Consider the following 144,179-nt stretch of genomic DNA (forward strand, 5'->3'; position numbering starts at 1 on the left):
GTCCTGCCCCATATGTGGCCAGTATGCAACCTCTCTTAAGATTTCCAGTGTTTTGTGAAACCGCCTATGACCGGCGGTGGCCGCATCATGGGCGTGACTTAACATCAGGCTTCGGAATGAGGTAGGAACTACCCACTGATCATGGCCAGCTTGGAATTTCCTTACCAACAAACCGTCTTGGATTCAGAACATTTTTGGACATTTCATCAACACTCTTAGGTCCTCTTTCCCAATGTAATTGGTATCCGTCAGGGGAAAGTTCTCAGGGTCCTCAAGGTGTTGGTAAAATTTACCAATTATTGGATCCCCCTTCTGAGCTGTAATCAGATCAGCATCAGGGGTCTCCTTACTCCATTGTGCAGTTGAAAGATCATTGTGAGCATTTGTCTGGGACCTAGTGATAGCAGTGACCTGGATTTCCCCCAACAGGGACTCTATTTCTATTAGATCCCCTTGGATGGCCCCGGTTTTGGCCAGCTGATCAACTAAGTCATTTCCAGTTTTGTCTGGTCCCTCTACTTTGGAATGACCCTTGATCTTTTTCCAATAGATGGTCATCCCATTCGAGGTGACCAGATCATCAATGTTTTGAATTAACTTCCCATGTTTCAAGGGTTTGTTATTAGCACATAACATGCCTCTGGTTTTCCAATTAACCAGGTGCTCCACGAACCCGTTCCGTACATAATCCGAATCTGTGATTATGACCAGTTCGTGGAGTTGATGTTGGACACCAGTGAGGATGGCTTGATGCACAGCCATCAATTCTGCCACCTGACTACTTTGTGGACCAATTTTGTATCCAGCGGAGGGTTCTGGGGACTCATTCACCCATGCATTCCCTACGCCGGCCACCAGTTCTTTTTCTCCGTTGTTGTCAACATGGTAAGAGCATCCATCCACATAGACAGTGGGCATTCCTCACACTTGTCTTCTTCAAAGACTTTGTGTGGGGAATTAAGGTATGCCTCCATGTTGTCCTTGATTTTTAGACTTTAGTCCTCGAGACAGTTTTCTCTGGCACAATCATGCAAGTCAGCCAGACCTTGCGCGAGGGGACTCTTCTTGTTTTGGCCATATCTGATCTCCACAGGAAAGCCTTGCATTGACAGAATCCAGGAAGTAATTCGGGAATTACTCACATTTCTGGTCCGGATTCTGTCACTTTGGAGATATTGCAGAGGCTGGTGTGGAGTCTCCACTATGATGTGTTCCCCCTGGATAAACAGGCGGTAATTCTTCAATGCTCACACCGTTGCCAGGAGTGCCTTCTCACAATTGTTGAATTTTTCCTCCACAGAGGATAAAGTTTTGCTCGCATAGGAGATTACTTCATTGACCTTGTCATGCTTTTGGTATAATACTGCCGTCAAGCACGTATTAGAGAACACTGTCTCCAGGAAGAACTCCTTGTTTCTGACAGGGTAAGCTAGGCAAGGTGCTTGTGAGAGGCTTCTCTTGAGTTGTCTTACTGCCACAGATTGTTATGGACCCCATTTCCACTTGACCCCCCCCTTCAGGAGATGAATCAGGGGTCTGGTGATCTCTGCGTAGCCCTCAATGAAATTTCTGCTGTAATTAGTCAGTGCAAGGAGGCTCCTTAGTTCCCGCAGAGTTGTGGGATCCTTCAGTTTCTGAAGTGCTTCCACTTTCTTTTCTTGGGGAAAGAGACCCTGAGGAGTAATCTTATGCCCCAAGAAATTAACACAGGTTCTACACCACTGTGCTTTCTGAAAGGAAAGTTTTGCTCCGGCGGCCCTCAACTGTGTCAGAACATAACGGATCTCTGCTATGTGTTCCTCCTCAGATGAACTTTTGATGAGGACATCATCGACATAAGCCAGGTTACCCCTCGCACCCAGGTCGGGCATGGCCTTATGTAGGAAAATGTTGAATTCATTGCCGGAGTTGAGGTATCCGAAGGGAGTCTGGGTCCATGTGTACTGCTTGCCCCCAAAGGTAAAAGCCAGTTTGTATTGGTCCTCCCTACTGACAGGAATGGTCCAGTATCCATTGGTCAGGTCTATTGCTGTGAATACCTGTGATCCTTGAATCTGGGCCAGCCCTTGGTCAATGTAGGGCAGAGGCCATCGGGAAGTATGGACCCGTTTGTTGAGCTCCCTAAGGTCGGCGCAGAGTCTCCACTGGCTGTTTGGCTTCAATATTCCCAGCACTGGATTATTGAAGGTGCTGTGTACTGGACGGATTATTCCCCGGGACTCAAGGTTCTTAATTATTTCAGGAAGGGACTCCATGGATGCGAGAGGCAAACGATATTGCTTCACAAACACTGGAGTCATTCCAGGATCCGTGGGAATTGTTTTGGTGTGGATGTCGGTGCGACCACAATCATATGAGTCTACCACAAAGAGATCTTGGAAATCCAAGAAAACTTGTTTCAACTTTTGCTTCTGTTCCAGAGTCACGCAAGCATCAGCTAGGTTGACCCTCTCTTCCACGATCTGCCTGAAGCCTGGAAAGACTTCTGGTTTTGCTATCTCTGCGGCCTCCTCCAGCTGGGTGGAGAAGTCCCTGGTCAGAGTGCTGATTTGGACCGGAGGCTTCAGTTGGGAAAGGCAGCCCTAATGGACCTGGAAAATCACCTCATCCCCTCTGAAGTCACAAGTCACATCTTCCTTAGCATAAGGGCAAGAAGTGTACACCAGGAGGTTCCCCCCATGCCGGGTGAAAATCCTGTCTGGTGTTGTATTGTCATCACTGTCACTGTCAAAACAGTCCTTGAGGATTGGTCCTAACAGTTCATTCCCTAAATCAATGGAAAAATGTCGGTCATCAACCGCCATTCCGATAATGGTGCCTGCGGCTAGAGTAATACTTTTTAAGTCGCTGTTATCCACCTCTATTGGAATGGTGTCATGTTCTATGTTGACTAATGGTGTTGCGTTTACCCCTAACCCTTGCTGTTGGAGAGAAGCATTTAGATGAATATAAGATCAGGGTTTTTCAATTTTTGTCCTCTTTTAACTTTCACTTCCAGGGAGAATTGTCGGGTCCTTTCTGGGATGGTGACTTCCTCTTTGATCTGAATTTCAACTGCATAAGGTAGCAATTGAGCTGACCTAAATGCTTTTTCTGGATCATCAAAGCCCATGGGATTATCCGCTAATTGGGACCAAGCTTTGAAGTTTATTAGGTCCAAACTAATGGCAAAGCGATTGAGAATGTCACTGCTTAAGTAAAAGGCGGCAGTGACGTCTCGCACGACCCAACAATTATGGACTATGCTGTTGTTGCCAATGGAGATTTTGAGCATACACCTGCTTGGTAGGAGATGTTTGGAATTAGGTGCTTCCAGGTCCATTTCCCATTTGTCTATCAGTTTGAATGTGGGAATGGCTGGATCTTTTGGGAGTTGGCGGAACATGGCTTCGATCATGAAGCTCTTACCGTTGTTCACACACACTCGGGTGAGAACAGAGTCCTTCCCATCATTTAACTGAACAGGGATGAACAACTGCTCTCCAATTTGCTGAATGTCAGCCAGGCTCTGAGCTGATTTCACCTCTTTCTGGACTATAGGAGTGGGAGTGTCTGATTGTGGATTGGTAAAGAATTTCAGAGTGTTTCCTTCCAGTGTGGAATACCACCTTAAACTGGAAGTAAGGTTGATTTTCAGAAATAGAGAGGACCCCACACCACCAGTCTGTTGTCCTACTGCTATTACTGTCACGTCTGGAATTTGGTTGTTCTGGAAGTGAAATTCTACTTGGTCAGATTTTTGTTCAACCATGTGGCAGGTGCCATTTAAACTAACAAGGTTGACACTCTGTTTTAATTTTATTGGTCGGCTAGTCTGGGTCCAGAGGACCTTGTTTACGCAATCTATTAGGGGTGACAACCTTCTCAGGAGGTCATTCCCTAGTAAACAAGGGGTGCCCTCTGGAGTCACTACTATGACCGGGTGTTTCACCTTGTTTAGCCCAATTTTAATGTCCAAATCTGCAGTCCCCTCGACAGGAATTTCCTTCCTGTCAAAGTTCTGTAGTTGTCCAGGAAGAGAAATGAGAGGAATACGGTAATTCTCCCCCCTTCCTGCATTTAGTTCATCAAAGGCCCTTTTGGACAGAAGGGTAGCTTGGGATCCAGTGTCCACCAGTGCCAAAATTGTACCCTGCCCCTGTATTTGTACCGGGGCATAATATCTTCCCTCCTTCTCCATAACGGGGCACAGATAATGCACACTTTTGGACAACTGGTGGGCCAATTTTCTGGTTTTGGACATTGCAAGAGAAGAGATTTGGGCAGAATTCTGTGGAGAGCCTGGGGAATCTGAAAGAAAAAGTTGGCAACTGGAAATGGTTTCGGGTTCTGGGCCGCCCCCCCCTTTTTGGAGGCAGTCATCGGGATGGGTTTGACCCATGGGATTTTGGTATTGTCGGTTCTGGGATGAGATGATGGGCGGCGGTAGCTCAGTCTCCACATCTCCCCAGTCTGAATTGGCATCCCTTGGGACCCATTTTTCCTTGGGAGGAGTTCCCCATCTCTGAAGGAGAAGATCCTTTTCCCAGGATCTTCTGAGGATCCCTCTCCCTCAAATTGGAAGACCTGTACCTCCTCCACAAAGTGGGTCTGTTTGGGTCCTTTGTTTCTCCTACCCCCCCTCTGCTCCTTGGGAGGCAGCCCTTCAGGGGCAGGAGATTTTGTTTCTGGTTCCTGGTTTTCCAGGGGCTGTTTACAAGTTGGGAAGGAAGCTTCCTCCAAGGCTCTACACACCCCTTCCCCTTTTGCCTCCTCCCTGGGAACCGGGGGGTTATCGGGGTGCTGCCCCCGTCATTGTTCTGGAGCACCAGGTCCAGAGTTTGGGGCATTCTGTGGTGGCATGCTCATCTGAGGGTTCTGTTGAGCCCTCAGTATGTGACCCAGATCTCGTGCCATATTTTGGACCTGGCGCTCAAGTTGTGAAACCCGCTCAGGCTGATACAGGGCTCTATTTTCTCCCCTGGGCTGATCCCGGGAAGGGTAGCTATCCCTTATCTGGTAATACCCCGGATTGGGAAGATTTGGGTACCCCACCACCCTTGGCCTCCCCTCTACCGGATTAGGTTGTCTGGGCACAGGGAATTGGGGAAAGAAGGATGAATGATTTTGGGGCTGGAAATTGGGTGGATAACTGGGGAAAAAGTTCTGCCCAGGATTTGGTGAATTTCTGCCCTCCTGGGGGACGTTAGGAGGGAAGTTCCCTGGGTCAGGTGCTTGGCTGGATCCCCCCCCTTGGGCTGCAGGAGTCCACACATAACCCAGGATGGGTCGGTTTCCCTTGTAGCGGGGATTTCCATGATCAGGGGAGCGAGGGACCCCATTTGTGGGACTACCTCCTCGACTGCCTGTCTGTGACTGGCCCGAGGGCCTTCTGGGCTTGGCATTATTAGGTGCAGGTAGGTTTTTAGGCCCCCCCATCTCCAAATCCAAAACGGGGGTCACCTTTACCTCTGCCACCTTGGCAGCAGCAGGGGTGCTGTTGGTTTTGGGGTTTTTCTGCGCATTATTTTTATTTTCGATGGGATTCTGCACCTCATAGATCTGGGTAGCCTGTTCAATGACCCAGTCTAAAGATCTTTTCTCATGAAAATCTCTCACGACCTGGGTCATTATGTATTTGGGTAAGGCATGGAAAAACGTATTGATAAATTCTCTGCTATCCGTGCGCACCCTTCTGGTGGTCTGCGCAAAAGCACGCTTTAATTCTTGCACAAACTCTTGTGGGGTCTGATCCCCCCCACAATGCAAATTGTAGGCTGCCTTGCGAGCCTCTTCAGGATTTCTGTGCACAGAAAAATGTTTCAAGGTGGCCGCCCTATATGCAGACCATCTTCAATGGTTTTGGTCCTCCAGCCCTGCAATGAAACTGGAGTATTCTGGTGAGAAGGTCCATTTGACGTACTGGATGCAGCTACTGCTGTCCTTCAAATGAAAAGTCTCCATCATTTGTTCATAGAGCTCCAAGTGTTCCCAAACAGAATACTTGGCGTTCTTATGATAAGGCGTGATGACACTCCTTATTGCCTTTATTTGTTTCTTAAGCAAGGCCCTTTTTTGCCTTATTGGCCTTTTTGGTTCAGGTAACCCTGGTCCATTCATCCTCTGACTCAGAAGCACTGCTACCAGAGTTGCCCGTCTGATCTTCCAGGTTTTCCCGGATTCTGCGAGCCTGGGAATGGCTGGCAGAATGTGGGGACCTGGTCTCCTGTGTCCTGTAATGCTCAGAGGAGTCTTCAGATCCCTCCTTGCTGCCAGGATTTGATGGGTACCCCCCCCACTGACCTAACTGGGCAGAGGTTTTCAGGATGCCCTTAATGTGCCTACTCTCCTGGGGTTCCCCATTAAATTGCACTGTGCTTGGGTGCCCATACCCGGATTCCCGCCCATCCATTCCTGGGAGATACTGGCCTATGAGCCCCATACTTCTAGCTGGATTGTAATCTGCCATCCCCGTGGCCCTGGGCTCATATGCACGAGGGGACATGGGGGTGGGAGAGTGCAGGGACTGGGAGAGATGAAGGCCTCTGGTACTAGGGATCCTGAGGTTATGCTCAGGAGTTTCATTTTCCCAGCGAACCTCATCTCTATCCGCCCCTGTTTCCTGTTGCAATGCAAGAGCCTGCACTTTCAGTTCCTCAGTTAAGGCCTTACTAGACTCTTTCAGTCTCTCCTGCATCGCTACCTGTTGCTGGAGCCTATCAATTAGCTGGCAGAGAGCCTCATTCTCTCTCTGTGCCTCCTGATTGGTCCTGGAGTACTGGGCCAGTCTTTGCTGCAGGAGGGTTACCTCCTGAGCTGTGTCCCTATTGGCCTGCTCCTTTCTTGCCAGAGCATCCTCCACCCTCCTGGTGTGCTCTAACAAGTTCTGGTGTTCTTTTTGGAGGTCACCCAGTCCCTGGAGGGCCAGGTGATTTTCTTCCATTTTCCTTTTTAAGTGGCAGACTTCCTGGCCTAAGGTATCCTTTTCCTGACTAAGAGCCTGCATTTGTGCCGCCAGGTCGTCCCTTTGCCTTTGGAAGGCACCAGCTTTCTGGCACTCCTGGTCAAACTCTGCCTGGGTATCCAGGTCTTTCAAAATCAGTTTATTGCTCTCTGCCTTCTCCCTATCTAGGTGGCTTTGCAGGGTGACTACCTGCTCAGCACATGCCCTATTGAAATCTAATTGTTGCTCCAGCTTTTTCTTGATCTGCAGTATGGAGTCCAAACCTTCTTGGTACTCCTTCTGCAAGGCCAGAAATCTGGGATCCTGGTCCGCCTTTTCCTGTTGCAGCACATCCATATCCTCCTTTATTTTAGTGATGTACTGTCTGCTGTCCTTTTCTGACTCCTGGCTCCTGAGCAGCCTCTGCTCAGAAGAGTCCAGATCAGATTGGGCCTTCTCTAACGCCATCTGTTGACTATTTGCCAGATCTTGGCCTTCAGCACATTTGTCCTGCATGGCTCCCATATATAGGTACAAAAATGCCTCTATCCTGGCAATCTTATTATGTTCATCTTTGGCTTTAGGGGCCATATATAGTTTACTCAGGGCTACATGTAGGGGACCCTGATCTCTCCATGTATCTGACCCTGTTTCAGTGACCTGTTGCGCGATTGCCTGCAACCAGACCGTTTGGTCCTGATGAGTCCACTCACCTCTCACAAATAGCTCATGTAAGAAGTGCTCACTGGCTATTTTGATGTCTACCAGTGTCGTCATTCTGGAATTTGAGTTCCTTCCTGACTTACATAAGTTTGTATTTTATTTTTGCAAAACAGACCGTTTCCTTAGAGCGTTCCTTTGAGGAGTGCTTTACAGCCTAACACAGCGTGGTGATCCGACCGGATGTATGTCTCCTGTCAGTTAGCCCACTGTATTAATCTGCACAAGTGATATATCTAACCCAGAATCTCCGGCTACGAGCCCCCACTTTGTTAAGCGGCTTCACTTCAACACTACAGCTAAGTCAATGCCTAGTCTGGGATGCTGAGGGAAACCCTTATTGATATATTTTTAGGTCCAGTTCATGTACTCTGGATGACAACCCTTATATAACACCCCTCTCTTAGAATCCCCCGACCCCACTGAGCCAAGAAGTAGGTCTGTTTTGCAAATTAAAAAGGTTTATTTGAGAAATATAACAATATCTATCTATCACACTTTTATAATAAATTAATATTGGATATCACACTTAAAATATGACAGTGATCAACAATGGATAATGTTCTACTGGTAAACTGATTTGGTTACTTAGAAGTAGTATAGAGGATGAGGTAGCTGAAATGCTTTATGGTTTCAAGGAAATGCAAGGTGGAATAAATGCAGTACAGAAAATAAACTGATATGGCTTCACAAGAGATATATGTTCACTTTTTCTCTGGCAATTCACCCCCCCCTATGCAATGTAAGAAATGGACGGAGATGGAAAGAGGAGCACACAGTCCTCAGGAATGCAATCAAATACAATACGAAATTCAGTTCCCCCCCAGCAAGCTTAGAGGAAACAGGTAGAAGTTTGAAACACAGGCCCAAAATGCTTTTAAATGAGATGGCAATGGATGGGAAAAATGCTAAAATTGCTTTTAATTCCCTATAGGAGGTTCAGGGTGAGTGGTAGACACTTTAAATCAGTTCATCCCTAACAATGGTTCAGGGATGGTTATTAGGTTGCAAACGAATTTTAGCAGTTCAGGCAAAAGCTGCTATCTTTTTACAGATGACGAAATCAGGCCAAATCGCAAATCGCTGTAAATTTTTCGAGTGCGTAAATCGCGATTGCGGTAAAAGTATAAGGTCGGTATAAGGTCTGTTCTAGGCTTGTTGGAAAGCTTAGATTCTAAGCTTTCAGAGGAAAGTTAAATCTCGTTCCTAGGACAAACGGTTCCAGAGATGCAGACGATTTTGTGAAGGTAGTTTTTTCGGATTTAAAGTAAACTCAAAATGACAGGTGACAGCTTGCAGCTGCAGAATCGACAGGTGACAATTGTGCAGCTTTAAAATGACAGATGACACGATTTCTAGGAGGCTGTTCTAATTAGGTTAAAATAGTTTGGATTAGATTATTTTAACTAAGAGATTGGGTTCTGCACAGTTCTGGCGGATACTCACTCCTAATTTTGAAATGAATGGGCCTCGTCACGGATCTGGTTAACTGGGCTGGACTTCGGGCGGTTCTGCTCACAGCATCTGGGTCAGCTCTTCTCTGCTGGTCTAGCCTCTCTGGATACAGCGGCCTCTGGTTCTGGATACTGCTCTGCTTTCCGGTCCGGATCAAGTGGATTCTGGATGTAACACTGCTTTCTGGGTACTGGCAAAAGTTCTTGGCAAAGGATTCAGACAGCTCGCCCGGCTGTGGAATAGTTTGCAAAAGATTTTGAGGCATGCTGACAAATACTTTTGCTTGCAGTGGGCCTTCTTGGTTCAAAGTTCTGTAGTCTCTGGATGTGAAGTTGTCGGTCAGCACGCTCTGCAGCAAATGGAATTGAATCTCTCTACCTGTCCCAGCAGTCTCTTTTTATGTGTTTTGGAAGTGGGTGTGTGCATGGCATAACTGAGCATGCCCCTCTCTACTTGTCATTGGCCCAATTATCCCCTCTCCCATGATTGGGGGAAGGAAATGGATTGTCATCATGATGAGGTCTGTTTATGGGTCAGAGGATCCTCCCCTGGTCAATTTGCCCACAAATCTATATTTGATTCAAATACATATTTTCCAGATACACAATTTGTTAAAATTGCATGTACACATTATATATTCCTTATGGTCCATGCTTGTCCGCCTCTGATCTTCCTGGGGGCTTGCATTCAAAAATGACAACATTTTGCGCTTTTTGACTGGTTTACCAATATCGGACATTTACCAAAAATTACACACATGTGCGCAAGGAGTATGGACATTAATTGATGAAGTGTCCGATTTTTAACATGCAGACATTTGGAGTAAGACCCTATTTTCCGCTAGCAACCCCCCAGCATACACCAAAGAGTCCTAACACCTCTTAAAACGTGCACAGAAAAATCACAAGAATAATGATATTACTTATATGATTCTGACAAGTCCGTACTATGAATTATCTATCTTTTTTAAAATTATGCTCTGTCCCAGATGGGTGTGGTTTAGGTTCCAAAGAACATGGGGGAAGCTTCTGTCTACCCCCGCCTCCAGCTAGGGTGTCTCCCAGAGGCACTTCTCCTCCCACTTCTCCCAAGAGGAAGCCACTTTACGGCCCCCCGAATATAACATTTTCCTGAGTCCAGGACAAGGCTTTGTTCAACCTCCTGCAGGTGCCCCTCCCCTAATCTAATCAGAGAGGTGTCGACTCCTTTTGGTGGGGAAGCAGGATGCAGCTAGGCCTGGAAAGAGTGGCTGAGCAGGTTTCTCCTGTCAGGGGTAGTTGTCAGGCAGAATTCAGCTAAATGTCACTTTAGTTCCCAGTTTAAATCAAGTTGTCAGGCAGAATTCAGCTAAATGTGACTTTAGTTCCCAGTTTAAATCAAACTTACACTTTTTACATATACATTAAATAATTACTTCCTTCAAGTAATTTCAGAATCTAGTTTTACATTGTATCCACCTCTTAGCAAGTCTTTCCTTGGCCTGGTTTGGGTTCCTCTGTTCAGTTTTACACAAAAGTCTGGTGGTTTTAAAACGCCGGCTTTCTGATAGTGGTGAGTACCGGTATTGCATCCATTGTTGAGTTGTCTTGAATTACTGCATTTCAATAGAGTGGTCTTTTGCTTAGTATAGGACCCTTGCTTAACATTGTTTTGATGGCATCCTTACAGTAGAGTGGTGATGTGGAACCCCCCACAAGAAGGTTGTATCTTTAGAGTGGTCTTGTGCCAACTGCGCAGTTCTCCTGGATTCTGGCGTGAATGTGGGTGGCGACAGCTCATCCCCACATCCACCCAGTCTATTGATTTAGTTTGTTCTGGGATAGAATAATGGGCGGCGACAGCTCATCCCCACATCTACCCAGTCTAAGGATTCAACATGGGTCAAAACCCTTGACAGCTTAGTGGTGTCACTGATGTACCCCAGGGGTGCAATATGTACAGGTAAGTAAGTTCAAATTAAAAATTAGAACTTGGGTGTGTCTCTACAGGGACATTAATGCCTGAGTGGTGTGTTACAACATATCCTACATGGGCCATTGCTTTCGAGTGTGGCAGGTATGGAGAAGATATTCAATTCTTCAGTGAAAGAGCCTTCTGTGTGCTTTGGATGGTAGGATCCTGAATATCTAGGGTCTGGTCTCCAGCTGTATAGCTGTAAGGGGAGTATAAATCTCTGTTTGTAAAACTATCATAATTTTTTCGTAAAAAAGCATGTCCAGTGGTGGCAACGCAATAGTTATCATTGTGATGTTCATAAACCTAATTAGCTATCAGCCGCTCTTTTGTGAATACGCCATTGGTGGTGGTGAGCGGGTTGCCTCGAGCCTAAAGTGCCCGTCTATCGACAGCAATGAGTATGCTCGTGAAATTCGAGATTAGCAAAAAACCAAACCTGCGCACTGTGTGCCTCGGGGATGCCTCGAGTCCCAAGTGCCCATCTATTTAGAGCAATGTGTTTGCTTGTGAAATTTGAGCTTAGCAAAAAACTGAACCTACGCACCGTGTGCGGCTGCTATGGTGATGGAACAGGCTATATAGGACTCTAGTGCAATCTTGTGCTCCCCTGGCATTTCTAAATAGCACCCTGGGCTCGGCTCGAGCGCGGAGCTAGGGCTTACCTGCTACCGTTCACTCCTGCTGCTGGCTGTGTCCGTGCGGTGGCTGAGGCTTCGCGCATGCGTGGAGACCGTGTATGGAAGCGTAGGTCGTATCTATGCGACCGTAGGTAGTGTGCGCCTGCGTGCACGATTAGTGTTGTTAGTTTGTGAGGACTATGTGATCCTGATGTGGTGGAATGCGTCATGAGTCTCTCTTTCTCGAGAGGAGGGGCCTGGATGTGTTGACACTTGCTGGCTAATCTCTGCTTACTGCATGTGGGGCCTGTGGTGGACCCTGGTGTGTAGATGGGGTGAGAAGTACTAAAAATGTTTATATTGGTAGCGACTCTCAATGATTGAAAGTGCATGCGGCTGGACTTTGACATATTTATAGTCGTCAGGTTTGTAGTTATACTTTAGGAATAGACATTCATTAGTGTGTAATGCACTACATCCTTGTGTACTATTTAACACATCTCAATATTTGGTATCCTCTCAGGCTAAATACACTTCTTCATAGCTCCTTCTGTGTCACATTGGGGACCTTGATGCTGAGCCACTTAACACAATTTTGTAACAAGATTTTTGGACACAATTCAGAATCAATTCAGTGCAAAAACAAAGAACATTACTTTTGTAGGAAATACGATTTTACACAAAATGTATTTCTGCTAGAAGTATGAAACTTTATACACGTATGCCCATGTTAAACATGCACACTTGTAGAAATTTGCTTAAGATTTGGACATTGTGTTCCTGATTAAAAGGGAAAATTCTGTGAAAAGCCGAGACAAGATCCCACAGCTACGGGGTTTTGAGGGATAGCTGCTATATAAAATATGCAATCTGTATATGTGATTGTTATAGAGGTTGCACATGTGTAAATATGTATGGTGCAAAAGTAGATTTTGTGTTCAAGGGGCTAGGGGTGGATTTTCTGCCTCATAAAATCACACCATAAAGGTGACAACTGTTTCTCTCCTCCTATCAAGGCAGAGAGGAGACTCTGTCCCAATCACCTGTCAAAGGGGCCAGCTTAGGATAAACCGGCCCACACACCGCCTTTATCATAGCATAAATAGAGACAGCTCACCACAAAAAAAGACAAACCGATTCACTCACTATCCTGATACTGGTGGAGCACCCAGCTGCTGAACTCTACATCTTCCTTGCTCTAGACTCCAGAAACTTGGCAAAGCAGAAACCCATTGCATAGCTGAACATTTTCAGCTAGGCCAACAATTCCAGAACCAGAACCCCATAAACCTAAGGGGAAGCATCATACTACAGTCGGGCTGTGCTGTACTGCTTGCCTGCTAAAAGAATTATAATGAGAACCAAGAAGGGTAGATCCAATCCAGTCCTGTGCCGTGCTGTGACCAGAGTGCATTGCAGATCCAGTCCAGTCCTGTGCCGTGCTGTGACCAGAGCGCCTTGCTGATTGCAGATCCAATCCGATGTGCCCAGCCATCTGTCCTAAAACCGGATCCAATTCCCTGACCAGAATCTAGACGGACCAGAATCCTGACGGTTCCATTTAAAAACATATCTAGTGAGTATCTATAGATAGAACTTTGTCAATAGCATATGCACCTTGCTTAGTTAATCCCTATCTTAAACCCATCCTATCTCCAATTCAGAACCTGTATTGTTAGGAGTATTTTTGAATTGTCTGAACTCTCTATCCAATCCCTCCTATCTTCCTCCTGTACTAGTATTGCTAAACCTATCTTTGTGCTGATCTTTTCTAATCTGAAGAAGGCGAGTCCTTAGCAGGCAGTCATTCTGATCAAGTGGTTGTGTTCCTGTGGGGTATTCATTTTGTTCATAGTCATCCTCTAGTGTAAGAAATCCATTTGTCATTTTAAAAGTGCATTCCTGTTTCCCATCTTTCCGCCTATCTCAAAAAAACGACCTCCACTAAAACGTCCATAACTTCCTCGTTTTTTGTGCTAGAAACACAATTTCAACTTCTGCTGTATCTAACATCCACAGCTTTAAATCACATTCATTCCAAATCCATACGGTTATTCAGTTATTGCGATTATCGCGCAGTGAACAGTTTGCCACACATTTTTGTTTTTGCTAAATTCTTACACGTGTAAAACAGCTTTTGATTGCTTCTGACTTGAATTTTAAGATTTTAAATTGTTTCTTGGTATTAAATCATTGTTTGTGTTTGTGTGCAACTATCCAAAGCGGCTCCCATAAGAATTTATAGTAATTTCAGCAATTTTTACCATATTTGGTGTTTTTGCCCAGTCCATTCTAAGATAATTTTAAAAACCATTCTGACAGCTTGACAGTCAATTCTGTTTTTCTCTTGTGCTTGCTCGGAGAAAGTGGGATTGATATTCTGTTTGATTATGCCATTCCTGAAAATCTGTTCTCTCCTCCTTTCTCTTTACATTGCCTATTTGAGGTTGAGGTGTGTGCAGGGTGAATCTTTAACCACAGTGCTATCTGATCTGAACACACACACAAAAGTATTATTTCTGTGCTGAATTGTTTTGCTCACGATTACTCCTTGTGTATTAAAGAGCTTATTCAGTGTTACATCACCTCATTGGTGATTATTGTGTACACATTAAAACATACAGGGTAATTCATAGAATTTCGCAGAAAAGTGTCGCAAGCGGCTGGCGCAGAGTGTCCGCATGCGATTGACTGCGCCAGGCACGTGCGCTAAAACCGATTTCCGCGCATAGCGTATTCATGGATTTCAGGCTCCCAAACCAGCCGTGGCGCAGAGAATCGCAGCGACCCTGCAGCAGCGCCAGTAACGCCCCCAAGAACGCCCTCGCGCAAGGAAAAGCCATCAAAATTGCTAAATCATCGCAAAGGGCTGCGCTAACCCTGGACCAGCTCAGCAGGCTGGCAAACAGCAAACGCCAAGCGTGGAACGTGTATTGCAGGGGTGCGCGGGAAGTTCCACACGCGACTGGCCCCGTGCAAGAAGGGTACGTGTATTTCAGGGGTGCGCGGGAAGTTCCACACGCGATTTCAGCAGGGTACGTGCATTTCAGGGGTGCGCGGGAAGTTCCACACGCGAATGGGCCAGTGCGAGCAGGGTACGTGTATACCATGGGTGCGTGGGAAGTTCCACACGCGATTCCATCAGGGTACGTGTATTTCAGGGGTGCGCGGGAAGTTCCACACGCGATTGTCCTAGTGCGAGCAGGGTACGTGTATTTCAGGGGTGCGCGGGAAGTTCCACACGCGATTTCAGCAGGGTACGTGTATATCAGGGGTGCGCGGGAAGTTCCACACGCGATTTCAGCAGGGTACGTGTATTTCAGGGGTGCGCGGGAAGTTCCACACGCGATTTCAGCAGGGTACGTGCATTTCAGGGGTGCGCGGGAAGTTCCACACGCGAATGGGCCAGTGCGAGCAGGGTACGTGTATACCATGGGTGCGTGGGAAGTTCCACACACGATTCCATCAGGGTACGTGTATTTCAGGGGTGCTCGGGAAGTTCCACACGCGATTGTCCCAGTGCGAGCAGGGTACGTGTATTTCAGGGGTGCGCGGGAAGTTCCACACGCGATTTCAGCAGGGTACGTGTATTTCAGGGGTGCGCGGGAAGTTCCACTCGCGATTTCAGCAGGGTACGTGTATTTCACGGGTGCGCGGGAAGTTCCACACGCGATTTCAGCAGGGTACGTGTATTTCAGGGGTGCGCGGGAAGTTCCACACGCGATTTCAGCAGGGTACGTGTATTTCAGGGGTGCGCGGGAAGTTCCACACGCGATTTCAGCAGGGTACGTGTATTTCAGGGGTGCGCGGGAAGTTCCACACGCGATTTCAGCAGGGTACGTGCATTTCAGGGGTGCGCGGGAAGTTCCACACGCGAATGAGCCAGTGCGAGCAGGGTACGTGTATACCATGGGTGCGTGGGAAGTTCCACACGCGATTCCATCAGGGTACGTGTATTTCAGGGGTGCGCGGGAAGTTCCACACGCGATTGTCCCAGTGCGAGCAGGGTACGTGTATTTCAGGGGTGCGCGGGAAGTTCCACACGCGATTTCAGCAGGGTAGGTGTATTTCAGGGGTGCGCGGGAAGTTCCACACGCGATTTCAGCAGGGTACGTGTATTTCAGGGGTGCGTGGGAAGTTCCACACGCGATTTCAGCAGGGTACGTGTATTTCAGGGGTGCGCGGGAAGTTCCACACGCGATTTCAGCAGGGTACGTGTATTTCAGGGGTGCGCGGGAAGTTCCACACGCGATTTCAGCAGGGTACGTGTATTTCAGGGGTGAGCGGGAAGTTCCACACGCGATTTCAGCAGGGTACGTGCATTTCAGGGGTGCGCGGGAAGTACCACACGCGAATGGGCCAGTGCGAGCAGGGTACGTGTATACCATGGGTGCGTGGGAAGTTCCACACGCGATTCCATCAGGGTACGTGTATTTTAGGGGTGCGCGGGAAGTTCCACACGCGATTGTCCCAGTGCGAGCAGGGTACGTGTATTTCAGGGGTGCGCGGGAAGTTCCACACGCAATTTCAGCAGGGTACGTGTATTTCAGGGGTGCGCGGGAAGTTCCACACGCGATTTCAGCAGGGTACGTGTATTTCAGGGATGCGCGGGAAGTTCCACACGCGATTTCAGCAGGGTACGTGCATTTCAGGGGTGCGCGGGAAGTTCCACACGCGAATGGGCCAGTGCGAGCAGGGTACGTGTATACCATGGGTGCGTGGGAAGTTCCACACGCGATTCCATCAGGGTACGTGTATTTCAGGGGTGCGCGGGAAGTTCCACACGCGATTGTCCCAGTGCGAGCAGGGTACGTGTATTACAGGGGTGCGCGGGAAGTTCTACACGCGATTGTCCCAGTGCGAGCAGGGTACGTGTATTTCAGGAGTGCGCGGGAAGTTGCACACGCGATTTCAGCAGGGAATGTGTATTTCAGGGGTTCTGGGGAGTACTACACGTGAATTGGTCGTGTGGGTCCTCCTAGGTGTACGCTCCACAACCTCCACGGCCCCTGCAGGCAGCCCACACCACGGGGGACTACCCTGCACCCCTGCTCATGTCCCGCAGGCAGCCCATCCACCATGGGCATGCCCCCCAGCCAACCCACATGTCACCTTGCACTACTGATCAACAATGCATGTCTCCCACCACCCCCACCCCCAGCACTGTGGGGCACCTGCCAGCAGGCCCCCACTCATGTCCAACTCATGTTTCCCACCACCCCCACCCCCCTGCACCGTGGGGCACCTGCCAGCAGGCCCCCACCCATGTCCAACTCATGTACCCCTGCACCCCCACCCCCCAGCATTGTGGGGCACCCTCCACCAGGCCCCCACTCACATCTCCCACACCCCCACCCCCCAGCCACCAGGGGCACCCTCCACCAGGCCCCCACTCATGTCTACCACCACCCCCACCCCCCAGCAGTGCAGGGGCAGCCTCCACCAGGCCCCCACTCACGTCTCCCACCCCCCCACCCCCCAGCCACCAGGGGCACCCTCCACCAGGCCCCCACTCATGTCTCCCACCACCCCCACCCCCCAGCAGTGCAGGGGCACCCTCCACCAGGCCCCCACTCATGTCTCCCAACACCCCCACCCCCCAGCCACCAGGGGCACCCTCCACCAGGCCCCCACTCATGTCTACCACCACCCCCACCCCCCAGCAGTGCAGGGGCAGCCTCCACCAGGCCCCCACTCAAGTCTCCCACCCCCCCACCCCCCAGCCACCAGGGGCACCCTCCACCAGGCCCCCACTCATGTCTCCCACCAACCCCACCCCCCAGCAGTGCAGGGGCAGCCTCCACCAGGCCCCCACTCATGTCTCCCACCACCCCCACCCCCCAGCCACCAGGGGCACCCTCCACCAGGCCCCCACTCATGTCTCCCACCACCCCCACCCCCCAGCAGTGCAGGGGCAGCCTCCACCAGGCCCCCACTCATGACTACCACCACCCCCACCCCCCAGCCACCAGGGGCAGCCTCCACCAGGCCCCCACTCATGTCTCCCACCACCCCCACCCCCCAGCAGTGCAGGGGCAGCCTCCACCAGGCCCCCACTCATGTCTCCCACCCCCCCACCCCCCAGCAGTGCAGGGGCAGCCTCCACCAGGCCCCCACTCATGTCTCCCACCACCCCCACCCCCCAGCAGTGCAGGGGCAGCCTCCACCAGGCCCCCACTCATGTCTCCCACCACCCCCACCCCCCAGCAGTGCAGGGGCAGCCTCCACCAGGCCCCCACTCATGTCTCCCACCACCCCCACCCCCAGCAGTGCAGGGGCAGCCTCCACCAGGCCCCCACTCATGTCTCCCACCACCCCCACCCCCCAGCAGTGCAGGGGCAGCCTCCACCAGGCCCCCACTCATGTCTCCCACCACCCCCACCCCCCTGCCACCATGGGCACCCTCCACCAGGTCCTCACAATCCCCAATCATGTGCGTAATGGTCAGCCTCCACAGCCAAAAAGCCCTACCAAGTAACCCATTCACCCACATGGAAATGGAAATCACATGTTACACCCCCAATGTTCATGAAGCTAATGAACCCATGTCCGTCACACACAATGGTTGCAATTGAATGGGAAAACACCCAAAATGACATGCATGAAACCAATGAGATGATACCACACAGTGAAGTATGAAAACAAAATTGTATTGAAAAAAATAAAGAATGCTAAAGAAAGGAAACAAACTACAATGGGAATGAGAAAAAATAAGCGGCATGTCCGTATTAAAAAAAAAAACTGCAAATCAGAATCCAAAAAAATGTTGTCCAAAGTCAAATGTAAAAAAATCTCTATGCAATAAAGAACTATGTAAAAAACTAACAAGGGTCCATGAGCCCAACTGAACAAAGGAAACCTACTAAAAAACCTAACTAAAAATCAACTATATACAAAAAGTGGAGCAGTGTCCGTCGACTCCAAATCATAATAAGAAACAAAGGAAACCTAAAACTAAAGAACTATATACAAAGGCGGCGGGCAAGTCCAGCGGCTCACTCCGTGGTGTCCCGGGCCAGGGCATCATCGAACTCCTGTTCGATGTCCCGGAGGCGGTCCAGTTCCATGGCCCCAAGGGTCCGCAGGGACGACGCCGTGTCCTCCTCCAACCCCCTGCGGATTGCCTCGAGGCACTCGGCCCGCCTCAGGGCCCTCCGCATGGAGTTCTCCGCCCTGACCATTGTGAGCCGCGCCTCTTCCGCCCGCCGCCGCTCCGCACCTATGGCGTGGCCCAACCGCTGCCACACAGAAGACACTCTCTGTCCTGGGTCCCCCTGCCCTCTGGCCGATGCCTGCCCCTCCGATGTGGAAAGCCCAGAGCATTCATGTCTCCCACCATGTTGCTGCTGCTGCACTGCCTCTGCCCGTGCACTGCCTCCTGCTGCCTGCACATCCTCCGCCGGCTGGGGTGCAGTTGTTGATGTGGCCACCCCTGCTGGACCTCCGACTCCCGACTGTGGCAGGGATGCCTCCTCCACCAGCCTGGCCGCACCGTCAGAGGCAGCTCCACAGGGTGCCCAGGTGACTGATGGGTCGGAAGATGGCACAGAGGACGATTGGCGCGTAGGGGGTCCAGTTGAGGAGGGGGTTGGAACAAGCCCCATCAGACAGAGGAATCCGGCCTGGGTGACCTGTCCCAGCAGGCTGACGTGGTCAACGAGCCATTCGAGATGACGTGCAGTCTCTCCATGAAAAGACTGCAGGTCACCTCACATGGCCCGTTGACGCAACGCCACACCAGCCAGGACAGGCTCAACCCGGACCTGGATGGCCACGTACGCAGGCAGAGGAAGGCCAGTTGACGTCAGCTCATCCCCTGCCTGAAAACGGGTCTGGACGTAGGCATCCCTGCTGGTGCAAGATGATGCAGGGACAGGATCGGGGACAGGATTGCACACAGGCACCTCCGCGGCGGCCTGTGCTGCCTCCTGTCCCTGGTCCTGCACTGCACCACTAGCACCAGTGGGATCCCCACCTCCAGACCCCGTCTCTGGTGCTTGCACGGCCTCCTCCTCCACCAAACCCCCCACCAACCTGGATGACTCCGTGCCATCTTCCCCTGTTGGGCCCTGTGGGGTCCCAGCTGCCCCTTCTGCTGCCGAGGAGTCCAACTGCAACCTCCGCCTCTTGGACCTCCCCCCGGCAGCTGCGGCCTGGGACGCGGCACTGGACTCCTCACTCCCCGACGAGATGACAACACGGGAGGGGAGCCGGGCCTTGCGTTTCCGGCTGGCAGTGGGATCCCCGCCGCTGTGCTCCACAGCACCTCCTCCGCCCTCTTCATCAGTTGACGCTGCAGACAGGGAGAAACAAAACACAAGCATCAGGGCACTGTACAATGGACACATACACACATGACAGTTGCACATGAGTGGCATTGGCAAACCTCAGACATGTCATCACAATCCCCAACACACATGTCATTGCAACTCGCACACATGAGCCATACCACAGCCATATCGCAACTGCCAGCACCATCCATACACATACAACAGCATCAGCAGCCAAAGGGGAGCCAGACATCACATGCAACACAGGAAGTGCACCACACATGTACACACACCACCACACTTGCATGCATGTGTACACCTCTGCCAAGTGTTGCACTGTTCAGACGGCCATCCATGTCACATCTGCCAATCAGGCTTCCACATACCGCTGTCACATGCATCCATGTTGCTTCACTGTTGCACCCTTGTCAAATACACACACATGCACATGTACATAGTGCTGATGCATGCAGCCGAAAACAACATACATGCGTGACATCACGGACATGTCTACTTACATACACATTCATACAAACATGTGTGCCCGCACAACTGCATTTGCCATGCAAGCCTACACACACAAGCACCATCCATGTCTCAAACATTACAGCCCTCGCATGTGTCAGCCCCACGGCCCTGTACACCCCCACCCATACTCGACCCCATACAAACAGATGTGCAACCTGCACACTACCGAATAATCACCACACGCACTGCTCACAATCAGGATGCATGTACACTCACCGCTCGACTCCAGACGGGTCTGCTTCTCTAGGACCTGGACGTGGAGCGCTGGGGATATGCGTTCCAGGACCCCCATCTGTTCTTCCGACAAGTGGCCCCGGCGCCCCTTGGCATCCGCTGCCTTCAAGAGGCTCCGGGCCTTGTTCAGGGTCCTGGACCTGTAGTCCTCCCAGCGCTTCCTGACATGTTGTAAGTCCCGGACTGCCACCCCCTCCGCGTTGATGGCAGTCACAACGTCAGTCCAGATCCGAGTCCGTCCTTCCTTGTCGGCGCGGGAACTTCCGAAGAGGGCATCATACTGTCCCAGGACTTGCTCCACCAGGACACCAACTTCGGTGGCACTGAAGCTGGTTCCCCTCTGCCTCTCTGGCCGGGGGTTGTCAGTGGTCACAGATGGTGTTTGCCCCGACATGACAACCCCAGAGGCAGGAGTGGGTGGGCAACTGGGTCCTGGGGCTGGGCTGTGGAGTGATGGAATTCCAGTCGGGAGTCTTCGGTTCCAGCAGGGGTGGTCACAGCAACAGCACCCCTGGCTGATGTGCAGGCAGCAAATGGCAGTGCACGTGGGCAGCAGGCAGTCAGGCAGCAGCAGATGGCAGGTGGGAGCGTGCTCGGGGCTCTGGGGGGCAGTAGTTCGGCCTTCTGGGCAGGAGCGTGGTCTTCCGTGTGCTTACGCGTGGCCAGCTTGGTACGGAGTGATTTGGCACGTGAAAATCCTGCACGTCAGCGTGAAAATCGAGGAAAGGCCCTTAGCGCGTAAGCGCGTCAGCACGCATACGCGATTCTATTGGACCAAAGGCCCTCAGCGCGTAAGCGCATCTGTGACGTGACCCGCACGGGTGTTTCCCACACAGCACGTGATGACAGAGCACACGTGGAAAGACTGCACGTCAGAGTGTCATCGCGTGTAATTGGACAGCACGTCAGAGTCTCATTGCGTGTAATTAGACAGCACGTCAGAGTCTCATCGCGTGTAATTGGTGGAAATGGCCCTACACGCAGAAGTGACAAAGCGTGTAATTGGTGGAAATGGCCCTAGCGCGTACATGCCGCGTAAGTGACGCTGGACGTGTGGGCCTGTATAAAAGGTACGTGTAGAACGCCATTTCCTTGTACGTGCTTTTCGTGGAGAGCGAGTGGGTGAATTCTGTACTTCTTGTCGTTTCACACGCGATTTACTTCACGGCGTTTCAAGTTCGTATTCCCTGTTACCTCTGACAGCTTTTTCTCTTTTTACTCTTTTACTGGTTTACCTGGGCCTGTTCCCTCAAACAGTGTTCCCTTCTACTGTTGTCCTGTCTCCTCGGACAGCGTACAAATCTTCTTTTGGCGGGGGTGTTGCCAACCAAACGCGCTCCTTTTTCACGCTCTTTTACCTGGCAGACGGTGAGTCACGCACGTATCTAACATCTGTGCTTTCCCCGTGTGTAGCCTACCCCTTCAGAGGTCATTCTAGGCTGCGTGTGACACGCATACGTTCATTCTTGTGTTACTGGGTGCCACAGCGTAGTGAAGGTTTTTCTTTCTGCACACGTGGTCTAGGAGGGGTTGCGTGCACGTCATCTCCCTTTTTTGGGGCTCCTGTGCGTAGCGTGACCCGTCATCTTTCCCCAGGGGTTACAATCAGCCTTGCAAGAGCACTAGGGTACAATTACCATCTGGTACCTAACCCCTTTGACCCCCAATTGCCCAGGACAATAGTTTACAGCCACTCCCATACGCACATCTACATCAGTGCCATGGCTGGGAGGCGAGGATTCCGTAAGGGTGGCAAAGGTGGAAGAGCCACAAGTGGTGGCCGTGGTGGATCCGGTAGGGGACGTGGTCGTTACTTGCAGGGTGAGCATGTCCCCCCATGTGTGGAGGACCAGTCAAGGGCACCCATAATCCCCCCCCTCCCGTTGAGGCTGATGTGGCTGACACCATCCATGCTCAGCCCTTGTTGGACCAGCCCATTGTGGCACCAGACCTGGCTGACTCCATGGCTGACTTCCAGGTCAGCAGGCCTATGACACGTGCGCTGGTGCACGTTGATGTCACCATGCCACGTGCATCTGGGGCAGCAAGGTCATCTGCTGCACCAAGTAGGCAGGGCGGAGAGGCTGCAGGGGCAGCTGCGGCTCCATCCACCCCAGCCCTCACACACCCAGCCAGGACAGTGTCGGTCCTAGTCCATGCTGCTGACATTCCCCCTGACACCATCACACTAGAGCCAATGCCTGCACCAACTCCCATGCTGAGTGTGCAATCCCACACTCCTGATACAGAGTCCACCAGGGCTCCTGCCCCTAGATTCCAGAGCGGCGCAGGACACTCAGGATCACCACCACCTTCCAAGCGGAAGAGGAAGAGTGCTCGTCCGGCACAGGCTGATGCCCCAGACACGGCTACACAGTCCGGCCCGTCCAGGAAGCCCAGCTTCACGGATGACGAACTGAATGCACTTGTCGAGTATGTGTCCGCACATGACAACGAGATGGTCATTGTTGCAGGATCCAAGACCACACCTGCACAACGCCAGGCACACTGGCAGACCGTTGCGAACATCGTAAGTGCCCTTGGAATCGTGAGGCGCACAGCCAATGATTGCTATAAGCGCTGGAATGACCTAAAGCGCAGGGCAAAGAGTAAGCTGGCCTCAAGTCATGCCGCAACTCTAGTGACTGGAGGTGGGTCTCCAGTAGTAGACATGGAACTCACTCCACATGAGTCAGTCGCTGGGACCTACGTCACGGAGGAACAGATCCAAGGCGTGGGAGATCTGGCTGATTACGAGGCATTGTCCGGTGAGTGCACATGCATGTGTGTGTCATCCATGTGCATGGTGTGTGTGTGAGGGCTTCTGTTTGTGTGCCAGGTGAGAGTGTGTGCGCCTGAGTCGTATGGGTCAGCCATGTGCTTCATGCAATACATCCTGCGCAGCTGCATTTGGCCATAGCAGTATCCCTTCTGCCAACAGTAGACATCTAGCCCAACTGCACGCCAGTTGCCCTTGAAGTGTCACCTTGCCACAACATTGTTGCTTATTTTTCACTGTTCATTCAGTCAGATTGTTTGCATTCCACCACCTTTACTATGCATGTCGCAGTCCACTAGTCACATGTCTGACATGGCTATGGTAAAGTGGAGTGACTTTGTTACCTGGATACCATTTGTTCACACATGTCCCTGTGCAATTGGACCATTTCAGACTGGCAGCTCCAGGTGAAAAATCTGACCTGTTAGAATTAGAAAAGCTATTACATGCGGGAACTGGACGGAATGAATAGGTGCTGCCCTCCTCTCCATCTTCACTCAATAGCAATGGTACATGCCATCTGTGTGATGGCATGTGTGTTTCACCTGGCAATCACAGGCCAATGTGTGATGCCACTGCCAGGCAGCATGCAGTAAATGTGTTCATCTTCCATCTTGGTGTCATCAGTGTGTGCCATTTGCCTGCCCTTCATATGCAGTGAGGGTGCATGCATGGGAGGGTTTTAGTCATGTGGGACATGTGTCAATCAAGTACTGGTTCTCTTGCTTCTCAGTCCTCATTGTGTGCCATGGTGCTAATGCCTGTTTCCATTTCTTTGTTTTTATGTCTTTGCAGGGGAAGACGCACCTGATACTGCTGGGGTTGTGGAGATGGTGCAGACCCAGGAGGGGTCCGAGGGCCGACCAACCACCAGTGAGGGACGTGGTGTGGTGGTGGGTGAGAACCCACAAGTGCTGCAGGTCGTGCTCTCAAGGGGTGTCTCTGGCTGCACCTCCCCCGAGCTGTACTCAGGTGTTGATTCGGATGAGACCTACGTGCCGTCGCAGGTGAGTGTTCCAGGGAGGGATTCTGTTCTGTCCCACCCACCTGCACCAGGGTCAGAACCCTCAATGGGGATGTCAGTGTTGGCAGCTACGCCTTTGGTGGTTACGGATGCAGGGTCACACTCCGCGACATCTGATCCTGTTCCTGGGCCAGCAGATCAGAGGGGGAATGCAGTCCTGCAGCCTCAGGCAGTGCCGGCACAGCAAGGCGCAGTTCGCCTTGCACCAGACAGGTGTGGTGCCCGCCGACGTGGTGGCCGTACGCCACCTGGCAATACCGCATGGGAGCAATCCATTTACGGTATGGCAACACAACAGGCAGCATCATCCGAGATGATGGCTCAGACCATGGATAGGGTGGCCACTTCCATTGTCCCCCCTGAAAGGCTGATGGAGCGACTAGAGCAGGCAACCGACTCCATCTGCCAGTCACACAGGGAGGACATGTTGGGGTCCAACAGGGACAGGCGGGCGGCACTGGCGACTCTGCAGGAGGCCATCTCCATTGAGTCCCAGGCCCACAGGGAAGCCCTGAGGCAGGAGCTCCTTCACCTCAGGACGACTCTTGTTGAGCTTGAGGCTTCAACACACCAAAGGACAGAACAGCAGCTGGAGCGTCTCACCCGTACGCTCTCAGCTGAGATGCAGGCAACGAGGGCGGAGGTCCGGGCATCCCGTGAGTTGTTGCATGGGGACCTCCGCACACTCATCCTCCAGAACCAGACCTACCACACCCGCATGCTTGCAGCCATGGAGGAGCAGACTAGGGCCTTGCGTGGGCTGCCTCCCATAGTGCAACCACCTCCGGATGCAGCTGCACAGGGTGATAATAGCGACAGCAGTGATACTCCCACAATAGGGTAGCCGTGTGGGCCATGAGCCCATGGAGGTGTTTTTTTTTCCCAGGACCCACACAGGTGGGTTCTGGTGTGCATCCTGTCCTCGGACCTCCTGGGTGGCCTCCCCAACCCCCCCGGCCCATCAATGGCCATTTTTGATTTTTTTTTATTTTTATTTTTATTTTTATTTTTATTCTTATTTTTATTTTTATATAATTTTTTCCCAATTTTTTTGGGACAATTTGTTGGCTTCCGCGGTTCCTGTGGGCATACGCAGCATTGTGGCTGGGCACATGCAGGCTTGTCATGTATTTGGTTCAGATGCTTGGGTTTGAGTCACACACACCCCTCCTGCTTCCCGTTTCCATGGGCTTGCAAAGGGTGTGCCCAAGTGACAGTGAATTACACAGTGACGTTGGACTCCCATGAGCTGTGTGGGCAGTCTTTAGTCAATACTGTGTATACATTCCTAGTGCATATTGCTGTTGTGTTGTACACTGCATGTTGCATTGATGTGTAACTCATCATCTGTGTCTACCTCCCAATTTGCAGGTCCCTTCCTCATGTCTACACAAGGCCCTCTAGTCTGGAGATGGGGTCCATGTTGGCAGCAGTGCACCTACAACTCTACATGGCGCCAACACTGCACAGTTGGTAGTGGTGGGAGTGCAGGCATTTCCAGGTGGTGAGACTACTAAAATATAACATTTGTGATGTCATGTTAATGGTAGTACCTGCTCAAGTTTGTTGTTGGTCCTGCATTACTGTGAGCATTTCAGGTGTTGCAAGTTTCAATTAGGGACACTCTACATTGTGACACTAGTGTCATGTTGTGGGGATTACTTTGTTTACCTGCAACTAGCATGACATGGCACGGTGTGTGGTGTGGCGGTGCTGGGGATGGGTTGGCTGACATGGCACTGTCCTCTTGTTGCATTTTGCAAGTGGGTATTCATTTTAGCTGCTTGAATGTGTTACTTCACAAAACTGCATTGGTGGTGTCTGTGTGGGTAGGGATGCACACATTGTGACACTTCCAGGTGAACAATCTCAGGCTGATATGGTTTTCACGGTTCATTCTCCAGACATTCAGGATCAGTGTCAGGTTGAGTCATCATTGATTGTCAGATGGAATGTGCCAGGGCAGTGTGCACGCCACAGGGGTGTGATTTCTATGTGAAGTAATTAGCCACTAGCTGTGTACGGGCTGCCTCCCCCCGTGCCCTTTCCCCTCCCATGCGCAGCGGCTGTGCATGTGGTTGGGGATGTGGGGCCACCACCATGTCCACGGCCAGGCCCCGGCGTGTTGCAACGTTGTGCAGGACACATGCTGCCACTATGATCCTGCACACTACTGGGGGAGCGTACAACAGCTGCCCGCCAGAACGGTCAAGGGAGCGAAAGCGTGACTTTAGCACTCCGAATGTGCGCTCCACTATGCCCCGGGTTGTAATGTGGGCTGTGTTATATCTTACCTGGGGTGGCGTGGTGGGGTTCCGAATTGGCGTCATCATGTGGGGGCTGAGAGGGTAGGCACTGTCCCCTGTGGAGGTGGTGATTGGTATCATTGGTGGGGTTGTGACCTTGCTCAGTATCTGACATGCATGCATGTGCAGTGGCATTCATACTCACCAAGCAGCCATGTATCGCCATGCCGCCCAGCTTCTAGGTCCCGGCTTAGGGTGGACATTCGGTAAATGAAGCTGTCGTGGGTTGACCCGGGATAGTTTGCATATACTGAGGTGATGATTCCCTTGGCATTACATACTACCTGCACGTTGATGGAATGCCAGTGCTTGCGGTTCCTATAGATGTGCTCAGATGCCCTGGGGGGACGTAGAGCCACATGGGTGCAGTCGATGGCACCTAGCACTTTGGGGAATCGTGCCACAGCGTAAAAATCCAGGGCGGAAGCATGCCTTTCTGCAGGTGTTCTGGGCAGGTATATGTGCCTGCGGACTGATGGGCGTGCAGTGATGATGTTCAAGACCTGGTGTAGGCAGCGTGACTGGGTGGCCTGTGATACACCACCCACAATGGCACTTGTCCGCTGAAATGATCCAGTGGCTAAGAAGTGCAGTACATTGAGGACCTTCTCCAGGGGGCTGAGTGCTTGGGAGCACAGGGTGGGTGATGTGAGGTCATCCTCCCACTCACTCACCAGGTCCAGTATGATGTGTGGTGGAAACCTGTACCTCCCATGCACCTGGTCATCAGGCATCCCGAAAAGGCTGGTTCTGGGTGTGAATATTCTGGCCCTGACTATCCTCCTCCTCCTCCTTTGGTAGGCCACGCCCACTGCGGCTAGGAACGGTATGTTCATCCTGGGTCTGAGCTTGTTATTTTGTTAGCGCACAAATTAATGCGTTGCGCGTGTTGTAGGCGAGAGTGTGACCCGCGTACCCCTGTAATCCAGTACCCAGTCCAATAGCGTGTGGAAATTCCCGCGCACCCCGGGATACAGGTGCGCTGGCGTACTTGCGTGTGTAAGTGTCCGCGCACCCCTGATATACAGGTACATAGGCCAATCGCGTGTACGCGCACTTGTGTCCAATTACACGCGATGAGACTCTGACGTGCTGTCCAATTACACGCGATGACACTCTGACGTGCAGTCTTTCCACGTGTGCTCTGTCATCGCGTGCTGTGTGGGAAACACCCGTGCGGGTCACGTCACAGACGCTTTTACGCGCTGAGGGCCTTTGGTCCAATAGAATCGCGTATGCGTGCTGACGCGTTTACGCGCTGAGGGCCTTTGGTCCAATAGAATCGCGTATGAGTGCTGACGCGCTTACGCGCTAAGGGCCTTTCCTCGATTTTCACGCTGACGTGCAGGATTTTCACGTGCCAAATCACTCCGTACCAAGCTGGCCACGCGTAAGCACACGGAAGACCACGCTCCTGCCCAGAAGGCCGAACTACTGCCCCCCAGAACCCCGAGCAGGCTCCCACCTGCCATCTGCTGCTGCCTGACTGCCTGCTGCCCACGTGCACTGCCATTTGCTGCCTGCACATCAGCCAGGGGTGCTGTTGCTGTGACCACCCCTGCTGGAACCGAAGACTCCCGACTGGAATTCCATCGCTCCACAGCCCAGCCCCAGGACCCAGTTGCCCACCCACTCCTGCCTCTGGGGTTGTCATGTCGGGGCAAACAACATCTGTGACCACTGACAACCCCCGGCCAGAGAGGCAGAGGGGCACCAGCTTCAGTGCCACCGAAGTTGGTGTCCTGGTGGAGCAAGTCCTGGGGCAGTATGATGCCCTCTTCGGAAGTTCCCGCGCCGACAAGGAAGGACGGACTCGGATCTGGACTGACGTCGTGACTGCCATCAACGCGGAGGGGGTGGCAGTCCGGGACTTACAACATGTCAGGAAGCGCTGGGAGGACTACAGGTCCAGGACCCTGAACAAGGCCCGGCGCCTCTTGAAGGCAGCAGATGCCAAGGGGCGCCGGGGCCATTTGTCTGAAGAACAGATGGGGGTCCTGGAACGCATATCCCCAGCGCTCCACGTCCAGGTCCTAGAGAAGCAGACCCGTCTGGAGTCGATCGGTGAGTGTACATGCATCCTGATTGTGAGCAGTGCGTGTGGTGATTATTCGGTAGTGTGCAGGTTGCACATCTGTTTGTATGGGGTCGAGTATGGGTGGGGGTGTACAGGGCCGTGGGGCTGACACATGCAAGGGCTGTAATGTGTGAGACATGGATGGTGCTTGTGTGTGTAGGCTTGCATGGCAAATACAGTTGTGCGGGCACACATGTTTGTATGAATGTGTATGTAAGTAGACATGTCCGTGATGTCACGCATGTATGTTGATTTCGGCTGCATGCATCAGCACTGTGTACATGTGCATGTGTGTGTATTTGACAAGGGTGCAACAGTGATGCAACATGGATGCATGTGACAGCGGTATGTGGAAACCTTATTGGCAGATGTGACATGGATGGCCGTCTGAACAGTGCGACACTTGGCAGAGGTGTACACATGCATGCAAGTGTGGTGGTGTGTGTACATGTGTGGTGCACTTCCTGTGTTGCATGTGATGTCTGGCTCCCCTTTGGCTGCTGATGCTGTTGTATGTGTATGGATGGTGCTGGCAGTTGCGATATGGCTGTGGTATGGCTCATGTGTGCGAGTTGCAATGACATGTGTGTTGGGGATTGTGATGACATGTCTGAGGTTTGCCAATGCCACTCATGTGCAACTGTCATGTGTGTATGTGTCCATTGTACAGTGCCCTGATGCCTGTGTTTTGTTTCTCCCTGTCTGCAGTGTCAACTGATGAAGAGGGCGGAGAAGGTGCTGTGGAGCACAGCGGCGGGGATCCCACCGCCAGCCGGAGACGCAAGGCCCGGCTCCCCTCCCGTGTTGTCATCTCGTCGGGGAGTGAGGAGTCCGGTGCCGCGTCCCAGGCCGCAGCTGCCGGGGGGAGGTCCAGGAGGCGGGGGTTGCAGTTGGACTCCTCGGCAGCAGAAGGGGCAGCTGGGACCCCACAGGGCCCAACAGGGGAAGATGGCACGGAGTCATCCAGGTTGGTGGGGGGTTTGGTGGAGGAGGAGACCGTGCAAGCACCAGAGACGGGGTCTGGAGGTGGGGATCCCACTGGTGCTAGTGGTGCAGTGCAGGACCAGGGACAGGAGGCAGCACAGGCCGCCGCGGAGGTGCCTGTGTGCAATCCTGTCCCCGATCCTGTCCTTGCATCATCTTGCACCAGCAGGGATGCCTACGTCCAGACCCGTTTTCAGGCAGGGGATGAGCTGACGTCAACTGGCCTTCCTCTGCCTGCGGACGTGGCCATCCAGGTCCGGGTTGACCCTGTCCTGGCTGGTGTGGCGTTGCGTCAACGGGCCATGCGAGGTGACCTGCAGTCTTTTCATGGAGAGACTGCACGTCATCTCGAATGGCTCGTTGACCACGTCAGCCTGCTGGGACAGGTCACCCAGGACGGATTCCTCCGTCTGATGGGGCTTGCTCCGACCCCCTCCTCAACTGGACCCCCTACGCGCCAGTCGTCCTCTGTGCCATCTTCCCACCCATCAGTCACCTGGGTGCCCTGTGGAGCTGCCTCTGACGGTGCGGCCAGGCTGGTGGAGGAGGCATCCCTGCCACAGTCGGGAGTCGGAGGTCCAGCAGGGGTGGCCACATCAACAACTGCACCCCAGCCGGCGGAGGATGTGCAGGCAGCAGGAGGCAGTGCACGGGCAGAGGCAGAGCAGCAGCAGCAACATGGTGGGAGACATGAAGGCTCGGGGCTTTCCACATCGGAGGGGCAGGCATCGGCCGGAGGGCAGGGGGACCCAGGACAGAGAGTGTCTTCCGTGTGGCAGCGGTTGGGCCACGCCATAGGTGTGGAGCGGCGGCGGGTGGAAGAGGCGCGGCTCACAATGGTCAGGGCGGAGAACTCCATGCGGAGGGCCCTGAGGCGGGCCGAGTGCCTCGAGGCAATCCGCAGGGGGTTGGAGGAGGACACGGCGTCGTCCCTGCGGACCCTCGGGGCCATGGAACAGGACCGCCTCCGGGACATCGAACAGGAGTTCGATGATGCCCTGGCCCGGGACACCACGGAGTGAGCCGCTGGACTTGCCCGCCGCCTTTGTATATAGTTCTTTAGTTTTAGGTTTCCTTTGTTTCTTATTATGATTTGGAGTCAACGGACACTGCTCCACTTTTTGTATATAGTTGATTTTTAGTTAGGTTTTTTAGTAGGTTTCCTTTGTTCAGTTGGGCTCATGGACCCTTGTTAGTTTTTTACATCGTTCTTTATTGCATAGAGATTTTTTTACATTTCACTTTGGACGACATTTTTTGGGATTCTGATTTACAGTTTTTTTTTTTAATACGGACATGCAGCTTATTTTTTCTCATTCCCATTGTAGTTTGTTTCCTTTCTTTAGCATTCTTTATTTTTTTCAATACAATTTTGTTTTCATACTTCACTGTGTGGTATCATCTCATTGGTTTCATGCATGTCATGTTGGGTGTTTTCCCATTCAATTGCAACCATTGTGTGTGACGGACATGGGTTCATTAGCTTCATGAACATTGGGGGTGTAACATGTAATTTCCATTTACATGTGGGTGAATGGGTTACTTGGTAGGGCTTTTTGGCTGTGGAGGCTGACCATTACGCACATGATTGGGGATAGTGAGGACCTGGTGGAAGGTGCCCCTGGTGGCTGGGGGGTGGGGGTAGTGGGAGACATGTGGGGCCTGGTGGGGGCTGCCCATGGTGGCAGGGGGGTGGGGGTGGTGGGAGACATGAGTGGGGGCCTGGTGGAGGGTGCCCCTGGTGGCTGGGGGGTGGGGGGGTGGGAGACGTGAGTGGGGGCCTGGTGGAGGCTGCCCCTGCACTGCTGGGGGGTGGGGGTGGTGGGAGACATGAGTGGGGGCCTGGTGGAGGGTGCCCCTGGTGGCTGGGGGGTGGGGGTGGTGGTAGACATGAGTGGGAGCCTGGTGGGTGCTGCCCATGGTGGCTGGGGGGTGGGGGTGGTGGGAGACATGAGTGGGGGCCTGGTGGAGGGTGCCCCTGGTGGCTGGGGGGTGGGGGTGGTGGGAGACATGAGTGGGGGCCTGGTGGGGGCTGCCCATGGTGGCTGGGGGGTGGGGGTGGTGGGAGACATGAGTGGGGGCCTGGTGGAGGGTGCCCCTGGTGGCTGGGGGGTGGGGGTGGTGGGAGACATGAGTGGGGGCCTGGTGGAGGCTGCCCCTGCACTGCTGGGGGGTGGGGGTGGTGGGAGACATGAGTGGGGCCTGGTGGAGGCTGCCCCTGCACTGCTGGGGGTGGGGGGGTGGGAGACATGAGTGGGGGCCTGGTGGAGGCTGCCCCTGCACTGCTGGGGGGTGGGGGTGGTGGGAGACATGAGTGGGGGCGTGGTGGAGGGTGCCCCTGGTGGCTGGGGGGTGGGGGGGTGGGAGACGTGAGTGGGGGCCTGGTGGAGGCTGCCCCTGCACTGCTGAGGGGTGGGGGTGGTGGTAGACATGAGTGGGGGCCTGGTGGAGGCTGCCCCTGCACTGCTGGGGGGTGGGGGTGGTGGGAGACATGAGTGGGGGCCTGGTGGAGGCTGCCCCTGCACTGCTGGGGGGTGAGGGTGGTGGGAGACATGAGTGGGGGCCTGGTGGAGGCTGCCCATGGTGGCAGAGGGGTAGGGGTGGTGGGAGACATGAGTGGGGGCCTGGTGGAGGCTGCCCCTGCACTGCTGGGGGGTGGGGGGGTGGTCGACATGAGTGGGGGCCTGGTGGAGGCTGCCCCTGCACTGCTGGGGGGTGGGGGTGGTGGGAGACATGAGTGGGGGCCTGGTGGAGGGTGCCCCTGCACTGCTGGGGGGTGGGGGTGGTGGGAGACATGAGTGGGGGCCTGGTGGAGGCTGCCCCTGCACTGCTGGGGGGTGGGGGTGGTGGGAGACATGAGTGGGGGCCTGGTGGAGGGTGCCCCTGGTGGCTGGGGGGTGGGGGTGGTGGGAGACATGAGTGGGGGCCTGGTGGAGGCTGCCCCTGCACTGCTGGGGGGTGGGGGTGGTGGGAGACATGAGTGGGGGCCTGGTGGAGGGTGCCCCTGGCGGCTGGGGGGTGGGGGTGGTGGGAGACATGAGTGGGGGCCTGGTGGGGGCTGCCCATGGTGGCTGGGGGGTGGGGGGGTGGGAGACATGAGTGGGGGCCTGGTGGAGGCTGCTCCTGCACTGCTGGGGGGTGGGGGTGGTGGGAGACATGAGTGGGGGCCTGGTGGAGGGTGCCCCTGCACTGCTGGGGGGTGGGGGTGGTGGGAGACATGAGTGGGGGCCTGGTGGGGGCTGCCCATGGTGGCAGGGGGGTGGGGGTGGTGGGAGACATGAGTGGGGGCCTGGTGGATGGTGCACCTGGTGGCTGGGGGGTGGGGGGGGTGGGAGACGTGAGTGGGGGCCTGGTGGAGGCTGCCCCTGCACTGCTGGGGGGTGGGGGTGGTGGTAGACATGAGTGGGGGCCTGGTGGAGGGTGCCCCTGGTGGCTGGGGGGTGGGGGTGGTGGGAGACATGATTGGGGGCCTGGTGGAGGGTGCCCCTGGTGGCTGGGGGATGGGGGTGGTGGGAGACATGAGTGGGGGCCTGGTGGAGGGTGCCCCTGGTGGCTGGGGGGTGGGGGTGGTGGGAGACATGAGTGGGGGTCTGGTGGGGGCTGCCCATGGTGGCTGGGGGGTGGGGGTGGAGGGAGACATGAGTGGGGGCCTGGTGGAGGCTGCCCCTGCACTGCTGGGGGGTGGGGGTGGTGGGAGACATGAGTGGGGGCCTGGTGGGGGCTGCCCATGGTGGCAGGGGGGTGGGGGTGGTGGGAGACATGAGTGGGGGCCTGGTGGAGGCTGCCCCTGCACTGCTGGGGGGTGGGGGGGTGGGAGACATGAGTGGGGGCCTGGTGGAGGCTGCCCCTGCACTGCTGGGGGGTGGGGGTGGTGGGAGACATGAGTGGGGGCCTGGTGGAGGCTGCCCCTGCACTGCTGGGGGGTGGGGGTGGTGGGAGACATGAGTGGGGGCCTGGTGGAGGCTGCCCCTGCACTGCTGGGGTGTGGGGGTGGTGGGAGACATGAGTGGGGGCCTGGTGGAGGCTGCCCCTGCACTGCTGGGGGGTGGGGGTGGTGTGAGACATGAGTGGGGGCCTGGTGGAGGCTGCCCCTGCACTGCTGGGGGGTGGGGGTGGTGGGAGACATGAGTGGGGGCCTGGTGGAGGGTGCCCCTGGTGGCTGGGGGGTGGGGGTGGTGGGAGACATGAGTGGGGGCCTGGTGGAGGCTGCCCCTGCACTGCTGGGGGGTGGGGGTGGTGGGAGACATGAGTGGGGGCCCGGTGGGGGCTGCCCCTGCACTGCTGGGGGGTGGGGGTGGTGGGAGACATGAGTGGGGGCCTGGTGGAGGCTGCCCCTGCACTGCTGGGGGGTGGGGGTGGTGGGAGACATGAGTGGGGGCCTGGTGGAGGCTGCCCCTGCACTGCTGGGGGGTGGGGGTGGTGTGAGACATGAGTGGGGGCCTGGTGGAGGGTGCCCCTGGTGGCTGGGGGGTGGGGGTGGTGGGAGACATGAGTGGGGGCCTGGTGGGGGCTGCCCATGGTGGCTGGGGGGTGGGGGGTGGGAGACATGAGTGGGGGCCTGGTGGAGGCTGCCCCTGCACTGCTGGGGGGTGGGGGTGTTGGGAGACATGAGTGGGGGCCTGGTGGAGGGTGCCCCTGCACTGCTGGGGGGTGGGGGTGGTGGGAGACATGAGTGGGGGCCTGGTGGAGGCTGCCCCTGCACTGCTGGGGGGTGGGGGTGGTGGGAGACATGAGTGGGGGCCTGGTGGAGGGTGCCCCTGGTGGCTGGGGGGTAGGGGTGGTGGGAGACATGAGTGGGGGCCTGGTGGAGGCTGCCCCTGCACTGCTGGGGGGTGGGGGTGGTGGGAGACATGAGTGGGGGCCTGGTGGAGGGTGCCCCTGCACTGCTGGGGGGTGGGGGTGGTGGGAGACATGAGTGGGGGCCTGGTGGGGGCTGCCCATGGTGGCAGGGGGGTGGGGTGGTGGGAGACATGAGTGGGGGCCTGGTGGAGGCTGCCCCTGCACTGCTGGGGGTGGGGGTGGTGGGAGACATGAGTGGGGGCCTGGTGGGGGCTGCCCATGGTGGCTGGGGGGTGGGGGGGTGGGAGACATGAGTGGGGGCCTGGTGGAGGCTGCCCCTGCACTGCTGGGGGGTGGGGGTGTTGGGAGACATGAGTGGGGGCCTGGTGGAGGGTGCCCCTGCACTGCTGGGGGGTGGGGGTGGTGGGAGACATGAGTGGGGGCCTGGTGGAGGCTGCCCCTGCACTGCTGGGGGGTGGGGGTGGTGGGAGACATGAGTGGGGGCCTGGTGGAGGGTGCCCCTGGTGGCTGGGGGGTGGGGGTGGTGGGAGACATGAGTGGGGGCCTGGTGGAGGCTGCCCCTGCACTGCTGGGGGGTGGGGGTGGTGGGAGACATGAGTGGGGGCCCGGTGGGGGCTGCCCCTGCACTGCTGGGGGGTGGTGGTGGTGGGAGACATGAGTGGGGGCCTGGTGGGGGCTGCCCATGGTGGCAGGGGGGTGGGGTGGTGGGAGACATGAGTGGGGGCCTGGTGGAGGCTGCCCCTGCACTGCTGGGGGTGGGGGTGGTGGGAGACATGAGTGGGGGCCTGGTGGGGGCTGCCCATGGTGGCTGGGGGGTGGGGGGGTGGGAGACATGAGTGGGAGCCTGGTGGAGGCTGCCCCTGCACTGCTGGGGGGTGGGGGTGTTGGGAGACATGAGTGGGGGCCTGGTGGAGGGTGCCCCTGCACTGCTGGGGGGTGGGGGTGGTGGGAGACATGAGTGGGGGCCTGGTGGAGGCTGCCCCTGCACTGCTGGGGGGTGGGGGTGGTGGGAGACATGAGTGGGGGCCTGGTGGAGGGTGCCCCTGGTGGCTGGGGGGTGGGGGTGGTGGGAGACATGAGTGGGGGCCTGGTGGAGGCTGCCCCTGCACTGCTGGGGGGTGGGGGTGGTGGGAGACATGAGTGGGGGCCCGGTGGGGGCTGCCCCTGCACTGCTGGGGGGTGGGGGTGGTGGGAGACATGAGTGGGGGCCTGGTGGAGGCTGCCCCTGCACTGCTGGGGGGTGGGGGTGGTGGGAGACATGAGTGGGGGCCTGGTGGAGGCTGCCCCTGCACTGCTGGGGGGTGGGGGTGGTGTGAGACATGAGTGGGGGCCTGGTGGAGGGTGCCCCTGGTGGCTGGGGGGTGGGGGTGGTGGGAGACATGAGTGGGGGCCTGGTGGGGGCTGCCCATGGTGGCTGGGGGGTGGGGGGGTGGGAGACATGAGTGGGGGCCTGGTGGAGGCTGCCCCTGCACTGCTGGGGGGTGGGGGTGTTGGGAGACATGAGTGGGGGCCTGGTGGAGGGTGCCCCTGCACTGCTGGGGGGTGGGGGTGGTGGGAGACATGAGTGGGGGTCTGGTGGGGGCTGCCCATGGTGGCTGGGGGGTGGGGGTGGTGGGAGACATGAGTGGGGGCCTGGTGGAGGCTGCCCCTGCACTGCTGGGGGGTGGGGGTGGTGGGAGACATGAGTGGGGGCCTGGTGGGGGCTGCCCATGGTGGCAGGGGGGTGGGGGTGGTGGGAGACATGAGTGGGGGCCTGGTGGAGGCTGCCCCTGCACTGCTGGGGGGTGGGGGTGGTGGTAGACATGAGTGGGGGCCTGGTGGAGGCTGCCCCTGCACTGCTGGGGGGTGGGGGTGGTGGGAGACATGAGTGGGGGCCTGGTGGAGGGTGCCCCTGGTGGCTGGGGGGTGGGGGTGGTGGGAGACATGAGTGGGGGCCTGGTGGAGGCTGCCCCTGCACTGCTGGGGGGTGGGGGTGGTGGGAGACATGAGTGGGGGCCTGGTGGAGGGTGCCCCTGCACTGCTGGGGGGTGGGGGTGGTGGGAGACATGAGTGGGGGCCTGGTGGGGGCTGCCCATGGTGGCAGGGGGGTGGGGTGGTGGGAGACATGAGTGGGGGCCTGGTGGAGGCTGCCCCTGCACTGCTGGGGGTGGGGGTGGTGGGAGACATGAGTCGGGGCCTGGTGGAGGGTGCCCCTGGTGGCTGGGGGGTGGGGGTGGTGGGAGACATGAGTGGGGGTCTGGTGGGGGCTGCCCATGGTGGATGGGGGGTGGGGGTGGTGGGAGACATGAGTGGGGGCCTGGTGGAGGCTGCCCCTGCACTGCTGTGGGGTGGGGTTTGTGGGAGACATGAGTGGGGGCCTGGTGGGGGCTGCCCATGGTGGCAGGGGGGTGGGGGTGGTGGGAGACATGAGTGGGGGCCTGGTGGAGGCTGCCCCTGCACTGCTGGGGGGTGGGGGTGGTGGGAGACATGAGTGGGGGCCTGGTGGAGGGTGCCCCTGGTGGCTGGGGGGTGGGGGTGGTGGGAGACATGAGTGGGGGTCTGGTGGGGGCTGCCCATGGCGGCTGGGGGGTGGGGGTGGTGGGAGACATGAGTGGGGGCCTGGTGGAGGCTGCCCCTGCACTGCTGGGGGGTGGGGGTGGTGGGAGACATGAGTGGGGGCCTGGTGGGGGCTGCCCATGGTGGCAGGGGGCTGGGGGTGGTGGGAGACATGAGTGGGGGCCTGGTGGAGGCTGCCCCTGCACTGCTGGGGGGTGGGGGTGGTGGTAGACATGAGTGGGGGCCTGGTGGAGGCTGCCCCTGCACTGCTGGGGGGTGGGGGTGGTGGGAGACATGAGTGGGGGCCTGGTGGAGGGTGCCCCTGCACTGCTGGGGGTGGGGGTGGTGGTAGACATGAGTGGGGGCCTGGTGGGTGCTGCCCATGGTGGCAGGGGGGTGGGGGTGGTGGGAGACATGAGTGGGGGCCTGGTGTTGGGTGCCCCTGGTGTCTGGGGGGTGGGGGTGGTGGGAGACATGCATTGTTGATCAGTAGTGCAAGGTGACATGTGAGTTGGCTGGGGGGCATGCCCATGGTGGATGGGCTGCCTGCGGGACATGAGCAGGGGTGCAGGGTAGTCCCCCGTGGTGTGGGCTGCCTGCAGGGGCCGTGGAGGTTGTGGTGCGTACACCTGGGAGGACACACACGGCCAATTCACGTGTGGTACTCCCCAGAACCCCTGAAATACACATAACCTGCTGAAATCGCGTGTGGAACTTCCCGCGCACCCCTGAAATACACGTACCCTGCTCGCACTGGGCCAATCGCGTGTGGAACTTCCCGCGCACCCCTGCAATCCACGTACCCTGATGAAATCGCGTGTGGAAATTCCCGCGCACCCCTGAAATACACATACCCTGCTGAAATTGCGTGTGGAAATTCCCGCGCACCCCCGAAATACACGTACCCTGCTCGCACTGGGCCAATCGCGTGTGGAACTTCCCGCGCACCCCTGAAATACACGTACCCTGATGAAATTGCGTGTGGAACTTCCCACGCACCCCTGAAATACACATACCCTGCTGAAATCGCGTGTGGTAATTCCCGCGCACCCCTGAAATACACGTACCCTGCTCGCACTGGGCCAATCGCGTGTGGAACTTCCCGCGCACCCCTGCAATACACGTACCCTGATGAAATCGCGTGTGGTACTTCCCGCGCACCCCTGAAATACACGTACCCTGCTTGCACGGGGCCAATCGCGTGTGGAACTTCCCGCGCACCCCTGAAATACACGTACCCTGCTTGCACGGGGCCATTCGCGTGTGGAACTTCCCGCGCACCCCTGAAATACACGTACCCTGCTTGCACGGGGCCATTCGCGTGTGGAACTTCCCGCGCACCCCTGAAATACACGTACCCTGCTTGCACGGGGCCATTCGCGTGTGGAACTTCCCGCGCACCCTGAAATCCACGTACCCGGCCAAATCGCGTGTGAGACTTCCCGCGCACCCCGGTATACACGCACACGTATTTTTTGTCAGCGGGTGTCCGTGTTTGTGGGTACCCCTTTGCACGTCATTTGTCCTGGAGGGCCACAGTATAGGACATTCATCATGGCAGTATATAGGTGCTATTTGTTGGCGCACCTTTTGGCGCACATTTCTTACAGCCGCAGAGACGCTACCGCCTGCTTTCTTGTGGCGGTCGTGTTTGTGCCTGTGCGCTGGTTTGAGCGTGCGCTTTTTTGTCCTATTCTATTCCATGAATACGTGTTGTAGGCGAGCGTGTGGGCGTTCCGCGCACTTGTGCCCTGTACTTCCCCCGTGACGCCCACGTTTTGGCAAGTTGTTCCCCATTCCGAGTGTTCCGCCCGTGTTCCGCCTACTTTTGTTGCATGCGCCGCGCTATGTGCGATTTTCGCTGTGGCCTGTGCGATTTTCGCTGTGACCTGGCGCACGCAGTTAGATGGCCTGTGCGCCAACGTGCGCCGCCCACTTTTTTATCGCACATCCGCTGGTTTTCTCGCGCACGGCCTTCCATGAATCGATGTGCGCTGCTTTTCGTGCGATTTTCGCACTTGCACTGCGATTTTCGCTATTCCACTGCGATTCGCACGTTTTTGGCCACTTGCGCCGCGCTAATTATTCCATGAATCGGCCTGATAGTGTGATTAAATTGTAAATACCCAAATAAATATTTTAACTTTGCAAACCAGCCTGATTCCTGGTTCAGAGTGTGACCGGGAGGGTTCCAGGAGAGGGGCATGATATGAGTGGTACATCGTTCAGAATAAAGAACCTTTAGACAAATATAAAGGAGGATTTCAGTTGTGCATTACATGCCAGGCATTGACTTGGGTGTGTGACGGATTGAAATCACTTAAAGGACCCCCCATCCCCCATCACCGTGATCACACCCTGCAGGCAGCCCACACCACATGGGTCCACCTCCATCACCTGTGATCACACCCCACAGGCAGCCCACACCACATGGGACTCCCCATCGCCCGTGACCACACCCTGCAGGCATCCCACACCACATGGGCACCCCCATTACTGAGGATCACACCTTGCAGGCAGTCCACACCACATGGGACCCCCCATTACCTGTGACCACACCTTGCAGGCATCCCACACCACATGGGGCCCCCCATCACCCATGTCCACACCCTGCAGGCAGCCCATATGACAATGGACCTCCCATCACCTGTGACCACACCCCACAGGCAGCCCACACCACATGGGATTCCCATCACCCACGGTCACACCCCGCAGGCTGCCCACACCACAAGGGACCCCCCAACCCTCATCACTCATAACCACACCCTGCAGGCAGCCCACACCATATGGGACCCCCATTATCCGTGACCACACCTCACAGGCATCCCACACCACATGGAACCCCCATCACCCATGACCACACCACACAGGCAGCCCACATCACAAGGGATCCCCCAGCCCCCATCACCCATGACCACACCCTGCAGGTAGGCCACAACACAAGGCATGCCCCCATCACCGGTGATGCCACCCACCTGTAGCACCCTCCTGACTGGACATCACCTGCATGCTGGATGTTGAAAGTGCAACACATGTTCACTCCAATGATGGCGTGTTAAGCACCTTGACTGCTGTGTAGTGAAACCACCCAGAACCTCCTGTGAAAAAAATACTCTGTAAACAGAAACAAATGCATACACCTGTGTCACATCCTTTAGTGCGGCAGCTGGACAAACACAATTCCTGCCTGCAACCATCTCCCAACATACACATCACACAGGTGAATGGTAAAGTGAGGCCCTGCAGTCCATGTGACAAACTAATGAAAAGAATCCCCATGTTCAAATAGTCACACAGTGACAGAATCCTAAGCACCCTCAAAGTGTGTCACATGAACAGACACTGCCCAGGAGTGTCATGGCCAGAGCCACAATGAGCTGACATTACCAGAACAGATAACCTAATAAACACATGACTGTTCCTTCCATTTGTGAAGGCCATGACATCTCTTCAAATGACATGTCAATCATAAAGCACAATTACCCAAGTGTAAGAAGCTGAAAAGAGCCTGGGGTTGTGGAACACAGTGACGACAGAGAAAACAAATGTGGTAGGGCAGGTGACATTCAGATAGCGGCAGTGCATGGGAAGTGGGGAAGGAGATAAGGGGCCTGGGTGAGGGGGCATTGCAGTACATGTGAAGTACACCATAAAAAATAGAACAATGTTCAAAATCAAGAAATAGCGGCCAGCATGTGTCAAGTCTAAGCCTGAGTACAGACAGCAGGTGTGAATTGCAGGTAGGTGGCTGTTGCCATGCATAAAACCAGTCCAAGTGTGGTGGATGCCAGGGAGGCAGTGCATGTGTGCAAGTGGTGTGCAAGGGGACCTTTGCCCAACTTCAGAGAACAGCCACATGACCTTTGCAGATTATGACATGAGTTCAGCAGGTCAAAGGAGTACCAAAAGCACACGCAAAGGGGAGTGACCCAAGTACTGAATGACTACATGGCAATCAGAAAGTGTGTTACCCACTGAGACTGCTGCATATGTGTGGAAAAATGCAAAAATAGAGAAATGCCAAAAGTGACTGCCAGTGCAAGATGCCCAACCACAGCACAGACAATGAAAACAGCACAAACACATGCATTTGAAAGTCAAAGCACACCATTTGCATCACACTGCATCAAGTAATTCCTGGCCAAATATCGTGAACATTTCACACTCCAATCATTAACCCAATCCCAACACCCCCGTCCCCCCAACACAGTGAGGATCAATACACAGTGATGGTGCACATGTGATAACAAATGAAACTTCCCTGTGCATTCCGAAACTCACCCTTCACACACATCTAGTGATCATGCACATGTATAACTGTAACACGCAAATGGATAGCAATTATGACACATGCATGCAAGTAAGCACACACATGACCAACAGTGGTCCTTACCTGCAACACAGAGTCAGAGAAGCCATTACTGTGAGTAATGAAATCAAAATATATCATCCAGTTGTATTAATTTCATACAAACTGCAAAACATAAATAAAAATATGTCCATTTTGAAATATAGAAAATGTTCAAATGTCCAAACTAAAATTCCAAATATGTACATAAAACAATTTCACAACAGGTCCATATCCATAAAAGTCACATAAAAAATCATCCAAATGTAATAAAAAAAAAAGAAAAAAAGTAAAAAAGAAAACACCACTAAACCATGTACAAAGAAACATGGAGCAAAGTCCAATTAGCCCTCCAAATCATAAAGAAAACAAAAGGTAAATCACACACAAACTATGTACAAAAAGTGGAGTGTAGTCCAAAAACTCCAAATCATCAAAAAAAATCAAATGAAACTTGTCCCTAAATAACTATTTACAAGGGCAGCGGGCTAGTCCTCCTCCTCACCATGCTCCCTCAATGACTCTTCCAGGGCATCATCGAACATTGCGTCCAATTCCCCTAGATGGGCCTCTGCTCTCACCTCGAGGGCTTACAGGGACTCCAACATGCTGCTCTCCCACTCCCTGCAAGTATCCTCGAGGACCTCAGCCCACCTCTCTGCCCGACACAGTGAATTCTCCACCCTGACCATGGTGGGTCATGCCTCCTGTGCCCGCTGTCACTCTGCCCCGATCTGCTGCCCGAAATGCTCCAACACAGAAGACATCCTTTGTGTAAGGTCGAAGTTTGCCTCCTGCCTGATGTCCGATACCTGCCTCTTTGAGATGGTATGCCACGAGTAATGTAGCCTCCTGATGTCAAATATCCCAGTGCCTGCTCCTTAAGGATAGCCTTCGGGATGATGACGGCCCCCGGGGCTGTTGTGCACATTCCCTGCTCCTTTGTGTCTGCTCTCCCTCCATTGCCACAGATCCTGTCACCGGCTGGATCTATGTGGTGACCATCTCAGCTGATCCAACTTTGGCTTCTGACTCTGGCAGCGATGTGGACTCCACCAGCCCGGTCTCTGGGGTTGGGATAGGTTCACAGGGGGCCCTGTGTTATCTGGGCTGGAAGGCGGCAGGGAGGATGACTGGTGCACATAGGAGGAAGACGAGGAGGGGGTCGCAGAAGAGGCCAGCCCACGCACCCAATTCGAGACCAGCAAATGGTGACATCCACAGGTATTGGTGTTTCCATTTTGCGTGGAAACATCCACCACCTGCGGATGGGTCCAGCCTGGGGTCCAGCAGGTGCATACTGGTGCAGTCACAGTCCCAGGGGCAGGAATAGGCACATGCACCTCCATGGAGACCTGCACTCCCTCCTGCCCCGGAGTGTGGACTGCACCAGTCACACCCACCTCATCACCCCTGCCCGGCCCCATGGACTGGGCTGATATGGCCTCCTCCTCCTCCCTGCCAACCTGGATGCCTCCCCACCGTCTTCCACAGTTTATTCCCCCTGTGCAACCTCACCTGTCCCTCCCACTGCAGAGGAGTCCGCGACCACCTTCGCCCTCTTGGACCACCCCTCAGCAGCTGCAGCAGTTGTCTCTAACGCGGCACCAGTCTCCTTGCTCCCCGAATATGATTTTTGCTGGGAGTGCAACTGGGCCTTGCGTCTGTGCCTGGTGAAGGCATCCCCGTTGCATTGCTCCACAGCACCTTCTCCGCCCTCTTCTTCCAACATCGCTGTGGATAGGGAGACATAGAAAAAATACATAAGGGTACTGTACATGTGTGTGTATGGCACAAAACATATGCACATGAATGGACTGGCAAGGGCCACAAACATCATCACCCTCCACAACACACTGATACGTGCAATGAACACACAAGCACGTACATGACCATCCTTCACATCAGTCAATCACATCCATGGAAAAGGGACTGTCAGCACCTACACAATGGTAAATACACATATCATTCACACACATCACCTGACAGTCCTGAGGCAGGGCATGGAGCCATCACATCAGAGTCCACTCAATGTCAATTTGGCAGCAAGAGTCAAGCACACATTCAAATGCCCCAGTAATATACATCCAGGAGTGTTGGCCAGTCACACACTCTCTGCTCAGACACATGCACATGTACACCATGCATTTCCGTTATTTTGCCAACAACACCCATACCTCTCACAAGGCCAGGTCCATACACATGTATGCAACCATATGCACATTGTTAAATGCTGCAGTGCATCACACATTGCAATAGGAACACCGTTGATGTCATACATGCTTGAATGGATACAGATGCAGCACTGTATGGGACATGCACACAGACATACGTACAAGAGGCATGCCTGACATAAGGTCAAGGTGCACACTCCAACCACACATCAACATGCACATGCATTGTGGAGACAACAACACATGGACACTTACCAGTCGACTCCAGGCGGAGCTGCAATACCACAACCTGGGCATTCAGCACTGGGTAGAACTGCTCCAGGACCCGCAAGTTGTCAATGGTCAAACGACCAAGGCGCCCCTCTTGGTTCTCACTAGCCTGGAGGAACCACGGGCCTTGTTGTGGGTCCTAGCTTTGTAGATCTCCCAGCGCTTGTGGACATGGCGGAAGTCCCAGGTGCCAACCCCTCTGCATTCTTCCTCCATCCTTCCTTTCCGACTTGCGTTGGTCCTTGGAAGAGGGCATCACAATGCTGCAGGACTTGCTCCACCAGGATGTCAACTTCCCTGGCTGAGAAGCTGACAGCCCTCTGCCTCGCTGCCTCTTGCCTCCGATTATTTTGGGTCAGACATGGCAACCCCTAGGCAGGTGTGGGTGGGAAAGGTGGTCCTGCGGCTGGGCTGTAGAGCAGTGGTCTGGCATGTTGGGAGTCTTCTGGATCAGCAGAGGTGGTCACAGGTCTGACGACAGGGGCACTGGCAAAGGCTGCACAGCAGGCACCAACATTTCAGGACACGTCGGCAGCAGGCACACACAGTGGCTAGGCAGCAGCAGATGGCTCATAGGAAGCAGCTTGGGGCACTTGGAGGCAGGTAAATTGGCTTGTAGGCAGGAGCGTGGGTCTTCTGTGTTACTTGCGTGGACAGCCGGAAACAGAGTGACTCTGCACATGTGGAAAGCGCGCGTCAGCGTGAAATCAGAGGAAATGGCCTAAGCACGTAAGTTACGTGACACGCGCTGAACTTTGAGCGTGGCATTCAGGATCAGGATAAAGTAGTGTGTATGAGAGCATCACATGCTTGCGCGAGTTATAGCAGACAGACTTGTGGACTTTGTTTCCACGCGATCTCTTCACTGCATGCGAGCCTCTTGTTTTGGTGGGGGATTATATCCACGCATACACGCGCGTGTACGTTTGAGGATGATGGTGAGTTGCGTATGCATTTTGCATTCTATGGGTGCCCCTGTGTGTCACGTAATTCCTTATTTAACATCACTGTAACTTACTTGTCCTTCGCGTACTTATTTTTTGTGTTGCTGGGTGCCACAGCATACTGCGTTAGGTTTTTCCTTTGCACGTGGCCTACTGAGTGGGCACAAACACATATTTTTCATATTTGGGGTGCCTCTGCGTTATGTGGGCTGTTCACTTTTTTCCAGGGGTTACATTGAGCCTTGCTGGGGCACACGGGTATGTTTAACATCACGTACACTGCCCCTAACTCAAATTGCCCAGGGCAATCGATAGCTGCACCTCCCATTGCATTAATCCATCAGTGCCATGACTGGGAGGGTGTGATGCTGGAAATGCATCGGAGGGACAGGGCCTCCGTATCCTTATCCTTTAATGCTTTTCATCGTGTGTTCTGTCGTGTTTTCCGCGCAGGAGTTCATGTGGGACTCCTGGCGGTGCAGCTCTCTTTCTTTTGGTTTGGTGAACGGACATGTGGGATACCCTTATGGCACCCATGGGTGGGGGTACAGCCCTGTGCCCCTAGTGTATGTTTTTAGGCACCGGTGGGTGGCCCACAGAGCAGGGTATGGGCTGGTGGCAGCTCCAGGCTGAATTTGACAGGTGCGCAGATTATCCTACATTTTGGGATACCCCGGCCCTGCCATTGGGATCAGTTAATTCCTGATGGAAAACAAGATGGACCTGGTGGCCTCTTGCTTTCTATTACACATTACCTTGTTTTCCCAAAGTCCTGGGAAGCCCTGACTCTGTCCCTTCCCCCTGACTGGCTGTTGGGTGGAAGTGCCACATATGGTGTTGTTGTGAAGGCCCGGTCAGACTAGCTGGAGCCTTCCCGGGGATGTATGTTGTGGGTACCTCCTGTGGGTGGGACCTGGGTGAATAGAGTGTGTGACGAATATGCATTCTGTGTTGTGGGTGTCTAGTATCTGGTGGTTGACACAATGACTGAGACAACCCTGCCCGAAACCGGTATGAATGCAGTTTGGAGTGTTGAATGGCTCGATACTTGTCCCAATACACATAACTTGTTGTGAGTGTCTGGAGAGAAGTGAATGGCCTGAATACCTCGTGTGCCTGATTGGCCGCCTGCCTGCATGAATGCCCGTAGTCATGATTGGATGCTTGAGTGTGACCCAGCGGAATGAATGGGAGATCAACAGTATATCTGGGGACCTCTCACTGCTAGGAATCGTGTTCAGAAGCTGAAGTCCACTACGACGAGTAACTGGATTAACTGACGCTTGACCTTGAAGCCCTGCTGGACGAGAAGAATTGCTGTTGCTCTCCTTCACAATCTGAAAGCTGCTGTGCCTCCAAGGACTGACCCAGAGAGGACCTGGTAAGGCACCCTCTTCCCAAGCTACGAGGGACCATCGTGCACAGCTGATCTTTGCCAACGCTCCCTGGTAGACAGACCTTCTACAGGCTGCCGACCCGATACGGGGACTGCTGCGGAACTCCAAGGAGAAGCACCCGGACTGTTGTCCGCCACTGTCAACGACCGCCATCGCCGACCGGAGCCGCCGTGCTCCTGTTTGCTTAAGAACTTCAATTGATCATCGGACGCTCTTGTCTGCATCGGCATCTGCTTGTCTCCCGCTGGAGAAGGCCCGACCGTTGACGCGTCGAGGAGCATCCACCGGTGGGTTTCCCGCCACCTACAGACCACAGAGACGCCGACGACTCGCCGCCCTTGCTGGGCCACAGTTCTTCCTCATCTCTTTGCGGTCCAGAACTATCGTCATCGAGGTGCCCCGCACGCCTCTTCCTTGCAGGACGCCAACGCTCCATCGTCGATGAGCACCGCTAGGAACGAAGCGGCCACTTCCCTGCCGTAGTTCACCCTGTTCACCGTCGGACATTCGACGACCCGTGACTCCCGCCTTAAAGGGAGGGCACTCGAGAAGGGCCGTAGATTCCCCGACACCGAACGCCAAGTTCCCCGACAACTTTCGACGATCCGTGGCTCCCACCTGAAAGGGAGGCACTCAAGAAGGATCGGTCGGCGCATCGTCAGAGAACTCTACTCCACCAGGTACATTGGGGGGGTAAAACCTTAATAGGAAGAAGTAAGACTATCGAACATTATTTGGACTGGGCTTGTGCTATATATCTTTATTTACAGGTTGCCCAGGTGGGGGGATCTCCACTCAGAACTGCACCTAGCGGTAGGGGTCAGTGTTCTGCCTATTGTTCCAACCATCTTACGTTCCTGCCTATCTCTATTGCTGGTTTCCTCATTATTAATCTGTGTGACATTTAACCGTACAGTTGATGCACTTTAATGAGATTCGATAACACTAGTGGTACCACTTTAGAATTGTATATATTTATCATTATTGACTTCCAAGTACAAAGTGCGTTATTGTCATCGTGTACATACCTTTGAATATTAATTATATAAAGACTGTGTTTTCAGTAATACAGTGTGTGGACATTCCTTTGTTGGGGTTCGGGGACTACAATGTACTTAAGAACCAGCCTGCATCACCTCCTGAGAAGATAGGCCTTGATTGCTCGACCACGTACCAATAATAGAGAATCTTGGCTGGGGTCCTCTGTGCCTCTCCTCTACCATATAGAGAGCGGAAGTACAGACACCCCCTACCAGTCTTTACAGAGGGCAACTAGTGGGAAGGGAGGCAAAGGTGGCAGAGGTGGCGGAGGTGGCATCAGTGGAAGAGGTGGCAGAGGTAGGCAAGGTGTCTGAGGTGTCCAGGCATGTGCAGCGAGAGCTATGCCCTCTACCCAACATGGTCCGGGATCTGAAGTGTCAGTTGCAGCAACCACCACCCAGCCTCCCGGTCACCCAGCCAGGCCTGTAGTGCTCACCATCCCGGTCCACGGAGACACAGGGGCAGATGGTATCTGTGCATCAAAGGGGAAAGGACATGCTGTACAGTGTACTGGCATCGGCACCCAGGGTCCAGATGTAGCAGTGTCAACTACTGTACACACCCGCCAGGGTCAGGTAGCTGCAAGGGCAGCTGCAACAACCACCACACAGCCTCTGGGTCACCCAGCCAGGCTTGGAGTGCCCCCCACCCTTATTTCACAGAGATGCAGGGGAATATGCTATCCATACATCAAAGGGAAAGGGACATGCTGTGAAACGTCCTGGTACCAGCACCCAGGTACTGCCACCTGTAAAGGCACCTACTGTCACACCATCGGTGTAATGCCACAGCACAGGCCACCAGTGCTCCAGCCCCTACTGAACCAAGTGGTCCCAGCCACTCAGGGTCTGAACTACCTTGCATGAAGGCAACGCGTGCAGTAGGAAAACAGGCTCAGTCCCAATGCATGGCACAGGAGACCCACACATTGAGGAAGAGAAGCTTTAGTGATGTGGAACTCCAGATCCTCGTGGACTACATGCAGGAACACGAACACAACACACTTGTGCGGGCAGGGAGCACACATACGCCTGCCCAGCATATGGCCCACTGGCAGTGTGTCGCTGATCAGATGAAGGCCTTGGGCTATGAGAGGCGCACAGCTTCTGAGGCAGTGAAGCGTTGGAGTGACTGGAGGTGGGTCATCACGAGAGATCAAAGAACTTACTCCACTTGAGGGGATCATAAGTGCTATGATTGATATGTACCAGATCCAAGGCATGGGAGACCTGACAATTTATGAGGGAATGTCTGGTGAGTCGTGATGCATGTGTGTCCAGGACATGTGTATGTTGCTTGGATGAAGTGTAATGATTGTCTGGCAGTTCTGCCTGCATTTACTTGGCTGCCATGGGTGAACCATATCATGGTGGACTGACACGTGCGTGTTGTACTGCATACTGCATACGCACGATGTGCTGGACAATGTGACATACCCCATCACGAAACCTGCTCACTCCTTCCATGTCACTCTCTGTTTACCCTCTCTTGCCCCTCTTCCTACTCCAACCTATGATGGCGGATAGCCTGTGACAATCTTGCACTCTGCACCTCCTCAGGGGTATTCTTCCTTTCCTCTCGTTCCCCTAGCAGCTCACTGTCTCCAGAGGACTGGTCATACCTATGTTGGGGTACTGAAACAGCCTCTACCAAGAATTCTGTGCTTCTACTCTGTTCCCTCTGCAACTCCTCCAGACATGGACTGTGGGAATTGTCCTTTTGTCTTGGGGCCAGGTATTGTATCTCCATAGGACTGTGATGATGGCACTGGCTCCCAGTGGCTATGATGGCTGTTCATTTCCAATCCCTGTGCATTGTCCACAGGGCCTTATGGGTCCTGGTGCTGAAGTTCCTTCAACTCCATCTTCCAAATGTGTTTCCTTCTCATGGTCTTTGATCATCCCTTTCCTACTCCCTCAGGGTCAGTTACTTCTCATAGCAATTAGTTGGTGGTAATGTCTATATTTGGCTGGGAACTCCCTCTGGTACAGCCTCCCTGCCTCAATGGAACTGGAGGTGAACCTTCTCCGGGTCTGGAGGCACTTCTGATTTTTCCTCGTGTGTTGTGCTTTCTCTCCTCCTCTCCCCCGCTGGAGTGCTGGATTACTGAGAGAATGCACTAGTCACCTGCCCACACTCTGATCTCTGACACGGGCCTCTGAGCCACATGTTGTATATGGCAATACAGCTGGAATCGGGATCTTTTTCTGGGAAAAAAAACAATACAATTTGTAAAACAAGATAGTTTAAAAGCTTTATTTTCATACAATTGGACATATATATTTACTTTTTTAACCCTCATAAATAGTACAATGTATGCACTATGTCTGGTACGACATTAGTGCATGGTACACTGCTGTTGTATTAACATAACATAATCATTGGGTCATTGGGAAAAAAATCCATAGTGGATTTTTAAAAAGAGTGTATTTTTGGTATGTTCATGGTTTTAAAGAATATACATGTTACAGAATACATGTGTGTGGTAGCATGTATATATAATGTGAGTGTAAGTGTGATAGGACATTTGTTTGAAGTGTGTTGTAATTAAGGGTATGTTTGAAGTACTTAGATATCTGTTGGCGTATTCTAACTATGTTGGATTTTACAAGATGTATTGCAGTAACAATGACGGTGATGGCATATTTGAAGTGTATTACAGAGAAAGGTATTTTTGAAGTAGTTAGATACCTGTTGGCTTATTCTAACTGTCTTGCATTTTAAAAGTACTATTGTAGCATTATGAATGTAGTTCGATACCCGTTGGCATATTCTCAATGTGTATTGTACTATACTTTACTGTGTTCTTTTGGGTTGTAGGAAAATTAAGTAAGTATTTATAGATTTGCTGGTAACCTATCGTTTGGAGTAACGGAAGTGTTGCTGCCTTCAAACCAACCACTTATTTTTTTTACATATGCAATATAGTGGCCTGAAGTGGTTGTGGCACCAGTGTGTTAGGCTATGCCTACTGTTGTGAAGGTTTTCTGGTCAAGAGATACTTGACCGTGTGTTGATTGTGTGATATTGATATTTTATTTCTATCTCGCCCATACACAAGTGTTTCAGAGCGCAACAAGGCAAGGGAGGGGAACAGGGGAGAACAAAAAAAGCAATCTTACCACTAGTGCAAGAGCAAATTGTCCCTTTTGCGTAGAATGTCCGGTGGGGCTCAATGGACCCTCTCCTTCCTTACATTCCCCCCTTTCATTACATCTAAAGTAACAAACTATTGTTTAGTATTATTGGCATTCCTGTAGTGTTCCGCCCCCAACACTGCCTTGTTCCAAGCAGGTGTCCCTTGTATTGGCATGCTGGCCCTGCATACAACTCGAAGGCTCTGGCCCCTTCTAGAATATTCATCAGGGGTGTATGTCATGTATATTCCCCCATCCCCATCCAGATCTACCCAAACTTCCTTATACCATTTTAATTCCTGGGGCTCCTTAATTGTGGTGTGATATAAGTTGTCTACCCTGTCCCCTGAATAACGATACACTGCAGTCATGCGATATTTGGAGTTGCAAGATTCCCCGGTCTGCATTTGTGCATTTGTGCATCCGTCATAGTTTGTATCTTTGTTGGTTTGCCCATCGTCACCATCATCATTGCAGAACTAGGCATTGATTTTGCACAACATCGAACCCCTAGCTAGCATAAACAAAAAATCAGCAACAGAAAAACGATGAGTGGGACAAACATTTTCATCATTGTTTCGAATCAGGAAGGTATCCAGTCGAGAATGTCGTCGAACCAGTTGCTGGGTTTAATACTCCCTTCTTTCTTCATTTTTTCACCTAGGTTGTGTACTGCAAATATCACGTGTGATAGGGTCCCATTGTCAGCATCGGCAGAAGGTACGAATGTGCAGCATGCACTCCTGATTTTTCAGCAAACACTGCCATCCATTGCTGTGAGTAGGTCCAAGATCGCAATGAACCCTTCTTCTGGATCAGTTCCCAGCACACGATCTGCGCTGGGAACTGATGAGTTTGCCGTTTGTTCGCGCCTGGATGACTGGAACTAGAAGGGAGGCGAAGAAGGTTTCTGCAGAATTGAAAAGTTTGTACTGGTCAGGGATCTCTGTCAGGAGGTCTGAGGATTTGCTGGAGATATAATTTGATGACCTTCTTTTTCAGGACACTCTTTCCTGTAGTTCATTTTCAGACTGGATGTCGTATGTGGGGGGCTCTTTGGTTGCTGCCTGGGGTGCCGGCGACATTTCAGTTGGCACCCTCTCCCCGGGACATGGCTTTCTGGGATCACCATCAGGGCTGAATGCAACATGGCCATGGCACAGGTACCTCTCCATGATGGTGGGAGGTGCAGGTATGCTTGTTTACCACACACCCAGTAGGTGTCCATTAATGCTGCTGTGCTTTTTTCATGTTTGGAAGGATAATTGTCTTAATGCAAAGTTTATTTGAGCCCATGGGCACCCTTCCTTCGCTGTGAAAACAGAGTTTGTGCTGAATTTCTTTTTGTATCTTGATTGGTTTTTTAAGGGCGGTCACCCATGTTAGTTTGACAATGTGTTGAGACCATGTCGGAGTGCATGCTCGTTTGACCCATTGAAAGTTTTCTTCTGTCAGTCCTCATAGTACTTCAGCTTTACATGTGATTGTCTCTTTGTGCATTTATTTTCCCTGAACATTGTCCCTTTGATAATAAAAAATGGTTCTTTTATGCATATTACTCCTTGAGGTCTGCTTGCACATGTTTTCTCGTTCTGCAGGATTTGTATTGTTACCGTGTGTGCCTGGAAGGTACTCAGAATCCTACATAAGGCTAGATGGACACTGGGCATCCAACAAAGGTGTTTCTTGGGGTATGAGAACCTTGGGCGTGCCGGAGGCATGAGCTATCAAAGAGCAAACATAACAACTCTCGTTGGTTAAGCCTGTTTAGCCGTGGCACTCATATCTGAATACCATTTATTAAATTGGTCAAGCAGGTGGGGGGTCTTCTGCCTCATCCAATTCCAGGCCATGGTATGCATCATACCCCTTTCTTTCCACCCCCCTTTTCCCTCTATTAATCCCACCTGGACCATTGTGCATCTTTTTCACCTTTTGATATCGTACAGGAAAAATGTCTGTCCATGTTTCATCATTTTGATCGCTACCAGTCTGCTAAAACTGCGAGATTGGGTACGCTTGTGTGGTTTCGACAGATGGGGAGCCGGTGCAAGTGAATCTAGGTCACCTGGCCTAAGCCCCGCCCACCTGGTACCTTCAAGCCTGCTGCTCTTTTTCACCACTTAGCAAGCCCCGCCCACCTGGTGCCATCCTGCTTGCTGCTCTGTTTCCCTACCTAAGGAGCCCTCCTGCCTCTTTTCCTTTGCAGATGGGGAGCATGTGCAAGTGGATCTAGTTCACCTGGCCTAAGCCGCACCCACCTGGTGCCTTCCTGCCTGCCGCTCTTTTTCACCACTTAGCAAGCCCTGCCCACCTGGTGCCTTCCTGCTTCCCGCTCTTTTTCACCACTTAGCAAGCCACGCCCACCTGGTGCCTTCCTGCTTGCCGCTCTGTTTCCCTACTTATGGAGCCCTCCAGCTTCTTTTCCTTTGCAGATGGGGAGCACGTGCAAGTGGATCTAGGTCGCCTGGCCTAAGCCCACCCACCTGGTGCCTTCCTGCCTGCTGCTCTTTTTCACCACTTAGCAAGCCCCGCCCACCTGGTGCCTTCCTGCTTCCCGCTCTTTTTCACCACTTAGCAAGCCACGCCCACCTGGTGCCTTCCTGCTTGCCACTCTATTTCCCTACTTAAGGAGCCCTCCAGCTTCTTTTCCTTTGCAGATGGGGAGCAGTTGCAAGTGGATCTAGGTCGCCTGGCCTAAACCCACCCACCTGGTGCCTTCCTGCCTGCTGCTCTTTTTTACCACTTAGCAAGCCCCGCCCACCTGGTGCCTTCCTGCTTCCCACTCTTTTTCACCACTTAGCAAGCCCCACCCACCTGGTGCCTTCGTGCCTGCCACTCTTTCACCACTTACCAAGCCCCGCCCACCTGGTGCCTTCCTGCTTCCCACTCTTTTTCACCACTTAGCAAGCCCCGCCCACCTGGTGCCTTCCTGCTTCCCGCTCTTTTTCACCACTTAGCAAGCCACGTCCACCTGGTGCCTTCGTGCTTGCCGCTCTGTTTCCCTACTTAAGGAGCCCTCCAGCTTCTTTTCCTTTGCAGATGGGGAGCAGGTGCAAGTGGATCTAGTTCACCTGGCCTAAGCCGCACCCACCTGGTGCCTTCCTGCCTGCCGCTCTTTTTCACCACTTAGCAAGCCCTGCCCACCTGGTGCCTTCCTGCTTCCCGCTCTTTTTCACCACTTAGCAAGCCACGCCCACCTGGTGCCTTCCTGCTTGCCGCTCTGTTTCCCTACTTATGGAGCCCTCCAGCTTCTTTTCCTTTGCAGATGGGGAGCACATGCAAGTGGATCTAGGTCGCCTGGCCTAAGCCCACCCACCTGGTGCCTTCCTGCCTGCCGCTCTTTTTCACCACTTAGCAAGCCCCGCCCACCTGGTGCCTTCCTGCTTCCCTCTCTTTTTCACCACTTAGCAAGCCCCGCTCACCTGGTGCCTTCCTGCCTGCCGCTCTTTCACCACTTACCAAGCCCCGCCCACCTGGTGCCTTCCTGCTTCCCACTCTTTTTCACCACTTAGCAAGCCACGCCCACCTGGTGCCTTCCTGCTTGCCACTCTATTTCCCTACTTAAGGAGCCCTCCAGCTTCTTTTCCTTTGCAGATGGGGAGCAGTTGCAAGTGGATCTAGGTCGCCTGGCCTAAGCCCACCCACCTGGTGCCTTCCTGCCTGCTGCTCTTTTTTACCACTTAGCAAGCCCCGCCCACCTGGTGCCTTCCTGCTTCCCACTCTTTTTCACCACTTAGCAAGCCCCACCCACCTGGTGCCTTCGTGCCTGCCGCTCTTTCACCCCTTACCAAGCCCCGCCCACCTGGTGCCTTCCTGCTTCCCACTCTTTTTCACCACTTAGCAAGCCCCGCCCACCTGGTGCCTTCCTGCTTCCCGCTCTTTTTCACCACTTAGCAAGCCACGTCCACCTGGTGCCTTCGTACTTGCCGCTCTGTTTCCCTACTTAAGGAGCCCTCCAGCTTCTTTTCCTTTGCAGATGGGGAGCAGGTGCAAGTGGATCTAGGTCACCTGGCCCAAGCCCCGCCCACCTGGTGCCTTCCTGCCTGCTGCTCTTTTTCACCACTTAGCAACCCCCGGCCAACTGGTGCCTTCCTTCACCATCACTGTCTTGTGGCCAATGCTGGATTTGACTTTTACGGACTTCATTAATTCACGGTGCGTCACTCTTTCTCAACTCTCATGTTGGACTTCCTTTGCATCTTGTACTCATGGTGACCCTGAATCATGCTGTTCCCATCTTCATCTTGTATCCTGGCTTGCAACATTATGTGTTACTACTGACTTCTGCAATTGTATTCACTTTCCACTCTTGCTTCTCCACTCTTTTTGACTGCTTACTCTCTTTTCTCTCCTCCTTTCCCTTCTCGCTTTTTCTATCTCCTCCCCTTACTTTCTTCTATGCACATACTCTATCAGAATTGTCCCTGGACCTAATATGATAGCAACCTTGTCTGTTTCCTCCACCCTCCCATTACTGTTTTTTTCCTCCCCACGACCCCTCCAGCACTATCTGAAATGTCGTCAGGCCTAGTATGATAGTCGCTTGTTTTGTTCCTCCCCTCCCTTTCTGCACCCCTCTCCCTCACCTTTTGTTTTTCTCTGGCTCTACCAGAAATGTCATTAGGCCTAGTACGGTAGTCGCCTGTCTGTTTCCATTTCCTTCCCACTCTCCCCCTCCCTTCCTTATCTATGTCTTAGTTCTTTCACTATCTGAAATGTCGTCAGGCCGAGTACGATAGTTCATTTCACATCCTTACTCTTCATGGCCTGTAAGAATGTGGTTGTATTTTCCCTTGTTCCCTCCTTTGCCTTGAAGCGCTTTGAAACACATTGTGTATAGGCGCTATATAAATAAATGATCATATCATATCATATCATAGGGCTTAAAGTGCATATTGTCGCCCTCTGAGGTAGGTTCTTCAGTTGTGTGCATATTTACATATGGCGATCCCAGAACATCAAACATAGGAGAGTGAAAATTATAATCGTAGGACACGCTATCAACATCATAACCCATAGCAGCATATGTACAAATAGGGGTTTTGACAGTTCAGTTTTTGTGCAGAGTGGTAAGATTGGCATTTAAAGAAGCATTGTGGGCCCATATTACTATGAACCCATTCCAAATGAGGCTTGCCCCTTCTTTTATTAAGTGTACCCTGCCCCCCCCTTTTATATCCCCAAATATAAAAGTGAGGCTCCAATAGAGCCCCAGACAAAATAACATTACAGAGAAAATGATTACCATGAAATACAGGCCACAGTCATAATTATAAGCTCTAGAAGCGCTAATTTCTTCCCTATCGCTATCTACATTTTATTTGCTGTGTTCCCGAGTGAGATAGCGTCTGTATTATTTGTGTGTGCCTGGCACTTCACTAAGCCCACTACTGATGGTGCCGCTAATGCTTTAATGAGGTCATTCAATAGTTGTGCGTGTTGCGCAGGGGATCCATCCGCTCTCCTGATTCCTCTTCGTCGCTATCGTGACAAGCGGGAATGCACCGTCGTTGTCACGTATGCCGAGTCAGAGTAAAGTGTCACTGCACATCCTTTGGCTGTATGCTATGCTTCAATTAAAGCTATGAGTTCTGCTGCGTTTCTGTACTATCACTTCATATTCTTCCCCTTCTATTCTTACCACTGCTGCCCCTATGTGTTTTTCTCCTGTCTCACAGTCAATGGACGTTGAACCATCCACAAAGTATATCTCACCTCTTTCTATGGCATTTTCACTGGCCTTAGGGATATCATCACCTTCCCCCTCATATGTAGCATAGTTGTGCGCTTGCATGTCTTCCACTGTGCAGGGTTCTGTGATGAGGTGGCTGGGTTTACAGTTTTACAATGTACAACATGTATGCTTGGGCTTGATATTATTATTTTGTATGCAGTTGCTCTCTGTGTGGTAAGTGTGGACTTTGACCTCTCTAGTATGGCAAACAGAGAGTGTTTAACAAATAGTGTTACAGAGCATCCCATCACTATGGTGGCGCTTTTCTCTATCATGAAGGCTGATTCTGTGAGAGCTTGTTCACAGGTGAAGTGCCCTTCAATTACTGAATCCAATGTGCTGCTGTAATAGGCCAATGGCTTGTGGCCTAATGATGTGTTTTGTGTCAGTAGTGCTGTACTTAGTGTTGCATTGCAATTGGAGAATAAATAAAACTCCTGATCATAATCTGGTGCCGCTATGACGGGTGCTATCGTGATGAGATCGCCTGGAGAAGGGGGCGTGTGTATGCAGCATCGTGTAGTATCCATGCACGGCAATAATTGCATATGCCGAGGAATTTCTGCATGTCTTTCACAGTTTTGGGCATTAGAGTGTGACATATTGCTGCTACTCTGTCTGGTACAATCCTTTTACCATCCTTTGATATTAACTGCCCTAGATACAACACTTCTGTTAAGCATTACTGCAGTTTTCCCTTGTCCACTTTGTACCCTTTTGTTGCCAGTAGGTTCAATAAGGTTATTGAGTCTGCTCTGCATTGCTCTTCACTTTCACTGCAGATCAGGAGGTTGTCTACGTATTGGATTATTGTGCTTGTACATCAATGTTGCCAAGGTCTTCTTGCAGGGTTCTGTTAAATATACTGGGACTTTCAAAGTAGCCTTGGGGTAATCTACAATGCTCATATCTTTTTCCCCCCAGGATAAGTGCTATCAGATATTGGCAACTGGGGTCGAGTGGTATTGAGAAGAAGGCATTCTTCAGATCCACAACTGGGAAACACGTGGCGTCTTTTGGGAGTCTGCATAAAATTGATGCATGGTTTGGTACCAAGGGGAACAATTTCTGTATGATGTCCTTAAGTGGGTGGAGATCCTGGATCATCCTCCAAGCCCCGCCCTTTGCCTTTTTTACAGGATAAATCGCAGTGTTGCATGGTGAATTTGAGGTTACAATTATGCCCTATTGTAGTAATGCATTTATTGTTTCCTTTATTCCTTCCTCTGCCTCTCTGGATAACGGGTACTGCTTTACTATGGGTGGCACTGCACCTGCTTTCAGTTTTATTTTTTGGGCGTTACCCCCTGTAAAAGCCCTAAGTCATGGGGCCCTGTTGTTCATAAATCTGGTGGTACTTGTTTCGTATCGTCATAAAAAATCAAAGGTGGCGCACTGACACTGGCCATGAGGGGTTTATTTATCTCTCTGTGTTGAATCATAATGTCACAGGGCACACAAATTCCCATTATTTTCTCCCCATCAGTGTCACTGTCAGTGAACAGCACATCGTCAGTAAGGTCTTGCAGCGCTGTGTTTGGGTCTATACACAACACTGTTCTCCACTCACATCCATGCCTGTCCAGTCCTATTGCCACAATATGTTTGGCTGATACCTGCACCCCTTGTAGGCCAATTGAGAGGATAGTGCCGGGCACAATTTCTGGTCTTACCACGGGGCGAAAAACAAAATCAGATGGTGCCCTCCATTCTTTCAACGTTATTTCAGGCACCCCTCTAGCTAGAACCTGTATCCCGTAGATGAACATGTCAACATCCATGGGCACCCATCTCACTGCAACTTCATTTGTCATGGTACTGATCATTAACATTGCTCTTCTTGGACTACCCCTGGGTTGGAGCACACTATTCCTCGTTCTGTAAAGAAGATGATCATGTTAAGCTTGCTAAGGAGGTCCCTCTCCAGCAAATTTATGGGCGAATCTTCGTGGTATAACAGGGGTGCCCGCACCGTTTTTCCTCCCACCATTATATCTAAATCTTTTGTGTAGGGATCCTTCAAAATTGCCCCAGAAAATCCCTGTGTTTCCAAATTTAGGCCCGAGAGAGGAAACCGGCCTTCCATAAGGCACGATTTTTCCGCTCCTGAGTCCACCATGAAGATGAACAGCTTGTTTCCTATCTCTGACCCGACCAGTTGTTCCTCTTCTGGACGTAGGTTAGTTGATAGGGCTGGGCACGCAAGTACTCTCTGTGGGCTGTCCTAATCTGGGTATGTGTTTGTTCCTGGGACAGAAAAAATGCTCTCTGCAATCACTGCTGGGGCGCCATTGGCGGTTGTAGCGAAAATATTTGGGTGGGCATTTCCCACGGTGTTCTGATGTGCTACTTGGGGCTGTATGCTCTGCTGTGGCGTATGTTGTTTTTGTTGAATTTGTTGTGTTCCATGCTGGTAATCATTGTAATATTGCTCTTGTTGCCGGTTGCCACCCATTGGTAATCCATAAGGGCTTTCCGGATGAGGGTGACCAAATTGCTGTTCATTTCCAGTGGGCGGGGGCCCTTGATAATATCCCATGGGTCAGGCGTGCCATTCCCTTAAAAAATGTCCCCACCTCCCACAAATCCAGCATGACCCTTGGCCCCTTCCCTGAGGCCCTTGTCCTTCGAAACCTCTACCTCCTTGAACTCTGACCCCCCTCTCTGTCCCCGGTACCCACCTTATCATCTTGTAGGCCTTCCCTGCCATAGGGGACCCTCATATTGCTCCTCGCCAGCCCATTGCTCCCACCCGTTTGCCAGGTTGCTGCCATCCTTGCCAGTGAGCCTCCTGACCCCTCCTACCTGTCTCCCTGTCTCTCAGTGGGCAGGGCGGCTGTAACCGCAGCAACATTCACCAGTGTATTCTGTACAAGCTCAGCCTCATCTGCCAACCTCCTCTGTGCAATTTCTTTTTCTCTTTCTTTGATCCTCCTACAGTGGTGTACTATAATGCTCTGAATTTCAGGCCAACCTTTGGCTTCTATCCCAGCAATTTTATCCAAGGCTTTCTGTACCTCCGTTGGGAGGCCTCTTTTGATGATAAAGTAGAAAAGGGAGGTTGATTGGTCCCAAGCCGTGCCCGTTTCTGATCTCCACAGGTCCTGCACCTGGATAATGTACTGCACAGCCTCTTCCTCCTCCCGCAGGGTGCATTGCATCACCAAATGTAAATCTGGGGTATCAGGGAAAGTCCTCGGCAGTGCATCCCATACCTGGGGCCCTACAATGTTGAATGTCGGCCCATCATGATGATCACAATTTGTTGTTACTCCCGGGAAAACCGCCTTCACCCACACCCTGTCCACTTGGTCTCCCACAGCGGATACTAACAAGCTCTTTACATCCCCTATAGCCAGCTGGACCCCTGCAGTGTTTTTTTCAAATGTGTGTATCCATTTTCCAGTCCTCCTGAGAGTGGGGGCAATAATTTCAACAGGTTATTCTTGTCTATCTGTGCCCATGGTATGTAATGGGGTCTAAATGCTCCCTTGTGGATGAGAGGCATTTGCAGTTTCACTTTACTTCCTGTCTTACTTATTTTTACTCCTTTTGCTTTACTCAGTGACATTTTTCCAAACCGACTCCTTAACCTCCCCTGCCACCTTTGTCGTGCCACCTTTGTCGTACCACTTCTTCTTCTGGATCTTCTCGTAGTGGCAGGGGCATTCCTGCTGCTGCTCCTTCCTCATACTCATCTAGATTGCTCCACACCTCCTCTATTTCCCTGTCTGATTCTCCACTTCCTTGTTCCTCCCATGCTTGGCTACCTTCTTGTTCTACTCGTACTATCCTTATGGGGGTATTATTAAGGTGGAAGAAACACTCCCCAAATTTCGACTCATCTTCCGGGCTGCTAGATGTGTTCTCGGACGGGAGTGGAGATGGTGTTGGCCCGCCCTCTGAGAGTGAAGGTGCCCCCCCTCCCCCAGGGCAACATTCAGCCTCTGTCACATAATGCTCTCAATCGTGTCAACTCCATCTGTGTGGAGGCAAGTTGCCTTTCTCTATCACCAGTGAGGCGTGCTATATTTACTGGAGGGGCGCTTGTGGGCCCGTACAACCCCCTTAGATCGTAGGGAGATGAGGCTGTCACTGCAGGAGTGGAAGGTGCGCTTGGTGCAGGCAAATAAGAGGGGTTTCTGTATCCCACAGCGGGCCTGGTTAACAGTGGGTAAAGCCTAATGAGTTCTTCATACCCTGTTTTTACCATTTTCCCACCAGCTGTTACTTTGCGCCTATTTTGAAGTTGCTTTCCCTGGTACTTTGCTAATACCTGGGTTGTCACAAGATCTAATATTCATTTATCAAATGACCCTCCTTCCGGCCATACTTGGGACGATCCATCTCCCTTTCTCTCGGTGAACCAATTGATCATCGTATTTCTGAATTTTCTCATTGTACAGGGGGAGGTGCTCCGGGATTGGTGGAGTTCCATGTGGTGCCAGTGCGGGGTGCACGGGTCAGCTGGGCTCTTCGGGGTGGAGCACCAGGTCAGGAGATGTTCGAATTGATACATCTTGGCTGCACTAACATTTTGCCCTTGTGGCCACACATACACATTCATTGTTACTTCTTCTTCAAATTGTCTTATAAATCCTACAAGTTGTTAATCTAACATCACAAGAGAAATAGTACATAACTCTAGGTGCTCTTAATGCATCATCATAAAAACATTATTTAAAAAGGGGCAGCTTCATATGTCCAGGTGCCTTATAAGGGGGCATGTGTCAGGATACCTCTATCATTCTGCTTTGTTAGATTGAGCAGGAGACATCTTTATAGTATGTTAGTACAAGAGTGAATAAACTGCCACCATGGTCAGTCGAGGCTGGGGTGAACTAGAATACTATCGGATCAGAGGGCACATTGCTGGTTCATCAAAAGGCGGTGGGACGTGGGGGCTTGCGGTCCATAATTCTTTCACCCAAAGCACGGAGGTACAAAGTAGTTTTATGGTGGCGCTGTGTGTCAGGGGGAATGGGGGGAGGCAAATACCTTGTGCTGGTTCAGCAGGAAGGCGAGGAGGTATATCTGTGTTACTCCAAAATCATTAAAACAAGGGCCTTCAATTGTTAGCCCAGCCTGAGGAGGGAGGAGGGTGGGTGCTGAGTATCCTCACTGCAGGGGAAGGTAGAGGTGGCCGCGTGGCTTCTCGCGTATCTACATTACAGGGTTGCATGCACATCATTATAAATGAGAGATGGGATTATGCCAGTATAATTACATATATATCGAAGATCATGTGAGTTTATGAACATTATATGTATTACACATTTCAGTATATCATGAGTACCATGTTTGTAAATTAACTTCTATCAACAAAGGCTTTGTTAGCATCACATCATTCACAGGGCTAGGGTTTTACATCTGGGTGTGGGACACACAAGAAAAGCTGGCATTAAAAAATGAGGTGGAAACAGGTTGGCTGTAGTGGCTGCTGCCGTAGGCCGTAGGCCATGTAGCCAAGACTCTAGGCTCTGGTCACAACCACCGCAGCATATCACACCCATAGATCACACCCATAGAATCGAATATCTATCAAATATTTGCAAATCTAAAGTTTGTGTACTGTTTGATTTGTATAGATTGTATTTGAAGTTTTGGCTACGTCATGGTATTAAGATTGTAGAGTTTGGTAACAAGCACTGCAGTATAACGTATCCATGGAAGTAAACATTTTGTATTGTGGTGCATGGTCAGATGTTTACTTCAATGGTTGCGTTATGGAGCAGTATTTATGAGTTGTATTTATTATAATATACTTATTGTTTGATTTTTTGTGATTGGATATATTTTTTTAATGACGTGGTTAACTGGAGCAGATATAGGGCCTCATTAAGACCCGAGCGCAAAGGGATACCGGGCACCGGTAATGACACTGGTGCCGGTAATCCCTTTGTGCCCTATTCCGAGGTCCCTTTGCGAGTCCTTCCTTAACACCTGGTTTTAGCAGGCGTTAAGTACGGGATCTGCAAAGGGACTTCAGAGCTAATAACGGTACCGTAATTTACGGTACCGTTATTAGCACCCTCCCCATTCCCATTGAGCCCTATGGGGGCTCAAATGGGAATGGGGATTGACATTTTCAATGGGGACTTACTGGTCCCGCAAAGGTCGGACTAGACCGGTAAGTCCCCATTGAACCAGGGCAAACACGGTACAGGTAATGGTGCTAGCACCAACCTCGGAATGAGGCCCATATTCTTTGTCAATTTCTGTGATAAAAGAAAAGATCATGTTAGTGTATGTAGTTTATAAAGACTTATTACATTGAATATTAGACATTTTTGGTTTATTTCGACCCTCATATTTAGTAGTTTACAAACCAGTGTACTGTGCAATTTGCTCAGATTATGTGTTTGTTGCTTAAATCATTGGGTCTGTGGGAGAAAAAAAAATCCATGTGGGATTAAAAAAAACTTTTTTTGTTATGGTAAAGTACATTTCTTTTTTTGTTTTCAGTGTTTACGTGTTGTTTCTGGCTAATGTTCTATCTGTTGGCTTATTGCAGATTGTTAGATACCTGTTGTCGAATTGTTATTTTCAGTGGTATTGATTTATCCATTTGGTTGTTGCAAAATCTTGGACCAGTTAGATACTTGTTGGCATATTCTAACTGTTTATAGTTTTCTAATTGAAGTTTTATTAATGTTTATGCACAGATTAGTTTTTAAATTTTGGTTTTAAGAATATTAAAAAAGCCTTTAAAAGATTTGCTGGTAATCTTTGCTTTAGAGTAATGGTACTATCATTACATTCGAACCATCCACAATTCTTTTTTATATATGCAGTGTAATGACCTGAATTGGTTGTGGCTCCTGCATGGTAGATTATACCTATTGTTGTGAAGGTTTTCTTACCAAGTGATACTTGAACATGTGTGAATCCAGTCAGCTTGCATTTGTTTTAGGTACCATCTGCATTGTAACGTAAAAACATTAGCATTACATATTTACTATGTGTTTGTATTTGTAAGGTGGAGCGATTATCTGAATTACAGGTAGTACATAATCTGCCATGGTTTGCATTTTGTACAAGTTGCTGAAATGGAACAGATTCACAGTTAGGTATGGATACATACACAAAACGTTCATTAGGGATTTGTTCCTGTGCCATATTGTTGCACAGTGTGCATGTATGTTTCCACATGTATGAAATCTGGAATATTTCATTCATAGGTATGTTTTTCTTTTTCAGTACTTGTAGTAAGTACATTAGAAATTCTTGTGGGTCTTCTTGTGAGTTTATAGTGAATTTCACCATTCTAGCACAGTAGTCCAATTCTTGTCTTATTCCATGAACACTATGGGCCTCATTATAAGGGTGGCGCTCCCGTAATGAAGTGGGCCGGTACGGTACCAGCCCCCTTCATTACGGGAGCGCCGATTACGAGCCTCCCTTTGCGGTACCCGGATCAGACGCCTGGTAAAACTAGGCATTCTTTCCAGGTCCCGCGAGGGGAAGAGGGAGGTAATAACGGGCCAGATGTAATCGGCCCGTTATTACCTCCCTCCCCATTCCCATTGAACCCTATGGGGGCTCCAATGGGAATGGGGAATGGTTCCTGCAAGGAGGAATTACTGGGTCTTCCTATGTCAGAATGACCCGGTTATTCCTCATTGCAGGAACCCGGCAAAAATGTTTTGTGCGTCAAAAATATAGATGAGAAATTGAGAAGTTGAGAAAGCTTATAAAACTTCAACAAATACTGTGCAGTGTTGCAATTTAAAAAACCTTTTCACTTACACCTTCATGACTCCACATGAACAAAAAACATACTTTATACTAATTCAATATATAACACATATACTTTTTAGACATACCAACACAATAGACTTTCACAACAATTAACATATAACATAGAATTGCTTTGTTTCTAGCTGTGCTCCCAACCTATCCTAGTTCACACTATCATATTCTTTTCCCACTCACTCTCCCTGCCCCCCTTTTCTGAGCCCCTTCGGGCTGACCTCTATAAGAGTTACGCTCACAAGAAAAAGAATTTGCTAATATCTCTCGAGTCTAGTCACTACACAAGACTCCTACATTTTTTCTACTTTTATCTCCACCTATTTCCTGCACTGGTCCAGACAATGCTACGAAGCGCCGTCTTACACCACTTTTGGAGCTAGATCCCCGTATTCTTCCCGTATTCCATTACTTCTGTATTCACAACCTAATGGCCATATAAAGAAAGAGAAGAAAAAGCCTACCATTACCTTTTTTAATTTCCCTCCTTTGAGATTCTCGCAACCAATACTCACGTGTCCGGGGTGATCCGAGAGCCTCCGTTCACGGTCTATCTACAATCGGGGACCGCACCGCAACCAAGCCGTGACCCACCCTGGCAAGCAGTCGGGTATTTGCAATGGCCGGGACCCTTGGAACTTCTCTTTGTGCGTGCAATGGTCAGCCGCAGGAGGCAATGGTTTTGCTGTAGGGCATCCCAGATCTCGCCGCACAACACAGGGGTGTCTCTTGGTGCACGCTCAAATCACATCCTTGGGGTCACCAAGTGAAGGCGCTCACTCCCCACATCACCAACAAAAACTCAGAATAAAGGACACATCCCAGTAAGGAATTTGTATGGAGATTCTGCAAAGGTTTATATAAAATTCAGCATGCAGAGAACTCTGCTGCCTTGCGAGAGCTCTGAAAAACAATACAGAAACAATATGTTTTAAAGGGTTATAGTGTCATCAGTGACGATTTCTACACAGTCTACAAGTTTCAGTTCCATTGGTTATGGTGGGGGTGCACATATAGTTCTGTAAGGGCTGGCTCCACGGGATTGGCTGATGACTTGGCGGGAAGTTGGACATCACATGGTTCAGCTGGGCCGCTCCGTGCGAGGATAAGGTTGGGTCAAGTCTGGAAAGGTAGTATGTATTAGAGGCCTATAAATTGTACACGTGTGTTTGCATTATCCCACTTTGGGTCACTGGTGAGGTGAATGGTGTGGGGGTCTTGCCCCCGAGGTAATCTGTGGGGGTCGGGATTGATAGCTGTCAGGTCTGGCACATCAGAGCGTGATGGGGTGGAGTGACACATGTTCGTTTTAGGACGGAATATACGGTGACAGGGGTTTGGTTTTATTGGGGGCACTCTAGGGTGGTCAGCAAGGAATGGTCACACTTCTGGTACATCAAAAGAATAGCTTTGGGGGTGCACAAAGTTAAACATGCAGTAATTTTCCAACAGTGGGAGTGAGATGACGCAGGAGCAGGTTTGTTGAGATGGATGAACTACAAGTCATGGTTCGGCCCGGTCACATACAGGACAGTGATCTCAGAGGAAGAATGAAATTAATACATTGTTTGCTTGCAACATCTTGTCTCAGCATATCAGTGAGAAAGGGACTTGGGATGCACAGGCGTGGGAGGAAAAAGTTGGGGGCTGTCAGTTCTCGCTGAGTTTGCGGCACTACTGAGGGGAGAGGAGACTCTGCAATGTCAGAATGCGGCCTAGTTCAAAGATGGAGTCGAGGGCACACAAAATGGAGTCCAAGTATGTCTTGCAATAGCCCCACCTCTGCTTATGCCAGGCCCTTATTCCCCACGGCTACAGAAGGGCAAAAGAGGCGTCCCCCACTAGTGCAAGAGCAAGTGGTCCCTTTTGCATAGAATGTCTGGGGGGGGCACAACAGACCCCCTCCTTCCTGACAATATGTTTTGCTTGTATTTGTTTTGTTTTTAAAGGTCTTCTTTGTTTTTAAAGGTCTTCTTTTTTGAGGTACATATCTACAAGGGGGTGTCCGGTGCATGTAGACTATTGTATTCTAGGATGCAAGGAATGTCTGCATTGACTTTGTTTACATCAAAGTTAACTATGAATAGACCCTTGAGTGCACAGAGATGTGAAAGTGATACGTAACTCGTACCTTCTTTGAAGTCTGTGATGTTAATGTCAATCAATGCGTGATACAGAGTTGGACCTTTCAATTTATAAAATGTATAAATATTGACAGCACATGCAAGAGATAGAGAGCATTGTTCTCTGTTCTCTGTGTACATACATCTCTTTGACAAGAAGGAAACATGCTATTATAAAGCCTATTTTTTAACTTCGGCAAGTTTGTCAAAGTGGATGTTGACAAACTGAATGTTGTTGTCATGGGGATATGTTTGGAAGCCAACATCTGTAGCAATTGCTCCATTGACTAAACTTTGTTCTACATCAAGGTTATGTTTTAGAATTACTCTGCAGTTTAGACACAGAGTTCACAGTTTTTCTAATCCAGCTGTGCTGGAGATCCACTTTTCTATGCTATTTATGCATGCTGTTGCTTGTTACACATAGGAAGTGTCATGACATGCACTTCTGGTTTGTCAGTGGAGCTGATATGAACTGTGGGTTGCATTTCTTTTTTCAACATTGTATTGTTGAATTGACTAGAGCTAGCAAGGGTTGGCATTAAGGGCATGCATTTTATATTTTTTGGAGTTAATGGTTCCATGATATCAGGGGCAGATGTCTTTTGCTGATATAGCTCATGGATTGGTCTAGTTTTTAAGAGGTATTTTGCAACTTTAGTAAGCAGACCGGTTCTACTGCTTTTTAAAATGTTAGCATAGGAGAGATCTACAGTTTGCTATGACGGACATGATGAAAAGCCTAATGGAACGTTTTCCAGCTACGAATATTATTTTTTCTGAAATCAATTAACAGCAAATAAGGAGACGTCTATACTTGCTTTGTACACAAATGGAAAAAGCTAGCAGCTTGTCAATAAAGCTATATGTGCTTTTTTACATGGTTTAGGAATGGCATATTTTGACAATGAAAATATCAAGTTTGATGGTGTGAATACTTTTTGAAAGGATGGAGTGCATTTGACTAATGATCGCAATCAGATTTTTCTTTTGAATGTTCAAAATTAATTGAAACAGTTTGAGTGAAAAAATGAAAAAGGATGATGTGGAGTGTATACTAAGGCATGTGTTAGTAGGCGTAGGACATGCAAATGAGAAAAACAAAAAAAAGAAATGTGATGCAGTTTTTGTAGAAGTTATAAAAATGCATATGTACAGTGTAGGAAGTGTTACTATAGTACATAAAAGCAAAAAAAGCAAACAAATAGTTTTTTTAAACAAACCCAAAAAAAACAAAAAAATGCTTTTAAGAGAAACCATTGGAGAATAATTGATTTAAATTGAGTTTAAACCTACCCACTCCATTTAATTGGCCATGTAGTCCACGGAAAAGGTGGGAGTCCGCAGTCTCACACTTGCTATCTGGGTGTTTTAAGGATGCCTGGCACAGAAAGGGGACTGCAGAGACCACAGGCAGTCGCAAACATCCTTGGATATCAGGGATCAACCAATCAGGGTTTGTGGTTGTGGTATACAGGAAGAAAGGGTAACAAGGGTTCTCTTTGTTGTGTGTAGTGAAGATGGTATGGCTTTGGCTATGAAGAAGCAGATTGTCTGGATGGGAGATTCTTGGATCCATTAGTTAAAGGTGTAATGTGAGTAGTGTGGATTATCTGTGAATCTTAGATTAGAAGAATTTGAAGTTTCTTGGTATGGGGTTCGAGAATTGAAGTGGGTGGAATCGCTATCGTTTTGTGATAGTATGGTTACTTTGAAGCATCCATACATCATTTTAGTTCACTGTGGAGGCAACAATTTAGGCTATGTCACTGGAATAGCCTTACAGTTTGCCATGAAAGATACATTAACAAAGATAATGGAATGATTTTTGTTAGGGAGAATTCTCTGTTTAGGCAGAATTTCCTAACCTAGTGAGTCCCCCAGCAGCTTTGCTGGATTTCTGGAGTTTGTTTTTTTCCATCCTGCCAAGAGTGAGACTCTTTTTCTCCCACTCTTGGACATGAATGTGTTTGAATTCCTTTAAATGTCAATGGCCCTCATTAGGACCCTGGCGGTAAGGGGTTTGCGCCAGCGTTAGCTGCGCCGACCCCTTACCGCCAACTACGAGTTCCCATAGCGCCATGGTCATTTTTCCGCCCGCTTTTTGCGGGCGTAAAAATCCATGGCGCTATGGGACCTTGGTGTTAATTACGCCACCGTAATTTACGGTGGCGTAATTAACTCCTTCCCCACTCCCATTGAGCCCTATGGGGCCGAAATGGGAATGGGGAAGGGTAAATGGGTCAATGGGGACTTACCGCCCCGCCGACCTCGGAATGGGGCGGTAAGTCCGCCATCCGCCATGGCGTAAAGGGACTTTGCGCCATGGCGGAAAAGTCCGCCGACGGCGGAAAAAATCCGCCAGGGTCCTAATGAGGGCCAATGTGTTTTATGGGCTATAGGGTCTTTTACTCCATAGGGTCTCATATGTTTTTCTATGTGTGTCACACCACACCCTCCGTGCCGTAACACTGGGGCGTCCTAGCGGACCTCCATCATAGACTCCATTCCCGGGGACTGACTACTGTCTCCCCGGGCATGTAAAGTCACCATTGGCTTTACTAGACCTAAATTTACTAACAGAACTAGTACAAACCATCCTATTGTGGACGTACTAGTAGGGGTAATTCGATTACTCCTGGGTCTGTTATTCGAGGGGGCACTGTCCCGTCCCCCTCGTCGAGATTTGGCTGGTGGCAGTGGAAACTACTTGTTATATTCGACCCCGAATATAACCCTATGGGATTCTTCCCATTGTTGGAGATTAATATTTTTTCTCGTTAATCTCTAACATACCACCGGTTTACTTATCTTAAATAGGTCTATCGGGTGGTATTTTCTGCCAGAACTCGGTTTTTAAAATGGCGTCTGTGTTCGTCTCTGTGACTCCTAAACCAAAGGTTGAGCCCTTTGTTCCATTTTTGACGGGCTTCTGTACAGAGGCCCTCCAAAGTGGTGCCATTCTGTCTGGGTACCACAGGGGGTGTGGGAGGGGGTTTAGGCACCCTGGACTGAGTTGCCTTGCCAACTCCGGTTGCACTCTGGTGTGATTGGCCCAAGTGGTGAGCCTCCCCGCTCAGCACTTAGCGTGTTTTGAGTGACAGCTAGGCTGAAGGAATGGGGGTTTTCTGCATAAAAGCAGGGCTTTTGGGACTGGATCTTCAGAAGTCGCCACAGGACCTAAGAATCCGACGAGGGTAAAGCTGAGCCGACCTGCAACGACAACACCTCCGGTGGAGCCCTGCGGAACCGACTCACCACTTCCCGACGACAGAGGAGATCTCCCCGCCGGAGAGTCTCTTCCCCTGACTGGTGGGAACAACCAGTCCCCTTTGCTTTTTCTTCGCTCCAGGACGCAGTGGTCGAATTGGCCATGCAGAGCACCCCGGCAACCGGATAGCCACTACCCCTGTACCGCGACCAAAAGGTGGTGCCTTGTGACGGAGCACTCCGTGGCTGGTCTCTTCCCTGGTGGTGCAACGATCTTCAACTTTCCTTCGACGACGAGATCACCTCTTCTCTTAGCAAAGACCCGACGTGCATCCACCACCAGGAACAACTGCCCCCGCCGGAGCTGTCTCTCCACAAACAAGGTACCGTGTCCGCCTGGCTTCCCTTTCTGCCGGATAGAGTGAGGTGTCTTAATCCTCGCCTCTCCATTGGGTCGCCTTCAAGCTTTCTTAACTTTCTGTTCTGAACTGGTCCAATCTTTCCATAACAATTTGCGATAAAGACTCGAAGCGCATTTCCACTGAGACACTTTTTGGGACATATCGCCTTGCCTCTCTCCGAGTGGGCCTGGCCTCTGAACTTTGTGATCTACAGTAGACCCTGCCTTACTTGCCTTGCATTTGTCCGTAAAGTATTGGTACCGAGTTGATTTCATACCCTGCCTTATTTTTCTCTCCCGTCCTCACGAATACTAGAGTGGCATCTAGGTTAAAGCATACACCTCTGTCTGCAAATAAGTGATGCCGTTGAACCTAGACTTGTCGAACTATTGTTAGGGGGATTGATCTTTTTCTTAAAGTAATTGTGATTGAAGTGTTTGCCGTATTAGTGCCAGAGTGTTTTCCACAGATGTGTTGTTATAAATAAATACCTTTATATCTTTACACCAAAGCCTTGTGTCGTGTTTGCTTGTTCTACTGTGTAAATTGCCCTATGTTGTATACTCCACATACTGCCTAACTCTTCTTGAGGGAAGTATGACTGCTCAGCCACAGCTACCAAGTGAATCTGTGTGGTACAGACTGCTACCAAGTGGGTTTACTGCCAAAAACCTGTAGTCCTAAATCTTTTGCAGTGGTCCCAGAGGGAACTGCACAGATTTCCGCCTAACAATTTTCATGTGCAAACATTCTTTTTTCTCATATAGCTCAAAGGCAAAGGTTTGAAACATTCAAATTTGTTTTGTCCACAAATCGAAAAAGCCAGGTAGATTGTAAACAAAGCTACAAGTGCTTTTTACACAATGTTGGAATGACATCTTTCAACAATGAAAACATCAAGTTTTATGATGTGAATATTTTTCAAAGAGGTGCAGTGCATTTGACAATCAGATTTTTCTTTTGAATGTTCAAAATGCATTCAAACAGTTTCTGTGAACATGTAAAATATGTAGTGAAGTATTTGTTAGTTGCTGTAGTAAATATAAATCTAAAGTAACATAATTATAAGCTGTTTTTTGACAGTTACAAAAACAATTAAGTATGGTAGAACATGTGTTAGTTCAGTAAATAAAAACCCAAAAAATGAAAAAATGTTCTTTTAGGAGCCACCATTTTTAGTCAAAAACCAGTTAATTTTAAATTAATTTTAATTTTTTTCTTTTTTCCAGGAGAGACAAGGAGGTAAGGTGAGGGAGGGAAGGGAGGAATGGAGCACCAGCCACAGATATGGAGGGGCAAGTGGACAGGGGAAGATCTTGGGTATATCTTAAATCTAAGTAGGGACAGTGTTTCCCATGCTCCTTTACTGCATACTCAAAAGCACTTTGAAACTGCTCCCCCCTGTAGAGTGGTGTGTCGCAGCACATACAGAGTGCTGTTATCCTGTAAAGATATGGATCAACAGTCTCTTACATGGCCTGCAAGGCAGCCAGTGGGATCCTCTGCCCCAAAGGAGTAGCCTGTGTGGTGGAAGGAGTGGTTGAGGACGATGGGGTACAGGAAGATAGCCTACTACTCCCTGAGAAAGAAATAGCTTTTCGCAGAGCACCTTGGTGGTTTCCGCGGTTGTGGTGGTGGATGGAGGTCATACCAAATGGAACTGTCTGTGTTGTCCAAGACTGTCTATGACTCCACATTCAATGCATTGAACATGGGCAGACCAAGCCTTTAGTACCCCACCAAATCCATGATTCTCTCCAAGTGCTGGAAGTAGTGAAGGTAAGTCCCTGAACACTCACTAAATATGTACTAAATATGTTGCTATATTCTTGCTTTCATGTGATATATCGTTTAAGATGCTTTATTGGTCTCTGCAACATTCATGTGTGTTGTTAATCGTTTTCAGTTGCATTAATAAAATAGCTTTTATTGATTTGTATGTGGGTCATTTGTTAAAGACATATTGCCTTTCATTTTATGGTATCTATGTATCACCATTAGTAGGCATTGTCTGAACACCTCCAGTATAGTGGTGTGACCCGAACTATTCTAATTGATTCTTACTTCAGGCCACATAAGCTCCCCAAACCCCATAACTCATATATCATCTCCATATCTTTCTAAGTCAGGACAGAATTGGTATTTCTTTCTTGGTTTTCCAACATAGACTCCCTTCTCACATCCCAATACATCTGTATTATTTACCTTAGAGAAACCCTACTATTTGTATTTGGAAACTCCAAAATGTTTTGAATGGCCAGTGCTTATAAAGGATTTCAAATATCATAAATTATTAGGAAACATAGATGACAGGGATATAATGGGTATATATGCATTATTCAGTATTAACTAGACGAGGTGTCAAATAATGTTTGAGTGGAGGTCTTTTAGCAAGGTGTACCTCTTTCTTATATGCAAGAGGTAAAGATTTACGTATGAAGACCATAAGATTCTCAAGCATGTTTGCTTATGTGTAGCACTAAAGATACCATTGACTTATGTATATATTATGCCCTCTGGCTAAATGGTGCCTACATTTTAAACATATTAGGTGTTTTGCTGGAATATTGGGCACAGTGAAAAGTGAAGAATAGTAAAAATCATAGCAGTTGACCTCAATCTCCAACTCAGGTTTCTTTCTATTTTAGAGGGGCTAACAGAAGAGCAGGACCTGCATAACAGGATTCACAAATTGTTGTTAAACATGGTTGTCATGCTTGTAATAGAACAGTACAAGGTACTATTCCTCCAGCATTGACTTACAAAAATAGCACAAAAGCAGACTGATATACTATAAATTAACAAATGTAAATGAACTGAAAATGGTAAAAATACTATCTGTTACAGAATGAACACTAAGCAACCATAATCCATACTTGGTATATATGGACGAAAATAAAAATCTGGCTAATGACAAGAATAGCTCAGTTGCCTTATTGGATAGTAACAATAGGAATTGTGTAAAGTGGGTGAATATTGATACAAAGATTGTAATATCAAAAATATATTAAAGTATTCTCACATTTCATTAGCAGGTTTTAACAAATAAAAACAATGCTTATAAAGCAGTTTAGGCTTCATTCAAGGTACTAGCGGAATTTGTAAACTTTTTAGTCACCATACCAAAACGGAAATGCTAGAGAGGTCTCTTTCACAAGAGTTACCTTGTTTGATATGAAAAGCAGAGTGTCAAGGAAGACATTGTTCATTAATCTGAAGAGATAATTGGATAGTGAAGGGAGGGAAGATGCTTTAGTACCCTCAATATATGAATTTAGCAAAAACAACAACAACTGTGCAGAAAGTGTTGTTATGACAGCAGGGGCCTATTAAATATGGAATCTGGCCTGCCAGCTAATGGTCGTTTAAATGTAATGTTAACAGTTATTGAGTATTTTATTTATAAACCCTCCCGGTAAAAATGCAATTTTTAATTGTGTAAGGAAGCTGTTAATTCCTTCAAATCTGTTAGTTTTATTATTATTATGATTGGATTGATATTCTTATATTTAGATGCTTGTTTTATATAATTAGTTTGAGTGTATTAGAGAAATGGGATGTTTTGTGTTTGGCAAAAGGTTATATTAAAAAAGAAAAGCAAGCAATGCGATTTCTTGCAGAGTGGTTTTGCAAAAAGTCTCTAAGGCATTTTGGCATATAGTCAACTACAGTGATGCTAATGGTAGTTACCCATTGGAATAATCTATTTCTGATGGAGTGTGGATTGAACACATTTCAAGAATGATCAGAGAAGAAAGAGAAGATTTCAAGCAGTTGGAAAAGGTGGATGATGGTAACAAAAGCCATTCCTCATATTTATGGTTTACAGTAGCTCAGATAGAAGCAGCATTACACTCACAACAACTTGGCAAAGTCAGAGGTGGCCCTAATAAGTTCCCTTTAGAGATATTTAAGGAGAGCAATTCATTTGGTCCTTATATCTAACTACATTTTCAATGTTTTATATGGTTTTCCTTAATTACACTGGGAAGGAGGATTTTGTTGAGAGTTTTCTTGTGCCATATTAATCACTGTACATTTAGTAAATGCATTCCTTCTTGAGTGTTTTCACACTTTGTCAAGGTAGCTGCTGTAATGGCCTTGAGTATTTGGCAGAGGGAATGTTGTACAGCAGCAGAAGGTTTATATAAAGTACACATATTCTACACTTATTTAAAGAGATGGTGGTTTGTAATGGAGTGCAGGGTTGGCAATTATCTCCATTTTGCCAGACAGCTCAGGATACTTGTTGGAGTTTTCCTTTAGAACTGAAGGAGTCCACTGTATTTAGTGAGTTACTGGAAATAGGTTAAGGACCAACTATTATTTTGCTAATATGCAAATCAATCTATGCAGATTACATATGCACACAATTAAAGTGTAAACAGAAATGGGTGAAGGATATTTGAAGGGAGCTTCAGCAAATATAGCATTCTGAAATAAATAGAGTGTTTGTTATGGATGTTTTGAAGTATATCATAGATACCAACTTCCCAGTGTCTTGTCCTACATGTGGCTCTCCGTTCATTTCCACTGATCCTGCAAAATGCTCTCTTTGTTCCTGAAGGGATTGGTGCCTATCCTTGGGAATGCCACAGGAGATCCTGGGAAATGTCTGCTAGGACTAGTGTCACAATGTAGGCAGAACAAATGAACAATCAAACCCATGCAGCACAAATACACATACTTCAAACCTGTATGTGGAACTTCAGTTGCTTTCTATGGAATGTAATGGATTGGGGTCAGGGCTTGGCAGCGGCAAACTGGCCCAAGGTGTGCACATAAATGCACCCACATAACTCATACACACAGACAAATGCACACAAGCAGTGCGACACAATGTCTAGACTTGTAATCAAGGTGTAAGATAAAAGATGACTGCCTATGTGTAGGCAGTCATACAAACTGGACAATAGCCCCGACAAATGGAAAGGCAAAAAATCTTGCTCAATTAATTTAGTAACCTTACAGGAGTATGGTCCTAGCCATAAATGTGAGGTCACAGCATGCACATGAAATCACACTTACATTCAGTATAGGAAGGCCCCTCAAGAACTTTCAGTTAACTCAAGCATACACTGTAAGACCTCTAACTAACAATTACAAAATTAAGTAAGTGAGGCACCAAAGATCTGGGAGGTTCTTTGTGGGACCAAACTATCTTGATTTGCGCCAACCAATAATTGTGGCTAGTTAAAAATGCTTAAATAACACAAGGGCCATTTATTGCCAAAGAATAAAGTGCACCCTTCGCATGAGCTGAGAGCATAATTTCAGAGGTGGCAATAGTACTCTTATTCCGAATACCTTCACATTATCTAATGAGAACATTTCCTGTATCTCCCATAGCCAATCTGCAAACAATACCAACCTCCTTCAGGGAAATAGGAAGCTAGCTCCTGCATCAGAGAACATTCAGAGGCAACTGTATGTTGTGCTTGACCACACTCTTTGCCTTGATGGTGGGAAACTCCTTTGCTGGTTAACCAAGGACACACAAACAAATGGAAAAATAAACTATTGGAGAAGCCCTGGAATCTGCAAACCAAGCACATGGTCATTCTGTCATAGCGTGACCAGCATAGCAGAGCTCCATTGCCTCTCTGACCACTGTCCATCACAGGGAGGAAGGGAGTAATGCTAGTCATTCATTGCACCTCTGGCACCACATAGCACAGGTACAGCTTTGGGAGAGGAGCACTTTTGCAGCTCTGAATTCCTTTACATATGTGCTGCCATAATTAGACACTAGATTCGACAGTAGTACAAACAACAGCCCCACCGGTTTTGCTACTTTCCCACCTGTTAGGAAGCAGCAAACCTCTTTTATTTCCCTGCCAGGAGAGCCCTGCTTTATTATGATGCTTCTCTGCAATATGCTGCAGCACTGCTGGTGGAACAAACTCGGAATAGGGTGGTCAGCGGTGAGGCAGTTACAGCCACAAACAACAGCTGCTTCTCTTCTACTGTGCCACTAAAATCTCAAGAAGTGTGTGCTGATAAAATGCAAATATTTGCTTTAAATTTTAGTAGTAGAGGAGACCCTTTTTGTCTCACGTTAAATTTTTACAGGTGGACATAACCCCTGTTTCTGGCCTTAGTTCTGCCCCCTTTTGATGTGCTTTGATATAGACTTAATATAAATATGATATAAAAATGATATAAAAATGTTGATATTGATTTTATATCAAATGGATATTTTGTATAGGAAATATTATCTAATGTGTATTAGTTTTGATATAAGTAAATATAAATTTTATATACAATATATGTAAAGATTGGAGCAGCACTCAATGAAGTTGCTCGGTCGAGCACCGAGATCAAAGTGAGGTCTGAAGACTGTGAAACTAAAATTTTTCATTGCTGATGTCACTGATGGGTTATGCCCGACGGTAACGGGAAGGAGATATACATTTTATATCAAATTGATAAGCACCCATAAAGGTTTTGATATCAATTATATTGAACCCCAATATTTTTTATATAAACTTTATAGGAAGCAGAAAATTATATCTATTTTGATATCTTTTTGATATACAAATGTATATACAAATATAAAAAAATATGTTTTGATATATATATATATATATATATATATAAACATAAATGTAACAAATCACATGTTGGATATAAAATGTATATACAAATTAATAGTAAAAATTATATTTTTTATATAGAAATTTATATAAAAAATAATATTTATTATGCAAAATATTCATGTTGATTTTTTATATAAACTTCCCTAAAATGGTGATATCAAAAATCGTTGAAATCAATTTTGATATAAAAATATAAAAATATAAAAATGTATACCAATATTATATGAACTGGCTTAGATACAGAGTGTAAATAATGAAACCAGTTTACTTTATAAGTAAAGGGAGCTTCCCAGAGCTCGTACAAAAGTAGGGGGTCCTACAGCATTATGTGTGTGGCATAAATGTGTCCCACCAAAGATCTGTGAAACAACACTTCAAGGGGGTGTTATATTTACGACAAGGCCTGGGGAATCCTAGGAATGTGCTGACACACAGAGCAGCATTCTACCCAAATCAGCAGAAAGCACAGGTGGGCTTTATATTTAGCTTGTCAGAATACAGGGTGTTTGTGCCAGTTCTATAAACCAAACCACCCATGTAAATACAAGTTTTCAAACTAAACCCATAGTAGTTAGCAGGGCTATATTTAACTTATGACTGTAAAGCCAGCAGAGGAAGCAGCTGCAGGCTGAACTTAATTTTAGATGCTGCTATAAGGATACAGGAACTAGTCACAATCTAGGGTGACACCCGCTAATTCTTGCTGATTATGCAGGAAATAGAGTGCTCTGTTTCTGTTGATGAGAAAAATTGCATTGGCCCAAAAAGCATCTGTAGGGATGAAGCTATTTTTAGATGTTGCTATAACACATAGGAAGCAGTATGCATGAAATAGAGTGCTACATTTTGTTAAACTAACTAAACAGAAATATATAAATCTGTGCATCGTTGATAATGAAACAACATTGAGCTTTCACCCTTGAAAAGGGATCTCTGACTCCAGCAGGGCTACTGTCGACCACGGTGTCAGAGTTCGGATTCGATGCACCCTGCGGGTGCTGGCTAATTGCCACTTGATCACAACTTTATGTAGTGCCTTGCTTATCGGCTCACTTTGATTGTGGGTCTATGGACACTGGGAGAACCCTCTGTAGAGCCTTCAAATAGGAATCTGGACATGCTGTCTTATTTCAACAACAAATAGGTGAGTTTAGGGGGTACTTCAATACTTTAATGGTTTGTTTTTGTATTTTTCTAATCTTTCTTATGCATGTCGGCTAGAATAGTGCATAAATGTCGGTATGCCAGATTCTATTTATGTGTGTGTGTTATTGTCATATTTGAGATTTTGACTACAACCGTTTGGAACAAGTTGAAAATGTGTAAAGGGTTTGCTAAATGTCTAGTGTTTATACACTGCTACACAATCTATCAGACACTGACACAATCAATCATACACTCACACAATCAATCAGACACTCATACAATCAATCACATACTAACACAATAAATCAGACACTCACACAATCAGACACTCATACAATCAATCAGACACTCACGCAATCAATCAGACTCTTCCATATTAAAGCTTGGAACGCACCCTTATAGCTGTTCCAAACATTAAATTAAGCATTAAATAAACCCCAACTGCACTTTTGGGGCACTTGTCTTTTGTGTGATGAAGTGTATTTGCACGTACACAATGCAGTGTTTAGCTTCACAGCACCGATAAAATTCATGAAATATTTTTAGTGTGCAATGTGACGCTAGTATTTGAGCATTTGAGTTTTCGCCAAAGATCGCATCTGTTGTGCAAATGGTATACCCGCGATTTATTGGGACAAAGTACTAGAGTTGATGAATATTTTAAGGGTAGCGAGCAATGTTCCCTCTAATTATTTTTCCCCAAGTGCGACAATGCTTAGCTTTTGTGCGCAACTTATTTTCCATGTGTGCAACAAAATTACGAGGGAAGCTACTTTGCGAGCATGCGTTGTTGGTGAGCTACTATCTCCAAAGAGTTTGGAACGGAATATCTCCTTCCCAACCACTCCGATTCTTTACGAGTCAGTGTAAAAGGTGCATCTTGAAACACTTTTTCCAAACATATAGGCTTTAAAAAAACAAATATTTTATGTGGTTATAAGGAGAGCTCATCAACCATTCCAAGACTTCAAGATATGCCGTAGTTCCTTACCAAAATTACTCCTGTGTAGAGAAAAAAATGTTCATGCACAAAAAAGCTTTGTATGGTCGGGATAAACAATAGGTTTAGTTGTGGTTATTCATTTGTCGACACTGCTTAGAGACAATGCAGAAAGTGTGTAAAACCATTAAAAAAATACTCATGTTTATTATAAAAAAGCAAATATCACTTATCACTGATGTGGCTGTCAAAAAATTCAGACAGGATAAAATGTTTGCAAATTAAATGATGGCAACTACAAGGAATATGTCAGAAAACATGCAAATAGGAATTAATGTGCCACTTTATTAAAGTAATTCAAGGGCCAGGAAAACATGCCTCAAAATGTGTGTATGGATGATAATTGAATAACTGCACCACAGAATATGATGATCAGAATTCCTGGGCCTCTGCTAGCTATCCACATTACGTGGTCCTGTGAGTTGTGACATTTGCTAAAAACCAGCCTTGCAGCTGAGAAGCATATGCACAATCCCTTCTTACTCCCTAAAAAAGGAAAATGTGCCCAACAGAAACGGGAATCCATGAACATTTAGGAACCTACCCTATGCTTCTACCCACAAAGTTCCACCAATATTTTTTTGAATCAGTTACCCGCAGAGCAGTGGCATTGGTAGAAACTCAAATAATACTACTGCCCAATCTCAAGTGGAATTTTAAAAGGAAAGAACATATTTTAATAAACATGAAATTTCCCTACTGGCAAAGCTAATTACTTTCTTACTCCCTGAAAAATCATTTGATTCGGGGGTAAAATCATGTCAGAGCCCTCATTGTAATCCTGACATAGGAAGTGATATGACAGGATACATAATACAGCTAACAATTTAGCCGACCCTTTCTCACCGCAGCCTAGACACAATTCCACTAGGGTCTTACTGAGGTTTTTTCTGGAGCATCTTTGTAGAAAATGAAATATATTTGCCTTTTAAGTCAATAGAAGCAATGTTCATAGGTACAACAGATTGAGTGATTTCTTCTTTATCTAGGGACCCCTGTTAAGAAATTCGCTGTTATCAGTTGGACAAGATACATGTGGATCCTAGAGGCAATAAACGCAAACACATTATCATATTGAAAATCCCTCAGCAGCTGAGCAGAGAAAGAAACCGAAGACACAGTTTCCTAGACTGTTCCTAGAGTATCCTGTCCTTCAGAAAAGAAACATATTTCCTTCACTGTATTGCCCTGCCTAAACGTCTTATTTGGTTTTTGAACGTTGCTGATTTGTTTTTCACCCCAAAGGAGTGTTTTTCTGTGCACTCCCATCTGTACCTCACCACGGCTCCTGTGCTAGCCTCCAATACCAGTTGACAGGGCTCTGTAGAAAGTAAGGGATTGTAGCAGTAAAATGTGCAGTTTAAGAAAATGCTGTTAATCTGTAAGTGACCAATTGCTGTAAAGTGTATACAAGATTGTTTGCAACATTCCCCACCTTTAAATTGTTGGGTAGGATTATAAAAATGCTCAGTGAAACTGTTTTTGTATAGAAGCGAGTTAACATATAATTTGTTATGGTGTATGCCCCATGGAACTTTGAAAACAAAAACATGGAAAGGTGGCAGATTGTGTGAAAAGTATTCAAGTAATCTGAATATCCGTTGCCCTAGTACTATATACGAATAATGGCAGGCATAGCCCATACCCATTACCCTTACAGGCCAGTTAAATATTACAAGCTCTCCACTTAAAATGTAGACATGACATTTGCCTACTCACAATCCTTAGAGGGCAAATAAATATTTGAGTTTTAGAATGTATTAACTGGCAAAGGGGACCACTTCAAAGTGCTTTTGTGACATATGTACAAAGAATAGGAATCATCGGATGAGATTACACATTCAAGTAGCCTGGTTACTTGCACTCAGTATCTGATATTTCAGCTGACAGTTGGGCTCCATAGTTTGGATGACGCTTTTGCCGACGGCCCCATGAGTAACAGATATTCTTGTGCTTAAACCTCATTCATATTAGAAACATAAAACAAGTGGATGTAGGTACAAGTCTGGTAACCTTTTGCAGAGCCAAGGTAGGCAGAGTCAAGGTTGTCTGCCAATATCTGAATGAGGCCGCGGGCGGAAGTTAGAGTCATAAGGTATAAGTGTGGTAGTGTCAAATACAGGATTCATGGGTAGAGAGGGTAGACATCTCTTATCTATATCTTCTGTTCATGCGGTAACTTTTTCATATTAGTTTTTAACCTATTGTGAATGTATTCTACTGTTAGGGTTTGGGGGCTTTTAAGGTCATGCTTGCATAGTAGGGCAATGTAAATAAGCTAGACAAGAATATCAATACTAGTTCATATAATTTAGCTTCATTTTGAGAGAAAGCAAATATTAGGTACCTGCTGTTCCTTGTTCATCATTACATCTTTTTGAATAGGTGGGAATTGTCTGTGTGCGCTGCTGAAATTCTTCTGAGCGGCACCCAGACGGAAGTTGGGCAAGCACACATGCGCACAGCTTAGAGGGAACTTTGGTAGCGAGTGCCATGATGTTTTACCGGGCTCATGTTGTTTGGGGATGTGTAAACTTGGCTTCTGTGCCAGTGCATGTTTTAGATTGTGCCAGATTGTTTTTCTGTACTTCCAAGTAGGTGCTACATTTTACTTTATTTTGCATGCAGAGTGGCACACAACGAAATGTGTCTATGCTCTATCTGCAATGGAAGTTCAGAATGTTGCCCTGCATCTTTACATGTGAAAACTGCATTGTCTGCTTTAAAACAAATGTATGAAGCAGAAGTGGGCCAGGACTTTTCAAATATGATTTTAACTTTTGCTATGTTTGGCACAATCCTGACAATGCATGCAAAGTGAAGACTCAATTTTGTCTGATCAGGCACTATGGGGCTAAATTCTTGTCAAAGTTCACATCGTTGATGAAGTGGTGTAGCCAATATTCTTTTATATAAACGGGTTGAAAATTCAATTTCTTAGGGGCCATGTACCTCATTACAACCCTGGCGCCCACGGAATGAAGGGGGCCGGTACGTTCATTCCGTCAGCACCGATTATGAGGTTCCCTTTGCGGGACCTGGATCAGGCGTCTGGTAAAACCAGACGTCTTTTCCGGGTCTCGCAAGGGGAAGAGGGAGGTAACAACGGGACACTTGTAATGTGCCGTTGTTACCTCCCTCCCCATTCCCATTGAGCCCTATGGGGGCTCAAATGGGAATGGGGAATGGTTCCTGCAAGGAGGAATTACTGGGTCCTCCTATGTCGGAATGACCCGGTAAGTCCCCATTGCAAGAACCCGGTAATGGAGCCCGGTTTGGAGGATGCCATGGTGCTAGTAGCACCATGGCTGCCTCCAAACTCGTAATGAGGCCCCTTGGATTTAATAAGTTGACACTGACATTGCAACACACTGTGCAGTGCAACAGTTGCAATTTTGTTGGTGAATATTGCAAGGCGCTAAATCTCAATGTGTAAAAGATGCTTTATTTTGAATCTATATTTTTTCTTGTATTTTGCGTGACACTATGCACACCAACAGATGGATGGCACAACCAGCAGAGTCTCTGGATGTGGATTGTGGTAACAAAAAAACGGCATCCATTGGATTCATGGCAAATGATTCATCTACGAAACACGCCCAATCTGGTTTAGGGGCCCACAAGCCCCAAGGATGAGGAGGATGAGCCACAGTTTCAGAATGACCGAGGGTGGCACTTCAACACCGGGGAATGGATGGGGCAGTTCAAAGATGGAGATTGTTTTTTTGATTCCTCAATGGAGCTATCAGTGTCACAGGGATGTCTCGGCTTATGTATAGAGGCCCAAGGAACGCCACGAATTTCACTGTTCTGTTGTGACAAGGGGTTATACATTTGGGACAGCATAGCAACCAGGGCTCAACCATGGAGCACTATAGATCGTGGTATTGAACGTCAACTGGTGTTGCTGGGGTGTGTCAAATGCCACATCAGTTTTTAAGTGTGAAGCATTGTCCTGTAGGTGTCAAACCCCTCACTATTTCACAGCACCCCTGCCGTCTCTACCTTTAAATCATCTAGGTCACACAGGTGATGTACCCATCCTAGTTGAGTGGTTGTTTATATCAACATGTTTATTCTTAGTTGTGTAATAAAGATGCAAGTTCAACGCGGTATAAAGGAACACACTTATCAGCTGCGAGAGTAGCACTGTAAAATGGGAGAGGGCACATTCTGATGCTTTTAAAATAAAATCTATAATAAAAACGAATTCATAAATATAGGGGCACAGGTAAGTATAATCAAACTTAGTGGTAGTACGAAACGTGATAAATAGGCCTTTAATGCTTGCTTTTGCAGAAAAGTTGTGTTAGCCCTCTATGTGTAGGAAACAGACACAGTGTCTGGTGACTTAATGCAGAATCTGCGATCCCAGGCCTGTACTGAATGAAGAATACAATGGTTGTTATTTTTCGAGGTCATAGATTAGAGTTTGCAGGTTTCTCCAACAAGTAATAAATGCATGACTATTTTATAATTCCAAAATCACTTGTAAAATATGATTTTGTAATGGAATCAAAAACAACCACAGCAGTTTCAAATTGCCCAGTAGTATATTTTATCTTGGAAAAAGGTTAGAGTGTCCCCAATATAAAACATTTTGTGTAGCAGTATGTCTGTGGTTCAATGCTCTGGCGGTGACATGGTGGCAAGCGCTTCTCATGTGAGCAGAGATGAGGCGACCTCGAGAGATGGTTAAAGTTTCACTGGCTGTCTCAAATGTTTCAATGAATTAACTTTGTGCTGTGGGAATTGAGGGTGGATTGTGACATCACATATTGTAAAAAAGGGAAGGTTCGTGGACCCAATTATTGAATATAATGTATGCTTTTCTAAAAGGGTTCAAAGTGCAAACACCAATCAGCTTTGTCCGGGGCATTTTTTTCATGTCGCACAATCATGAATGCAAATGACTTTGCATAGTATAAAACTTCTAGATTTAGGGGTGTTTCTTTGACAGCGACTTTTCATGCAATTTTGTTCCGCAATCTGTTTGAATATAGCTGTCCCAGCTGTTTCTGGGTCCTGAATAAAACTGCTTTACTTCTTGCACTGATGTTCACTCCTCTTTGACTACTTTTGTAATTCTTTTGGTGAGTTTCAAGGCAAATCATGACACATTTTTGGATGCCCCAGCGTGATATCTCAGCCTTTTGACCAGGCATGGGAATTCCAGGTGTGCTCCAGCAGAATGCAGGACAGTGTCTGCTGGCTAGTAGGAAGAGCTCTAATATGAGGAGGTCCGTGGACACCAAGTTCTTGAAGGCCCACCTGGTCCAGTGCTGCCTTCCCTCTGAAGGAGTGCTGCTCTTTGTAACGAGACTCCGAGGTTGAGAGAAGTGAATAATCTCCTTAAAGGATACATAAGTGTTCTTGTGCATGAAAATGTCATGGGGAGGGACGGAATATATTTGTTGGTATATAGCAATGTACACTCAGAGTGGTGGAGGGAGATTGAACATACTATTCTTAGATGTTAGGTCTGCTGTTCAGATAGGGAACAGGTAGATAGTGGAACATCTGCATTAGAGCAGAGGGTTGCATATAAGTGGCAGTCCTTGTTAGACAAGAGTTGTGCATATTGCAGGCAATTAATTTGTTTGCAAATTTTCTTATCTTTGGGGAATCATTATTTTAAAGGACTTGTGCACACGTGTTGTACAAGTAGCAACAGTTGTTTTTAGTGTTATGGAAAGTGGTCGTAGTGTTCTTTTTATGTGGCTTTGGAGAAAAAACAGAAGAGCCAGAGCATAAATAACTTGTAAATAGTTGCAGGGCCGTATATAGCGAGTACATAATGTAATCAATTGAGGAGAGGAGTAAATGCTTTTTCTAACATACTAACATAGGGCATCATTGTTAAGGTGGTGGGTCTGGGGAGAAGGCAATTTTCGTACTAATACGATACAACAAAGCATACCTGTGAAGAAGGCCAGTGTGAGTAACCATTGAGTGTGAGGTGTGAAATGATTGGGCCTGAGGAAACGGCCAGAGCGAATGAAAATAGGGTGATTGAGTAAAGTGCTAAGTATAAAATTGAGTGAGTGGGACTGATTGAAAAAGGAGTTTAAATGTTTAAAATAGTAAAGAGAAAGAGGGAAAAGGGAGAGAAGAACATTTAAATAAAAATGATTAAATGGGGGGACAATTACATCCTTTTGGATTGATGCCCCACTTAATCACATGTGCAAAAGATTGCCTCAATATCATGATAAAATAACAAAGTATAATTTTGAGTGGGTATATGACACAGTGGGAAAGTGTTATAAAGAATGGGCCAGGGAAAGAACGTTTGACAAATATATTATAGACAGGATGTATTCGTACTTGTTGGCTACACACGAAGGTACAAAGCTCAAAAACGGACAGGGTGTTTTAGGGCTTTATAAATTGTACGCAGAAAAGGAAAAAGAGATGGAGAAACAGAAACAGGCGGAGGAGCCCCTACACAATATACCCTTTGTTAACACCAACCACAGGTTATACAAATCTGAAACGAGAGCCTGCAAACAAGGAAGGACGACATAAAAAGAAAGAGAAGGGTGACACGAGCACTATTAGCAAGGACCAGAAAGGGAGGAGGAAATATTTAAATGACATAAGAGAGAGCACGTAGCAGCAACTTGAAAGTGCTTTCAAGGAAGTAGAACAAGCAACAGAAAAGAAAATAGAGGAGAAAGGAAAGGAATATGAGTAGGGCGCCAACAGACAGGGCTGGACAGCAGGACACATATAGTTTAAAATAGACATTTGGGGACCGGACGTGGACAATAGTGAAACTGATATGGCAGAAGATGGGCAAACCATATCAGACCGGGAAGACAGTGGTGACAGCAATCAAGGAGATGATGAAACAGATACACACAATATGACCAACAGGGGAAGGGAAAGGAGAAGAAATGAGAGAGAAGAAGAGGAAAGAGAAGAGTCACTGCGTGACTGTGGAATAGGCTTTGGAGTAGGACAATGAGAATAGTGGTAGCCAAGAGTCCACAATGTGGTAATAAATGCATAGCATGCAAACAGATGCCCCTTTTGCAGAAAGCACAGGGCGAGGTTCACTGCATACCATGGCAGACAATGGATAGGGACAATTTAGTTTACATTTTGTCTTCATTAATGGCTGGGGCGAGCAAGTGGATTTATGTTTTTGAAAAGGAGACATTGGGAATTCCAATGACCATAAGGAGATATAAAATGTTTACTGGCAGTATTGGTCATGGAGAGAAGTGACACAATATGGCAACAAGCTAGATATGGCAGGGTAAACCTGGGCTCTAATATATATGATGGAGTACTCTTTAAATATCGAGCACATGTAGGGAACCCACTCCGATAGTGAAGAGCCTAGAGATCAAACTAATGACCACAGGCTCTTGAGAAGCCCAAATCGCTGCAGTTTGCCAACTTGCCTACTCTAAATTAAAAGTACTGTTCCTGGTGCCGGAGTCTAGGACAAACATTTTGACCGCGTCCATCATGAGATCCCTAGATTACTGCAATGGCATCTATCTTGGCCAACCTGAGGCTCTGTTACAATGCCTACAGACTCACCGGAATGCAGCCACGTGCCTTGCTCTGGGAGATCTCAGACCTATGCACTCCCAGGTTTTACTCCGCCAACTACACCTATTAGGAGATGAGTCAAGTTAATTCTGTGATGTTCATCGTGCCACCCATGAGGCTGGGGAAGACTTTCTATGATCCAGGCTTGTGCCCTATAAGCCCAGCAGACTTCTTTGTTTGGCTATGCAATCTCTGCTGTGCATTCCCAGATACCAGCATGCCAGAGCTGGAGAAAAATCCTTTACGGTGCTTGCCCCCATCCTCTGGGGTCAAGCACCGTAAAGGATGCCGTCCTCGCTTCACAATATCTTCTTTTATTTAAAAAACTGAAAACTCATTTGTTTTAGCCCTGCTTGTTTGTAGTGGCTCTCTTTCTCTCACTCCTTCCTAGTGCCTTGATGCCTCTTGGTCCTTGTCTGCGCTCTATAAATAGTCATAAAATACAGTCATACAATACAATATTAGCTTGCAAAATGAAGCCTGACAAGGATCCAGCGGAATACAGACGATCCATGCAAGAAATGTGGACACAAGAAAATGAACAGTCTTGGGCTGAAAAAATAACCTTGTTTTACATGATCTTGATGAGGGGGCTCCTCGCAGATGTCCAGGTCTCTTTATAAAAGATAGTGGGAATTGAGGTAAAAGGGTGGCCTGAAATACAAGTAAAATTGTACACTATTGCAAAAGGAAGCAGGAAAAGGTTAAGGAGATAGCCGACAATGCAACTAAAGAGGAAAACAAATTAGTTCAGAGAAAACTGGTGAAAATACATATGGAGGAAGCAGTACTCACAGGACCAGATGTTGTTCCACAAGCTCAGCAAGGAGGGTTTGCCATGGCCACAGTAATGCAGCCAGGAGGCTACACCTAGGTGCCAATCAACCAAAAGTGGGGAACAGTACAGATACAGCAACAACCTGCGTTCATAAAAGTGCAGCAGCAGCCATGGGCCATGCAGACCAGCAGAGGAAATGGGTATATGGGATAGTATCAGACTGGGAGAGGATATTATGCACATGGAATGGGAATGGGATAGAGGGGAATGATGCCATGTTTTGGAGTAAAGTGCTCCAGATGTGGAAATCATGGCCATTTTGCACGAACATGCCCATTTATTGAACAGGCAGGGCAACAGCAGCAGACATGCATGCATCCAACTCGTCAACAGGTGCAGGGAATGCCGCAACAACAACAATTACAGATACAGCCCACTGAATCAAGGTGGGTTAATTGCAGGAACTCAAGGTACAGTGAGCGTGCTTCAGGTGCCAATGCAGACACAAATAATAGAAGGGGTAACACTATTGGGAATGATTACTGTGCCTCAACACACAAGAGTGACAGTGGTGAGTGTTAACCCATTTATGTCATCTGCGGACACATTTCCCAATAGGAAGTGTGTCCTTTTCTAGCAGTACTAAAGACACTGAGGAGGAACTAGAGGCAGCAATTCTGAAAGGCAGAGGGGAATTTTACTTTCTTATAGATACTGGAGAAACCAGATAATGCATCAAGGAATAAGGATTTCCATTATCTAATAAAGGTTTGGACACACAAGGCTTTTCAGGGACAATTTTGAAAGTTCCCCAGACAAAATATTTACCCCTGACAATAGGGACACAACATATTGTATCACCATTGTTGTAGTCAAAAGACACTCCCATCAATATTCTGAGGGGGCACCTAAATTGAACACCACAATTTAATTTACATAGAAAGGTATGGTGTGCACCACACCCAGAATGGATCCAGGCCAGGTGGTAGTACTGATTCAGCCATGCTATTCACACAGCACAGAGAGAGGGATACCCACACACATGAAGTGTTTATGTACAGGGTTTATGTGTTGTTGGGATGGTTGCCAGGGATTGAAGGGAAGGTGTTCCGGCTGTCAAGCACAAATCTATTCAGCCCGCAGTGTTCCTCCAATGTTAGTTGAGGCACACACACTCTACTCTACCTGGAGGATGGAGTGGTATGCATAGACAATATTATGATGGTTGCTACTGATCAAAACAACATGGAATGGTGTTCAATTTTATGTATTGATCCCACACTGACATTGACAGGAGGAAGCGACACAGAGTTGTTTGAAACAAAAGACAGTGAAGAAGGAGAGGTAGTGTTTGAGCTGAGCATACCTAGTCCAGTACACATGAAAGAAACGGCAGTGCCCTAGATGAATGAAATAACAAAAAACAAAGCACAATATTTGTAGGAAGATTTGGACAAGGTGCCCAAAAGCTTGTGGACAACAGGACCCCATCATGTAGGAATACCTAAAGAGGCTGGGGCAGTACACATCAAGTTAAAAGAAGGAGCATTATTGCATGAGTATAGCAGTACCCACTTTCTTGAGAAGCAGACAAGGTCATATACAAGACATTGAATGCCCTATGGCAGCAAGGGATAATACAGGTGAGCTCATCACATTGCAACAGAGCTATCTATCTGATCAAGAGAGCAAAGGGAGGGGTGTGGCATTTTATACAGGATCTACACCCTCTTGACAGTATTATTGAGGCTTAGAATCCATTGGTCCCTAACCCTGTGAAGATGTTTTGCAGCAATCCCACAGAAGCACAATATTTCACAGTGGTTGATTTAAAAAACAAAAAAATTCTTCATTACACTACATCCATAATCCAGGTATATCATGTATCATGAGACCAGATTTGAACACTGTAGAATGCCACAAGGTACCTAGCATTTGTAACATAATTATACAAATGGATTTGAAAAATGCACATGTTGCAAACAGTGACACAGTATGTTGATGACTTACTGGCATGTAGCACAACAGAAGAGGAGTGTAGAAAGGACTCAGTTACACTACTGATTTTATTCGCTGACAAAGGATACAAAGTGGACAAAGTGAAATTACATCCATGTCAGAAAGAATTGGTGTACTTGGGTCAAATTTTGTCAGCAGATGGGAGATAAATAACACCAAAAACAGTAGTGACCATACACAAAACTCCATGACCAAAAACAGTGAAAGAGATGCAGCAGTTTTCGGGCTTGTGCAATTACTACATAACATCGATTATTCCACATACACCAGGCCTTTGTTGCAAGCCCTAAATGAAGCACAGAAAAACAAATCACACATAAAATGGAAAGCTGAAATGTACAAACGCTTGATGAGCTAAAACACTAGTTACCACATGCTCACATGTTAGCGACATCCAATTACACCCAACTACAAAGGAACATTTCACATGTTCCCACATTCAGATGGAAAAGTAATGGCAGCAGTACTGACACAAAAAAAAGGACAGGGACACAAGCCACTTGCATATTACAGTGTGTCACTGGATGCAGTGTTGCAGGGACATTTCCCATGTGAGCAGGCACTTTCTGCTGCTGCATTTGCCAGCAAGACGGCTTCCACAACAACTATGCGGTGCCCAGTAGTTTGGTATGTGGAACATGCTATATTTTCAATACTTGAGAAAACAAAGCAAAAACTGACAACTCAGAGATCTTCACGGTATTAGGTAATACTAACAAGCCCAGCAATAGAAGTGGTGACATGCAGGACCATAAACCCAGTTCATTGCAGAGAAAATAGGGGAAGGGTTTGATGTACATGACTGCATAGCATGCATTAGACAGGAGTGAAGGTAACCCCCTGGTTAAGGAAGAAGTGATCTAAGGGGGGCCATGATTTTCATTGATGGAAGTTCCATCATTGACCAGACCATAGAGCAAAGGCATTCAGGTATCACAGTGGTGGGGTATAGGCAGGGAGTACACAAAGGGGAGGAGTTGACAGTGTACTCACAGATGAGACTACCAAACCATAACTCCGCACAAGCAGCAGAAATGGTGGCCTTGATTGAAGCACTTAATATGCCAGAGGGCCAAACAGCGAACTTCTTTTCTGATTTGGCCTATGCTACCTCCCCAATGCACTCAGGGTTAGCAAAATGGGAAAGGAAAGGGTTTAAAGAAGCAATGACACTCCCTTTCAGTATCTACCCTGCATCTGTAGGGTTGCAAAATAATTTCACAGTGACAAATACAGTAGCCAGACTACTCCTCAAACTATCCAGAAGAGACCACATCACTCTTGCTCTAAAAACACCACACTGGCTCCCAGTAAAACATTGCATCACCTTCAAAACAATGTGCATAACACACAGGGCAATCAGTGGACAAGGAGCAGAATTCCTACAAAAAAAAATAACAATCTACAAGCCAACGAGACTCCTCAGGTAAAGCAATGAAACTTGCCTGGAACTAAAACCATACCTTAAGAAAAAGGTTGGCCACAAAAACCTGGAACAACATCCCAAAAGAAATAAGAAACATCAAAGGTCACCTAAAATTCAGGAAATTACTAAAAACCTGGATCTTCAACACCACAGAGCCAAAATGAAACCCAAAACAACAGAAAGTAAAAGGATGACTAAACTTAATAGAATTACTCAGTAAACTACTGAAATGTTACCACTCCCAGTAGAGTTAGCATTAATAAAGTGTAGAGCCCATACAGGGGGGCAAGACTTTATCTCACGAGGAAACAAAAGAGCAGACAGAGCAGCAAAAGAAGCAACATATCTGTCACAGGAGTCGCATGTGCTGTTCCCTGGCAAAAAATAAATAATGCCTCGAATAGCAGTGTTAAAAGTGAGCAAAGGAAAATATGCAAAACGTTAATGCAACCCCAATATTGCAGATAATTGAGTTGCAGGATGCTTCAGAAGGCAAGACAGAAGACAGAAAGCAAGACAGAAGACAGAAGCTTCAGAAGGAAAGACAAAACCTGTGCGCCTTCGGGCCCGAGTGTCCAGTAGAAAACTGCTCGGGAGCCCTCAAAGCCTCACTCAAGTAAAGAAAAGACTCCTGCGAATCCAAAATTGACGCCATCAGCGCCAAAAGATTCCAAGTCGATGCCTAAAATGGACTCAACGCCACAGCTGTCAAAACCCTTGATGGCATCAATGACTTCAACGCCATTGTCAACAGAAATAGCTAACCCCTCAAAGGATGTTGAGCACACCACAATGCCTAAGACTTTTCTAAGTCTGTTTACCCAATTTATGAGGATGATATACCATCTTCGGATGAATCACATCTCTTTGGGTTACAGTACTGGATACAAAATGTTCCAGAGGCCTTAATTTCAGAGGACTCCAGATTAAATGACCTTCATGAAACCCTACAATCTACAAGTGTGTTGGGCACTTCCGCAGAGTGTTAGGCAGGCTAGATCCCTCAAACCATGCTGATGGATCTTATGGACAGCTGATGTCTAGGGTCATAGAATATCTGGGATCGATAAGGCCAGCACCACTTTTTGAGCAGGACGACCACACTGATATTTTAGATAAGGGACCCCAGGAGGACCTTTGTTAGGCAAGATTATATGCAGTGCCCTGTGGTAGACTGCACCAGCCTTGTCTTCTTGGCAGCAGGTAACCCAACCTTTGGTATAAGTCTGTACTACACACGTTGGTAGAGTGACTGAGCAGCCAGGCTTATCTCAAGATGAGTCAATGTGATCTGTAGGGTTGCAAAATAGTTTCACAGTGACAAATACAGCAGCCAGACTACTCCTCAAACTATCCAGAAGAGACCACATCACTCTTGCTCTAAAAACACCACACTGGCTCCCAGTAAAACATTGCATCACCTTCAAAACAATGTGCATAACACACAGGGCAATCAGTGGACAAGGAGCAGAATTCCTACAAAAAAAATAACAATCTACAAGCCAACGAGACACCTCAGGTAAAGCAATGAAACTTGCCTGGAACTAAAATCATACCTTAAGAAAAAAGTTGGCCACAAAAACCTGGAACAACATCCCAAAAGAAATAAGAAACATCAAAGGTCACCTAAAATTCAGGAAATTACTAAAAACCTGGATCTTCAACACCACAGAGCCAAAATGAAACCCAAAACAACAGAAAGTAAAAGGATGACTAAACTTAAGAGGACACTGACAACACCCTGAACCGACTAAGAAACTCCCACCACAAATACACAGGTAACACCAAGTCAAATAGAACACAAGCGACACCCATTAAGACAGAATCAACAACCCTAGCCAATCCCAGCCAACACCCTCACTCACCCATAATTGCTACCAGGTACCACACTGTTATAGAGTTGTATAAATGTTAGCAATCACCACACTCAAACTGAGTTGTGGACATTAGCAGGCACACTGGCCGTATGAGTGGAAAAGGAAGGCAGGTAAGGTTATGAAGGTAGTTGATGGAAGTGGAGGCCAGATATGAAAAGACTGTGAATACCGGACAAGCCCAGATCAGGACAGAGACGTAGAAATGCCCCCACACCCCCCGGGGAGTCTACGCAAACCCAGTGCCTCACTTCGATACGGAAATGCCAACTAACCAACCCACTAACAATTACCTCCTCTGCATACACCTCTCAAACTCCAAACCAAACACAACCACAAACCTACAGCACAACAAACCACACAAACTTCACTAATTGCAACAACAAAACAAAAAACATACATAGACTCACACAACAGTACACACTGTCTACCGGCCACAAACACCCCAGGCCCAGCCAACAGAACGACTCGGCTGAGGCTGACAACAGCACATCACTGCTCTCTTGCACTTTTGCAGCTTCCTCCCACTAACTCACCCTCCCTCTACCCTCTCTCAGAGCCACCAGAGCGCCAGGGGACCACTCCGGTGGTGATAGTGCGTGGTACAAATGTCCTTTAACATTAACATAACATGCTGAAAATTAATCATGGAAGAGGCGAGGATGTTCTTTGTCCCCAACTGACTTGGTTTGGTGACAAGATAGCACAGCAAAGCTTGTCATGCCGAGAAAACTGTTAAAATTGGCACTGGAACATCTTCACCACCCTGCCCACATATTGAATGAACATGTGGATGCAGGGATAAGTGGACTGGTCTGTGCCACATTTGTATGAGCATGTTACAGAGTTTATAAATAGCTGCATGACCTGGCAGAAATGACTGCAGGTCACCAATTGAGAGTTGTACAGGGAATACTACCAAAACCGGAAGGCCCCATTCCGCCAGTTGCGCATCAACTATGTGGATTTGCAAGAGAGATGTACTTCTTACAAGTGCTTGCTTGTAGTTGTGTGTACATTCTCACTTTGGCTTGTGGCTACATTTCTTGTGAGGCAGATGAAATGTGTTATGATAATGGGCAGCACTTTGCTAATGATTTAATAAAGGAAATATTAACACTCCTGGGGATAAAGCATAAACTATGCACAGTTTACTATTTACAAGCCAACAGTTTGGTGCAAAAGATTAATGGACTGCTAAAAATGTGATTGGCAAAGTATACGCAATCGCTTGAAAAATTATGGGTGCACTGCTTGCCTCTCGCTTTGTTTGCGCTGAGAAATAGGAGACACCACCTGACTCCTCATGAGATTGTTACAGGGTGGGGAATGCATGCCCCTATTCCACAGTCGCGTAGAATCTCTGATGCACACTCTTCTTCTTCTATTCTGGGGGGGAATTTGATACGTATCGCAAAAAATTGACCAAATCTCTTTGATATATTTCCTTGCCGAGGAGGCCTAAAATCCAATCTGGACAATCAGGTGACCCAAACTGATGCTTTTCACAAGCATCACTCCTTTATCCGGGTGACCAAGTCCTTATGAGAAACCACGTTCGAAAGTGGAAAGCGGAGCGCTTCACTGGCCCACATACCGTCATCTTTTGAACACCAACCGCTGTCAAGCTAGACGATGGGTGAGGATGGGTACACATAAGAGCTCTGTCTCCACAACATGATGGGAATTATTTGAGAAATGTCTTTGAACTTTCTTTCTGGTTTCATACTATATCAAAAACCAGCAAAAGAAAATGATGAAAATGTCTTTAAAGAACGTGTTTTAAGGAAGAGGAAACAAAAGTTGTCAGTGTGTTGGAGTGTGAGGATGTTAACATATTTTAGTATAGGATTAATGCTTCTGATATATTTGATTTTAAGAGAAAGAAATGGAACACGATAAAAAAAAAAGATAAATAGGGAAACATGGAGTCCAATGACTGAGGAGGTTTCCATCATAGCACTGCAGAAAAGCAAGATCAATCAAAGGAAATGTTTGGTGCAAAGAGATGTTACATGTGGGGGGAGAGTGGGCAAATGGCACATGTTACGTATGCTTTTTCATACTACATGTGATGGGAACTTCCAAGCTTTTCCTACCCCAAACTGTGTACTATGAGGAGGCAGGATGCCAAATGCACATGTCACTCTGAAGAACCAGAAGTTTATTCCAGACAATGTCGTAAAAAATGTATAAAAATGCTTCAGAATAAGGAAACCCGCCATACTGTAATATGGAGCATGTTATTGAGGGTCCTAAACAAGGGGAATTGCAAATAGGAGACCACAAGAGAATATGATGCACAAGTGAGGAAATGCAAAGCATACCCTGGTGTCATAAAAGGTCATTAATGAGAATAGAGAAGAGCAGTATAGAATGGGGACCATTGGGATGGGAGAATAATGAAAGGTCATGCTTAAGGATTGGTAGGTTTTGAACAAAACATGGCAGCCAAGGTGAAAGATAGCTGGCAAACACATTGTGGAAAATATGTGCATGCCTTAACCTGGATACATGAAACATTTCAACCAGTCGACATAAAGAGTTTTGCACAATTCCCTTTGGTCAAGTGGGTCCATTTACCTGGGGATTAATTTGGGCTGCGCCAAGGTGGTAAAGAATGCATTGCTGACAGCAGCAGTGAATGATATCTGGTGGGCCTACCATATACCAAGCTTCTGCCTGACCGCTGCATTTAAGGATCCGCCCAAATATGTGTCTGGCGTGTTTACCCCCAGCTCAGAGTTGGGGGTAAACGTGCCAGAAAAATTCCCATTTTGCCATAAGACATCAGGTAAGTCTGGGCCAACCCGGGGGGTCTTGTTGAGGGAAAGCGGATTGCTGCCATACATATGCGGCAGAAAACAGCATAGTAATACTATATTCACCTGTTTTGTCTTCAGGACGGCAAACGCATTCCTTATATGCAATTGACAAATATATTTGGTGACATATTTACATCATGATTAAGTTTGCAACTTTAAATGTGTGCTGAGCTCCGTCTATTAACACGTGCCAGTAAGACAGCATCAGTTGTCACTGTCACAATAAATTTGGCAGCATATTTAAACCACAATTAAGTTTGCAACTTTGAACGCGTACTGAACACCGTCTATTAAAACGGGCCAGGAAGACAGCATCATTTGTCACTGTCGCTCTCTCTGATTTCACACGTGGACCCGTAGTGGGCCGGACATTTATTTAAACATTACTTTGTCATATGGACATTATCTTGTGAAGTGGGCTAAACACAAATGTGCGCTATATATTGTAATGCACAGTAGGAACTAACTAGAGGTTGATTGAGTTGTTTACTCTCCCCAGCACCGAGAGGAATCTCCATTGGTGGGTGGTTCCAGACGAGTTCATACCGATACGCCTTTGAAAGAATTGGGTCCGTAAGGAGTCTTAGGAGTGCAGGATATATTGGCCGCCTTGCATCAGACAACATGAGACTGCAAGTAAGTGTTACTTGACATTCAGTTATTGAACATGTATCTCTCTTGGACAGTATGGGTTCACAACACAAGACTGGGGGAAGGAGGAGGTTACTATTCCTCTGATTGCTCTTTGTTCATTTACAGTGTAGTTTCACTGTTCATATGTATGTACACCAGATGCATGGGTGTAACATTTAAGAAGGGACTCTAAGCGAGGTGGACACCTACCTAGGCCGGTAGCGCAGACCCCACAGAAAGAAGTGAGTCCCATGTGGCTATATATTTTTTTTTACCATATCTAGATGTGTCAGGTAGCTTAAGTATATGTAAGACAGGGAAGGAAATGCTTTAATTGCTTTGTGCCTCTGCCTTTTCTAGGCTCCTCCACATTTGGAGTTCACTACGGGAGCATTTAGGATCCACTCCAAAGTTTGCAGTTTCCTCCAGGAATACAGTCTGGAGGTAAGGGTGAACATATATAATCATGCAAGTTTTATATGCACAATGTATATGTGCCACTATTGAAATAAGAAGTGGTTGGTTGGTAATTTAGATTATTGTTTGTGTTTTTTTAGAATCTTTGGTCCGAAGACATCCTCCATCTGATCATGTTGTAAGGGCGAGGTGACATTTACACCCCTCCCATGTCCTGAAGAAGGTCAGTGTAATGACTAGGCTCATTGGAAAAGCCGCATTTACCGACTGAAACATATGTAGACTTGTGTTAATAAGCCTTTGTGCGACTTAACTGATATACATTCCATTAGTTCTATCAGGAGGTGAAGATTTTAAATACCAATTGTCTTTTTTAAGAGGGTCTCATAAAATAGATTAACTATGTGTATGCTATTGTTGACATTGGATGTGTGTGAGTGAGAATGTGTATCCAAGGTGGAATTAAATTGATGATGTCAAATTTGAGAACTGTATTGTGATAATAATATTTTCCTTCCAACCTCATTGCCAAGGCCCAGTTTTTGTTGCGTTAAATGAATCATTCACCATAAATTCAACAGCTACCGGTTGTTGGTTGCCACCATCCACATCCAGAGACTCTGCCGGCTGTACCATCCATCAATCGGTGTACACAATGTCACTAACAATACCAGAAAATATATAGATTCAGAATAAAGCATCTTTTACACAGTGAACATTAGCGCCTTACAATATTCACAAACAATATTGCAACTGTCGCACTGCACATCATGTTGCAATGTGAGCGCCAACACTTTTAATACAATTTAACCAACAGGTACAGGACCCCTGAGAAATATAAATGTCAATAAGTTTATATAGAAGAATCTAAGCTACACCACTTCATCAAAGGTTAGATGTTTGACAAAAATGAGAGTCCCACATTGCCTGATCTGATAAAATTGGATCTTCGTGTTGCATGCATTGTCAAGATTGCACAGAACATTGCAAAAGTATTTCAAAACAACTGGCACACTTCTATATCACACTTTTGTTTTAAAGCAGACAATGCAGTTTTCACATATAAAGATGTGGGGCAACACTCTGCACCTCCCTTGCAGAGAGAGCACAGACACATTTTATTTTGTGCCACTCTGCATGCAGAATTAAATATATTCTAGTGCCTACTTGGAAGTACAAAACACATCTAGCACAATCTAAAACATGCAATGGCACAGAAGCCAGCTTATACACATCCCCAAACATCATTAGCCCATTATAAAACCCTGGCACTCACCATCCTTAACATTTTCAAAAACTCAAATACTTTGTCTCAATAAATCACGAGTATACATTTGTGCAACATGTGTGGTCTTTGGCGAAAACGCAAATACTGAAATACTAGCGTAACATTGTACGCTAAATATATTTCATCATGTGAAGCTAAGCACTGCATTGGGTGCTTGTAAAAATGCTGCATCACAAAAAGACTAGAGCCACACAAGTGTAGTTGTGGTTTATTTGATGCAGAATTTTATGTTTACAAAAGCTATGGGAGCATGGTCCAAACTTGAATATTATAGTGTCTGATTGATTGTGTGAGTGTCTGATTGATTGTATGAGTGTCAGACTCATTGGGCCTCATTCCGAGGATGGAGGTAGTCATGGCGCTATTTGCACCATGACTACCTCCCATACCGGTACCGTGTCCGGTTTGGTGAGATGGGGATTTACCAGTCCAGTCCGACCTTGGCGGGACCGGTAGGCCCCCATTCACCAAACCATTCCCCATTCCCATTTCAGCACCCATAGGGCTCAATGGGAAGGGGGAAGTAGCTAATAATGGTACTGCAATTTGCGGTACTGGTATTGGCTCTGATTTCCCTTAGCGGGTAAAACCAGGTGTTAAGGAAGGGACCCGCTAAGGGAACTCGTAGTAGGGCGCAAAGGGATTACCGGCACCGATGTCCTTAACGGTGCCCGGTATCCCTTTGCACCCTACTTGGAATGAGGCCTATTCTGTGTTACTCTGATTGAATCTGTGAGTGTCGCTATGTCGAATGGTGCTATGAACACAAAACACTTACAAAACACTTACAAAACCCTTTACACATGTTTTACTTCTTCCAAACCATTGTAGTAAAAATCACACAAACACAGAAATAGAATCCGGCACTACCACCATCATTCTGCTATCACATCCGGCATGCATAACCACAGAGCATTCAATGTAAACTATACATTTTCAAACACGCCATTTAAAGCACACAGCTGTTTAGGTAAAACTGCACAGCCTGTCTCAGAAAGGGCCAGTCTCATGGCATGAGTTAGAAAGGTTAGAAAAATACAAAAACAATTCATTATAGTATTGAAATACCCCCCCAAACTCACCTTTTTGCCTTTGTTGAAATAAAACTCTGAATAAACAGCAGGCCTAGCTTCCAATGAAAAGGCTGTGAAGAGGGTTCCCCCAGTGTCCACAGACCCACAATCAAATCAAGCCGAGAAGCAAGGCACCCCAGGAAGGCAATTAGCCAGTTGTTAGGCAGAATTATATGCAGTACCGTTTAGGATCACCACACACAATTAGGACTACAAGTGACAGTACAAATTCACCTTTGGTACAAGCCTGTTCTACACAGTAAAGTGGTAGCGAAGGATGAGCAGCCAGACCTATCTCAAGTGTAAGTGAGCAGTATCAATAGTTACGCAAAGGACAGCAATTACTATGATTCAAACAGACACTGACTCAAGGATTCTGAGTAAAAGAATATACATTTATTTATACATCAGTTGTAAAACATTTCACTGAAGAAAAGCAGTTGAAAAATCACACTCTTAATACACTACACCACACCTAATAGATTCTGGACAAGTTAGGCTCAAAATGAAGTGTGAGCAAAATGGAACACCAGTAATTCAAAAAGGGAGGGAAAGACAAAGCTATTCAAAATGAAGCAGTACCAACAAGTAATAGGCAGGGCAATCTAGAAAAAGGAACTACAGTGAGGAAATCAATTCAATAGTCCTGGGCCAATGTTAATGGGACAAAGTCTTTTGCTAGAGATCACACAGTTCAGGGTAGTTCACGGTTAAGTCTTTGCCAAGACTCAGAACGAAGTTGGTTTGCAGAAAAGTTAGTTCAAAGAATAGGGAAGGACAAGCACTTGGTTTGGCGAAAGGTTTCTCACACTTTCACTGCAGTTGGACAAAATGAACAACCGGAATTTAACAGTACCTTAAATGGAGAAGAAGGCTGTAGCTGAGGCGGACGTTCCTGGCAGGTTCTGCAGGCTCACGGTCCTGAAGCGACTTTCGGACTGACACGAAGTAGGAAGACTGGAGGGTTGTGCACTGCCAAGGGAAGAAACCAGCAGCAGAGAAAAGCAACAAATAAAAGGTGTGCTCCTTAAAACCCAAACGCGGTCCGGTCCTCCTGGCTCTCTGGTTCACTGCAGTGCTGCACAGCAAATTCGACCAGGAGGGGGAGGCCTTGCTTGGAGTTTGGACAAACTGGTTGGTCCGACTAGCTCAGGGGAAGAAGATTCATTGCAGATCTTCTCTGTCATCGAAGTCTGAAGATTCTGACCTGCAGCACGGCTTCACCTGGAGGTTCAGTCATGGCAGGGGTCCTCTTCTGTCAGCTCCTCTTCGGTTCTCTCGTTCCAGTGGAGACTGTGACTTTCCAGCTGCAGAGACCTGCTTTTCATGCAGTTTTCCCCCCATTCACACAGCCTGGCTGTCAATTACAAAGCAGGGTGGCTGTCCTACCTGGACAGTCACCACAGCCAATCATATCAGAGTTAGCCATGGGTCTCCAAGGAGACCCTGCGCAGGGAGTCCTAAACCCCTCCCTCACATCCTGTCCACCTCAGACATACAGGCACCTAAGGAGAGCATCTGTGCAGAAGCCCACAAATGGACGGCGAACAAAGGACTCAAACCTGGTTTGGCGCGCAGAGTAAAAACGAGAAAGACTTTTAAAAAAAGAAATGGTGAATAAACCCAGCCGGAACCGTATAAAAACGTATATGGTCCAGCAGGTTTAAGTTTGAGGCTACCAAGATAGCCTAAAACAATACCAAGTCTATTTAAAATAACCACAGTGGGAAAAATAGGGTATTAACCACTACCACAAGTCAAGTCTTAATGAAAAGGGAACGAATCAATGTTCCAAGAGAAACATACAAAAAGGGATAAGTATTAACCCTTTCCAGAATTCTATTTAAGATAGGTTGTACTGGGTCTGTGAGTTTTAAAATAGACTAATAAAGTCAATGGCAACTTTACATGTTCTGCGAGATAGTAGTCATTCCCAGAAAATTGAGTTTGAGTTCAGAAGTCTAAAAGACACCCCTGTGTCACTGCACTGAAGGTGCTGTGTAACACACAGTAAAAAGCTGATGCCTATGGAGTAGGTGAGGCCCCACAGTCTATGAACACAAAAATGTTAAACACACACAGCAAAACACATGTAAGAGTGGGAAAAAGGCTCACACTCTTACCAGGTGAAAAAAAATCCTAGAAATCCACTAATGCTTCTGAGGGAATCAGTAGGTAAGGGAAATTAGCCATTTTAGAGAATTCACCCTAACACCAGAGTCCACTGGGGTGCATCAATCCAGGGCTTTGACCCTTTGTTGATAGTATCCCTGCTGGAGTCAGAGACCCCTTTCAAACAGTGAAAGCTCAATGTTGTTTCATTATCAACAATGCACAGATTTATGTATTTCAGTTTAGTTTGCAGAAATGTGTTTCTTATCAACAAAACACAGCATTCTATTTCATGCACATTGCTTCATACATGTTTGAGCAACATCTAAAAATAACCTCACCCTTGCAGATCTTTCCTGGGGCCAATGCCAATTTTCATATCAACAGAAGCAGAGCATTCAATTTCCTTCATACTCTGCAAGAATTAGCGAGTGTCACACTAGATTGTGAATAGTTACCTCCCTGTATCCTTATAGCAACATCAAAAATTAAGTTCTCTGTGTCAGCACATTCCAAGGATTCCCCAGACCTTGTCATAGACATAAAAGTCCCTTGCAGTGTTGATTCACAGCTCTTTAGTGGGTCATAGAGAGTCACAAATATGCTGTGCACAAGATGCTGTAGATCCCTTAGAAATAATAGTTAAACTTTTGTACGGGCTCTAGGAAGCACCCTTTTACTTATAAAGTAAACTGCTGTTCATTATTTACACCCTGTATCAAAGCCAGTTCACATAAGATTGATATACATTTTTATTTCAAAATTGATATAAACAATGTTTTATATCAACAATTTTGGGGATGTTCATATGATACATTTAAATGATATATTAAATACATAGTTTATATAAAAAAATATTAATTGTATATACATTTACATAATCACATATATGATTTTTAATGTTTGTGTATACATTGATATCCAAAAATATGATTTGTTATATTGATTTGTATGAATGAATATATCAATATAAAAAAGTAATAATAATAATTGGCGTTCAATAAAATTGCTATCAAAAACTTTGGGGGTCTTATCAATTTGATATAAAATGTATATCTGCTTCCTATCTCCCTGGGTGGACCCCCTATGTGATGTCAGCAATGCACCACTCTGCAAAACCCTTGATTCACAGTCCCAGCACTTGAGCAAGCAACATCGCCAAGCACTGCTCCTATTGTTACATAGATTTTACATAAAATGTATAATCAATTATATCAAAACTAATATGAAATAGAAAACACTTCCTATAAAATATACATTTGATTTAAAATTGATATAAAAATGTTTATATCATTTTATATGAAATGTATATTTAATAAGTTGATATCAAAGCACATCAAAATGGGGTGTGACTAAGACCGATAAAAGGGGTGTGTCCAACTGTGAAAATTTAAAATGAGACAAAAGGAGGCTCCCTCTACTACTAATATTACTATCTTTTTTTGCAGTGCAGCAGCATAACTGGAAGAAGGGAAGACATGTTGTGAGGGCTGTGGGTGTGTCCTGTAGATGTACTCTTTTTACAGCATGTTTTGGGGGTTTTGTTGAAGGCACACATATTGCTAGCGCTATACCGCTTGCTAATCTTCAAATTAAATGAAGCTCAGGAGTCAGAAAGGTAAAATATGATGAAGCTTTATTTACATGCAAGTTGCAGAAATCCAGCTACACGTATCTTCATGTGTGACACAGGGAGGCACTCACTGGTATATCGTCAGGTACTCGCATCTCAATCAGAGCACAAGCACTCCACGGTGGTATACCCATAAAACCTTTATCCGGCTGATTAAGATTAGGGAAACATTCAGTTATTTGAAAAATGTTATTCCTGACACCTAGAATGGTCAAAGATGTTCAATACGTCTGCCTGGTTTGAGAGGTTTCAGTGATAATAGGTTATTTGAGAATCAGTTCATTTATTTACTTACATATTTTGAGGACACACATAGCCCCCTACTCACACTCCATCCATGAAGTCTGTTTGTTATTCTGAAGGTTCTTGTGATAGTTGTTCATTTAAAATCTTTTTTTCAGATTGTCTGCTCTGACAGTTGATAAGAACCAACACTTAAACGTACAATGTTTCTGCATTCAGAGTTCTAGCAAGGGAAGTATTATTTATCATGTAAACCAAACATTCCCCAATGTCCTTAACATGTTTGTGGTATATCTTTTGGATTTCTCCCAGTGCATTCCTACATGCAAAACCACAGTATCTATTGGTTAAAATCACTTTACTTCTATTTCTATCACATTGTCATTGTTGCCATGTTTTATGAAAATCATACATGCAGGTCACAACAGAGTATATTTCTGACACATTTTGTCCACAATGGTCCTGATAATGCTTTTAGCTTCCTGAATAATTTGTGTGGTGTGTGTCTGGCTCAGCATACAGAAAATTCAGCGCTTTGGCATTAAGTGCTTAATAAATATAAAATAAATACAAATAGAATTAATGGTCTCAGGATTTGCTTGTAGCAATGTTTCCTCCCCATAGTGTGCTATCTGAATTTGCAAACAATAACCAAAACAAGATACATTCCTTCATGAATGTTACCACATCATTTCATTCTGTGCATTCTACATTCTTGAAGAATCGAAAAAGCACAGACACTTATTTTTTTATTTTATTTATTTATTGTTGTTTATAGTTCAATGTGAACTTTTACAACAGCAAATATATTCACATAACATAAACATAACATTGAATATCAACAATAATAGTGTCACAGCATTAATAATGCATTAAGGTACTACCTATTCTACCAAAGGTCAAATAATCATTAATAGTTCTGACAGAGAACAAAATCTATGTTTCACAATATCTAATTTTCAACGTAAATCATAGCGGGACATCCACCCTCCTGTGTGATTGACAGCCAAGCTGTGTTAATGGGGGAAAACTGCAAAAAAAGCAGATCTCTGGGTCTGGAAAGGCAGAGTCGACACTGGAATGAAAGAGCCAATGAGGAGCTGACGGAAGAGGACCACAACCATTACTAAACCACCCGGTGAAGCCCTGCTGCAGGTTCGAATCCTCAAACTCCAACGACAGAGAAGATCCTTTCCTACTTTAAAGACGTCTTTGATTTGGGCAGAGTCACAATGAGATAGGGTTTTACAAATCAGAGATTTGGGATTCTTGGTAATAGAAGAAGAGGCGTTCACTGAGGGACAATTTTCATTGTTAATAGTTAACGACTCCTCTCGTCACGAACCAGAGCATTTTCCAAATGGTTTACTTTTCCAGAGATTATAATATTTTCTCTTTGTCGTCACCTTACCAGGCATAATTGAAAGTGGATTCGTACGAGCTTACCTCATTATGGAATCACAATGTTAATATCTCCGGTAAGGGGACCAGAAATATGAGCACACTCAGCAGTCACCTGCCACTCACAAAACACTGCAAAACACACTCTGCCTACTCTGCTGTTTAAGTTGGATATTTAGTGATTTACTGCAGTAATAGCAGATATAATCGCCACTGTCCAGATCTGAGATCCAGATCTTGTTGATAAAATGTGCTGCCACAAAACACTAGACACAGCAAAGCACGGCTTGGCACTCCCTCCTACCCACGTGGCTTTTGTACGCCGTAAAGCCGCATAGCCATGAATATCTAACATTTGATACTGTCAGGGAACAGTGTTTACTACTGCCAGGGGAACAACGTGGGCACTTCAATAGCAGCCTTCCCGTCGCGTATTGTGTATGCTAATTATACAGTCAAGTCAGGACTTACAGTGGGATCAAAGGGGACAAGCCCCACCAGTCTCCCACTTTCACTCGACTCAGTTCTGTCGATTTACTACTACAAATAGATGGTATGCTATGTTGGCTCACAATTAGTAGTTTTATCGCTTACCAAGACCGCGTCCAAACCAGACATTTATAAATGACAAGCAGTCAGAATGTTATATTCCCCAATGAAAGGACCTGGGCATACATCTAATATGATTGCATCCACAGCTGCAGACTGACCAGGGAAAATACATAGGTCATCAGGTCAGTGACCTAAACCGATGTGGTACTCTGTCCAGGACACATGCCTGTTAGAAGAATCTTAAAGTCTGTGGGTTTCCATAACATCTTAAAGGTGGGAGGTATTTATATTTTTGTATTTTTGTATTTAGTTTCTATTTATTAAGCGCTTTACACCAAAGTGATATACATATAATAACAGCACGGTACAATTAACGGGTAAAAATGATAGAAGTAACCAAAATAAAACTACAGTAAATGTGCCTTGAGGGCAGAGTGAAAAAGAGAATATGAGGAAATAGGGCAAAGAGAACGCATGATTGCATTCCAGCAGAAAGGAGTTAGTAAAGTAAATGAGCGAAAGCGGGACTGGACTCAGGGTGGGCGAGGAGCAGGTCAGAGAAAAAGAGACTGAGATCAAAGAGTAGGGGGAGAATAAAACGACACCAAGGAAGATAGGTAAGGGGGAGCAAGATTATAAAGGGATTTACAGACTATGCTAAGCAAATTAAACTTAAGAAAGTGGTGAAAGTATAGCAGAGAGAAGACAGAGCAGGAGCAATCGAATCATGAGGTGAGATAGAACATAGAAGACAAAAAGAAAAAGTGAAAATAAACTTCAGTGGAAAATTACAGGGATCAGGCAGGCCAAGGAGGAGGCAGGAGCAATAGCAAACACGGGAGAAGATAAGAGTGAACATTAATGATATAGTGCCCTGGAAGGTAAGAAACAGTCTTGCCTTGTGCATGATAAAACGGTGGGCCCGCCAAAAATGATGGAGCAATGAAATGTGAAGAGAAAAAGAAAGAGATGAATCTAATTGCTAGCAGAGGAAGAGATAGAAGACAAGGGGGGAAATAGATGGTTCTAGAATGTAGGTTAGCGGGGGAATAGAAGAGGCAGGAAAGAAAACGACTTTGGTTTTTGAAGAATTAAGAACAAGATAGTGATCAAACATCCACGATTTGATGACCAAGAGAAATGAAGTTACAATGGAGTGGATAGCAGGAGAAAAGGAAGAAAACAATAGTAAGAGTTGGGTGTTTCAGTATAGAGGTGGTGGAACAACTCAAAGGAAGAAATGATTGAGGCAAGAGGTTGAGTATTAGAGGGAAAAAAGGGAGGGACCTTAGACTGATACATAGGGCACACCATGGTGAAAGGGAAAAGTAGAAGAGGATTTACCATCCCAAGATACAGAGTAAGTGCGATTAGGCAGGAAAGATTTGAATCAGATATGGACAGAGCCAGAAAACCCATAAGAAGAGAGAGTGAAAAGCAGCAAACAGGTGTTGACAGTGTTGAAATCAGCAGAAAAATGAAGGAGAATAAAAAGAGAAGAATGCTTTGAACAACGTGTGGAAAGAAGGGAGTAGTGCAGTCTCTGTTTAGTGGTGGTAGTGGAAAATAGATTGAAAGCATGGAAAAACAGAGTTAGAAGAAATAAAAAGATAAATTGAGAGTAAACAATATGTTCTAGGAGCTTAGATAGATAGGGAAGAAGGCATATTGGCCGAAAGTTAGAGAGAAGAGAAGGGTTGAAAGAAGGTGTTTTAGGCTAGGATTAATAGTGGTGTGCTTGAACGATGTGGGTAAAGTGGAGGAATGAAGAGAGATGTTAAAAAGTGAAGTATGGTAAGGCAATAAGAAGGTGACACAAGCTTCCAAGACCTTAGAGGGCGAAGGATGAAGAGAGACATATTGCAAGGGAGAAGGCATAGATGGATATTAAGAAGGTTTCTTTGGTAGAGGTGACAATTTGTAAGTATTAACATATGACAGAATGTTCCCCGTGGTGAAATGACATAACAGTTGGTGTTATAGCACAAGGACATCCATCAAGAAACTTAATAGGGCACATGTCAAGAAGGGCGCCAAGTCTAGTACGGGAGATCTGATGAAACAAGGAAGAGAGAGCAAAGGCAAAGTGGATCCTCTGGTGAACATAAAACAGTGGATAAAGAGCTGGTGGAAATATGACCTTTTTGCGAGGACTAAAACATACAAACGAAATACCCTAAAGGCAGGGCAGCTGGAGTTCACCAAGCAGATGAGGGCAAACGTGTATTTGTGTTTTTTTGTCAGCACAGTATATACAAGACGAGAACATTTCACTTTCTACCCCCATTAAAAGCATTTTTTAAAACTTGTAACTTGGCTTTAAAATTGATTTTTGCACGATCATAATAAGAACAATGCTTAATACTTTGTTATTATGGGATGCCATTTTAAAGAACATTTTCTCTTTGAAATTAGAGTTGCTGTTGAGCCACTGCAGCAGCCAAGTGCACAGCATCCTACATCAAAGAAAGAGTGTTCCCACGCCATGCAGCCATGTCAGTCAGGCCACATTTACAATGGGATCCCTGTGGCGCCTGCCTGCTTTTTACTGGTGCAAATAAGCCAGCGTAACCCTTAGAATTCTCCAGTATTTGCACAGCGATGACGGTGTAAATGCTGGAGTATTTATATGGCGGAGAGGAAAGCAGCATGAGAAATGTAAGTTACGTTCCACACCTCCTATCTGCCACACAAATGAATGAAAATGGTGCATGACGTGACTGGAAGGTGAATTCGCCTTACGAAACATATTATGTTAAAGCCCCATCAAAAGGATCTCCTAAGAATCAACTGTATTCTAAACCCTCTGCAAGCATCATTTAAAACTTACTCAGGCAACGCACACAAGTTTGGCTCTCCATGTGTTCGAGATTCACGGAGTGCACATTTAACATGCCCTTACTTTATTCCCAATTCGAACCCCTCACATTGTACTCTGCGCAGTTTCTCTTTACAATAAACAGATGGAGGCGGCCTTGCATTATGTCTGTCGTTTAAGTTTGCTAAAAACACGCTATTTACCAAACTGTTGGAAGCTTTGCTTGTGGATTGAACCCACTCATAATGCTCACTTAACGATAATCCACAAGATTAATGTGTTTTGCAGAAAAAGTAATGTTGCTATGCCAACAAAGGTTTTAATATTCTTGAATTATTAAAGTAGTTAAGGGCATTGCAGATAACATTCAGAAGTCGTCTTTCTCCTCCGACTCAAACTGATTCAGCTCATCTCTATTAAGGTTACAAGCCTCTTTTCATAAACCGCAACAGATGTTGACAACACACGTACCACAGCAATTGTTGTAATATTGTTATTTAAACTATACATTTCACACAGTTCACATAAACATGTACAGAGGCTGCTTTGTGTGATGAGCAGCTTATAATAATCTCCATGTATTGTCACAACAGATCAGCACAGCAAGACAGTGGAAATCATAGAAAAGTTTGATGCGTGGTGGATTAATTTATCAGGGATGGTTTCCATGCCAATGTGATATTTATTGTCTCAAACATCTAACAATTAGCAATTAGAAGAAACTTGAATTAACATACTGTCTATGTTCAGTTCATATTGAGTTCCTTCTGTAAGCAAAGTGAAATGCATCTTATGAAAAAATATCTCTTTGCAATAACATATCTTGTGCAATTGCTTTGTTTTCCGTTTTTCAAAACCACCGCAGCATGGAGGATGTAAAACCATGGAGATAGGCGGTATCTAATCGCATATTTTTGAAAAAACAGCTTGAAATAATGTCATAATTAAAAAGGATGCTAATTCAGGAAACATACATCTAAAAGGGATTTGTGGGGACATTTTTTATTCAGAATAGTATGATGAGGGTTTATTTAGCATATGCCGAATAAATATAGATGTTTGACATTTCTATGTACCGGCTGTGGCATTGGAATGACTGCATATGGGTAGAATTAAAACAAACGCAATACATTCATAGGTATGCAACTATACTGAGCATATGCGCAAAATCAAAATCTGTTCATGCTGAGCACTAAGCAAACTTCCTAAACAAAGGGAAATGCCGCCAACATTCGAAGCATCTAAAAGTAGCAGGACATCCCTTGAAAACAAGGCAATATTATACAATGGCCACAGTGCCATTCAGGAGTCTGCCACGGGGCGCAGCACAGAGGTGACCTCAGACAAACGGACAACCTGTTCACTGCCATGCAGCTGCAAAGTATTTCTGCAAAGGTAGTCAATAACATGATACCCCCCCCCCTCCCCACTATGTTTTCAGAACACCAGTATCTCAACAACCACACACGTGGTCTGCATCCTGCAGCTCTCCTGGTGGACAGATGACGTCACATTCCAACACAAGTCAATTAATCAATTATTTTTTTCTTGCACTTCTCTAAAAATGGGTTTCCTCTCATCTCAATGAAGGTTAGGCGTGCCCGGACAAATGGGCGAAAGACACGTTCAATCTATGCTGCACATGTACACGCCATTTACCCTAGCTCTTCCAATGACACCTTGTACTTAAAATTAACAGCCAGGTACGGGTGGAAGAGTTGCATTGTGCCACCTACCATACGACATGTAGGCATACATATTGCACACCTCCCACAAAGACAGATGGCAGGGCCATTTCTACTTCTGTGCAAATGCACACTTAGCACCACAATAAATCGGTGGTATATTATTTGGATTATAATATTCATGCACAGTCAAGTGACACAACATACCAGGCACTTTTCTTTTCACAATGGTAATATTTGTATGACGCTGGATTATGGGCAGGCCTATCATCTCTGAACTCCTGTACGAAATAATAATGGACCAATGAACAGCAAGGATGATAAATGACTGGCATGAAGAAACTAGCATGCTTTTCTAAGAATAACAAAGGCTCCAGAATGAAACACCCCCCTTTCCTTCTATAGTGGACGTTTGATACCCAAATGAAAATGTTCTGATGACACCAGTGTGGAAAGTGTCCAAAACTGAATAGCAATGTACAGTAATGCAGATATTAAAAACCTAAACACCATGAATCTTTCCTTTATGGTCTTTAAGAACAAGTGTTGCAGCCTTTGTAGAGGGGAAGTGCACTCAAACATGCATCAGACAATGTGTACTGTAGTCAAACGCTTCACAGTGTCGGGGGGAAATTCTGCCGGGGTCGGCCGGGCCGTCCGCAGACCTCCGGGCAGGGAGGCCCCAACTCCTCCCGTATATCCCAGACGAGATTGAGTATGAGACACACACAAGGAGCAAGGTGACTCTGCTGTTTATTTAGACAAAACGGCAGGGATGGGTCAAGGAGCGTACGCGTTCGTCCTGACACACACACAATCGTGGGGCTCGCAGGCCCTTTTTACTGCATTATGACGCGCTACTTGCGTCACTTCAGAAAGTTAACAAAAAACCTATCGCCACTCTTAATTGGTTGCTCGAGTGGTAGGGTTAGTATAGTACACATATAGAGAATGATATTAGTGGACAAGGTGTAGTCAGGTGGTATATCTGGGTTGTCCCTACAATTAGATACATAAGTATTGTTACATGAAGACTCCTGAGGATTGGCTGGTATTACTGACGTCTGAGATAAGAGCCCCATGTTCTGATTGGTGCATCCGTGAGCTTCCCAGCCTGGGACCACCGTTGTTCCCAGCTCTCGGTGTACCTGTGTTTGCAACAATGTTTCAATATGGGTACGTGCAGACAATATGAGGATTTATTCATAGGTGGAAGGCTGACCGCTCCCACTGTAGCAGATGTCCATTGAGCCTTTCAAGTGTATCGGCCTGTGTCTCGTAGTGAGGGACCCAGACGCCTTTTCTCTCCTGGGTTTTGGCATCTCGTCAGGTTCGGCTTGGTCACGTGGGGAGGGACCGTGAAAGAGGCAGAATTCTGCACAATTAATATTGTTTTTTCTACTGCGCGTCTGGTTTAATTTGTCGGCGTGCCTTTATCGTTGAGGCGCGGAGTGCGAGGTTGCAACATCGTGCCTTTGATGATTTGTTCTTGAATGTGGGTTTGCAACATTGCGACCTTGGCTGGTTGCTCCACCGGGTTCTTTCTGCAGGATCAGCAACCTGACTCTTGCTTTGTTAATGTCCACGGGAGCTCTTGTTTGAGGCCTACTCGGGCCTGGTGCTTAAGTAGACTGTTTGGTGCATAGGTGCTTTTAGGTTATAATAGCATATATTTCCATGACCAGTATCGTGTTTCCATTATACCTCTCATGGTGGTAACGGGTTTCAAGAGAAGCGTGAGCAAGCGTTATAGATGAGTTCATGATGCGTCTTGCGTTTCTGCGTTCTGAAAGCCTATGTAAAAATAATAAAGATGCACGTCCGTGAATATGCCTGTCGCCTACGTCAGAGCACTGAGTATGTTCTTCGTGTAGATTGGTGTGGAAATGTTAAGTGTGTATATTTGTACAGATGTGCTTCCCGTTGTCTAGGTCGTCATGGCATCTCTAACGACGTGTGGTTTTTAGTCTAGCTGATCCGAGCCGCAGGTGTTGGCATGGCCAGTGCGGGCTGCTGGGCAGGCAGGTGGACACATCCGTATGTTCCTGTACCAGGGTACCTGGTCGTCTGGTAAATGGACAAACTCTTCTCGCGGCGGGTGTCTGGGCCGTGACCCTCTAGGCCAAGCGCGAGAGGTGAAGGACGGGAGCCTGGTCTTCCATTCTCCCACTTCAGTCCCCCCTCTGGTCGACTTGTCGACCACAAACATATCCTTCTCGTTATCTCCTCTTACCCTCCATATCTTAGTTATCCCTCCGAGATGTCCATAATGGTTTACATGATCTTCAAATGACCAATACATATATTCACATGTTCCTCCAGGAGTACAGTATACCCATCTTCCTATGTAGCTCCTGGGGTTCCTTGGGTTCTCGATCTTCACTGATGGTGGGTCTAGATGATTGGTGATGATTTGGGTGCGCAACTTCTCCCTTTCTTGTATTATCACACCTGTATGCTGGCCGTCATCTGCTGGCATTAAGGGGTGCATTCCCACCATTTCCAGCAACTCGTCAGTCGTGCGTGCCTTCCGGGCCTTCCAAAATCTAATTATGATCAGGGTAGCTCCAGCCAAAATAGTACACCCCACTATTATTTTCAGTCCATCTGACAGCCAAGATGGCATCCATGACCATAATAGTGAAAACCAGCTCTTATCCTTGTCTACACCGTTACTTTCGTCCATCATTTTGGAGTGCATCTGGGCCAATTGTGAAACTGCTTCTGTCAGTGTACCATTGTCAGCATCGTTGGCAGGTATGAACGAGCAGCAAGATTGTCCTATCTTTGCACAAACTCCTCCTTCCATTGCTGTGAGAAGGTCCAATACATATCTGTTCTGGAGTGCTACCATCCTTACAGCTCGCAGCTCCTCTTTAATTGCGTTGAACCCATTTACTGTTGAATTGATGGTCATCATTAGTTCCCATCTGGTTATTTGGAGCCATTTTGCGTTTGCGTATGCCTGCAGTCCCGGATGTATTATTGAGGAGAAGAACATTGCTGCTCTGCTGAATAGTCTGTGTTCTGGCGGTATTGTATGTTAGTTCCGTTTCCGACCTTCCCCACAGGTAATTTCCTGTCAGTGGCTCTCCTTGTCTTTTTCTCCTATTTAGGACAGTATCATTGCTGTTGGTCCTGTTCTCTTGCTCCTTCTGAAGTGGTGCAGATCTCTTTCTTCTCCTATCCCCTTCATCCATTTTAGGAAATTTCGCCACATCGACATGCTTCTTAGGTACCACTAGTGATGGTACATTGACGTGTACCATTGTGCACACACCATTCCACAGGGGAGGCAGTGTATGATATGCCTTTTCTCCGCAGGCCCAATAATGGTCCATTATTACTGCTGTTCCCGCTCCCCCCTCAGGTAACTCCATCACGCTTGCACAATTGGTGTTATATCCTACGTCCACCTCTCCTTTATGCTGGTAGCATACTTTGGGCGCAGTCAATGGTAGTATAGTTATTGGGTCTTCATCTTCTTCTACCCACGTGAGCATTGGTACATACTTGATCCACGTCGTCCAACATCGATGATTGTGTGTCTCGATAGTTGAGATAGTTTCTTTTGTTACCATGTTGCTGCCAATCACTCCTATCTCCCAGCTGTTGCCCAGATACACCTTTCCTGTTATCGTCAGTAGCGGCCTCTCCCAGCATCCTTGTTTACCCGGAACTTCAGTGGCGTACCAATCACATGGTAGATACTGCAGTGTTACCTTCTTTGTTTCTCCTTTTGCAGGGCCACTTGTTATGTACCTGAATGCTTCAGCATGTAAACTGGTCTTGTGATAACGCAGATAGGTCTTGAGGAAGTTGTTTTCATATGGGTATGAGTCTCGTGTTTTCCATGTCATGTGCACTACTGTTCCTTGAAATCTTCCTTTCGTTTGGAACAGGGCCAAATATATTATGCACTGTGCTGTTTTTTCATCTATTTCTGTGGCAACAAATGTTCGTGAAGCGCTCATGGCGTATGGTATTAATGAGCAAACGTAACAGCTATCCTCGGTTGTCTGCTTACCAATGCGGGTCATGTGCTGGTACCATATGTTGTTTGCGACGTGTGCTGAATCTTGTACATAATTATCAATACCTTTATTGTCTGAGTATGTGCTGCGTTTAACTCTATTTTGCTTGGGTGCAAAATTACTATTACCACCTGACGTAACACCTGTTGCAGCAGGGAACGGGGGTATATTAGGTTTGGGTGCAGCAATAAAATCGATAGCATAGCTGTACTGCCAGACAGAGGCAGCCAAGAACCCGGTGATCATAAAAAATCCCTATTATTTTTATTACATATGCTAATCTCACCGGCATTTTGCTCTTACCTTGCTGCAGTCCTGGCAGCGTATTCTTGCGACGTTAAAGTTGCCCGCCTAAAAATTCTCAAAAGTGCTCGTTATTAAATGTTAGTTTTGTTTCCTTTAAGCTCTCCCTATCAAGTAGTCATTCAGTGCCCAGGCGAAGAGCTGCTCCCACGCTACTCTAAGTGATCGGTCTCTTAGGACCGGCAAGTATGGGCGGAGGTGGGGCATGTAATATTCTATGGCCAGGAGGAAGGCTGTGTAGTAGACACGTACCCTTCTTCTTTTTAGGTATGTTGGCCTTTTTATTTCGTATACAAATTGGTGTGACAATTCTTCTGGGTAGTTATCGTCTGGCAGCACCATCTACGCCTGTACACTGAACTTGTTAATTAGCTTTTTCTTAACAATACAATATTACGCAGTTCCTGTATGTGCGAGAGAAAAAAGAGAACATTCACGTGTTTACATGTGTATTGGTGCAAGCAATGTCCTTCAGTTTTAGTTACAACTGTACTTAGCAGTCAATGGGGGGGGGGGGTTTGCGCTCAGATGGCGGAAGTATTTTTACTCTTTGAGCGTGTGACCATGGGGTGGGCAGTATGGGGATCACCCCCTTCTTCGTCAGTTATTGTCTCCGAGGGAACAATTGGGTCGTTGTCTGTGGTGGAACTTTCTTCCGCTGTCGGGGATGTTGTTGCTGTTCTTCCAATGGACCTGTCGTTGGCGCTGGGGCGGGTCTGCAGTTTGTAGATCTTTACGTCATGTAGGTGGTTCCAGGCACGCTTATCCTTTAGTTTTACTGCTCTTGTTGATACGTCCTCTACCAGATGGGGGCCAGTGAACCTCTTCTCGTTCCACTTTCTATTGAAATTGCGAAGTAGCACGTGGTCACCTTTGGCAAGTTTGCACAAGTTCTCCTTTCCCAATTCTGTACTTGCGCCTTTTTCTTGATTGCTGGTAGACCCGCCCCGTGTGCGCTCGAGCTGTTGAGACACAAACACGACACTAGTAATCAAAGAAGACACATATTGATACATTTCATCACCTAACACACTCGCTGAACTTTCGTGGTCGGTGAATGCCCTTGACGTTGGGGTTAGGGGAAGGCGCATTTGACGTCCAGTAACCACTTCGTGAGGGGTGAGGTGGTGGTCGGACCCTGGCCTATTTCTAAGTTCAAATAAAGCTAACGGAAGGCAATACAACCAACTTTTCTTTGTTGTTTGTTGTATTTTTGCAATTGCCTCCTTCAATAAGCCATTCAGGCGTTCACATACGCCATTAGCCTGTGGGTGGTATGCACATGCAAATTTGTGTTTAATGTTCAGCAGGGATGTGATATGTTGGAACATTTCGTTTGCGAAATGTGGGCCGTTGTCTGATCTTAACACCTCGCACACTCCCCACCTGGGGAAGACCTCCCTTACTATGAATTTGGCTGCTCTAACGCATCAGGGTGTGAACAGGGCCCTGCTTCAATCCACCTAGAAAATGGGCATACTACTACAATCATATACCTATTACCTTGACATATGTTGATCATATCAACATAGTCAATGTGAAGGTGCCGAAAAGGTCCTTCTGGCCGGGGTATGGTACCTCTTATCACTTTTAGAGTATGACCGGCCGTAAACTGTTGACATGTGAGGCAATTGCTGATAAAATTTGACACATGAGAGTTTAACTCAGGACAAAACCAATCTTCTCTAATTCGTGCTGCGATTATTTCCTTGCCTGTATGGGCAGGGTGATGTAATTGGCTCAGGGCGGTATTTAACAGTGCCAACGGTATTACAACTTTCCCCGTGCCACCCTGGCGCCATAGTGCGTCGGTTGGGGACATTGTACATCCTCTTTTTACCCATACTTCTTTTTCGGCCATTGGTGCAGCCGCTTGTAGTTCCATAATCTGTGTGGCTGGGAGATGGGTGTACCCTTCTTTTATTAACATCTCCCTAGCTATTCCCCTCCCTCTCCCTCTCTGTGAGTCTGTGGGGTTCCATATCTCACCAAAGTATGCAGCATATTTCGCATGTGCGTCTGCTGCTGCATTCCCTTTTGATACGTAGTCTTCACCATTGGTGTGTGCGGTGCATTTGACTAGGGCTAGTTCTTGGGGGTCGTTTATTACTTCAATTAGTTCAGCCAACAAGAGGGCATGTTGTACTGGAGTGCCATCAGCTCTCCTAAACCCTCTTCTTCTCCATTTTGATAACCCTGAGTGGACAGTGGATGTAACATGTGCACTGTCGGAATATATGGTTACTCTTTTATTAAAGCTTTCCTTTAATGCCAATATTAGTGCAACCAGTTCCGCGGCTTGAGCAGAGTAGTGCTGTGGTAATTGTACACACTTCATAGCCACACACACCGGCGCCTCCATCATTTTTACTACTGCTGCCCCAGTTCTTCGTATCCCATCTCCTTGATCAATAGTTGATGACCCATCAATAAACAAAAGCTCACCTCCCTCTAGTGCGTTTTCTTCAACTTTTCTAGTACATGAGTACATTTTAGTTATTTGGGTGCAGTCGTGGGCGTAATCTCCCTCTTCAATTACTTCTGCTAGGAACCTTGCAGGGTTAACCGTGCTACATCTAACAATTGCTAGTTCAGCCTTAGACAAAATAATCTCATAACCTGATGCCCTCTGTGTCGTTAGTGTGGACTTAGGTTTGTTCAATATCGCAAATAGTGCATGTTCCACAAACAGTGTAGTTGGGCACCCCATAGTTATTGCTGATGCTTTTTCTACTGCAAAGGCAGCTGCAGCGAGACCTTGTTCACAAGGGAAGTGGCCTAACATCACAGGGTCTAAGTGTCCGCTGTAAAATGCTACTGGTTTATATCCCATGCTCGTTTTTTGTGCCAATACTGCTTTCATCACTGCTGAGTCGCAATGTGAAAATATAAAAAAGCGTCGCTCATAGTCTGGGGATGCCAGTACTGGAGCAGTTGATATCGCGTCTTTCAATTCGTCAAATGCCTCCCTCATTTCCATAGTCCATCCCAACTTTTTCTCCCCTTTATTTGCTTCCTTCAAACCCTCAAGCAGGGGTCCTATGTATGAGCTGTAATCAAATACCCATGCTCTACAGTAGTTGCACAGCCCCAGAAATTGCTGCAGTTCTCTCACAGTCTGTGGCACGGGAGTGCTTGAGATGGCCTGTGCTCTTTGTGGTGCAATCCTTCTTCCATGTTGGGATATCAGTTGGCCAATGTAAAGTACCTGTTCCTGACAGTATTGTATCTTTTCCATGTCTACCTTGTACCCCTTTTCAGCCAATATTGTCAACATCTTTAAGGAGTCCTCTCTACATTTACTTTCGTTTGTACTGCAAATTATTATGTCATCCACATATTGTAACACTGTGCTTTCCATCTCAACGTTACCCAAATCCATCTGTATTACTCTATTGAAAATTGAGGGTGATTCACAATACCCCTGTGGTAATCTGGTATGTTTCCACTTTGTATTTCGGTAAGTGAAGCTTGTCAGATCTTGTGAGTCTGGGTGTAATGGTATTGAGAAAAAAGCATTTTTAAGGTCAATCACTGTAAATCGTGATGCTTCTGCTGGAATGCCACACAATATTGTGGCCGGGTTTGCTGTTACTGGATACTCTGCTTCTACTATGTTGTTTAAGGGTCTGAGGTCCTGTATGAAGCGCCAAGACCCCCCTTTAGCCTTGCGCACCGGGTACACAGCTGTGTTACATGGTGATTCTGAGGGGACCAATATGCCATTGTTTATAAGGGCCGTTATGGTTTCATATATGCCTTCATCTGCCTCTTTTGACAATGGGTACTGTTTCACTCTTGGTAGTATGGCACCTTTTTTCAATTTTATCCTTACACCCCCTATGCTTTTTATGCATCCCACGTCATAAGGGCTAATAGTCCATAATGATTTGGGCACCTTTGACATATCCTCCTTAAAAAATGGGACTGGGGTGCCTGCGGGTGCCTCAAGTGCCATTGCAATTTTCTGTGCTACTTGTTTGTGAGCCACTCTTAGCCATATTTCTACACTCATCATGAACACCATTTCATCTTCTTCCTTTTCTTCTGAGAACAGCTCTTCATCTGACACCTGGGTCAGCCTACATCCTTCTGCTAGTGCTATCACCGCCCTCCATGCTCTCCCTTCTTTATCTTGGGCGTGCACAGCAACATAATCAGCTGTTGCAATAATGCTCTCAATGTCCATTACAAACACCTTCCCTTCCAGTTCATTAACTGGTGTTTCTGGTCGGAACAGATAGGCTGCTGGCCTCCTCCATATTTTCCCTTCTATCCCTGGCATCCATGCAAATGCCATGTCTGTGCCATACTGGAATAGCTCGCCATCTACTGGCTCCGCCCTAATCGCTGTCTGTCCACAGTATGCTTGCAAAATCTGTCGTGCTGCGAGCATGTTAATCCCTGGAGTAGAGCAAATTATGCCATCCTCTGTAAAGGAGATCGTCATATTCAACCTGTTCATTATGTCTCTCCCCAGTATATTTACTGGTGAGGCACTATAATACAAAAGTGGGACTGACAGATCATAATCTCCAATAGATAATGGAACGTTATCAGTAAATGGAACCAACCCCTTAGCCCCAGAAAATCCTTGGGTGTTCATGGCTTCACCTGACATTTTAAATTTACCTTCCCTTATGCAAGACTGGGTTGCCCCGGTGTCAACAAGAAATGATAATTTTTTGTCACCTATCGTTACCTCTATGCGTGGTTCCTCCGCACTATTAGGTGTTACTGACAGGATGGGACACACCAAGGCCGTCTGTGGGCTGGCCTATTGGGGGTACAATGATTGGCCATTCCCTGTGTAAGGGTTGTGTCCCAACACCGTCACCCTACCCAATTGCGTTTGTTGAGTTTGGGGTGGTGGTTGTATTAACGCTACTTGTTGTTGTGGCGGTGGCAGTTGCTGTGTTATTTGTTGTTGTGGCAGTGAATAGGTTTGTGGCTGTTGTGTTGTTTGTTGTTGTGGGTCACTCCCTTTTTGTGACATCTGCTGTTGTTGTATGCCCTGCTGTTCTTGTGAGGTCCTAGGTTGTGCTTGTTCATTCCATGCTGGTGTTCCTGGCCTGACCCTACATGTACGTGACATGTGTCCTAATAGTCCGCAGCTCCAACACACGGGTGGTTCCCTGCTTTGCCATGGGAAGCTCCCTGTGTTGTCCTGGTATACGGGTTGCCCTGTGGGGTAGTAATTTCTAAGTCCCCCAGCCTGTTGTTGGGTATTATATCTGTATCCTCTCCCCCTCATAAACCCTCCTCTCCCTCTGTTATAACTATAATACCCAGTTCCTTGCATGGGGTACCCTCCTCCCATGTTTGGTGCGTGTAATTGCAGAGGCGGCACTTGCTGTATTACACCTTGTGGAGGCGCTATTTGGGCGGGATCTTGTGCAGCCACTACTTTTTTTTTTTTTTTTTTTTTTTTTTATTTTGTTATAGCTGATTACATCAACTTTTCAAAATTTTTTACATTTAAACATATTAAACATACAAAAGATAAAACATAATAGAAGAGATAAAACAGAAGGATGCGAAGGTGAGGAGTTACAGCTTTCTGTCTACACAGAGTACAATTGCTTGACATTTGTGTCAGAAATTTAAAATCATCATTATAATAACTAGTCGACCTAACTACAGAATCATCTTAAAAAAACCAATAGTCCAAGTGTAGCTATTAAGTTTTACATTTATATAGTTCACATTATTAGTTGGACTATTCAAAATCCTTATAATTGTATTTCATCAAATAGAACATTTTCAAAAAAATGCACCATAGCCTTCATAACTGAGAATCTAGTACTCTTAAATAACATACTCCAAATCTCTTTCTCATCCTTCTCCATGTACAATTCAAACAGCTTTTTGCAGTATTTCTGGCGGATATCATGCAACAGTGGACATGACACAATTAAATGTTGAAGAGACTCTTTTACACCTTGCTTTTTGCAGAAGCGACAAAAGTTAAGATCTACGTGAATAATTTTACGCCTGATCATTATCTCTCTTGTCAGGTATAGATTCAGTCTCACACGTAGGAATTTATTACGAATGTTCGCCGAGGGGCATTTAAGCAAGTATCCAGCCGCTTGTCCTAATTGTTTAGGGCCGAAAAGATTGGAGTCAAAGTCTTTGTACTTTACGCATAATTCATGGGTTATAATCCAATCCCAACTAAAGAATTTTTTCTTAGCGCTAGTTGGATTATCCATAAGATATTGCAAGGAGATGTTCGCTCTAGCTAGGGTGTCTATAACCAGGTTTCGCCATCTCAAGGGAAAGAAGGCAACAGAACCTGCTAAGTGACACGCAACTGTGCTCAAAATGTTATTATCAGTAATTCCAAGTAAACATTTCCGAAAAAAGGCACACATTTTCCATTTCACTCTGCTATGCAGCGATTTCAGTCCCAATTCAAATCTTAGTATAGGAAGAGGTACACAATTTGGCAGCCGCAGCACCTTTTTCCAAAAAGTGGCCTCTAATCTATTCCAATGATTGTCATCGTTATATAGTTTGGTCTCTGCCCCATAGAGCAAAATGGGAACTACTTTTTGTTCAAAAAACATCAGAATATGTTTTAACGTAAACTTCCCATATTTATATATCAAAATTTTTGCTTGCGATATAAGGCTCAGCAATTTAGTGTCTAAAATGTGTGAGTCAGTAACATGGCTAGCAGTATTTTGAATGCACACACCCAGATATTTGTAGTTGGAACTAATTTCCATGGTTTGTTGTTGTAAAAACCACGGCCCATTGTAAGTTTTACCTTTCCCGTGGGGTTTGCACACCATAATCTGCGATTTGGCTATATTCACTTTGAGAAAGTTTGAAACTGCATAGTGTGAAAGAGCAGTTAGCAAATTCTGCAGCCCCTTTGGTGTCTGTGATATCAAAACTAAGTCGTCTGCATAGAGCATCCACGGGATGCGTCGACCACTCAACTCAGGAGGATCAGCGTTAATACCAAGAAAGGCCATTCCTACATCTAATATAAAGAGGTTAAACAATGTAGATGCCAATATACAACCCTGTTTGAGTCCACCAGATGTCTGAATAGGTGCCGACAACAGGCCCTCGCGTGTCAGTCTCACGCGCGTCGTCGTATTAGTGTGTAGTTGCACAATTAGGGCCAAAATAGAGCTGGGGCAGCCGAACGCTTTCAATTTATTAAAAAGAAGAGTTCGATCTATAGAATCGAACGCAGCCCGGAAGTCTATGAATGCAAAAAAAAGAGTCTGTTTCTTAACTGAATATTGGGCTTTCAGCATATTAATAGTAATAATATTAGGACATGTTCCTAATCCAGTGACAAAACCCGATTGAAGGGGATCACGTCTCAAGTGATTCTTGGTCCACTCATGTAGATCTCGTAAAATGAGTCGACAAAAAATCTTTCCTGAGACATCCAATAATGATATAGGTCTATAACTTGCCGGGCATGCGCGATCTCCCTTTTTATATATTGGGATGAGAATCGACTGTCTCCAGGATGAGGGAATTCTTTGAGATTTATTAATTGTTTCAAACATGAGACATAAAATGTCCGCCCAAATATCCGGGAATTGTTTTAAGTGACTGTTAGATAGGCCATCTGGACCAGGAGCTCTGGAATTACTTGCCTGATTTATTAGCTGTTTTATGTCTTCTTTAGTGAAACGTAGGTTAAATGTAGCATCAAACTTTGCTACTGAACTGGATGAAAAAGGTTGGGCACTTTTAAATTGGTCAGAATAATGATTTACCCATAAGTCCTCTGAGACATCGTTTGATTGAATTGCTACTTGATGACCTGATGTTATTTGGTTTATAGTATGCCATGAGCGGGCCAGATTTTTTGAAGCTAAGGAGGCTAGCATTTCTTCCCCGTCTTTCTGATAGAGTTTTGCTTTCATGTGTCTTGCCCAATTTCTATAATTTGTTTGTATTCGTACAATAGTTGCCTGACGTAATTCTGAAGGGAGTTTGCTGGCCTTTCTTTTCTCAGCCCGAACACTGGCCTTTTTAAGTTTGACTTCATGATTAGGGATGTGTAGATGCGGTATTTGTTTTTGTTTATGTTTAGTAGAAGACAATGAAAAGAGCTGCATTAGGTCGTAATAAACATCCACAGCCCCAATATCGCTCATGGTATTATTTGTTAGATTAGCATCATAGCTTGATCTAAAAATTTTTAGTGAATGTTCCGACCACTTCATTCGATTTCTAGCCGGATTCACTTCATGTGTCCCTTTAAGATAGAGAGGTTGAACCTTGAAGGACATTTTGTTACTCCTGCAGGTTGTCTGCAGAATGTTGTGATCGCTTGCCTTGGTTTCAATTATACAGAAATTTAGGACCAAATCTAACATCTTCCCATTAACGTAAGTGAAGTCGATGATCCCACTGCTATTGGCCCGCTGCCATGTGGGTCTAGGAGGAATGTCATGTGTAAAGGCTCCATTCAGCATGTGAAGGTTGCGTGCCTTAATAAACATCGACCACATATCAAGTCGTTTCTGTTCCGACTTAGTGTATGGGCCTAGACAATGTAAGTTTAGATCTCCTGCCATGTAGATCAAGTCCACAAGTCCATCCAACATAATTATGTCAAAGGCTTGTGCCAGGGATTCAAATAGGCTATCGTCAGAAATTCCCGCAGGATTCCAATAGATGTTAATGATCGCGCATGTGAACCCTTCTCCCAGCACTCTAGTCATTTGTATAAACTGGTTCGGACAAAACCATGATGTTATTTTTAGTCCAGAAGATTGTTTAACAGCAGTTAGTAGACCCGATGTCGGGCGTCCCAAACGCTTTTTTTGTGCAGGAATTAAGCATACATCATAATTGTCCCAAGAAGGAGTACTGGTTAGCCAGGATTCTTGGAGCAATATGACATCATAATTCGATTCATGCTGCATAGGGTTATTGATTAAATGACGATGCCCTCTGGAATTCCAACTGGCAAACTGGAGATTAGGTGGTTCAAGAGTCGTATGCTATCCTTGCTTCAACTGGCATTGACAGCTGCAAGTCTTTTCTGATCGCTCTTGGATTCGATTTTTTTGCTGGATTGAAAGTAGCGGGCGGCATGTAGAGGTCTTCTCCACTGCCTCTGGGGTTACAGATAGTGAAAAGCCAAGATCAGTGATTTGAGATTTCGCAGCCCAAATTGCGTTTACTACCACTCTCGAATTAATCCATAGGTTGACTAGGGATTGGTTGGAAGCGTCTGGGAATTCCACAAGTTCGATGTCTACGGTTCCTATATCCTCAAGATCTGGGATATCATGAAAAATTGCTAGGACTGATGCCCGATTTAAGTTATACTGTGTCGCTGGCGTCGGCAAGCAACTCAGGGTCAGAGAATGTGTCGCCGGCCGTTTAGTGCCAGCACCAACAGATTTTTGTTTGGCTAAAGGTACTGGCTCATTTATTTTCTTAGGTGCGCCATTATGTCTATTTAGAATAGAGGCTGTTTGAGAGACCATAGAGGCCTCCAAGAATTTCGTTATAGTTGTCTGAACCAGGCGTTCCATGTCCCCAGTAAGAGCTACATTAGTCTCCGGAGCCTCTATCCTGACACTTTTTGTAGACCTCGCATTCCATGCAGGATGGAGGGGAGCAGTAGAAAGCCCTTCCCCCGTATCCAGGGAAGTTGGTTCTTTTAAAATTGGAGCTGTATCCAACGCAAGTGGCTGCACATTGGCTGAGTCCACCTGCGGGAAATTTAGATTTTTTGGGATTGATTTAGAGGCCAAATAATCGTCCACAGCCTTTCGTATTTCTTTGCGGCGCTGGTCATCGCCCTCTATGCTCTGAGTCATCGACGGCTTGCCGGTATGGTCAGTAGCTGTTGTATCACGTCTACTGAGTGTGTCATTGGTCAATACACTCCCACTTAGTTCATTAGGGGTACTACGTGAGATCTGACTTGCTGCATTAATCAAGTTATTCAGAGGGCTATATGCTAGAGCCACATTGGTCGTATCAGGTTCTGGCTGTGTGTTTGCTTTTTTTGTACGTTTCTGTGACGCATATTTTTTTGTAATAGCTTTAGAAGCCGCAATAGTTAGGGTGTTTGTCGCTGAAACTTTCTTAATGAAAGCTTTAACTTGTGACGGTTGACGACTCCCCATTTTCATATTTTTTGTTTTTTTTCTCTGTTCTTGTAAGGGTGGTTTTTTAGTACTAAGGTTCTCAATTTTTTTAGTGTCAAACAAGGCATATGTGGGTATCTTCTGTGTTTTAATTTTTGGCTCAATTTCCATTTCCATGGAGTCTACTATAGGCTCCAGGATAAACGGTATAGGTTGAAACTCTTGAGCAATAGGTTCGACAACTGGTGTCGTCTGTGTGAACACAGATCGTGTAGATGTTGATAGTGTGTTTGTGTTGATCAGATTTTCTAATCTATTAGATATTATAAGTTGATTCTCAAATATCTGGTCAAACTGTTTTGAATGTGTGTCTGCTTTCACAACTAGCACTTCGAACAGCTTGGCCAATGCCAAGATGGCGTTGTTCATTGATGTTAGAGCTATACTCGTATTTACCGTTCGAGAGTCATTAAAGCGCCTATCCACGGGGACTTTTCCAGTTGCCCTTCTCGGCGTAGGAGCGATAAAAGAAGGATTTGCATCTGAGTCAATGGGGCTCGTGTTCGTGAATAACGCCGGCGACTTAGATAAGTTTTGCATACTTGTATGAGAGAGTGTAGCAGAGGAATTAATCTCTAAATCAATAACGGGAAAATCTTGAGACAGATAATCCACAGGTGGCATCGAAGTTGAAGTATCACTTACGGTTATGCCAGACACATTACGCACTTCAGGAGAAGGAACTACCATCCCAGTTATTACATTCGTGAGTATAGCACTATCAGTGAGTGAGACATTTTCCTTAGCAAACATGACAATAGGTTCGGTGATTATAATTGATTTGTATGACTCACCGATACAACTTTCCCCCACCTTTATCGCCATTTTTCCTTTGTCATTTGCATTTATTCCACCAGAATCTCTGCTCGTAGGGTCACTGTTTGCGCTGTTTTCCAAGTTTACAAACTCTGTCACTGGTTGTTGCAAAGTTGTTCCTATTAGCTTTTCAGCTGTCAATTTTTCATGATAAGTTTGCCTTGAGTCTTTGCAAAACGGGCGAATATCCATTCTTTGGAGAATGTCCGTTTTGCCTTGTTTCGTACAACTGAAGTTTGATCGCGGAGTGGAGCTAAGTCGGGTCCTTTTTGTATTGACGGTGGTAGGAGACTTAGAATAACTGGCGCCATTAGATCGATGTAATATGGTTACAATCGGCATGCCAGACTTTAACGTGTTTGTATGTCGTTTCATGATTAAAATAGATAAAGAGAAAGAAACCAAATATCATAAATTCAAGCAAGTTGACTAAAGTTTACCTAAAATGTGTGAAAACACTATCGATGTACAGATTGCTTTAGCCACAAGCCTCAGTCGCCGCGGCGAAGCGGCAAAGCGGGACTTAGACCGGGACTTCGCCGGTGCGCGCGCGCGGTGCGCGCGCGACTTCCGTTATATAGCTCCGCCCAGCGTAAACAGACCAGTGCCTACACAAGAGACATAAATATAATATTAATATCCAACAACGTCCGCTCTGAAGTCCGCTCTGATGAGTGTACAAAAGTCTGTCTCTGTCGGCAATCACCTTCTGGATGCTGTAGTTCTGGCAAAGCTAGTTCGCTTGTAGATGCACAGGAAACACAGGGATTGAATGCGAGCAGCGTTAGCAGCGTTCTCCAGCGGCAAAGCGGGACTTAGACCGGGACTTCGCCGGTGCGCGCGCGCGGTGCGCGCGCGACTTCCGTTATATAGCTCCGCCCAGCGTAAACAGACCAGTGCCTACACAAGAGACATAAATATAATATTAATATCCAACAACGTCCGCTCTGAAGTCCGCTCTGATGAGTGTACAAAAGTCTGTCTCTGTCGGCAATCACCTTCTGGATGCTGTAGTTCTGGCAAAGCTAGTTCGCTTGTAGATGCACAGGAAACACAGGGATTGAATGCGAGCAGCGTTAGCAGCGTTCTCCAGCGGCAAAGCGGGACTTAGACCGGGACTTCGCCGGTGCGCGCGCGCGGTGCGCGCGCGACTTCCGTTATATAGCTCCGCCCAGCGTAAACAGACCAGTGCCTTCTGGATGCTGTAGTTCTGGCAAAGCTAGTTCGCTTGTAGATGCACAGGAAACACAGGGATTGAATGCGAGCAGCGTTAGCAGCGTTCTCCAGCGGCAAAGCGGGACTTAGACCGGGACTTCGCCGGTGCGTTGGGCTTTGGGCCATTGGTGTGGGCGTAGTTATTAGTGCCCCTTCCATTGTGTATTTAGTAAGTTTTTTCTGTACTAGTTTGGCCTCTTCTGTTTTCCTATCCTCTTCCTTTTGTTTCATTTTTCCTTGCCATGTCCTGCAGTGATGTACTATAGTCAGTTGTATTTCTGGCCATGGTTTTGCTTCCATCCCCACTACTTTCTTTAGTTGTTTCTGAACCCCTTCTGGGAGCCCTTGTACTAGTATATGATAAAATATGGCTGGTGTTTTGTCCCATTGTTCTCTAGTTTCCATGCGCCACTTCTCTTGAATATCCTGGATATAATCAACAGGGTCCTCATTTTCACCCATCTTACGGGAAGTAATGGCTCCTATGTCTGATGTGTCTGGGTACTGCACTCTCAGTGCCTGCCATAGCGCATGTCTACAGTTTGCAAATGGTGCCCCATCATGCGATGTGTTCGTTATTGTTACCCCATGGAATCCCGCTCTTTTCCAAATGTCATCCGCTCTATCCCCTAATATTGATATTAACAGGCCCTTCACATCTCCTACTGCTAGTTTCTGTCCTGCGGTGTGTTTTTCCATTTCATATATCCACTTACCCGCACCTCCGCTTAGTGATGGGAGCCTACATTTTATATTTTCTTTATCCGTATGTTTCCAAGGTACATACTGTGGTCTAACCCCTCCTCTCTCCAACAGTGGCATTAAATTCTGTCTTGTGTCACCCTTTACGCTCCATAATATTGAGTCTTCGCACCCCTCCTCTTCCCCCGTTTCCTTTACTACTTCAAATTCTTCCTTACTACCTCTGCTCCTACCTCCCTCTTCTTCCTTTCCCCTTTTTTCGTCCTTTCCTGTGTTCAATATGGGTATGTCTATTTGTCTGTCTTGCCTGCGACTAGGGAGGTCCCTAAGCCGACATGCATAAGGTGTAAGTTCGTTCATGAAGGGCGCGAGCTTTATTCTGTGCAGTGAGCGTGCGGTGGTTGAACATGTATGGTGTGACGTGGGAGGGCGTGATGGAGATGTTGGTGGCGTGGTTTCATGGGTTTGTGTTTCCCCTATTCTTTTCACTCCCTCCTTACTTCTCTCCAGCTCCTCCCATCTTCTACTCATCCAGGGCGAATCTATGTTTGTTCTAGTGAGGTATAGCTTATCTAAGCTTTCCCTTTCACTCTTTCTTCCATCCTTCTCCACTCCTTCTTCCTCCTCACTGCAAAAGTCATTCATAAATGGCACCCCCCACTCTGCCTTTTTTCCTTTTATTGTTACTGTTTTTAAGTCTATTAAGTCTCTTTCTCCCCTTTCGTTGTTACCAACTGTTCCCCCTAGTACTGATGTTGTTGCTACCTCTCTACTTTTATATACATCTCCCCATCTTTCACTCTCCCTACTCCTCCCTTCTCTTCCCCCTTCACTTCTCTCCTCCATTTCCCTACTATTTTCCTCCCTTTTTCTTTTCAATTCCTCCATTACTTCGTTGCTCATCTGTTCCAATATTCTTTCATCCTCTTTCTTCCTTTCCCATTTCACCCTTTCTCTTTCTACTATACTCTCTATTACCTTCCCCTCTTCATATTTCTTAGCTGTCTCTGATAGTACCCTCCTCCTCCATATTTCCATTTCCTTTTCCTTTTCTTCTTCTTCCTTCTTCTTCTCCCTCAGCACTACTCTTGATACCCTATCTGCTGCTGCTTTTACCCTTTCAGCTTCTCTCTTTTGCTCCTCATTTCGTTCCCTTAATTTTTCCAATTCGTTCTTACCTTCTTTCCTTTTCCTCACTCTTTCTCTTTCCTCCCTCTCAAGTTGTTTGATCAATTCATTCTGCTCATCCCTTAGTTTTGCTAATTTTTCCTCCAAAATCTATTCCTTCTGCCATAGTAGCTCCTCTCCCCTCATTTCACTCTCTCTGGCACTATCCTCGTCTGTTCTCCTTACCGCCTCCCTTTCTTCTCCAGTTAGTGAGCCTCGTAATTTCAATAATATCTGTGCAGCTACCCACTCATCGTTTCCTATCTCTACAGTCTGCTCTTCTCCAATCCTTTCTTCCCCCATTGGTATCTTCCTATGAGCCACATATGGTGGAGGGCTGTATGCCGGGTTCGAGTATCCTTCAGCCGCCCTGAACTGTCCTTCTATTTCTCCTAATTCTCTTAAAGGGTACAACCCTCCTCCCTCTGTTTTCACTCCCGGTGTTATGGGTGTCTCATTATTCCGTTCCTTTTTTATGTCGTTTGATTTATCAATCTTTTCTCCTCCCTGTCCTCCGTTCCCCGTATTCTTTGTGCTTTCGCACCCCTTTTCCTCATCCGTTCCTTCTTTCTTAATCTCCTTATCTTCCGGTGTTTCCCCCATAGTGAACATTCCATTTGGTCCTGGTCGGGACCCCTGGAACATCCTCCATAAATTAAACACCTCCACATGGTTTGCCAACTTCTTCCCCTTGTATGTATTGTGCAGATGGTTTAGTAGTGAATGTTGGGCATATGGATCGAAACTACCATTAGGCGGCCATGGTGTTAACATTTTGTTGTCCGTCCCCTGGGTCCACTCTATGCTGTACTTAATTAATTTCTCCCTATGTGGTGGCAGTGTGGTGCATATGTGTTGTAATGGGGTAGTGAGGGTGTTCCTCCACCCTCCCGACCCTCTCCCGTATGACATAGTGTCCCTCCCCTTGTTACCCTTCTCTTTACCAGCAGTTTACAATATACAACCTCGTAGTGCTTACCTTGCCCCGCAAGTGTGGGGACTTACGACAATCCCTTGACAGATTATGCAATAATAATAAATATTATGTTATATTATATTCCTTCCCCTACGGCCCCCTGCGGCCGAAGCGCACGCAGCCCCCTGCGGCTGCGTACCCCTTACGACGATCTTATACAGTCGTCCTGTTTCTCCGTTCTCCTCCCCCTTTTACACTTGCCGTGGCCGGCGTTCTCTGTGCGCAGCCACGCCCCTTTCCCCTTCTCCTCTTTCAATCCACTCGTTTATCGTTTATCTCCGTATCCGCTCCTTTATCATTTTTCTCTTCCCCATCACTCTCAACCCAAAGTTTCTTGTGCTCGCGATATCTTATTAAATCCCTACTGGTGACGTCACCGATTTCTTCGAGCTACTGGTATATTCTTGTTATGTTCTTTAAGTTCAAAATACACTTGCAATCTACCCCGCTAACCCTACAGCTGTCTTCCTGTCTCTCCTGGAACAAGGTAATCTCATCAATAATATAACCGGACTGCGCATGCTGCGTCGCCTCGCGTGTGATACGCCCCTCAACAGGAGGGCTTAACCAGCCAATTATCTTCCGTTTTGGGCAACTATGTAACTAGCTACCGGCCACAGGGAAACGTCATCTACCTATCGAGTTTCTTGCTCGAACAATAGGAAACCTCATCTACTCATTGATCAATAAATGTCAAGTCGTAGGAAACCACACACACCCACCCTCACACGTAGTCGCAATTTAGGCCATCAGTGTCTTACGAGCGGCTGCACGTGATGTTTTCGTGCCCCGCCCCCCTCTTTCGCGTAACGTTAGCCGACTGTTCTCGCACTCGTTTCGCTACCATTCATTCCATTGGCAACACTCAGTTAAACCTTCGCCGCACATCTGTACAATACCTCCCTCCTCCCTTATTTACTTCCTCCCCCTCCCTCACAATTTCGCATTGCTTGTTGTGCGTGTCATGCTCACCAATTTCTCTCGATGCAGGGCCGCTCGACTGCGTGCACCCCTCCAAGCGGCTCGCCACCTCCCCTCGTCTGGACCACGTCTGGACACTCGCCGACCGCGGGCGGGATACTTCTCAACCGGCTCCCGAGGGCCAATATCCGGATTGCGCTGTCCGGTCTTCTCGCAGCTCCGCGATGGTCCTGTAGTCCTCAGAAGGGGGCAACGGCAGAGGGGGCCGCGCCGCCGGGCCTCCTCGCAACGGGAGTGCCTGGAAAAACTAAAAATAAAAGTTGATCTTAAACAGATCTCAGCAGTGCCTCCAACTTGTCGGGGGGAAATTCTGCCGGGGTCGGCCGGGCCGTCCGCAGACCTCCGGGCAGGGAGGCCCCAACTCCTCCCGTATATCCCAGACGAGATTGAGTATGAGACACACACAAGGAGCAAGGTGACTCTGCTGTTTATTTAGACAAAACGGCAGGGATGGGTCAAGGAGCGTACGCGTTCGTCCTGACACACACACAATCGTGGGGCTCGCAGGCCCTTTTTACTGCATTATGACGCGCTACTTGCGTCACTTCAGAAAGTTAACAAAAAACCTATCGCCACTCTTAATTGGTTGCTCGAGTGGTAGGGTTAGTATAGTACACATATAGAGAATGATATTAGTGGACAAGGTGTAGTCAGGTGGTATATCTGGGTTGTCCCTACAATTAGATACATAAGAATTGTTACATGAAGACTCCTGAGGATTGGCTGGTATTACTGACGTCTGAGATAAGAGCCCCATGTTCTGATTGGTGCATCTGTGAGCTTCCCAGCCTGGGACCACCGTTGTTCCCAGCTCTCGGTGTACCTGTGTTTGCAACAATGTTTCAATATGGGTACGTGCAGACAATATGAGGATTTATTCATAGGTGGAAGGCTGACCGCTCCCACTGTAGCAGATGTCCATTGAGCCTTTCAAGTGTATCGGCCTGTGTCTCGTAGTGAGAGACCCAGACGCCTTTTCTCTCCTGGGTTTTGGCATCTCGTCAGGTTCGGCTTGGTCACGTGGGGAGGGACCGTGAAAGAGGCAGAATTCTGCACAATTAATATTGTTTTTTCTACTGCGCGTCTGGTTTAATTTGTCGGCGTGCCTTTATCGTTGAGGCGCGGAGTGCGAGGTTGCAACATCGTGCCTTTGATGATTTGTTCTTGGATGTGGGTTTGCAACATTGCGACCTTGGCTGGTTGCTCCACCGGGTTCTTTCTGCAGGATCAGCAACCTGACTCTTGCTTTGTTAATGTCCACGGGAGCTCTTGTTTGAGGCCTACTCGGGCCTGGTGCTTAAGTAGTCTGTTTGGTGCATAGGTGCTTTTAGGTTATAATAGCATATATTTCCATGACCAGTATCGTGTTTCCATTATACCTCTCATGGTGGTAACGGGTTTCAAGAGAAGCGTGAGCAAGCGTTATAGATGAGTTCATGATGCGTCTTGCGTTTCTGCGTTCTGAAAGCCTATGTAAAAATAATAAAGATGCACGTCCGTGAATATGCCTGTCGCCTACGTCAGAGCACTGAGTATGTTCTTCGTGTAGATTGGTGTGGAAATGTTAAGTGTGTATATTTGTACAGATGTGCTTCCCGTTGTCTAGGTCGTCATGGCATCTCTAACGACGTGTGGTTTTTAGTCTAGCTGATCCGAGCCGCAGGTGTCGGCATGGCCAGTGCGGGCTGCTGGGCAGGCAGGTGGACACATCCGTATGTTCCTGTACCAGGGTACCTGGTCGTCTGGTAAATGGACAAACTCTTCTCGCGGCGGGTGTCTGGGCCGTGACCCTCTAGGCCAAGCGCGAGAGGTGAAGGACGGGAGCCTGGTCTTCCATTCTCCCACTTCAACAGTATTTAGCACAGCATTGAAATATGGGACCTGGGAGGCACGATGCTGCACACAATACATCATGTCTAGAGATAACAGGATACCAATTATCCATCCTATGAAAATATGTTTCTGATTCAAAATATGTTTTTTTATGATAGGGTAAGTGACCTCACCAATGCCAACATTTCCAGTGATATTCTCTAAACTCTCTTATGCCCTCGCCCTAACTTCAATTGTTAGTTCCATCCATACACCCATGATCTCCTCAGCATATACCTAAGATCAGACTTACCACCATGCCATGTATGTTGGCATCACGCAAAGGCCATCTGATCTTTCCTCCTTAACAAGATGCATCCAAAACGTCCTCATCTCACTCAATGATCTCAAGACATACCTCTTATTTAAATCATCTTGTAAACATCCCCAAACCACACGTATTCATACAATTAGTGTTATGATGCTTTATAAAAAAAAACTTAGAATATATAGGCATATTTTCTTACTCATCATCTACTTCTTATTCTATCCCCAGTAATTATGTGTTTCTTCCATTCCCCCTGTGTGGGGAGCAGGAGGTATGATCAGGATTATTGGCTGCTGAATGTTTCCTAGCCTTGTCTGTGAACTAACGGGCAAAGAGCTAGGAGTAGAGGCGAAAGGGATAGCACAGTTGGGATTACTGTCCCATTGGGCTGAAATGCAGCTCCTATACTAAGCTTGTCTCCTTCATTGCAAGTTCATATGTGCCGCATGCCTCAGACCAGTCAGCACCTCCTTCTTTGCTCTCTTAGCTAGAGCTACAGCTAGATTACTGCCATCTATATTAAAAGAAAGGGGAGTGGACCAGGTACAGTTGTTGACTAGTAAATAGAATGAAGAGGAGGTCTTAGTGTTAAAAAAACGAAGTATCCCTAATGGTTACATCAAAAATGTTATCTGATGAAGTATCATACATACTTCAAGGGCCCACTTGAAAAGAGCCTGAGCCCATCACACAAGTATGCATTGAATTGTTCAACTACCATGCAATCCATTCGCGTGAAGCTGCTTCCACAGAAAATTACTTGACAGTGTGAGCTGTAGGTAAATCTATTTCAAAGAAAAGATGCAAAGGAACATGCACTTTTATAAAACAAACATGATATGATATGATACGGCATTTGTAACGCGCCTATACACAAGTGTTTCAAGGCGCGACGAGGCGGGGGGGGGGACAAAGGGGAGACAAGACAACAATCCTACTAGACCAGGTGTCATTCAGATCGCGCAAGTGCAAGGGTAGAGGGGAAGGTAAAAGTGCAAGGGGGAAGGGAGAGTGGAAAGAGCAGTACAGTGTTAGTAGAATAACAAGAAGAATACTAGGGGCCAGCTGGTGGCAAGTGCAAGGTAAGTGCAGACAAGTGCTGGGAAGGGTGGGGGGGCTGTAGGGATACAGAGAGAGTCCCGAAGTGAGATGGTTCTCCTCAAGTTTCAGGGAGGCAGGAAGGCTGTTCCAGAAGGAGGCCCCTGCTGCAGAGAGAGATCTACCCCCAACTCGTTGCTTGGAGAAGCGGCTGACCCTGAGGGAGTTAGAGGCGGATGAGCGAAGAGCTCGAGAAGGAAGATATTTAGGAAGAGAGAGTTGAAGGTATTTTGGCCCAAGGCCCCAGAAGGCCTTGTGGACAATGCAGAGGGTTTTGAACTTAATCCTCTCAGCCACTGGGAGCCAGTGTAGCGATTGCAGTCTTGGAGAGATACGGTCCCTGGGCTTGAGGCCAAGGACAAGACTCGCAGTCCTGTTCTGGATGAGTTGCAAAGGGTGGAGAGTAGAGGCAGGCAGATTTAGAAAGAGGCTGTTACAGTAGTCCAGCTTCGAGAGAAATATGGGCTCTAGAGACAGTGAGCTTCTGGGGGAAAGAGAGTAAAGGAAGGATACCTCTGAGGAGGTGTAGCTGGTAGTGTGACTTCTTAGAGACGTTAGAAATGTGAGGAGAGAAAGAGAGTGTGGAGTCGAAGATGAACCCGAGGTTTTTTGCTTTGCAGGTAGGAGCAGGAAGAGGGCCAAGAGCGGCCACCCAGAGAGCTGCAGGGAAGGAGGGAGTGGGTGTGCCGATGAGTAGAATCTCAGTCTTACTGGCATTAAGGCAGAGGTCATTTGCGGCACACCATTCCTGGATAGCAGAAAGACATGAGATCAGAGATGACCCTGTAAGCTGCGACCTGTGCACAGAATTTGAAAAATGCATGTGCACGCAATGTGTGAAATATTTTTAACTCCCCTCACATAAAAATATAATGACAAGATCTGAGATAAACATTTCAAGTACAAGAACGTATTCTGCTACTTTTGTTAAAATTGAGAATGCTTAATCTGAGACGATTTAAAGTCACAAAAATAAATCTGCATTTTCTGCTGCTGTTTGTTCTATTTGTCTTTACAGATATGAAGAGTTAGGATTAGGAAACCTGCAGATGTTGAAAAATCTGGACATTTCATAGAAGTTTGATAAACCAATACATTGGATGAACTACCATGTTGGGTGAAAATGGAAAATCAAGGGGAACAAGAAAATGTAACTTTAAAAGTGTCAATTATGAATTAGACTGTTATGCTGGATTTCTAAACTCTGACCTGGTGGGCAAAGGTTAGGAGGCCACCCTAGTTTAGTGGATCAGAGCAAATCTTCTGGACAAGCCAGACCAGTCTAGGTAGCTTGGCACGCTGTCAAGACTAAAGGCCTCATCAAGAGAATCCCGCTAAAAACGCAGTCATTACTGGCATGGTGGTAATAGCGCGTCCCTGCACCCTTGACGCCGCTAATAGAGGCTGATTATGAGTGCATGAGCTTGCGTGAACCCCCATTCCGCTAAAGGCCCTCCAACTCCTGATAGCGCCATCAAGGGACCCACCGATACCGCCTCCGCCAAGGAGCAACCCCTTAATAATGACCCAGTAATACCATCATGCAAATACCCGGTTCGTAATACCAGACCCGGAAGTAACGTCATCGCGCGGGAACGGGAATTGTGCCAGCAGCCATCTCAAAAAACACAATCCATTGCAATCCTCTCAACCCAGCAGTGCTACAGAGTGGATAGCAGGGCCATACAATCCATCATGTCTAAGGCAACTCACAAGTTCATCCCCGCCTGCGCAAGAAGCGCTTCTCCGACGAGGAGCTCAACATGCTTGCCGATACGCTGGCAACCCATGCGGATTAGGTGTTCGCCAACAACCTGAAAAGGGAAGTGCAACTCAGAAAAAAACAAATATGGGTGGAGGTGGCACAGAAGGTGACAGCGGTTGGCACCACCCCCCGCACGGTGAAAGACTGAAAGAAGAGATGGGATGACCTACGTCTCCGGGTGCAAAACATCCTATCATCAAATCGCAGGAGGCCATGGCTACAGGCGGGGGGGCCGACTCACCCATCAAATTGATGCGCTGGGAGGAGACCTGCAGCACCACCATAAATATGGAGTCGATTGAGGGCTTCGGTGAAATTGAGACGGGTGCGGCGACATCGGGAGATGGAGGTGAGTGACCCCCGCAAACCCCAGTAGACCAAAACACGACGTAGTACAACAGATGCGAAAGTGAACCAAGCCAATGCATGGCCCATCATACACACATATACATTTCCATCCCCAGATTGTGAAAACAGAAAAATAATATGAGGCCGGGAAGCCCAAAAAGAAACACACCAACACAGGTTACAAAGAAACATACAAGTGCTTCATTCCAAGCTACAACAGTTACCAAGTCAATTGACAAACGGATAGCTATTCGGCTCTCAGTATAACATAACGAACTTCAACGAGGGTTCGATGTGTTAGTGAGAGAGACCGCACATTGGAATACCCGGGCCTTTTATACAATTTGTCCAGCCCTTGGCCAACCCTCTTGCAGATTAACCATTCTGCGAAATAAAATTCTGGTCTTAGGGTTCCTTGCCAGGTCAACCTTTGATATATGCATTTCGATTAGTTTCGCTGATATAAGTAGTACATTTACATATAGGTCAACAGTAGGACAAGGTCTCTGTTCGTGACCCCGACAAGTGGCCTGCAGGCATATTAATTATTCAGCTGTACGGAGGTCACAACGGCCAGAATCGTATTCAGAATGTCATTTGGCCTCCATTTTGATGTTCAGGGTGACTTCTGCATAAAAAGAGAACCTAAAATGGCGGCTTAATCCAAGATGGCGGCTTACATTGATTTCTCTAAGGTCAAGACCTTGTCGTGAAGTTTGTTCGCGCATGATGTTTAGTCAACTTGGCGTAGGCCAATACACATATGACTATTACAATAGGAGGCATAATATTATTTCTATTCCGACAAGATGGTGGCACAAACCCTGGCACAATGAAATGCATGCTGCATGCCAATCCCATTACCAACAGACACCCAACACACAGGGATCACTCACATGTCACACATCACACAAACCGCAATACAATGGTATGCAACCTGGTACACATCAGTATAGAATGAAGAGGCCACGGAAAATGCCAACATGCCCCCCCCCGTTGAAAGTATCCTGTGTTTCACACCTACAAGAATGCAATGCATGAAAAAAGTAATACTGTACAGCACCAAATCATGCATCTTGCATGTAACACCATCACTGATGCCCTTCATCTCTTGTTCCCCCACAGGCACTGACACAGAAGGTGAACGGCAGGACCCTGCCCCAAGGGCATTGACACACTCCAAGGCATCCAGGGCTAGACCAGAAGGCATTAGGCCTTCCACCTCCGGGGCAGCACTGATGGCCAGAGGGCAACCCAGGGCACCAGTACAGCCCAGGCTAGCTGAGGAGGATAATACAGCAGCCGACGAGACTGCCAATACAGAGTCGCCAACAATTACAGAGTGAGAGGCTGATGGTACGCAGTCCGCTGTCACCAGTTCTGTAGGTGAGCCAGCAGCCACAGCCCCCCTCAGCGATGTGGATGTCCACACGGAGGAGTACCAGGACCTGGACGGCACCATCCATGTAGAATGTCCCCATACTCCAAGCCCCAGTCCACACCCAGCACTCCCCACAGGGCACACCAGCATGCCCCATGCAGGTACCTGCGGTATTACTGAGGAGTCCACATCTGTCCACCACGTCAGAGGGCAGCCCTGCAATGGTCCACCCAGCCACAGCACCGTTCACATCCACAGCCCCCACTGACATGGAGGCACGCCTGACGAGGGTGGAGGCCCGCCAGGACTCCATGATAGAACTGGTCCGCCAGCATGTGGCCGAGGGTGAACAGACACGCCATGAAATATGGGAGGCAAATGCCACAACCATAACGGCCATTGACTGTATTTAAACGCTGTGCAAATCACTCACCTTTATATGTGATCAAGCAACGGGATTGTTGCGAAACGCGTCAGTTCTGTTATGCCTTTAATAAAACTGGATATGGCATAAGAAACCTTGTTGGCGAATGTTGGATTTATTTTGAAGACCATCTTTGACGTCCTGACAGCTTTGAGTGCCGTCCTCGCTGGAAAAGTGGAATTACTTTTTCCTTTTGTTTTGAATATCTTCGCGCCTAGCGACAGGCGCTGGACGAGCACCAGCTGGCCCCACTGAAGCAAAGAAGGAGTACCGTGTCCCGCATGGGCTGCCCGCCTTCGCTCCAGACCAGGAACTGAACCAAGGGAGAAAGCGTGTGCTGTTGCCGCCGGGAGGGATTCGACCAATCGAAGGTAGCCCCAGCTTCATCGGAGGGTGAACGGAGACACCAACGTTCTGGTGAGTGTACTCTCGAGCTGCCTACACACTGCGATATCCCTATCTTTAATGGTCTGTTAGGCGGAAAGTGCATTTGACTTCACTCGCACATATCACTGCTGCCAGGGCACAACGTTAAAATCTTCGCATTGAACATATTCAGACTGAGTGTGTCCGAAATTTTCCATTCAGCGCCATCCCAATCCAGTATATTGTATGAAAGAGAGATTCTAGAAGGAACATGGCATCGCAACTCCAGAAAGAAAATACACGCCGTGAAGAGGCACAGAACCTTTTTAGCGAAGATCAGCAATTCAAAACAGCAAGCAAAAATACAACAGAAAATAATATAATCGACAAAAATGAAATTAGCCTACTTAAAGAGTTGGAAAAACTACAGAAAAAGGAAGTGAGCAAATGGTGGGAGGAGCATTCTCTTCAGAACTATGTGGATGTTGGGAGGATTCCACGTGGGCTTAGAATCTTAATATCACCCTTCTTTGAGGAACAAGACCCAGATATGCTCAAAGAATGGGGTGACTCCACTAACATGTGCTCGGGACAGTTCTTAAATATTTTGGTTAAATACGCCCGAATCGACAGAGGCAAGGTGTTAACGAAAATTGAAGAAATTAATGAGCAATTGTCCGCTATTCAACCTAGTGATGAAGGTAACAAACTCAGAAAAAGTATGGAAATAACCCTCAAAACCTATGAGGAAGATATAAAAGTACGTAAACAGAGGAAGTTCCTTCGTGACAAAGAAGATTACTCAAAAGGAAGAGTTTACACTTTTGCACGCCGATTCGACAACTTGAGAAAAAATATAGCTAACCAAAGTATTGAGAGCAAAGAAACAACTCCAGTCTCGAGTGAAGCAGCAACAACTTCAGATTCAGAAGCATCAACCAGCACCAACGAAAATCCACCTAAGAAAACTAAGTTTTTAGAAGAGATGAGGATGCTTGGTCTAGATGGAAGAAAAAAAACCACCAAAAATATGAGCAAAGGACGGGGCAAATTCCAAGGGTCAGGAGGAAGAAGAAAACAAGGAGGGGACAAGGGCACAAGCAGCTCAGAGTCAGAGCAAGGTACAATAACACGCTCTGGGAGGAAGAAGGCACAATAGAACCCAGCAACTCTGACAGAAGCATCATCAATCTCTCAAAGTATGCACTCAACCAGGATCAAATAAAAGTTCTTCAATATGGATTCAATTTGTGCCCTACAGCAGGTTATGACTACATGGAAACCAGAATAGATTTCTTCAAATACATGAGAAAAATTTGTTTGAAGAAATGTTTCATTTTGAATCCACCCAAAATGTAACCCAAATCAAATTTATCTGGTCGAACAGCAGTAGCAATTGAGGACTTTGACGCATTAACTGCTCTGGCGGAACTGGAATTTACTGATTTGTCAACAGCCATAGGTATTGACATCACCCCAGAAATGCTAAACATAGAGACTGATTGGCCTATTGAGAGTACTCTAAAAGCCAAATCAAGATTCAACCCTATGTTTCAGCCAGGTGGCAAAATTGAAGCCTTTCAGGACCTGGTAATTCATGACCTGAAGAATGCCAGATCACATAAAAACAACATGAAGCCAAATTTCTCATTGAAAGAAAGAAAAATTCTCAAAGAACTGCAAGAAATCGACCATGTAATCATAAAAGCCTCAGATAAAGGAAGTAACATTGTAATTCTCGACAGAGAAGACTATGTGAAGGAAGCACAATGCCAACTTGGCGACGAACATTGCTATGAAAAGCTTGAAGACAATCCATTGGAATCCATTAAAACGAAAGTTGAGTGTTTTCTGCACAAATGGCAGGAATTGAATATTCTTGATGCCGACGATTGGAAATATCTTTTCAATAAAACCCCCATCATCCCGACAATCTACTTCTTGCCAAAGATATATAAAAACCCCATTTGCCCCCCTGGAAGACCCATTGTCAACCTAAACGGTGCTTCATTAGAAAATATGTCTAAGTACGTTGATCAAACATTACTACCTCTAGTTTTAACGTTGCCTTCTTACCTACGTGACACAAAAGACTTCCTCAGTAGAATTGAAGGAATCACCTGGGAAAGACATTTTATGTTTGCCACACTGGACGTAGTATCATTGTATACGTCTATCCAACACAACAATGGTAAAAAAGCATGTAAATATTTTCTGCATAGCAGATCGTTAAACTATTTGAACCATGGACAAATGGTTATGGAAATGGTAGATTTATGCTTGACCAACAACGTATTTCTCTTTGACAACGTTTACTACAACCAATTACGTGGTACGGCAATGGGCACAAGTTTTGCACCACTATATGCAAACCTTACCATGAGATGGTGGGAAAAATTCATTGTCTGGACTGATGCCAACAGTAAGTACACAGACCAAGTTGTCCTCTGGTTACGGTATATTGACGATTTGTTTGTCCTATGGAATGGTGAAGAACAAGATTGGCTAGATTCTGTGACTATATTGAATGTCAATGACTTAAATCTTAGATTTACTGAGACCCACAGCCAAGAATCATTTTTTTTCTTAGATGTCGTGGTAAAAATGGACAAAAAAGAAATTAGCACTGAACTTCACCGTAAACCTACAAGCTCGGACATGCCATTATTTGCGACAAGCAATCATCCGACTCCGCTCAAATGGAGTATACCATATGGTGAGTTCATCAGGATTCAACATAATTTTAGTAAATTGGATTGCTTTAATAGAGAGTGTAAAATTGCAGCCCGGAATTTCAGTAAACAAAGATATCCAAAGGCTGTTATCGAAAGAGCTTACATCAAAGCTCGAAATTTAGATCGAGCGGTATTCCTCTCCACTAATCGAATACCTGAACAACCCCCCGAAACGGATGATGTAAGACTGATACTCACCTATGGTTCACATGCTAAAACAATAAGGCAAATATTACAAAAACATTGGCATGTCCTGAAAACCGATGAAGCTCTATCTCCTTTCATGGGGCAACGTGCCAATATAACCTACAGAAAGTCAATTTCCATCAAATATACATTAGTAACAAGTTTCATGGCACAGAAAAATGCAATGCAAGCGGAACCCACATGGCTGAATAAGATAAATACTGGTTTTCTGAAATGCACCAAATGCAAAGCCTGCCAATTTGCCCTAAACAAATCCAGCTATACACATCCAATACTGGGGTATGATGTTGAAATTAAAACTAAAATCACATGCAACACCGAATTTGTGGTATATGTCTTAGTATGCTCATGCAATCTTTGGTATGTAGGCAGCACCACTGGCAAGTTGAAATTAAGGATCTTGCAGCATATGCGTGCCATAAAAAACGTAGATGCCTCATACCCTATGCAGTACATTTTAGAGACCAACATCAGAGCAATTTGGACAGTTTCAGATTTTTTGGTGTGTATCATATTAAACTCAACCCACCTGGTGGTAACCAGGAGCTTGCACTGCGACAGATGGAAACACGCTGTATTTTAGACTTTCAAACCAAAAAACCAGGAGGACACAACCTGGATGAAGAATTGTATACTTTCCTTGGGACATAATGCACCTTTCCCATTTGAACTCTGACAAGTTTTCTGTAGATCACCACTAATGGCAAAGTCTTGCTTAATTCGTTGATACCTGAGCTCACTTTAATATTTTCTAATATTTTGTAAATTGTATAAACTTTTTGTATGTGTATTGACTTTTTTAGTGAAAATTGCACAGCTCTTCTTAGCCCTTGTCTCTCTATACCTTTCCCCTTGCATATTTGTATTACCCCAAATTCTGGTTTTATCACAACCCATATTGTACACTGATTGACAGTGGCAATGGATGTTTACAGCACTATGCACTTTATTGAGAATATCTCCTGCTTGTACAATTAATGAGTTTATTGACAACCAAGCTATTGCCCGGAACTGAGGAAAAATGATGAGCACTATGCACTTTAGAAATTTCTGGTTTTACTCAAAACCAATGTTTACAGCACTATGCACTTTTAAGTATCATGTTCCTCTCTGTTTTCTTATATCTACGGGACAAATCCTTAAAGAAAAGGAGATCTCTCATTGAATTTGTTACAGCAGCTTATTCATTGTATCGTTCATTACAGATGGGGAAATCTAGTCGGTTTACTGGCAAGCGAGTTAATAAGGTATATTGATACCAAGCATGCAGTATTTCTTGCTTTGACCACTAGTGTCACAATATTTTTGTTAATATTATTAACAAAAACTGCCGGCTTACCAAAAAATCTGTTATTTGTTATTAACATCAAACATAACGAGAATGACTTCAAATACACTCCAAAATGGCCGCCTGCAGTTACACAGGAGTTTCAAACTTTCTTCTTTGACTGTATGTAAACGCTGTGCAAATCACTCACCTTTATATGTGATCAAGCAACGGGATCGTTGCGAAACGCGTCAGTTCTGTTATGCCTTTAATAAAACTGGATATGGCATAAGAAACCTTGTTGGCGAATGTTGGATTTATTTTGAAGACCATCTTTGACGTCCTGACAGCTTTGAGTGCCGTCCTCGCTGGAAAAGTGGAATTACTTTTTCCTTTTGTTTTTAATATATATATATATATATATATGAATGCAACACAGGTTTAACACACACCCACAATCTGTAGGGAAAATGGTCAGTTAACACACTAGGACAATTCTTCTGAGTCATTCCCTAACTTTCGCAGTCCAGCCTAAGAAGTGGGGATCCTTGTGCTCAACAGTACACTCGTGCGTAAAAATGTGTGATCGGGCAGGTAGAACAAAAAGTGGGTCTTCTTGAGAGAGCTGCAGCGAGTCAGGAAGGGCCTTGAGGGGAAGAAGAATTGGTTCCCACTATTCGAGTAGGATCTGCCCTTGGCGTCAGAGCAGTTTTAAAAATGTGGGAATAGCTAGGAGCGCAGGCTAACCCATCCAAAGGCGAATAACTTTTCATGGATATTTGTGCGTAAAAGAGATCAGTTATGCCAGGGGGTCACCGGTAAGTGATGCAAGTATTTACTGACTCACAGCAAAGTCTCGACCAAACTTTGCCAGTTTAGGTTGCAATTAGGTTCGAGTCCTGCAGTTTCGCAGCGCTCTGGCTGTCAGTGGCTGCAGGATAGAACGATTGTCTGTGATGGGACAGTTTCCTTTTCTCAGCTTCCGAAGGGGATACAAAGAAAATTCCAGTGCAGCAGCCTTCAGGGTACAGGAGAGCAGGTCATCAAGGCACCTACAGAGACTGTAACCAACAGATAGTGACATGGGAATCACAGATGTGTGTAGCATTACACACTCTCCTAATTTGTGACCCAGAGGAGCTAGGCCTGCGAAATTTGGCAGGAGAGGGCACAGGACCACATGCACGCGGAGTCTTAAGTCTCGGGTTTCAACTTGCGATGGCGTCAATTCTGATGGATACCCTGAGGTAGAGCTGGGCAGTTCACTGGATGGCCCATGAACACTTCCAAGAAGGCTCCTTCTGTAGGTAAGCAGGGGGTGCTGAGAGTAGTTGTCTCCACTACTCTAAAGGGGCAAAGCACCCTTGCAGGCCTGCTTCATTGATGAAGAAAACAGGGTTCCAATGGAACTGCAAAGGGCCAAGAGTGCCAAAACCTTCATAAATCAGTTTCTTTGTGGAGGATACTTGGCTGCCTCTGTAGTTCAGAGAGAACTCAGAAGGATGCAAAGACCCTTCTCTTATCCAAGATTAGCTTTGTGTCAAAATTGAGCACTTCCAATTGAAGATCTGCTCTCATGCAAGCATCCCAGTCATGGACCAATCACGGCCCATGGTGGTCCCAGTCATTCAGGCACTCCAGACATCCTGGCACCACTGGTGTGGATTGGAATCAGACAGTCCCAACCCGCTTCATGGCCACACACACGTGACATGCAGAAGCCGGCAAAAGAGATCAGTTTTCCTGGTAGGCTGCATGCCAAATAAGGAAAACCCGGGTAGCTCGACCTGGGGGAAGGAAAAGAACAAAATGGCCATGGGACAGAATAAAAGACTTTGTTGTACGGCCATTTTCGCACCTGTTCACAGTCTTGAACCAAACACAGTAAATGTTATGTCATCCTGTGAAAAGAAGTAAAACACATATAGAAAGTAACTGCTTCCACCAGTTCGTCACAGGCACACTTGTAATATCACCAAAAAATCCTTTGAGGGTGTCTAGGGCCATAAAACAAAAATGACCCCAGCACATGGTACTGGAAGGTACATTGTGCACTGTTAAAAAGTTGCAGAGAAATAGCAACACAGTTGAAGACTAAGTGAAACTAGTTTTCCAGTACTGACAGTCTGAAGGACGTGTCACTTTCCCCAATACAAGTGAGCAAAAGCCCAGGAGAGCGCAGCTGAAGGCTGTACTCCACTGGCAACAGTCAGAATAGTATCGTCAAACAAAAGCAAAATGTTTGGGGGGTCCACAAATGGAGGCAAATTTTACACATTGATGGAATCTTTCATAAGAAAGGCCAAATGAAATAAGGCTACGACTGAACTCTGACTTCTGGTATTCTGTTCAATCCACCAGCCCCACCAGCAAAACAACAACTGAATTGATAGATCTTCCCTCTCAAGGAACTGGATTTCATTTGAAGCAGGGCCATAAAGATATCGATGGTGTATGTATTATAAGGGGGCATTTTCATGGTGTGCATCAGGGTGTGATGGGTTTAACCTTTAAAAAATAATAATATGAATTCAGCTTGTCCAGTCAATCTGATATGTCCATTCTGCTATTTCAATATCCCAGGCATTCCTGAGGAAAGGTATCTTGACACTTGGAAAGCCAAAATATTTTATCTAAGGTTTGCAAGACCCTGTAAACTCCAAGCTACACAAGATTGCACTGCCGCCAGGCCTCAGAAGTAATATATCATGCTCTGAAACACCTGTGTATGAGCATGATACAAATAAAATATCAGATCATATCATATAATAAATAATGCTAGCCCTGAACTGATAGCAAAAGGCCATAGATGCTCTTTTATTAGCAGATCCAGCTGCAGACAGACATTGTGTGAGGTCATTTTCATTATGCAAATTAGGAGAATTTGCATTTCATCGCAGTGAAACAGTGCACACAAGTGATATATGTCATAGCATACAGACTGGTGAGCCCATTACTTTGAGATGGAAAAATAATGGGTTTATGAAAGTATAAATAAGGTATGAGTCAAAATGTGTAAGCCATTAAACATGTCTGCTATCATGATGATAATTGCATTGTTTAATTGGTGCCAGAGGAAGAAATCTGGTGAGCTGATAGTAAAGTGGCCATAAGTGTGGAATGCACTATTTAAGAAGGTTAAAATGTTTAATGTAAGAACTCTGAGATGACATCACATTATATGTGAGGACAACTGGGCGTAATTTTCATTCCCATCAGACTTCCCTGTATGAAGAAATAGTCTGATTCATCCTTTCTGACACTTTTATTATGATAT

Source organism: Ambystoma mexicanum, chromosome 1p (genome assembly GCF_040938575.1).
Source record: "Ambystoma mexicanum isolate Mex_15411 chromosome 1p, UKY_AmexF1_1, whole genome shotgun sequence".
Taxonomy (NCBI): Eukaryota; Metazoa; Chordata; class Amphibia; order Caudata; family Ambystomatidae; genus Ambystoma; species Ambystoma mexicanum.